Source organism: Eleutherodactylus coqui, chromosome 5 (genome assembly GCF_035609145.1).
Source record: "Eleutherodactylus coqui strain aEleCoq1 chromosome 5, aEleCoq1.hap1, whole genome shotgun sequence".
Classification (NCBI taxonomy): domain Eukaryota; kingdom Metazoa; phylum Chordata; class Amphibia; order Anura; family Eleutherodactylidae; genus Eleutherodactylus; species Eleutherodactylus coqui.
The window spans coordinates 231,873,596-232,017,774 of record NC_089841.1 but is presented as its reverse complement, the minus strand read 5'-3'; the positions used below and the strand labels follow the sequence as shown (position 1 = coordinate 232,017,774).

General features: G+C 41.4%; 1 protein-coding gene and 1 pseudogene across 2 annotated transcripts; both read left to right on the top strand.

The window, feature by feature from the left end:
* Nucleotides 1–28,608: 28,608 nt before the first annotated feature.
* LOC136627068 (heterogeneous nuclear ribonucleoprotein C-like) lies at nucleotides 28,609–29,428 on the top strand (annotated as a pseudogene).
* Nucleotides 29,429–36,008: 6,580 nt separating this feature from the next.
* On the top strand, nucleotides 36,009–121,443 carry ZNF462 (zinc finger protein 462). Of its 2 annotated transcripts, XM_066604312.1 has the most exons (13): nucleotides 36,010–36,305; nucleotides 77,871–78,126; nucleotides 78,303–83,644; nucleotides 87,387–87,551; nucleotides 88,084–88,364; nucleotides 92,916–93,034; nucleotides 96,180–96,350; nucleotides 100,728–100,995; nucleotides 104,202–104,338; nucleotides 113,761–113,984; nucleotides 116,061–116,175; nucleotides 116,966–117,077; nucleotides 119,551–121,443. In XM_066604312.1, the coding sequence occupies exons 2-13, from the start codon at nucleotides 77,907–77,909 to the stop codon at nucleotides 119,663–119,665; spliced, it is 7,269 nt and encodes a 2,422-aa protein (XP_066460409.1). In that variant the 5' UTR covers nucleotides 36,010–36,305; nucleotides 77,871–77,906; the 3' UTR covers nucleotides 119,666–121,443. The 2 variants fall into 2 exon arrangements, with proteins under 2 accessions (XP_066460410.1, XP_066460409.1); XM_066604313.1 differs by lacking the exon at nucleotides 116,966–117,077 and having other exon boundaries at nucleotides 36,009–36,305.
* The last annotated feature ends 22,736 nt before the right edge of the window (nucleotides 121,444–144,179 follow it).

The following is a 144,179-nucleotide window of genomic DNA, read 5'->3' as shown; positions in this document are numbered from 1 at the left end:
GGAGTGGGGGGGCGTACCTCAACTTGCTTTATCTCAACTTAGATTCCAATTAGACCAGAGAGTCTTGGATTTAAAACAAGACAATGATCTAAACTCTACATGCAATCTGGACTGAGATATAGGCTGCAGAATAACATTTGGATTTAGAACTGCAGTGAGAGCAGCAGGTTAAAGAAGCTTCCAATTTAACCTCTCATATCAGACTAAAAGCATGACCCTGGTCTTGTTTTAAGAATAAGATTCTTGGCTTTAAACATGACAAAAATCAAAGCTTTATATGCAATAGAACCTGAGATACAGCCATTTATAGCAAGGATGTATGTCATATGTCCTTGGCCACTGAAGTGCCACTCTGTAAGGATGTCCTTAGCGGGGAAAGGATTAAAGAGGACCCATCACCACTCCTGAAATGTCGGTTTTAGTAAATACTTGTATTCCCCAAAAATTCTGGAGCATCTCTTCTTCTAAGTCTTTGCTGTGTCGGTCCTCTATTATTACTATTAGAGATTTACAAATTTATTGAAAACTGGATGTTACTGTTTCCTTGCCAAATAGGTACGTGCTTACACACTGACTGCTATAACTGATTGGACAATGTGAGACTGTGAAGTGAAACACTCCCCAACTGGTAACGCCCAGTTGTCAATTTATTCATAAACTTTTAAGTGGAATAATAGAGGAATGGCACAAGCCAGAATAATAAGAAAATATGCTCTAAAATAGCTACTTTATGGGGAATACAAGTATTTACTAAAACAGACACTTCAGTAGAGCCCGCATGTCTTCTTTAAGAGCATAAAAACATAGTTCTCTTGTAGGCAGGAAAACAAGATCAGAGAATATTGTGGAGAATGCTTTTATGAATGTTCTTAGCAAAATGCATCATTATCATTTATTCATTTAGTATCATCATCCTCAGTGGCAGTGCACTCAGTAAAAGCATTTAGAGGAACTACATTTTAAAAGTGCAAACATAGAAACAAAGCAGCACACAATGCTGTCACAAAACAAATACAAACACTGTTTAAACTTGGTATACTAGTTTAGTTTTTGTTTCGATGTTCAGAGAGTTGGAGTGGCATATATTTTGAGCAACAGAATGTCAAACAAGAGGGGAGACTTGGAAGGCAACTGTCTCTGCCTCCTGCAACTTCCAGTGGTGAGCCTCCCTTAAATTAAACTGATTGGGGTAGCACAATAAAATTGAACTTTCTACCTAAAGGCCCATTTACACGCAAAGATAATCTTCCAAACAATTGAAAGATTGAAAGTTTTAGCGATCTTTTCGCATAAAGTGTTAATGGACACTAATGGCCATTAACACTTTATCATGTTCATTTGCATGTAAATGGGCCTCCAGGAGCTGTTTGCAGAGCCCAGCATGTGAATAATCACATGCCCTCCTGTGCAAACTGCTGCATTGTTTTCGTTGGGGCTGCTGGCAGAATACAATGTAATCTCCCTACTCCAGCAAAGAACACAGAATGCGGTCTATTGAGAGATACTTTATTTGTGGTTCTCTTTAAATCACTAAAAAACAGCATTTTGACAGAACCATAGGCTTTCAATAGTAAAACGGAGACCAAAGGTGCATGCTTTGCTCGTCTTTTGACCAGGTCTCCACTCTTTTTTGGAACTTGTTCAGGCAAATTAATGTAGTCAACTATGCTATTCTGTCTGGTATAAATACTAAAAAGGAATGCAAACCTGGTCAAATGGACATCAAAGTAGTCTTTATTTAACTTATGAAGCCTAAGGTTCTGTCCAAGGTTCCATCAGAATACAGTTTTGGCAATTCACGGTGAGCCCTAGGACAGAAAGGATGGGCTTACACAGAAACACTGTGTTAATACAGTCTAATTAGGGTATTGCTAACTGTGACACTTATTTAGGATGGAGAAGATTGTGAAAAGTACTTGACAAAGTTAATATTTAGCCTGAGGTGACAAAAGGACATATAGGCAAAATAAACAAAAGATACAATAGAGATTAAAGATTGGAGACTATCAAGACTGAGAACTGAAATATAGATTTAGTTGCTGTTAGTATATACATAATATGAGAGGAGTTTACCATGTTGGATAATCTCTAACTTGTTAGAAGGGTCACTTGACAATAAGATGATCACAAAGTTTCCTCCTACTGGTACCCACAGCAATTAGCTGTAATCTGTCAGTAAAGGCCCATTTACACGCAAAAATAATCATTCAAAAGATACGTTTTGAGCGATTGTTTTGCATAAACTGCTAATAGACACTAATGTCCCTTAGCGGCTTACCACCTACATTTCCATGGCAATGTGCCTCCGGGACCTGTATGCAGAGAACAGCAGGTTGTCTGTTCTCTGCATGCAGCTCCTTTGTTCTGCTGCGGGGCTGCAAGCTGAATACAATGTAATCAACGATTCAGTGGAGAGTACAGCATCATAGACAGCAAACACAGCATGCGGTCTGTATTATCTTCTCGACGGCTGAACGATAGATTTTCTGCTCACCTAAAAAATCATCATTCAGCCGAAGAGTGAAAGATGGGAGCATTTACACACAACGATTATCGCTCAAATGATTTCTTATAATCATTGCGTGTAAATGGCCCATAAGTGTTCAATTTCCCTACAGTGCCATCACTGGTGAAATAAAGCATTACAAAGTATCCATTCAGATCAATAGTCTATCTGTGTGAGGCCTCCTTCACACAAGCGTGGTTTTAGTGCATTTAAGGCACATGGAAAGATCACATCTAATAGAACCAATGGTTTCCTATAGAAACGTTCACATGAAGGAATTTTAGACGAGCAAAATACTCGGACCTAATAAAGATAGAACATGCGACTGCAATGCTCGCATCTAAGGTTCATGGTGTGTGAAAAGATAGGACCTGACCTATCTTTGGTGCGTAATGCGTGGAAGTTTCCATAGACTCCTACGGGAGCTGGATAACAAGCACCTTGCACCTCCAGTCGTGTGAACGAGCAATTTCACAGCTAATTAAGCTCGAGACTTAATAGCTGGAAATCACCCGTTCACGTGATTTCCTCCCGAGCCTTATGTGATTTTTTTGGTGATGATATTAGAGCTTGGAAAGCACACCAGTATGAACTAGCCCTAATGCAGGACAAGACAGATCCTCCAGAATGAGAGCCACTCATAACCGTTCTGTACTGTAGCCTACAGACGAGGATACATCCCCCTCTACTAATTCTGAATTCCCTAATAGGTTATATTAAAATTGATGTTTTTTTTAAACTGGACAACAACCTTTAAAAACACCTGAACTGATACATTGTGCAAGATGCAAACAGAGAATAATGGGTAAAGGCTCATTCATACAAGAAGATACTCATATTAGTAACCTCCAACAGCATCGCTGCAACCTAATATCAATTAAAGAAAAATAGTTACACATATTAGGGTGAATGTTTCCAGACAAGCTTTTCCTGATGCGGCTGGGTTAATGAATAACCTCCAATGTCTAAATAATTGATCTAAATTCATTGTTTGGTTGCCTATTTAATAACATTACTTATCAGCTACCAATCAAGCAATTCATGTTTACATACCACACAGTGAAGATTTTCCTGTTCACATAGACAATTATTCACAAAAACAATGAATGTTGTAGAACTAATTTTTCAGTTGCTTCACCTGTTTACATTAAGCAATTATTCTGCATGGTTGCTCATTTGCATTAGGATCCGACTGATTATATGCTCATGTTAATTGGCCTTAAAGGAGCTTTCCTGACACTTTGGGCTCATTCACACGGACGCAGAGATTTTCGGCCGCCCATGTCACGGCTACAGCACAGCTGAAAATCGTGTGAACTGGCGTTAAAACTCCCGTTGTAACGCCCCTTTAGACGGACGAGTTATTATACACCGCACCCTGAATACCGTTGGGTGGAGGGAGACAGTTTAGCTCTGCTAAACTGCCTAACTCTCTCCGCCCCCTCGCCGGCTGTCGGCAAGGGGAGGGGCGGACAGGGCAGGAGCTAGTGTGCTAAACTCCCACTCCCTCTCCACCCCTTTCTGGCTGCCAGCAATAAGACTGGGTGGGATGGGGCGGGAGCTTAGCACACTAGCTTCCGCCCCCTCCTATTGCAGACATCAGGCAAAGGGCAAAGAGAAGGAGGGAAGGGGGTGGGAGTTTAGCAGACACACTACTAAACTCACTCTCACCTCCCTTTTCCCCAGCAGCCCCCATAGGCTCCCATAAGAGTCTGTGGTAATGGATGGCATATTCCGTCCGGGAAAGATAGTTCCAGAACTATCTTTCCTGGCCGGCGTAAAAACGGATGGTGGGAATATGCACCGTATGCGCTATCTTTGCCGGCCGGACGTTTTTACCCATCAACTTGGTTTCCAATGCATCAGATGGGGAGTGTACATAGGTAGGCCGTGAAAACGCGGCCAATATACGCTCGTGTGAAAGAGCCCTTCGGTGTCATTCACATGAGCGTGTGTGTTTTCATGCTGGCCACACGCATCAGTGACAAATAGCTGCGATCAAGTCTCAAGATTAGTTAATGTTTTCTTGTCCCTTAACACGAGCGTATTGTATGAAAAATATGCTGCAGCGCAGAACTCCATCAGTCGGTAGAATGACTTCTATTAGCTTAAATAGAGCCAGCTGTCTTCTTTTCTGAGTGCCGGACGCAGGTAAACTTCCTCCCCTCCCTTTTTTTTTCAGCTCCCATAGGAGTCTATGGGAGCTTCCTGAGTTTTTCGTCAAAAGATAGGTCAAGACGTATCTTTTGATACAGCATGAAAAATAGCTGTGTAAAAATGCTCGTGTGAATGAGGCCTTAGAACTACTGCACAACCATTCTGTCCTTCCTGGTTGCTGCTGACCAGGACACGTGACTGCTGCAGCCAATCACTAGCTATAGAGGATTCCTGCTGCGACCAGTGATTGGCTGTAGCAGTCACATGTCCAGGTCAACAGCAATCAGGAAGGACAGAGGGGTCGTGAATAGAGATGAGCGAACCTATTCGTTTCGAGTAATTACTCGATCGAGCACCGCGATTTTCGAGTACTTCCGTACTTGTGTGAAAAGATTCGGGGGGCGCCGGGAGGCGGGGGGAGGCGTGGCGAAGCGGGGGGTAGCAGCGGGGAACAGGGGGGAGCCCTCGCTCACTCCCCCCCCCCCCACTCCCCACTGCAACCCCCCCACTCACCCACGGCGCTCCCCGAATCTTTTCGCCCAAGTACGGAAGTACTCGAAAATCGCGGCGCTCGGGCGAAAAAGGGGCGTGGCCGAGTAGGCTCGCTCATCTCTAGTCGTGAAGCAATTTAAAACTTTGGCAAAACCCTTTAAATCAGTAAGGAATTTGACTACAGAACCTAGAATGTAAAGTGATCATCTGGGAATAAGGCTACATTCACACGTGGCGTCTTTTGCTGCGTTTTTGAACCATTGCAAAAAACGCATACATTTTGTAAAAAACACGTATGTTTTCTTAAAAAAAACACGTGCGTTACTAAAAACACATGCAGTTTTCCTACTTCTACATCATTGCCTGCAATGTTAATGTATGGCTAGGTGTGGGAAGGGGTTAATAATTGTACAAATGGAGACAATGTAGAAAAATCCACCCTTTATTTTTCTAGAGTCAATCAAACTACGCAAATAAGTTGTTTGTTCAAAATATACATAGGCGCATTTGTTTGCTGTTGCTAACAGTTAAAAGGTATGATCATTTGGTTACATGAAAATATGAATTCTAAGCTAACATAAGGTCAATAAAATATCTCTATGAATAGAAACATTTGCTTACCGCTATAGGGTTAAAGTAAACAAAATCAAAATACATTATATTAACCATTAACCCCTTAATGAAGCGCCCCCTTTTTTTTCCATTTTCATTTTTTCCTCCCACCCTTTAAAAAAAATCATAACTCCTTTATTTATCCATCGCCGGCGCTGTATGAGGGCTTGTTGTTTTTTGCGGGACGAGTTATATTTTTTAATGGTGCTATTTAATGTACCATATAATGTACTGAAAAAATTTAACAAGATTCTAAGTGGAGTAAAATGAAAAAAAAAAAACAACATTCTGCCATCTTTTAGTGCGTCTTGTTTCTACGGCGCACAAACTGCAACAAAGATGACATGATAACTTTATTCTACGGGTCAGTACGGTTACTACGATACCAAACTTGTTGTTTTGTTTTTTTTACTGTACTACTCTCTTTTTTTTATTATTTTCTACCGCCATTTTCTGTACGCAATAACTTTTTTATTTTTCCGTCAACGTCGTTGTGCGAGGGCTCACTTTTTGCAGGATGTTCTGTAGTTTACGTTAGTACCAATTCGGAATACATATGACTTTTTGATCGCTTTTTATTGCATTTTTTCTGGGAGAATGGGTGACTGAAAAAGTGCATTTTTGACATTCTGTATTTTATTTTCAGACAACGTTCACCGTGTGAGGTAAATAGTGTGCTATTTTGATAGATCGGACTTTTACGGAAGCGGTGATACCAAATATGTATTTTTCTTTTATGATTTAGGGGACTACAACATGCAATGCTTTGATTGCTCCTGCAGTATGACGTAATGCTATAGCATCACGTCATACTGCGATCTGACAGGCAGTCTATTAAGCCACCCCATGGGGATGGCTTGATAGGCAGTCTCCTAAGGCCCCAGGTTGCCATGACACCTACACGGCTCCCCCGATCTTACCGCGCGCGTGGGGGGGGGCATACGGGACAGAATTGACAGCGGCATTTAAAGGGTTAATAGACGCGATCGGCTAAATACAGATAAATATAGTTTAATAATTTATTAGGTAAAAAAAGATATTTCAGACACTCCGATGTGGAAAAACTAAGAATACCTGGTTAATAACCCCCTACGGCAAAAACAACCTACGGAAGGTATTCAGAAAGGGGTTTTGTCATTAGAAAACAAAAATGCTATACTTACCTATTCCTCCCCCATCAGTCTTCTTACCGCATCTTCTCCCCACCGATCTACTCCTGGCTCCTGCAGTCCCCCGGGTCTCCTCACCTCCTGCCAGCCGATTCTTCATCTTCCGGTGACAAAGTGTCCATTCTCTGCAGTCTCCTTCCAGCAGGACAATGTACCAAGTCAGTAGTGATGTAGCATTCACAGCCTAGCACGGAGTGCCAAGCTATTGCTGAGACTGCGCATGCGCGCTGTTCTGCAATAGAATATGAATTCTCGCGGCGAGACAGCGAGCATGCGCAGTCATGGCAATAGATCGGCATTCCTTCCTAGGCAGTGAATGTTACTAGTGCCATAACCTACAAGGGGATTGGAGAAGATCAGCTTGAAGAAGACTGCCTGGGGAGGAATAGGTAAGTATTGATTTTTTTTAAATGACAGACCCCTTTAAGTAACTGTTTGATAATGACCAGAACATTTTTTTAAACTATGTAGTGTTTGAGGAGTTTGTTTCACGCACAGCCCGTCTCAACACCTCCACAGCATCTCCATTTATCCTCCATACACCATCACAATGGATTTGTAAAAAAAAAAGCCATCAATTTAGGATTGAAAACGCAGATTTTCCGCTTTCAAACAAGAACTTAAAAGGGAATGTGTGATCACGACATCACCTAGTATTTAAATCAATATTTTTTTTCCCAATTATGGTTGCTTTATTTACATTTTTCATGTCACTATGTGGATTTTATAAAATCCTAATATTTTGCAGTATTCCTTCTGACCAATAAGGGCCCTTTTAATGTGGCCGATAAATTGTTCATATTCCGACATCCAGCAGAAATGTGAATGATCATCGTTTAGTGTAAATGAATGCTCTGACCGAGCAATGAAAGAGAATTTGTTTGCTTCTTGTTCGTTGTTCAGTCTCTGCCTGTTTACTGTTAATGGAGATGGACAGGCTGGAACGATCCACGGCCTGTTTTGCCTCGCCTCCATTCACTGAGTGATACTCGTTCCTGTGCAAAGATCTATTTACATGCAAAGTCAATCATTCAAACGATTGAAAGATTGACAGTTTAAGTGATCGTTTTGCATAAAGTGTTATTGGATACTGATGCCCATTAGCACTTTATCAGCTTTATTTGCATGTAAAAGTGCCTCCAGGAGCTGTTTGCAGAGCCAAGCAGGTGGTCTAAGCTCTGCACACAGCTCCTTTGTTCTCGCATGGGCTGTCAGCTGAATACAATGTAATCTCCGACTCCTGTGCAGAACACAGCGTGCGGTCCCTGTTATTTCTCTCTTGCTGAAGGACGGATTTTAATCTCACCTTAAAATCATCGTTCAGCCAAAGAGTGAACGATGGTAGCATTTACATGCAACAATTATCACTCATATGCCGTCGTTTGGATGAATTTTGAACGATAATCATTGCGAGTAAATGGGCCTTAAGATGGGTCATCCCATGTAAAACAACCCTAAACCTAACAGTAGTCTAAAGGTCCATTTACACAGGACGAATGTTGGGAACTAGCAGAGCTGGCTGGGTCACGGAGCGGCCAGCAGTGGGGCGGGGCAGTGCAGGAGATTTCTCTCCTCTCGCTCCCCCGCCCCCTCTATTCACATAACACAGTGGACGTTCACTACTGAATGTCCGCTGTTTAAACTGAACGATGAGCTCATCACTGATCATCGTTTATGCAGCATAAAAGATCAGCAATGAGCTCATCGCTCAGTTTAAACAGCTGCCGTTCAGTAGCGAATGGCCGCTGTGTTATGTGAATGCAGGGGGGCGGGGAGCGAGAGGAGAGAAATCTCCTGCACTGCCCCGCCCCCTGCTGGCTGCTCAGTGACCCAGCCAGGAGCACAGGAGTGAGGAAACATGGGGATGAGTGTCAGGCATTGTTTGGCAGACATTTGTCCCATGTAAATGGACCCTAACACTTGCTGATTACTTTTCCCTCATCTCATTATCATCACAGACAGCATTACAATGAAAGGCAACACCCATACACAGATAACATAGGTTCCAGAATTCACAATGGGTGATGTTCACAGTTCAGCACCTCAGCCTCCTTTCACAATCATCTCTACATAGGTCACAGACTACGCCTACAAAACTCTTCCATAGAAGTCACGGAGTCGCCCCCTGTTATCGTGTCTATGGTCCTTGAGGCAGCAGAACAGCGAGTTTCAGACTATTGGCTTAGTGGCCAGAGTGAAAACTGCAATAAATCAGGATTTTTTTAAAACATACTTCGTGACATGGAACATAACTAAAAGTTTTTCTCTTTTAATAGATTTAATATGCAAACATGATTTAAACAATAGGTCATTGTCTGATAACACATTTTCTTTAGCAAGAATATTGCATAAACCATTTAGGAATAACAGTCATTTATGGACAATTTATATGCTGCTTCATTGTCTGCTGTGGCCTCAGGTATGGCACTGGCAAGATCAACAATACCAAGAGTTCTGGAAGAGCATGGAAGACAACTAAAGGGGATGACTGCAGAACTCTTTTCTTACTAAAGAAAAATCACTTCATAACAAGGTCTAGCCAAGTCAAGAACACGCTCAGAGACATAAGTGTAAATACAGAAGGCTTATCTCATGATGTAATCCCCTGGTAAGACTCAAAGACAGAAAGACCAGATGGAACTTTGCTAGAAAACTTCTAAAAGAAGTTCTGGAACGTGATTCTATGCACAGATGAAACCAGGATGAACTCATAGCAGAATGATGGGGAGAGAACAGTATGGAGAAGAAGGGATCAGGAGTGTACATCGGCTGTCAATCATGGTGGATGCAGTGTTATGGCCATAGCACGTATGGCTGCCAACAGAACTGGGTCCCTGGTGTTTATGAATGATGTGACTGCAGATAGATGAAGCATGATGAATCCTGAAGTGTACGACTTTCTACTTATATTCATGCAAATGCCGCAAAAATTATACGAAAGTGCTTCATGGTATAGATAGAAATGTCTGAAAACATACGACAAAAGATACCCAAGAGCTTATTAAGGCAACGAAATGGAATATTCTTCAATGGCTGATTCATTCATCTGACCTTAACCTGATTTAGCATGCCTTTCAATTGCTGAAGAGAACATTGAAGGCAGAAAGACTAACAAACAAGTAGCAACTGAAGGCAGCAAAGTATATCAAGGGAAGAAACTCATCATTTGGTGATGTCCATGCATTGCAGACTACAGGCGAACTGCAAAGTATTCACATCTCAGTATTAAAAATAGTTCTTACATTTTAAGTTATGCTAGCTCGTCCAATTATTTTTGAGCCTATGTAAAAAATGTTTTCAATTCCTAAACATTTAATGCAATACTTCGGTTGAAAACCTGGAAGTAAAGCTGCATTTCAATCACATATTTAGGATTGTGGTGATTCATACAGGCTACATTATGAAAGCTTTGTCACTGTCCAAATACGTCTGGCCCCCAAATGTGTGATAGATAGATAGCTAGATAGATAGATGAGATAGATAGAAATGAGATGGATAAATACGAGATAGATAGATATGAAACAGATAGATATGAGATAGATAGATAGATAAATAGAAGATAGATAGATAGATAGATAGATAGATAGATAGATAGATAGATATGAGATAGTTAGATTGATAGAGAGATGGATAGATATGAGATAGATAGATAGATAGATAGATATGAGATAGGTAGGTAGATAGATAGATATGAGATAGTTAGATTGATAGATAGATACATAGATAGATATGAAATAGATAGATAAATAGATAGATATGGGATAGATAGATAGATAAATAGATAGACAGATAGATATGAGATAGATAGATAGATATGAGATAGTTAGATTGATAGAGAGATAGATATGAGATAGATAGAGAGATAGATAGATAGATAGATAGATAGATAGATAGATAGATAGATAGATAGATATGAGATAGGTAGGTAGATAGATAGATAGATAGATAGATAGATAGATAGATATGAGATAGTTAGATTGATAGATAGATAGGAGATAGATATGCAATAGATAGATATGAGATAGATAAATAAATATGAGATAAATAGATATGAAACAGATAGATAGATAGATAAATAAATAGATATGAGATAGATAAATAAATAGATATGAGATAGATACATAGATAGACATGAGACAGATAGATATGGGATAGATACAGGAAGATATGAGATAGATAGATAGATAGATAGATAATAGATAGATACATAGATAGATATGAGATAGATATATAGATAGATATGAGATGGATAAATATGAGATAGACAGATAGATATGAAACAGATAGATATGAGATAGATAGATAGATAAATAGATATGTGATAAGTAGATAGATAGATAGATATGAGATAGATAGGTAGATAGATATGAAATAGTTAGATTGATAGATAGATACATAGATAGATATGAGATAGATAGATATGAAACGGATAAATATGAGATAGATAGATAGATAGATAAATAGATATTTGATAAGTAGATTGATAGATAGATAGATAGATAGATAGATAGATAGATAGATAGATAGATAGATATGAGATAGGTAGGTAGATAGATATGAAATAGTTAGATTAATAGATAGATGCATAGCTAGATATGAGATAGATAGATAAATAGATCGATATGAGATAGATAGAGATAGATATGAGATAGATAGATAGATAGATAGATAGATAGATAGATATGAGATAGTTAGATAGATATGAGATAGATAGACAGATAGATAGATATGAGATGGATAGATAGATAGATATATAGATATGAGATAGAGAGATAGATATGAGATAGATAGATAGACAGATAGATAGATATGAGATGAATAAATACGAGATAGATAGCTATGAAACAGATAGATATGAGATATATAAATAGATAGATATGAGATAGATAGATATGTGATATATGGATAGATAGATATGAGATAGATTTATATATATATATATATGAGATATGTAGATAGATAAATATGAGATAGATAGATATGAGATATGTAGATAGATAAATATGAGATAGATAGATAGATAGATAGATATGAGATAGATAGATAGATAAATATGAGATATATGGATAGATAGATATGAGATAGATAGATATATGAGATATGTAGATAGATAAATATGAGATAGATAGATATGAGATATGTAGATAGATAAATATGAGATAGATAGATAGATATGAGATATGTAGATAGCTAAATATGAGATAGATAGATAGATAGATAGATATGAGATAGATAGATGGATAGATATGAGATATGTAGATAGATAAATATGAGATAGATAGTTTACACTGCAGAATTTTTACTGACTTAAAGTGGTTGTTGAGAAATGCCAGCATTCTTGTTGCTTGTGAAAACACATCCCAGGACAGGAGAATGCCTCTGTAGACAGAAGGAGGAAGAACTGGCGTGCACTCCTGGACAACCCCTTTAAGCTGAACATAGACTAGAAAGTTTGTACAGCCAAAAGACCACTCTCTTCTCACTCCAATGAGCTTGACATATGCCTACTGAAAAGTTGACACTGCAGGTCGCATTTGTTTCAGTCCTTGTCAAGAACCACAGTTAAAAAGTCAGTCATTGGCTATAAATTGGTCTTTTCCGCTGTACAAAATCTTTAAAGGGAATCTGTCACCTACTTTTAGGCCAATAAACTGAGTTTATGGGTTGAAAGCAGGTAACCTATGGAGTCCAGGGATGAAAGATTTTCAAATTGTTATTTAACCACTAAAGAACCAGACTGTTTTGTACCTAAAGGACCAGACATTTTTTAGGGATTTCATTTTACTCATGTGGTGGTTTTTCTGTCCCATTTTTTTTCCTTCAGCTACTATTTGTTAAATATTTTTGTCACTGACTTTTTTTTCCCAATTTATTAGTTTTTTGGGGGGTAAAAAACTAAATAAAATGATTTTTTTTTAACATGCATGTTTTATGTTTTTTTTAATTAGCAAATTTATGCTAAAATAAAGTATGGGAACGGGTTCATCATTTTGTTTCGGATGTTTTGATATATAATATTTATGGTTTTGCATAACAGGGCGCATATGGCAACGTTTTTGATTGGCGTTGGCTTTGAGTCATTTTCTTTTTTATGCATATATTTTTATTTTATTCTGTAATTTTTTTACTTATTTATGTGACTATTTTTTTACCATCTGTGACCCTCATGATGTCATATAAGACTCTGGGGGTCATTCACATGGTCTTTTTTTTTATTTCACACTGTTCTACTGTAGTTGGGGCATCCATAGGAGCACACATTACAGGGGAAAACATCCCCCTGTAGTGACAGTATTCACTGGCAGAGATGATCAGGGTCTTCTAAGACCCTGCAGCTCTGTTGTAACAGGGGATCCCGGCAGTCACGTGATCGCAGGGTCACGTAGTGGAAGAAATACTTCCACTTTCACTTCTTAGTACACAGCGCTCATTGAGCGCTATGTACCCAGAAACGAAGAAAGCAAAGGCGGTTGAAAACTGCTTCTCCCTTTTCCTCCGGGTTCTCAGCTGTGACTAGCATCTGAGGACCCGACCTGCTCCTGCTTGATTGCAGGAGGCGAGACTTTAATCCTGCCCCGTTTTTTTGCTATCGAACAGGATTAAAGCCCAGGACCAAGCGCCATATATTTACTGTGCTTGTTCCTTAAGGGTTTAAAATGACCGCCATGGAGTGCAAAAACTAAATCTCCCACAATGCTCCATTGCCAGTTAGTGATGAGTGCAAATTCACGACTGTACAAACTGGGTCGGTATTACAACATTTGAAGGTATTGAGCATGTCTTACCTGTAAAACAGCGGAGCATACATATAGAACTAATCAGGGGGAAGACGACAGGTAAAGCAATATCTCTGCTGCATTGCAGAACATGTTATAACATTATATTGCAAAATTAAATGTTATTGCCTTATGAAGCAAGTAACTTTCCCTCTGAATCACCGGAATATCGCTTTAACTTCAAATGCTTAAAATAGTCCTTACATTCGCGTTCCTCCAGTGAGACTGTGATTGTCTTTAACCTTTGTTCTGTAAGCACTATCTACTTGAAGTTAACGTTTAAACAAGCCAAAAATGATATACTAAGGCCCCAAAGGTTGCTATGATTAGTAGACTGTGTCATAATGCCAAAAATGTGTCGTCATTGCCTATTACATAGTAATAACATTCGTAAAAAAAAGCTAATCTTTCAAGAAATCTTCACTGACTTGTTCCAACTCATTCGCATAAAGCAAGAACCAAAGACAGAAGAAAGGAAAATCAACACTATTGCTGCATTTCAATGCCAAAACAGTAGTTACTAATACCTACCTTGAGAAATATCCCAATCAAGTTGGACATTGACTTCCTGTCCGTAGAAATAGAAAAAAGATCAAGTGGAGCAACCCAGGTGTAGGAAGGACTGGGAGCTTGGTCACATGGATAGGACGGAGATGTCTTTTTTGTACTTTAAGAGGATGCAGCCCACCCTATGAAAAGTTATGCCCACATGGCAGATGTATAGAATCGCAAGCAAAGAAGGAAAACACTTTCTATTGGAGGGGCGAATGTGGAGCAACCTTCAGACAAGCATAACTGTGATGTATATTTGCCCCAAAAGATCTTTGTTTATCAATACAGGCCCATTTACACGTAACCATTACCGCTCAAAATTCGTTCAAACAACCAAAAATGGCGATAAACGTTACATGTAAATACAGGCATCGTGCAGTTTTCGCTTGAACGACTATTTTAAGGTGAACTTAAAATCCATTGTTCAGCTAGTGAGAGATAAAGTATCTCTCAGTAGAGCGCACGCTGCTAATTCCACGGGAGTCAGCAGATGACATTGTAACATTGCAGGCAGCCATTAAGAGAACAATGTAGCTGTGTGCACAGCTGGGCGTGTGATTAATCACATGCTGGGCTCTGTAAATAGCTCCTGGAGGCCCTTTTACATGCAAATGAAGATGATAAACTGTTAATGGCCATTAACACTTTATGCAAATAGATCAGAAAATCTTTCACTTGTTTGAAAGATTATCTTTGCATATAAATGGGACTTAAGAACCAAGTTGTAAACGCGTTTCGAGGTATGCGAACCTCTTCCTCAGTACTCACTGGGGATACGTGTCCCTGACAGTGCCAAAAGAACTTTTTCAGTCAGAACTGTTATGGACATGTTTCCCCAGCAAGTACTGAGGAAGAGGTTCACATACCTTGAAACGCATTTACCAGCTGGTTCTTATTAATAAACTAAAATCACAGAGGTGAAAGAAAAGACATTCACTGAAAGAGCTAAAAAATGCAATGCCTGACAGGCACAATCGCCATAAAGCAGGCACAATTGCCACAAAGTAGGCACATTCGCCATAGGGCAGCAGCCATCGCCGTACACCCTCATAGAATGCAGTCTGCCAGACTGTTCAGTGCAGACTATTATGCAGTCACCCACTCAACCCAGCCCAGATTGGGGAGGAGCGACTGGAAACAGACACAGCATGTACATGTGAACGATACCTAAGAAGCCAACCAAAGATGGCTGTGCCCCACCATACAGGATAGCAACACTCACTGACATAGCAGTGGGATGCCCTCTATCTCCAAAGTAGGCCATACTGGCTGACATCTTGGGCTCCCCCAAAATCTCTAGCAAACTGCATACAAAGAATATTGATATATACTAATAAATGGGGGGTTAGTTTTGCATTTTGGCAAAAAAAAAATTGCCAATTGTGCTTCTTTGTGGTGATTGTGCCTGCCTTAGGGCGACTGTGCCTGTCAGGTATGGCATTTTTTGGCTCTTTCAGTGAATGTTAATAATTAACTTAGATCTTTTTGGCAAATATACATTACAGTTATCTTTGTCTGAAGGTTGCGCCACATTCACCCCTCCAATAGAATTTTTTTCCTTCCTTGTCATTGACTTCTTGTCTGATTTAGTGTAGTTAGTAACCGGTAAAAGTCATTTTGTTCTATGTGTTCTACAGTATGTTGCTTACTTTTATTAAACTCAGAAAATTACCAAATATCATTACAACACTAACAGGTTGTGTCCAGAGGACACCTCAGAGGGATTTGTTACTAAGACCCTCTTAAACAAATGGTTTGCTGTCTCCATGGTGCCAGGGTCCGGCTTGGGGTGGAATGGGTGGATAAATTACTGGGATGGATTGTGGATTTCCCAGATATAGTGGTCTTCATGGAAAGTAATGCCAGAATATGTGGTAGACAGAGGGCGCTTAAAGAGGTTATCGAGGTAGTGGCCGCTGGGGTACACTGAGGTTGTAGTGGAAGCACTGCTCCGACCACTGTGTAGTGGCAGACGCTCGTAATTACAAGAGCAGCTGTAATTGAAATCAATGGAAGCCATGTCTGCAATTACAAGAAAAGCTCCCACTGATTTCAATAAGAACTGTGCCTGCAATTACGAGCGTCAGCCACTACACCCCAATGTATCCCGACAAACACTTTCTGGATAACCCCTTTAAGAATAATTTGAAATAAATAGACTGAAAGCTGACAGGAAAGCTCTCTGGAATGCTTCCTCTGTCATGTGCCAAGTCTTGGTGAGGACAGTCTAGGTTATTAGAAGCCTGGGTTGACCTTTGAATGGGTGTAATTGTACATGCTGTAGATAATCTCTGCCTGAATAGAAGGGGGTCTATTGTGCTAGGAAATAGAGATGAGCGAACGTGCTCGGCCACGCCCCTTTTTCACCCGAATACCGCGATTTTCGAGTACTTCCGTACTCGGGCGAAAAAATTCGGGGGGCGCCGTGGGTGAGTGGGGGGTTGCAGCGGGGAGTGGGGGGGAGAGAGAGAGGGCTCCCCCCTGTTCCCCGCTGCTACTCCCCACTCACCCACGGCGCCCCCCGCCCCCCGTTGACCCCGAGTACTTTTCACCCGAGTACTGAAGTACTCGGAAATGGCGGTACTCGATCGAGTAATTACTCGAAACGAGTACGTTCGCTCATCTCTACTAGGAAACAAAATTCAGGGCAGTAAGGGATAGCAGAGTATTTATGAAGGATGAGGGCGGAGACAACAAAAAAGTTAGGCTTCACTCATATGGGTGAACGTTTCCTGCATTTGCCGTTTTTCTGCCCAAGCCCCCAGCTTATCTCGGTCCGTTTGTAGCCGTACCTTGTCTTCTGTTGCATTAATTATATTGTATAATTTTGTGTCATCTGCAAATATTGATATTTTGCTGTGCAGCCCCTCTACCAGGTCATTGATAAATATATTGAACAGAATGGGGCCCAATACTGAACCCTGTGGCACCCCGCTAGCGGCGGTGGCCCAATCAGAGTACCAACCATTTATTACCACCCTCTGCTTTCTATCTCTGAGCCAGTTCTTTACCCAATTACACACGTTTTCACCCAATCCGAGCTGTCTCATTGTATATATCAGCCTATTATGTAGCACGGTGCCAAATGCTTTACAGAAGTCCAGACACTGGCGTAACTATAGGGGATGCAGTTGCACCCAGGCAGAGGAGCCTTAGGGGGCCCATAAGGTCTCTCTTCTCCATATAGGGAGCCCCGTATTATGAATATAGCATTATAGTTGGGGGCCCTGTTACAGATTTTGCATTGGGGCCCGGGAGCTTCAAGTTACACCTCTGAGTCCAGATATACGAGATCAATAGACTCTCCCAGGTCCAGCCTAGAACTTACTTCATCGTAGAAGCTGATTTGTATTTATTTATTTTTAAAAATCTAAAGTTTATTTAAAAAATTAACAATTTTTAAACTTTGAATTATCTGCTTGTTAGGGCTAATGCCCACAACTGGATTTCTGACACATTGTACGTGGCAGAAATCCGCAGTGTTGCCCCACAGCTGTTAGGTTCTATTGAACCTAATAGCTCAATGTTCACGCTGTGGAATTCCACCACGGAATTCTGCAGCGCGAAAAAAAAACCGCAACATGTTCTAAATGCAAAGGAATACGTGCGGCCGGCTTCCATTGTAGTCAATGGAAGCTGGCCGTCACGCTATACTTCCGCTGTAGCACAGCAGGAGTATCGCGTGAATACACAGCCCCGCACACGTCATCTGACACTGCCGTCGCGTCATGCGGTGTACTGCGCATGCACGCCGGCCCTCCATGCAGGGCGCGTACAGAGGATCAGGAGTGGTAAGTATTGGGGTTTTGGGGTGGCGCCGTGGCGGACTCCGCTGCTATATTACACTGGCGGAGCCCGTTACAGCGGTGGGCATGAGCCCCTAGACAGATTCCCTTGCCACCCAAAATACAGCAATTAGTAGGGAATAAAAGATTTAATAAACATTTACAATACATCCACTTTTTGTTGGCATCATTGTGGAAGCGTCCTTTTATTTTTCGGATGTCAGAAAGCTTATAATAAGTACTGGGGCAATTTTTCACATTTTGAAAAGAATACTCAAAACTTAATTTTTCTAAGAAGTTCTAAGATGACTTAGGGCGTTTTGTGGGGGTGGGGGGGAGGGGAGGGTTTATCTATAGATCACTCAATTTTAAAAAAAACTTCCACCTCAAAGTTTTCAAAACAACATTTACAAAGTATGTTAATTTTTGAGGTTTTTCACAGGAAATAAAGTAAAGTGGAGGATAAGCATTTTTTAGCAGATTTTCTTATTTTAGGGTGACCACCCACTACAGTTATTTTCACTGCGAAATTCGCAGTGTTTTTTTTGTCTGAAGGGGTCTATGGGACTTGTAATGTTAAAATCGCGATCGCGCAAAATCACGATTTCGTGGTAAATTGCAATTTTGCGCGATCACAATTTTAACATTACAAGTCCCAAAGACCCCTGCAGAGAAAAAAACGCTGTGCATTTTGCAGTGAAAAAAAACTGTAGTGGGTAGTCACCCTGAGGCCTCGGTCAGATGACCATTTTTTGCTGCGATTTGCGGATCGCATAACGGATGCGCATCTGCAAATCGCGTGACCAGAGCCGAAAAATCTACAGCTAGCAGCATTTTGGGCGAATTCATGAATGGGTGAGTGAGAGCTGCCTCTGATTGGTGAGGGCTGTGACCAATCAGAGGCAGCCCATTCAGCAGGCGGGGATTTTAAATCCCCGGCTGCTGAATACTACACAGAGCAGTTCAGGAGAACTGCCGGCCGGCCGCGGCTGAACTCCGGCTGCAGGGACAAGGTGAGTATATATATATTTTTTATTTTTACACATTTTAGGATGATTTTCAGGGAAGGGCTTATATTTTTAAGCCCTTCCCGAAAATTCATCCCGCGCTCGCCGGCAGCCCATTGCTTTCAATGGAGCCGGCTGTATTGCCGGCTCCATTGACTTCAATGGGCGAACATCTTTCTTCTCTGCCACAGCTGTTACAGCTGTGGCAGAGGAGAATGATCTTTGTAGTATATGTACTCAATGGGGTCGGCGCTGCTGCCGCCAGCCCCATTGAGCGCATATAATAGAACACAAGGAATCGCAGATCGCAGATAGGCGCGATCTGCGATTCCTCGTGTCCTATAATTTATCGGACATCCGCATAAAAAGCGGACATGTGACCAATGCCATTGCGAAGCAATGGTTCTATTTATGCGAAGATCGCATGCGCAATCGCAAATCGCACGAAAAAACGCCTGTCTGACCGAGGCCTGAATCAGTTTTTTCTGTAAAAGCTAAGGTTGGCAGATAAACAAAACTCAGTATTTATTACCCTGAATCTGCAGTTGTTACAAATATTCCACGTGTGGCCCCCAGGACTCAAACACATTCCTGAGAAATGAAGGAGCAGCTTCTGAATCTGGGAGCCCCCCTTATGTTGTGATATTTTCCAGGCACTATTTCAGGTTTGCAGAGACCTAGAAGTGCCAAGACATAAGAAACGCCCCTCAATAGAGACCATTTTGGAAATTACACCCCTCCGGGAATTCATTAGGTGGTAAAGTGAATGTTTGACCTCATGGGTGCTTTAAAAATGGGCTTTGAAAACGAATAAATACAATTAAGAAAAAAAAACAATGTAGGTTTGGCCCCAAATTTTACATTTTCATGAGGAGCAACAGAAGAACCCCCCACCCCCCACTCTGTAATTTGTCACCTAATTTCTTCCAAGTACGTAAATGCCCCATATGTGGGTGCAAACTGCTGTTTGGGCACAAGTGAGGGCTCAGAGGAGAAGGAGGGCCATTTGTTTTGTGGAGCACATATTTTACTGGGATAATTTTCAGACTCCATGTCACATTTGTAAAGCCCCTGAAACTCCCTACTGCTAGGGAAAAGGGAGATGGAAAAAGACCTGGGGGTACTAGTGGACTGTAGATTAAACTGGAGCAACCAATGCCAGGCAGCTGCTGCAAAAGCTAATAAAGTCTTGGGGTGCATTAAAAGAGGTATAGGGGCGAAGGATGAGAACATTATCCTCCCACTATATAAGGCACTCGTCAGGCCTCACATGGAATACTGCGCACAGTTCTGGTCACCGGTGCTCAGGACGGATGTTGCAGTGCTGGAGGGGTTCAAAGAAGAGCGACTAAACTAATACATGGAATGACGGGACTGGAATACCCAGAGAGGCTATCCAAATTGGGATTATTTACTCTAGAAAAAAGAAGGTTAAGGGGCGACCAAATAACTATGTATAAATACATGAGGGGACAATACAAGGATCTCTCCCATGATCTGTTTATACCCAGGACTGCGAAGGTAACAAGAGGGCATCCTCTACGATTAGAAGAAAGCAGGTTTCATCACCAACATAGAAAGGGGTTCTTTACTGTAAGAGCAGCTAGACTGCGGAACTCTACGCCTGAGGATGTGGGGATGGCAATGTAGTGGCCCGGAGCGTGGCGCTGCAGGAACCACGTGCCATCAGCCATGTTATATTCTGTTGCTACGACTGTGCTTTGTGTAAAGCATCGCTATGTCTTTAATGTATAATCTGCCCGGCAGCACTGCGGTTAGATTTGCTGATTGGTTGCCAGGAGACCGGTGCATAGAGGTTTCTGTGTGTTTGAGCAGGCTAGGGGGAGGAGCTAGCACATGCTGTGGTGACACAGGCAGGAGTTTTGTGAGGAGACGCCGTCCTGACTGGATGCCGGTGGTTGTGCTCCCGTGCGGGTACGATTGGAAGCGTCCGGGTGCCTCAGAGAGTGAAGCGGGCCAGAAGTATGATACCTGGCACCTGGATACGTGAGTGACCGGCCTAAACTAAATAAATCACCTCAGTGAAATTCAAGGTTACATTCAGTCTAATTGGTAGAAGGAAGATAAAAGCAAGCAGAGTTACTTCTCTAAATATTTTACCTCAGAAAAGCATCAAACATTTCTCGCGTCATTCTTAATCCTCTCAGAGAGGGGCCGCGCCTCATAAAAGCCATATAAGATGGCCGCCATGTTGGGAACAGTTATCACACTCTTGCAGGGATCCTTCTCTATTTCTGATCAGTCATTTTAGCAGTATTTTAGCATTTCTACGTAGTCAGTTTTGGTCCATTGTAGCCGCACACAGCATAGCTACGGTAATCTTTTCTCCCCTGTATGGCTAAATACTACATATATACCAGTACAAGTCTTACTGCAATGTCTTAGGCCGCGGTCACACAGGGCGGATTCCCGACGGAAATGTCGCGGTTTGGCCGCAGCAAAAACCGCAACATTTCCGCCGGGAGAACCGGCTTTGAAGCGGCCCGGTCACTTGCTCTTCCGCTGCGTCCGGCGTTCCCATATAGGAGAGCGCGGCCGCAGCAAAAAAAAAAAAATAGACATGCTGCGTTCGGCAAATCCACGCCGTAGCAGCGGCTTCTGCCGGCTTAGCCGCAGCGGATTTGCCGTCCCGTGTGGATGAGATTTCTGAGAAATCTCGTCCACATGGCTGGCTAATCCCGGGATTAGCGGCCGCATGCGGATTTGCTGCGGCGAAATTCCGCACGGAATTTCCGCAGCAAATCCACCCCGTGTGAACCCAGCCTTATACTGAGCCTCGTGTGGTGCAGAGTGTAAGCTCTCACCTAAAGGCTGCAAGTTCGATCCCCGCATGATTCAGGTAGCCGGCTCAAGGTTGACTCAGCCTTCCGAGGTCGGTAAAATGAGAACCCAGCTTGGTGGGGGGTAATAAGTAATAATTACCTGAAAGCGCTACAGAATAAGTTGGCGCTATACAAATACCAAGATTTATTTATTTATTTTACTCCTCTGTAATTGCTGTGAAGAAAATCCACCTCACAAGTAGAGCTGAGCGAGCACGCTCGGATAAGGCAGGTACTTGAGCGAGCATCTCTCTTCTCGAGTAACTGCATTCTCGTCCGAGCAGGCTCGGGCAGGGGGCCGGCGGGGGAGAGAGAGGGATCAGAAAGGCAAAAGTTTTGTCGTTTTCAGTCTCTGGAGCTGTGCGGTGCGAGGGCTTAGCTTTTGCGGAATGAGTTGACATTTTCTTTGGCATCATTCAAGGATGCAGATGACTTTTTGATCTCTTTTCATTCAGCTTTTTTGGGAGACAGGATGATCAAATTAGCAACTCTCGCATCGTTTTTCTTGGCTTTTTTTGTTATGGTGTGCACTGTTTGGGTTGGATAACACAATGACTTTACAGTATGCGTTGTTACGAATGCACAGATACCGACTTTGTAAGGTTTTTTATTTTGCATTTTTACATAGTGAATCGTGTTTTAATTGGAAAAATTGTAATTTTTTTAAGGTAATTTTTATTTTAACAGGAAAATTTTTTCTTACCACATTTATTTACCCAACAAGGGCACTTGAAGATGCGATTGTTTGATTGCTTATATAATACACTGAACTATTTATGTGCTGCAGTGTATTATGTTAAATCGCCATTTACTTTACTGACAGTAAGGCCTAATCAAGCCACTGCAGATGGAAGACCAAGAGACCATTATTTGACCTGCAGCTGCCATGATGACCATAGGCACCCTGTGATCGCATTGTTGGGGGCCAATAGGGTATGTAAGCGGGCTTCAAATCATTTAAATGCTGTAGCCGCTATTACCGTGTTTCCCCGAAAATAAGACAGTGTCTTATATTAATTTTTGTTCAAAAAGGTTTAACTTTTTTACATGTATAGCTGCCTGGACACTATTTAAATTGACTTTTTTAATTAACTGTTAGCAGGGCTTAATTTTGGAGTAGGGCTTATATTTCAATCATCCTCAAAAAGCCTGAAAAATCTTTTTGCATCCTCAAAAATTCAGGAAAATCATGCTATGTCTTATTTTCAGGGTATGTCTTATTTCCAGGGAAACAGGATAACTATGGCATTTAGGAGGTTATGTTGCCGGGATTGGAGTTAATTCGATACTGCCAGCTGCAGCGGGGCTGAGGCTGACAGTTACAGCCGCGATCCTACTCTGGATAGGTCTGAACCTCCATATAACTAGCCCTGTACATATACTGCAGGTTGGGGGAACTACTGTCCCACTGTACTATACATGCATAATGCGTGTCTGGTAGGGGGTAAAAGTCTTGGTAATTACAATATAAACACAAAAATAAAGAGCAAAACATTTTTTAAATATTAAAAAATGCCCCTATTGGACGGTACAATTATTGTGCAAACTGCTCGTAAGATCGAGTGGTTTGCTCGATCATTGAGCCGTATGAGCGCATGCAGTGACAGACCATAAAGTTGTCGTTGGTCTGTCACTGCATCATTCACTTTAACTGGCAGTCGTTTGTCTATGCTTATTGTGATTGGAGTCAGATGGGCCAGAATGATCCGCAGCCGTTCTGCCTCTGTTCACTGAGCGATGATCCTCCTGCATAAAGGACTGATCGTCACTGAGATGGCTGTCAGGATGAAGTATGTGTATTAGTATGCAAATCATAGGGCCCTTTGTTATGCAAAATGCTACATTGTTTCAGTTTATAGGTTGTAAACCGTGTTATCTAAGAAGATACACAGATTGTCAGTGACCAAATATGCCAGTGACCAAATATGAGGTAAACCCCATTTAGATACAAAGACTATCTTTCAAATGATTTTTGCATAAAGTGTTAATGCACACTAATGTCCATTAACACTTTATTAGTGTCATTTGCATGGAGGTGGTCTGAGCTCTGCAATCTGTTTCATTGTTTTCGCAAGGGCTGCTGAAAGAATACAATGTAATCTCCAGCTCCCGTGGAGAATACAGCCTGGGGTCTGAAGGATGGATTTTAAATTCACCTAAAAATCATCGTTCAGATGAAAAGTGTACGATTGTAGCGTTTACACGCAACGATTATCGCTCGTTCGTGGTCGTTTGAATGAATTTTGAGCGATAATTCTTGCGTGTAAATGGGTCTTTAGAAATCCAAACAACTGAATGTCTGAGGTTGGATAATTGGCATGTTTGAAATGGAGGTATCATATCGTTAAATCTCCCAATGGACTGCCTGTAGTGCAATGTTAATGCAGAGAGTGGTTACTCAATGGACACAAGAAGGCTCCAGCACTCACAGACCCGACACAGGTCCACACAGAAGGATAGATGGGAGACTGCAGCATAAATCTGAGCAGTGACTGCAGCATAAATCTGAGCAGTCTCTCAACGAACAATTGTAAACCGACTGCTTGAAGCTAGGTTGCATTCTCAGACCCCCATGCTGGGTGTTTCATTAACCCAATTCCACTACCAGTGCCACACATAGTCATGGTTTGGGGGGCAATCAATTATGAAAACAGGACTGAGTTGAAGGTTTTTGAAGGAACAATTACTATCTGCCAATTAGTGGACAAAATGGTACACCATGTCATCATATGCTTCATGAGCACCATCCAAAGTGGTATCTTCGAACAGTATAATGCCCGTCCACTTACCGAAGTCATCACAAGACATGCCTTGCAAGGATGACCATTGATTGGCCTGTACAGTACCCATATTTGGCCTTTTAGAGCATGTCTGGGGCACCACAGGTAGACGTGAACATCTGCTTGAGCAACAAGGCTCCATTGGTCAGGGGCTTGAGCCAATCAGCTGCTGTTACCAGATGGTTCCCAAAACCACCCAGAGCAGGGCAAGAGGTGAAGTAAACACAAATTTCGTGGGAAAACTATCAGCCAAGCAGGGGTTAAAAGGGCAGCTTAGTGTTAATGGTTAAAATCCCATGCATTTCGTATGGTGTTACCATATTTTTGTCTACCCCTATATGTCTATATATATATAGACATATATATATCTATATATATATAGACATATAGGGGTAGACAAAAATATGGTAACACCATACGAAATGCATGGGATTTTAACCATTAACACTAAGCTGCCCTTTTAACCCCTGCTTGGCTGATAGTTTTCCCACGAAATTTGTGTTTACTTCACCTCTTGCCCTGCTCTGGGTGGGTTTGGGAACCATATATATATATAATCATAAAGTCACAGTTGGGGCATGTAGGACCCCAGAACGACCACCATAATGCAGTGTCAGTCACTGTGGGACATCACAAGAAGCACTATGCACGTAGAAGGCTGATGGCAACAGAGCAATACTCCTAGTAACACAAGCATTCATACACTAAAAAAGGTGAAGCACAGTTTTACAAAATAATTATGAAGTAGGATTTGAGAGAAAATGGCTTACACCCAAGAGTCCTCAAAAAGCTCTGTTCACATATTTCTGTAGCCCTGTTGAAAATATTTTGAAACTCTCCAAATGGCGCAAAGGAAATGTGGTGCTCATGTATTGTTGAAAGCTCCTTGAGGAGTAACCTACAGCAAGCATCATTTTATAAAACACAGAAGTTGTCAAATGGTTCTAATTCATTGTTTATAATCTGGTCCCGTCTTATAAGTGGTATATGCCAGTATTCAATATTGAAACCTCACGTATTCAATTTATTTCTTAATTTAGTGGATAGGATTAAAAGACATCTATTAGGCAACTTAGATCCCATAAAGATAAATGTAAAGTTATGGATATGGGTACTAATATCCTCAAAAGTCACTACTGGAGAAGGACCTGGTGTACTTGATAATCATCGATTCAAGGGGTTATCCAGGCGGCGCCCGCCGGGTTATAACGGGGTCAGAGGGGAAGCCACTGCTCCGACCCCTGTGCAGCATCCGGAGTTAGTAATTTCAGATGCAGCTCTCAGTGAAATTAATGGGAACCTCGCTTGTGATTGCAGGCTGGGGTCCCATTGATTTCAATGAGAGCTGAGCCTACAATTCTGAGTGCTAGCCACTATACAGAGGTTAGAGCAGCGCTTCCTCTCCGATGCTGATGTATCCTGGCAGGCGCTGCCTGAATAACCCCTTTAAATAACAGTATGCAATGCTATTCAGCAGATTGTAAGGCCAGCATAACATATTAAAGGAGGCATGGACTTGATAGAGGGGGATAGAACTTGTAAAGTGTGCAAAAAACCTCATTTACTAGTTTAGATTAAAAGATGGAAAATTTATAAACCTTAAGAAGTAATTTGTACAAATAATATAGTAAACAGCTTTCCAGTTTGTGGTCAAAAGACAAGAGGCTCTCCCGATGAAAGAAAAGGTTGACCATCACCTAAACATCAGCTGCGTATTAGTCTACCTTAGGAACTGCTTTTAGCAGAAGTTTCAAATTAGCTTAGATGTGTGTGACGCAGAGTGTTAAGGCAGCAGAAATGCAGTCTTACGCTCTTGCTCACAACCTGAAGGTTGCAAGTTCAATCTCCACTTGGTTCAGGTGGCTGGCGCAAGGTTGACTCAGCCTTCCATCCTTCCGAAGTCGGTAAAATGAGAACCCAGCTTGGTGGGGGGTAATAAATAAATTACCTGAAAGCGCTGCAGAATAAGTTGGCGCTATACAAGATTTTTTATTTATTTCTTGAAACAAAATAACAAAAATGCCTAGACAGATCTATTTTGTATTTGGTCCAACTATGTTAAAAATCAGATGAACAGCCTAATCTTAATACCAAATATGTGCTCCCAGCACCTCCCTCACTATTACTACCAATACAGTTCCTACCATACTTAGTACGGCCCACCATACTCAAGCTGAATACTTTCTGTCATTCTTTCTCACGGGTGGTGGTAGCTTCGACAGCAATAGATGAACACACCTACCATTGGAAAGAGGTCACTAACTTAACTTCATACAAAGGAACATTTTGTTTAAATATACACATTATTACAAAAGAAGAAACCTCACACCCTTATATCTGGTCTCTAAGGAGAAAGACTTGGGTTGCACATATTCTCCAGCTAAGATTAGTCAAATGTTTTCTTATTTCCATGGATTCTCAAATTGTGTTCAAATTGAAAAGAATTCATTCACTTTTGACTAGATAGTACAAAATACCTCAAATCTTGTTGAAAGTAGACCTGCATTCTTCAGGCTTATGCTGGAGATGTGGAAAATAGGAAGGAACGTTCTTCCATATGCTATGGAGCTGTCTCTTGATTTAATCTTTTTGGAAATGAGTTGCAAAAGCAATTAATGATATCTATAAAACTGCCATAACACTAACACCCCGAACAGTCTTGCTGTGGACACCTTGCTCTAAATTCTAAAGGCTCATTCCCAGATTTGGTGGATTGGTGGCTATTCATGCATGGTTCCTCACCAATGGAATAATTTTGAAATTCCGAGGTGCTGACTTGCTATGTTTTGCAACTCACTTATATCTCAGCAACGAGTGGCCAAACACCACCTCTTCATTGAAACTGAGGACTTTATTGGGGACCAAGACTGCTTGGTGATTAGTGGTGGTCCTAGGTTCATTAAAGGTTTGAAAATTCATGTATGAGTTCAGTTAATCTCCCATTCACATTCACATGAGTCTTCATAAGAGGGGATCTTCACATTGGAGACATTTTTTTGCTATGCTTGTAGAACTAATAAGTGGGGAATATAGGTAGTCATCAACAGCATATTAGATTTCATTGATTATGACTTGGGGGTCAAGTAAGACTTGCAGAATTTTCCTGTTTTTGGATGGGGTTTGGTTAAAGTGGCATTAGCCACCATGAGATGATGATTATCTTCTCCAGCATTAAGTTACACGGTGGGAAGCGCAATGGAAGTAATGATGCCCATTTACAGGTTCTTATAGTAGGGATGTTCACACTGAAGATTTTCTTTTGCCATCCCCTTGACTATAGAACTGACATAGAGGAAAATAAGAGGTTACCATGAAATCCTGTTCTAGAGTAACTTATTGGTGGTCTTATTGAAAAACGAAGATACGTTTGTGTTTGCAATTAACACCTTCAATTAAAGTATTAAACAAAATTTCACTGGTTATCGGCAAAAATATCCATAGAAAAGTGATCCAGGTCTCAGCATAGTAGGAAACCCTGGGTTAACTACAGCCAATCCAGAATTTTAGGGATTATGGGTGAAGTCATCATCACCGTCATTATTTTGAGGATCATTTTAGATGGTGGAATACTTACTGAAAATGTTTATGCACAGTCAGAGGAGTCCTCATAAGAGGGGTCCTCAACCTGTAGAGCTTCATTGTTCTCCCTGTAGAACTGACATGGAGAGAACACAAGTGGTTGCATGAATTTGTGTTCTGGAATAACATAAATGTGGTCCTGTTGAGAACGGAAAATACGATTGTAGAAATTTCCCGATACCTCTCAGCTAGTGTACCTATGTCCATAGTATTACCCGCTTTGCCATTGATTCGCTGAAGCCAGAACTTTCAGCGATCGCATGTGAAAGAGCAAAAGAAGAAGCAAAGAATTTTTATTTTTTTGAAACGCCAACTATAAGTACCAAATTGCTATGGTAGGGAGTAGAGCAATGGCGAGCAACGTCACTAACAAAACAGACCTTTGCTCTTTGAACTCCAGAGTATTTACTGGAAACCTAAACACATTAGTGGGTGAAGAGAGGAGATGTAGAAGCAATCTTTTCTCAATATGGCAAGATTGTTTGCGGCTCTGTACACAAGGGCTTTGCATTTGTGCAATACAACTTCGATCTCACTGCCTGCACTGCTGAAGCAAGGGAGGATGGGTGAATGATAGCTGGGCAGGTCCTGGATATCAACTTGGCTGCTGAGCCCAAAGCATACAGAGGAGAAGGAGGAATCAAACGATCAGCAGCTGATATGTATGGGTCATGTTTTGACTTGGACTATGATTTTCAGCGGGGCTATTAAAACAGCTATACTGCAGCTCATGTGCCACCTCCAGCACCACCAATAGCTTAGGCTGTTGTACCTTCAAAACGTCAAAGAGTATCCGGGAATACATCCCATTGTGGAAAAAGTGGTTTCAACTCCAAGGGTGGTCTGCATGGTGGGTCTTCAAAGTCTAGTAGATTGAAGGGAGATGATTTACAGACCATCAAAAAGGAGTTTAGTCAGATAAAGCAGAGAGTAGATTCTCTTCTGGAGAGATTGGAATGCATTGAACGTGGGCAGTCAAAACAGGAGACCAAACTGGATGATCAGAGCATTAGCTCTTTGAAAAAGGAGGAAGCAAGTGTAATAATGGTGGCAGAGGAAGCGGGTGATTCAGGGGAAGAGCGAGACATGCTTGAAGAAATTAAAGATGGCGACAAAGAAATGGAAGCAGGAGAAGATGAAGGGGACAGTGCAAATAAGAAAGATTCTTAAAATAAAAAGTCCAGTCCTTGATAAACTCTTCCTTTCAGCCTATTGTGTATAGTTGGTTCACAGTTCCACACTCTGTACCATCACATGCACCATCAGCTCTTCAGGCCTGTTTATTATGCACTCTGCATTTCCACTGCCTCCTTTTCATTTTGATACCTCTTTAAAATCACTGAGGTGAAAGAAGAAACACAAAGACATTACTCACTGAAAAAGGAACCAATAATGCACCATCTGATAGACTGCAGGGCAGGCCCAATCGCCATAAACCTTAGTGGAATGCAGAGAGCCAGACTTCAATATGGAGGAGCTACTTGTTCTGTGTAGACACTCAACTCAACCCAGCCTAGATTGGGGGAGGGGGGGCTGCAAACAAACATAGTCTGCACATGTAAACTGATACCAAGGATGTCAGACACAGATAGGTGCGCCACTTCATAGAGGATTACAACCCCTACTGGGAAAGCAGTAGATCACCCTGTATCAACACAGTGGGTCACACTTGCTGACATCCTGGGCTCCCCCGAAATCTGTAGCAAACTGCATGCAAAAAATACTGATAAATGCGGGTGTTAGTTCTGCATTTTGGCCAAAACACATAAGCTGGCTGACCACTGCAAGGCCACCGCTCATCCTTCAGTTCCTATGCTATCTCACTATTAACTAAATTAAAATCACTGAGGTGAGAGAAAAAACACTAAAACATAACTAATTGAAAAAGGAGCCAATAATGCACCAGCTGATAGACCATGGCCATAAGCCCTAGTAGAATGCAGAGAGACAGATTTCAATATGGAGGAGCTACTTGTTAAAAAAAATTGATGCCTATTTGCGACTTCTAGAATAAAGTGTATTGTTTTAAAAAAAGTGAAAATACATTTGTGTTTGCCATGAACCCCTTTTGGTTAAAGTAGAAAACCAATTTTCACTGGTTAGCACCTTGTAGAACATACGTTTTACTGGGACAGATCAGTAGAAGACTGCCCCAGATTTCAACATAGTGGGAAACTTGGGATTAACTGCAGCCAAACAAGAATTTTTGGGGTTATGGGAGCGGTCATCATCATTGACAACATTATGTTAGATGGTGGGGTACTCACTGGAAATACTTGTGCACATTCACAGGATTCCTCATAAGAGGGGTCCTTACCCTGTAGAGCATTTTTGCTGTCCACTTAGCACTGACATGGAAATAACACTTGAAATTATGTTGTAGAATAACAGAAACATGGTCGTGTTGAGAACTAAAAATACATTTGTGTTTGCCGTGAACCCCTTTCAATTACAGAAGAAAAACCCAAATTCCACCGGTTTGCACCATGTAGAACATAAGTCTGCAAGGACAGCAAAATCCCAGCAGTAGCCTGCCCCAGATTTCAGCATAATAGGAAACTTGGGGTAAACTAGAGCCAAACCAGAATTTTAGGGGTTATGAGCGGGCATCATCATGTTAGATGGTGGGGTGCTCACTAGAGATGATGATGCACATTCACAGGAGTCCTCATAAGAGGGGTCCTCACTCTGGAGAGCTTTGTTGCTATCCGTGTAGAAATGATATGGACAGAACACAAGTAGTTGCAAGACGTTGTGTTCTAGAATAACATTTACAACTTCAATTATAGTAGAAAACCAAATTTCACTGGTAGCACTTGGAGAACAGGTTTAACAGGGACAGAAAAAATCCCAGCAGAAGTCTATTCAGGTTATCATCATGTTGGATGGTGGGGTGCTGATTGGAAATGACTGTTCACTGGAGTCCTCACAAGAGGGGTCCTCACCCTGGGGAGCTTGTTGCCATTCTTGTAGAACTGACATGGAGAGAACCCAAGTGGTTGCATGACTTTGTGTTCTAGAATAACAGAAACGTTGTCTTGTTGAAAGCTGAAAACATATTTTTGTTTGCAATGATCACCTTCAATTAGAGTAGAAACCCAAATTTCCCTTGTTAGCACCTTGTAGAACATAAGTTTTACTCAGACTGAAAAATCCCAGCAGTAGCCTGCCCCAGATTACAGCATAATAGGAAACTTGGAGTAAACTGCAGCCAAACTAGAATTTTAGAGGTTATGGGCAGGGTCATCAACATGTTAGATGGTGGGGTGCTCACTGAAGATGATGATGCACATTCACAGGAGTCCTCATAAGAGGGGTCCTCACTCTGGAGAGCTTCGTTGCTATCTCTGTAGTATTGATATGGCCAGAACATAAGTAATTACATGACTTTGTGTTCTAGAATAACACATTTACACTTTCAATTATAGTAGAAAACCAAATTTCACTGGTAGCACCTTGTAGAACATGCGTTTTACAGGGACAGAAAAATTCCCAGCCGAAGCCTGCCGCAGATTTCAGCATAGTAGGAACCTTAGGGTTAAGTACAGCCAAACCAGAATTTTAGGGGTTATGGGAGGGGTCATCATCATGTTAGATGGTAAGGTGCTCACTGGAAATGACTGTTCACAGGAGTCCTCACAAGAGGAGTCCTCACCAAGGAGAGCTTCTTGCCATCCTTATAGAACCAACATGGAGAGAACCCAAGTGGTTGCATGACTTTGTGTACTAGAATAACATAAACGTAGTCCTGTTGGAAACTGAAAATACATTTCTGTTTTCCATGAACATCTTCAATTATAGTAGAAAACCAAATTTCATTAGTTATCACCTTGTGGAACATAAGTTTTAAAGGGACAGCAAAAATCCTAGCAGAAGAATGCCCCATATTTCAGCATTGTAGCAATCTTAAGGTTAACTACAGCCAAACCAGAATTTTAGGGCTATGGCGATCCTCATTACCGTAGATGGTGGGGTGCTCACTGGAGATGATTATGCACATTCAAAGTAGTCCTCATAAGTGGGATCCCCACACTGGAAAGCTTTGTTGCTATCCCCGTAGAACTGACATGGAAAAGAACTCAAGTAGTGCCATGACTTTGTGTTCTAGAGTAACATGTTGAAACCTGAAAACACATTTGTTTGCCATGAACACCTTTAATTTCACTGGTTAGCACCTTGTAGAACAGGTTTAACAGGGACAAAAAAAAATCCCAGCAGAAGACTGTCAGAGGCTTCAGCATACTAGGAAACTTGGGGTTAACTACAGCCAAACCAGAATTTTAGGGATTATGGGCAAGGTCATCATTATGTTAGATAGGGTGGTCCTCACCCTGGGGAGCTTGTTGCCATCCTTGTAGTACTGACATGGAGAGAACACAAGTGGTTACATGAAATTATGTTGTAGAATAACAGAAACGTGGTCTTGTTGAAAGCTGAAAACACATTTGTGTTTGCCATGATCACCTTCAATTACAGTAGAAACTCAAATTTCCCTGCTTAGCACCTTGTAGAACATAAGTTTTCCTGGGTCAGAAAAATCCCAGTAGTAGCCTGCCCCAGATTACAGCATAATAGGAAACTTGGGGTAGACTGCAGCCAAACTAGAATTTTAGGGGCCATGGGCGGGGTCATCAAAATGTTAGATGGTGGGGTGATCACTGAAGATGATGATGCACATTCACAGGAGTCCTCATAAGAGGTGTCCTCACTCTGGAGAGCTTCGTTGCTATCCCTGTAGAATTGATATGGACAGAACACAAGTAGTTGCATGACTTTGTGTTCTAGAATAACACATTTACACATTCAATTACAGTAGAAACCCAAATTTCCCTGTTTAGCACCTTGTAGAACATACGTTTTCCTGAGTCAGAAAAATCCCAGCAGTAGCTTGCCCCAGATTACAGCATAATAGGAAACTTGGGGTAAACTACAGCCAAACCAGAATTATAGGGGTTATGGGCGGGGTCATCAACATTATCCTGTTAGAAGGTGGGGTGCTGACTGGAAATGATGATGCACATTCACAGGAGTCCTTGTAAGAGGGGTCCTCACCCTGGAGAGCTTTGTTTCTATCTGTATAGAACAGACATGGACAGAACACAAGTAGTTGCACGACTTTGTGTTATAGAATAGCACATTTACACCTTCAATTATAGTAGAAAACCAAATTTCACTGGTTAGCACCTTGTAGAACACATGATTTACAGGGACAGAAAAATCCCAGTCAAAGCCTGCCCCAGATTTCCACATAATAGGAACCTTGGGGCTAACTACAGTCAAAACAGAATTTTTGGGATTATGGGAAGGGTTATCATCATGTTAGATGGTGGGGTGCTCACTGGAAATGATTATTCACAGGAGTCCTCACAAGAGGGATCCTCACCAGGGAGACCTTTGTTGCTATTCATGTGGAACTGACATGGAGAGATGTTGCATGCCTTTGTGTTCTAGAATAACATAAACGTGGTCCTGTTGGAAACTGAAACCACATTTGTGTTTTCCATGAACACCTTCAATTACAGAAGAAACCCAAATTTCCCTTGTTAGCACCTTGTAAAACATAAGTTTACAAGGACAGAAAAATCCCAGCAGTAGCCTGCCCCAGATTTCAGCATAATACGAAACTTGGGGTAAACTACAGCCAAATCAAAATTTTAGGGGTTATGGGCAGGGTCATCAACATTATCCTGTTAGATGGTGGGGTCCTGACTGGAAATGATGAAGCGCATTCACAGGAGTCCTCATAAGAAGGGTCGTCACCCTGCACGAGAGCTTCTTTGTTGCCCCTGTAGAACTGGCTTGGACAGAACTCAACTAGTTGCATGAGTTTGTCTTTTAGAATAACATAAAATGGTCCTGCTGAAAACCGAACAGCCAAACCAGAATTTTGGAGATGATGATGCACATTCACAGGAGTCTTCACAAGAGGGGTACTTACCTTGGAGCACTTTGTTGCTATCCCTGTTGAATTGATATGGACAGAACACAAGTAGTTGCATGACTTTGTGTTCTAGAATAACATTTACACCTTCAATTATAGCAGAAAACCCAATTTCACTGTTAGCACCTTGTAGAACATGATTTTAAAAATTACTAGTAGAAGATTGCCCAAATTTCAGCATAGTAGTAATGTTGGGGCTACCCACACCCAAACCAGAATTTAAGGGGTTAAAGGTTGGTTCTTCATCGTTGCCATCATCATGTTAGATGGTGGTGTGCTCACTGGAAATGCATATGCCCATTCACAGGAGTCCTTATAAGAGGGGTCCTCACTCTGCTGGAGAGCTTCTTTGCTGTCCCTGTAGAACTGGCAAAGGCAGAACACAAGTGTTGGTATGACTTTGTGTTCTAGAATAACATAAATGTGGTCCTGTTTAAACCTGAAAACACATTTATTTGCACCTTCAATTATAGCAGAAAGTTAGTTTTCACCTGGTTAGCACCTTGTAGCACATACGTTTTACAGCAACAGATAAAATCCTAGCAGAAGACTGTCCCAGATTTCAGTATAGTGGGAACCTTGGGGTTAACTACAGCCAAACCAGAATTTTTGGGGTTTAGGGGCGGGGTCATCATCATGTTAGATGGTGGGGTGCTCACTGGGAATGCATATGCACATTCACAGGAGTCCTCATAAGAGGAGTCGTCACCCTGCTGGAGAGCTTCTTTGTTGCCCCTGTAGAACTGGCTTGGACAGAACACAATTAGTTGCATGAGTTTGTCTTCTAGAATAACATAAAGTGGTCCTGCTGAAAACTGACCATACGTGTTTGCCATGAGCACCTTCAATTATAGTAGAAAACTGGTTAGCACCTTGTAGAACATAAATTGCACAAGGGCAGTCAAAATCCCAGCAGAAACCTGCTCCAGATTTCAGCATAGTAGGAAACGTGGGGTTAACTTCAGCCAAACCAGAATTTTAGGGGTTATGGAAGTGGTTATCACCATGTTAGATGGTGGGGTGCTCACTGCAAATGATTAGGCGCATACATGTTTGCCATGAGCACCTTCAATCATAGTAGCAAACCACATTCCCCTGGTTAGCTCCTTGTAGAACATAAATTGCGCAGGGTGGCAGAAATAATCCCAGCAGAATCCTGCCCAGAATGCAGCATAGCAAAATACTTGAGCTAACCAGACTTTTGAGTAGCATCATCATCATCATCATCATCATCATCCAGAATCTCACATAAGCTCTACAAATCCCCTTTAAAAAGATCAGTGTAAAACTCAACCTATCCATTAAACATCCCCAAATGTGCTCATTGCATTGCATCCATCATACAATACACTTGTATCCTTCCAGAAAGCCATTCCCTCCCACCCTTTCCCTTTGGAAGCAAGCTTGCATTGCTCTGGTATAAACTGGACTGACTATGTGTTGGAAGAGATGGCAATCTGCTGTAGGTGACATTACAAAAAGCCCCACCCTATCCTTACATCTCAAAAAAAAAAACGTGTTCCACTTCCAGATGACTCCTGCAACATTCACAAGAGAAGCAGAAAGAAAAAGTTTCTTCTCCTTTCCCAAACCCATCCCCCCCCCCCACCCCCCCAAAAAAAAGGCTTTTTTAAAAGACCTTTTCATTGCAAGCCCTTTGCTTTCTCTTCTGCCTGCCTATTTCTAGCAGAGATAGGAGACATGTCTCCACGTTCCTTGCTATTAGAAAGACTTTGTGCACCCCCTGGTGCTCTAGCTTTTTGTGTGGTAGAGATTGTCTTCTCTCACTCTCCCTCTCCCTTCTGGTTGCTCATTATTCAGAGAGAGGCAGAGACACATACGCACATACACACTCAGTGAGAGGAGAGACGGATCTTTCAGGTCATCTGCAGCTGCAGAGCAGCAGCAGCAAGCAGCCAGTGAAGGAAGAGAAGGAGGAGAAATAAAGCAAGGAAGATGGCAATCCTCCATTGCTGAGAAGAGCTTGCAAGAAAGAACTCCAAAGAGAGGAGAACCACCATCTCTCCAGCTTCCTACAAGGCACAAGGCTGATTATTCTTGAGGACAAACAAGAAGGCTGGAAGCAAAAAAAAAGCCACGTCCAGAGTAAGTGCCATTCCAGTCTTGTTCTCCTTAATTGCTATTGTTTTTTTTGTGTCCTGCTAGATATCTGTAATGTCTATCTCAGGAGCTTGTTATGACCTGCGGTTTGGGGTGGCTTTCACAGTACGGTTGGTTGGAAGGGGTGGTGTGCTGTCTGGAGAAGAAAGGAGGTGGTGGAAGGAGGAGGAGGAGATGAAGAAGAAGGGCGGCTAATTAATGAATTCATTAATTGACCCCCTCCTCTACCCAACAACCCCCCATGTGAGAAGGTGATGTCCGCCTTCTCTCGTCTGTGGAGACACATAGTGACAGACACAGCGGGGGGTTTTCTGTGGGACATTACAAATGGCCAACATGACCTGTTTAGATTGTTTCCCCCCACCCCAACCTTCCTCATGTCTATTAAGAGGTCTTCTTGCATCGCTTTCCCTGATAAACCGACTTTGACGTGGAAGGTTGGGTTGAAATGCCTTGTCTAGGAGGGAAGGAAGGGGTTGTTGTTCAGTGGAGGACCTGCTTGAAGGAGGAAGGAAGCCATAAACATGCTGTTCTCTCATTACTGTATGGAAAGTCCTCTCCTGACCAGAGAGGAGCTGGAGATCCTCCTTGTCCTTCATTATAAGCAGGCTTTATTTTTTTGGTTTTTATCCAGAGTTCGTAGCACAAAGCTCTTCCACCATGTATAGTAGGAAGCTTCTTTCTCCATTGTGGTCACCATCTCCTCATAATTGTCTGAGCTTTCAACAAAGGTGCTCTAGGAAGGCAGTGTATATGGTTAATGACTGTGTGTTCAGAAGGACCTTCAAGTAGGCAATTTCCATCAGCATTTTTTGTAGGTTTTTTTCTTAAGAAGGTCACTTGATGTTTTGGAGAGGAAGTGGCTTTTGGTATACGAAGCCATGGTCTGAATGAGGTAACTGAAGTTCAACCAGAAAATGGAGGCTTCAAAGTAGGTGACCCTGATATGGAGCCTTGCAAAGACAAAAAAAACATGGTTGTGAGACCTCAAATGGTTCACCGTGAAATATATGTTAGATGTAGTTGGTTTGCATCTGTTTTTCATGTTTTTTTAGATATTTAGTTCTGAAATGAAGTGCATAGTGAGGAAATTAAATAGATGAACCAAAGAAGACAAACGTGAGGTGCCACACATACTACAAACCTCGCGATAAGTCGGCAATATTTTTTGTCATTTTTGTCTCAGTATGTAAGGTTTTATTTTAATTAACACAATTTCATTAAACCACAGTTTTTTTACTATTCTGAATATGGATCCAATTGTTCCAAACATTGGAGGCAGAGTTGGAGTGGTTGTCCTCTCTTTTTGACAGCGCAATTGAGCAGTACAAAGCTATGGAAATAATTGGTTATCCATAAAATACTCTTTGCAATTGCTCTTAAAGGGGTCGTTCGCTTTATATAATCCCTACTTGTTAGAAGGGTCTCTTGATAAAAATGTGATCAAATAGGTGGACCACCAGCTATGAGCTGTAATCTGTAGGAAATCCTGGCAGTGTTTAATTTTTCTGCAGTGCCACCAGAGGAGAAATGAGGCATTACACAATTCCCATTCAAAGTAATGGGCTGCAATACAGAATAGGTCCTCCAGAGAGAGGGAGGGACACTTTTTGTAAATGTTCTCCATTCTGGCCAAAAGACGGGAAACCTCTAGAAGGGGTCCTCCTCTCTTAAAGTGGTTATCCAGCCTTTAAAAATATTTTTGATTCAATCAATAGTGCCGATATTTAACCCACTTATTAATATGCTTCGTCTTTGGTAGATGCTCCGTTTCAGCTGCCGGCAAGCATGTCGAATAGCTGCGCTCTTGGTATATTACCCCTGAATTAAATTATATTTTGTATTCTAAATCACGTGTCCCCTTCCTACGGTAGTTGAGAATAGAAAATGTCACTGATCACATGGGAAATCCTCTTCTGTGTGCAAGGCCACAGAATGAAACGTCACAAGCATGTGACCATAGAGTTCCTGCAAAAAATGGGCACCAGGGTTTTTATGGGAATTGTAGTTTTTAGCTTCCACACTGCTGTAGCGGGACAACTCACTTTTTTATTACCTCTATATGCGCCATCTGTCCATAAGTTTATGGACAACCCCTTTAGTGACATCACAAAAATTTGTGGTACAGTACTCAAGGGTTCACTTCTAAGTGTTGACTCAGCTCGTAATATATCTGTTCTTCATGCTATTTCAAACTGCAATGCAGTCATTATATACAGATATATGCCATATGTTATACAATTTGCATTCCAAAACTCTAATGGAGTTATGGAAGGAATTCACCTTTTTTGAAGTCTCTTCCATGATACTGGAGCTTGATCGTACCGGCCATATCCTTAGTACAAAAGAGTCGCTCAAACATTGAGCAGCTCCTGTTTACACAGGCCAATAGTTGCTTGGTTTTTAATACCGCTAACAACCAAGTGACTCTGACAGATGACTGAATTCTCGCTGTTGGGGACCGTGTCTACATAGTACGACTATCGCCTGAATTTGCTGTTTTCAGTAAGTATTTGGCAATAATTGCCCTGTGTAAGGGTACCTTACGTTAAGGCTCCTTGCATGTAAGCATATTTCTTGTTTTTTGGAATATGTTTTTTAAGAAATTGACTTTTATGTAGATAAATTAAGTCTGACAACTATTTACTTGATTGCAAATTCTGGGAAACAGTAGCTTTCTATTCACAGAAGCGATTTTGCAATGTTATATATATTTAATTAAATTATTACATATTGAAAAAGTTATTCAACTTTTTAATATACTGGGTGATTCAAAAGTCAGGGCTACTCCGGATATCTTCTAAACGAAAAGAGATACAAGTAGGAAACTTTTTAGAACACTTAGATGGGTGAAGGAAAACATTTTGGCGTTATGTTGGTGTCTGTCGGCCATCTTGTATTCAGCTCAAGAAACTTCAATGGAAAGGGAGACATGGAATAAATCATTTAAGGTTAGAATTTCATCAGGAATTGATAAGGGAATTACATTTTTCAATACATGCAACCATTTTCAAGTTATGGCTAATGTCATGTTGAGTATCAATAAAGTTATGTTGAATTATGTGGTATTGAAAACACTAATCGTTGTTAACAATTCAGGATAGACTTGAGATCATCCCGATAGTCCTAACCAGAAGTTCATGTGAGGTGGTTAAGGCTTTCAATCTAGAACACCCAGGAAGACGCCAGTGAGTGCATGAACTGACAGGAAAGTGATTCAGATGTTCAGGGAAACTGGTAGTGTCCAGAACAAATCAAAAACTGGTCATCTGAGCAGTGTTTCAGATCCCTAGGTGTTGACAGTTGTGCTAACTGTTTTCACAATGAGTCCACATAAAAGCACCAGGAGACTGGCATTGGAGCATAGGGTGAGCCAACCAATTGTCGTGAGGATACTCAAGACACACAAGTGGCACTCATACGAATTGCAAAAGAAGTTGTGTGAAGATGAAGGATCCTTATGATGGTTGATTCACATCAGTTCTCGACTAGTTCTCAGTTTTCTCAACTAGTTCTCGAACAGCCAGTTCTTGGTTTGTCCTGGACACTACCAATTTTCTCTGAACTTCTGAATCCATTTACTGACACCTCATGCACTCACTGGCTGTCTTCCTGGGTGTTTTTGATTGAAAGCCACAACCACCTCGCATGCACTTCTGTTACTGACCATCAGGATGATCTTCATTTCGTCCTGGATTGTTGATGGCATCTTCTGGTACCTGAAAAGACATGTGATAAGTGTTTTTCCATACCACATAATTTAATACAATAACGTTATTAATACTTAACATGTCATCATACAGAACTCGAAAATGGCTGTAGGCATTGAAAAAAAATTTGTATTCATATCTGATGAACTTCTATCCTTAAGTCATGCATCCCATGACCACCCTTTCCATTGAAATGTCTTGGGCTGAATTCAAGATGGCTGCCACCAAGATGACCGACAGGCCCCACCAGAGTGCCAAAACGTTTCCCCAGCCAGCTAAGTGTTCTATGGAGTTTCTTACTTGTATCTCATTTCATTCAGAAGATATTCCAGGTGGCCCTGACGTTTGAATCACCTTGTACTATGTACAAAGTCCTCCTAATTTTCTGAGATATCTTCTCGCTGTTGGTGAATGAAAACATGAATTGTTTATAATTAAGTCTGAAAACCCATCTTGAGCTACTTTGGCTCAAACAACTGAACAACTGATGGGTTAGTTATAGAGTATTAGTATACCCAATTATTTGTGATGCAAACATGTCATTATCAGCATCTTTCTCCTATCCTGAGTTCTAGACTGATAGTTCTTCCCTACGGTTGTAACAGACTCAGGTCAGGTTGGGTTTTTTGCCTTTGAATCTAAACAGGATTATAAAGTTTTATATCTGCATTAAAGTTTCTGTTTTTACTTGAGGAACGAGAACAGTATTCAGTATTTCCGTCAATGATCATTAGAATGGTTGGATTAATGGTCAGCTTCGTCAACAATAAAGAATATTTTTGTGCATTGTTGATTATTTTATTTATTTACATTGGTGACAAATACTTGTAATTATTTGAACCTCTAATTGGTTCAGTACTTTCATAAAACAGTGCCCCATACGCAACAGTCAGGGCAGGGTAGAAAGTTACACCCTGTCCTCCTTACTACCTGTGTGGATTACAACGGAACAGTGGTGAAGATATAGGAGAGCCCATAGTCAGCTGTCTTAGAAGTCCTCTTGCTCATTACATGGACAACTTGGATTTCTTGCCCGACTTGTGGCATGTTGTAAGTCCCATGTTTTCATGTTTTTGCCGAAGATGTACTCAACTGGATGATGCTTCTATCAATGTCAGTCTTTTATTCCTCATTTTTCTGTTACAATGTACCAGTAAGAGGTTTACCATAACTCCTGTAGCTTCAGGAAACCAGTACTAACCAGCCATTTGCAACACAAAACCCACATCCTTTATTACAGACATGTTCATCTCAGTGGACCTATATGTTAAAGTGACCCTCCAGTTTCAGGACAAATTTCTGTCCTGGGACCAGAGGGAGCAGGAGGCGTATTACCTGTACTTGATCTTCTCAGTCGCCTTTCTGTTCTGCCTGTTCTGGATCTTGCTTTCGAGTGGCCAAGATGGCCACCACCTTTTTCTAAGTACCTTATACACTGTTCTGTGATCGACCAGTGTTGATCACATGAGCAGCACTGGCCAATCACAAAGCAAGTATAGTGCATTAGTAGCCCTAATAATGTGAATGCGTTGTAGGTGAATAGGTAGTTTAAAGATGGTGGCGGCCATCTTAGCTGCTCAAAAGTGGAAACCAGAACCAGTGGAAAAGAGGTTTGGGTGAAGAAATCAGGTACAGGTAATAAACCCCCTCCATACTCCAGTCCAATGACAGAATTTTGTCCTGAAACTGGAAGGTCACTTTAAAGTCTAAAGGCTGATGTACACGCAACGATTATCGCTCAAAATTGATCCAAACGACGGCTTTTGAGCGATAGCCGTTGCGTGAAAATGTGTGCCCATTGTGCACCTACCGTGGACTCTTCGTCTGTCGCTGAGTTCAGCTCAGCATACAAGCTGCTGTCCCTGATAAGAGGGAAGGTATGCTGTGTTCTCCACATTGTATGCAGCCTGCTGCCCGCGGCAGAACAAAAACAATGTATTTAGAGAACAGACCATCCGCTGTTCTTTAAATACATACAAATGAAGCTAGTCAGCTACTATTGGGCTGATTAGCCCATTTTGTACCTAATGCAAAATGATCGCTCAAAACTATGAGTTTCTTACGAGTTTTGAGCGATCATCTTTGCGTGTAAATGGACCTTTACAAGACTTAGGGTGGTTTCACATGTGCGTCACATGTTCCGTCACAGATGCGGGCTGAAAATACCAGAAAAAAGCGTTGCATGCAGCGCTTTTTCCTCTGTCCAAAAGCTGGGCAGAAAGTGGGCGGACCCCATTATAGTCAATGGGGTTCGTACAGCGTTGTTCGGTTCCATTCAGAGATGAAACCATTCAGCCGGGGGATTCCCCTTTACTGCTCCCGAACTGAGTAGGAAGGCGGAATCTCCGGTGAAGATTTGAAACCACCCTAAGTTTATTTTAGAGGTGATTTACAGTAAATATGTTCTAGTACTTTTGAATGATAACAGCAATAATATGTACGACCTACTGTTATAACACCACCCTTATATAAAAAGCCCACGTGCATCCAGTTATTAATTTGTCTACCTTTGATGCTAGCTTAATTGATGCAAAGTTCAAGTATACGTAAACATAAGTCAAATGGGGAAAAATTTAAAAGGCTGGGTTTACACTCTGCAGTACCGGCATGCTTCAACATTCAGCACTTTAAAGGATTTTTCGGCACATCATTTTAGGTTAATAAAGTGATTTGCACTTTTGATATTTATCATATTTAACACAAGTTGTCTCAAAGTGCAGTGACCACTGAAAACGGCTTGAGCTTTGGATGTCTGAAAAAGACATGTTTAGACTATTTTGTGCCTTTTTCGTGATGAGCTTGAGCATGGCAGATGCCTGCTGAAGGCAGATATCTTTGGAAAAGTTGATCTGCCATTTTGAATTTTCCCAGCTGGTGTAGGGTACAGGGGTTAGAAGTTTGTTCATGCCAAACTACAGATATACAGCCCATTGATACAAGCCCAGCCAAATGCACAGATCAAAGCAGAGATCAATTTACGGTTTCTCATTTTTACTCAGGACGTTGTCATCTAAGAGCATCAACCTTCATAGACCTACAACGAACCACAAGTTTTGCAGAAAACCTCCACCTGAAATGACTACCATATGGCTACCATTATACTGATGTGCTGAATTGTTAAAATTACTTGATTTCACCACTTCTGCTTGTGTGATCATCCCTCCTTTCACCTGTAAGGGGCGGACAGAGATAGCGGAGCACTGCGCTCTACTATATCCATAGACATTGAATGGTGTCATGTGGAGCACCGCTCTATCACTGGGGAACGTGGAGACTGCTTGTGAGTAGATGGTAAATGTAATTAGTGGAAAACCTCTTTATTGACCACTATCAAAAATCGTGTTTTGCATTGGGTTTTATTTACAAAAATGTTTGATAAGGCCTCCTGAATTATTACATTCCATTATTTCACCATTGAAATCCTTTGAATATAGTGCTTTACAAAATTTTAGAATACTTCTCCCAAGAACACTGTGAACCTCTTCTATAAAAATATATTTGTTGTCCAAAGCAACCACTCACAGCGCAGCTTTCATTTCTTATACTGATCTAGTAAAATGAGAGCTGCATTGTGATTGGTTGCTGTGGGCAACAAAGAAAGTTCTTCTTTTAGATAGTTCTGAAAAATCCAACCCAACATGGTGGATACAAAACATTAGCAACTTGTTGTTAAAATAATAAGAAAAGTTATCTGTTCAGTCTCTAAATAGTTTAACTTGTTTTTAAGTAGGATAAAGACTCATGTGGATGATAAAGAGAAAGTTAGATTTACACAATTTCAACTCTGACCAGTTTGAATCGTCTTAAGCCTCATATATTGGTGAGTTTTGAAGTCTGCATTCTTCCTTACTGTATTTGGAACATTTCAACACACAACTAAATTCTTCCAGAAGGAAAGTAAAAAAGAAAATGACTCACTGTAGAATTATGGGTGAAAGGGGTTGCCACTTTTGCCGAAGGTAATTTTGAGTTAAATGGATTGTCTTAACCGGATAACCCCTCCACAAAAGAATGTTGTCCACTGATCAGCCGTAAACCGTAGAAGAATGTAATATTACATGGCACCCAAGATTTCGCAAACTTTAACTTGACATTTTCAATGGCTTGTGAATTGTTAAATGTCATTGTAACAAAGTTAGCCGATGAGGCATACAGTGGATCTGGAAAGTCTTTCAGACCTTTTCATTTTTTACGTTTTGTTATGCTGTTTCCTTGTGTAAATTTTGTTTTTAAATTCAAATTTTTGCTCATCATTCTGCACTCAATACCCCATAATGACACAGTGAAAACACAATGTTCGAAAGGTTTGGAAATGTTTAAAAAATGACAAATGAATATTATTGACATATTTGGACCCTGTATTCAGTACTTAGTTGAAGCACCTTTGGCAGAGATAAAAACCTCCAGTCTTCCTGGGTATGATGCCACAAAGTTTGCATACCTGGATTTGGGGATTTTCTGCCATTCTTCTCTGCAGATGTTCTCAAGGTCTCTCGGGTAGGATGGTGGCTGTCTGTGGACAGCCATTTTCAGGTCTCTCCGGAGCTGTTAGATTGGGTTCAGGTCAGGGCTCTGGCTGAACTACTGAAAGACATTCACAGAGTTATCTCTAAGCCACTTCTGTGTTGTTTTGGCTGTGCATAGGGTCATTGTTTTGTTGGAAGATAAACCTTCTCTCTAGTCTAAGGCCGCTTGCACTCTGGATCATTGATTTTCATTGTGAATATCTGTACTTTGCAGCATTCAGCTTTCAATCAACCCTGACCATTATCCCTGCCCAACTGCTGAAAAACACCCCCACAGCATTATGCTGACACCACCATGCTTTCTTGTAAGGATGGTATTGTGCAGGTGATGAGCAGCGCCTAGTTTCCTCCATACATAATGCTTAGAACTGAGGTCAAAAACTTCAAACTTGGTTTAATCAGACAAGAGGATCTCTTTTTCTTAGTCTGTGAGTCCTTCAGGTGAATTTTGGCAAACTCTAGATGGGCTTCCATGCATCTTTTACTGAGGAGAGGCTTTTTTCTGGCCACTCTGCCATAAAGCTAGATTGGTGGAGTGTTGCAATGATGGTTGACCTTTTGGAAGCTTCTCCCATCTGCACACAGGATCTTTGGAATTCAGGCAGTGACCATTGGATTCTTGGTCACTTCTCTTACAAAGGTCATTCTCCTCTGATTACTTAGTTTAGTGGGTTGGCCAACCCTAAGAAGAGTCCTGGCTGTTCCAAACTTCTTCCACTTAAGAATTATGGAGGCCGCTGGGCTCTTGGGAACTTTTAGTGCAGCAGAAAGTTTTTGTAGCTTCTCCAAGTATGTGCCTACACACAATCCTGTCTCTGAGCTCTACAGGCAGTTCTTTCCTCCTGACGGCTTGGTTTTGGTTGTGATATGCATTGGGAGCTGTGAGACCTAATATGGAGAGGGTGCGTCTTTTAAAACTGAGTTCAGTCAACTGAATTTACTACAGGTGACTGCAATCAAAGTGTAGAAGCATCTTAAAGATCATCAAGAGAAATGGGAGGCCCACAGAGCTAAATTTCAAGTATTCATACCAAAGAGTCTGAATACTTATGTCAATGCAAAATGTTAGTTTTTCATAAAAAAAAATTTTACAAAGATTTCTAACATACTGTATTCTCTTTGTCATTATAAGTAGAGATGAGCGAGCATACTCGGTAAGGTATTTACTCGAGAGAGCATCGCCTTTTTCGAGTAACTGCTGGCTCGTCCCTGAAGATTCGGGGGGGCCGCAGTGGTGAGCTGTGGGTTGCGGAGGGGATCGGGGGAGAGAGATAGAGATCTCTCTCACTATCCCCCCCGCTCCTCCCCTGCCCGCCAATATCCTCATTCACACCCATGTTTACAGTAGTTTTCATACAGGAATGGATGCTCTTTTATCCACACGGAGATCACGGTGGAGCTGAAGCCTTCTACTCACAGAGACAGTGTCCACTCTACGTTTTGAGGGACACGCTCCCTTTCTCATTTGCAGTCTTTCTTGGAATGTAATTTCCCCCTGATAGTGAGCCCCAGGAAGAGGTGGCAAGTTTGTTTGATCTTGGTCAGGCTTACTATACTACTTTGATTTAATGTAGTAGTCACACTGCCTTGTAGGGAGTAGTTTTTCTATGACATATGATCTAAAGCTCTTTGCTTTAGCTTATACAGACCAGTCTCGAGAAGGCTACCCTATTCTATGACATCCATGTATCTTAATAGGGAGTTTGGATTGGAGTTGCCCATTTGGGACAAAAACTTCAGTGAGCTGGTAACCAATTTCAAAACTGGTGCCAAAATAGCATAGATATGCAAAGTGTGTGGCATCATGATAGGCATCAATTGTGTCCTACCTTGCTCCTCTGTTACTGGATGTCAAACAATAAGTTTTTGAAAAGGATAGATGCAGAAGATGATTCTTTTTGACTTGGATCCAGTTTACTGTAGCTTAAAGGAATTGTTTGGATGCTATATCAAACATATATCCAAATGTGTGAAGACAATAAAAGTAGCAATACTTACCTATCCTAGGCCCCAGTGATCCAGCACTGCAGCCCCACGGCCCTCCTTGTCTTTGTTTGGGAACGGAAACCATCTGACCGCTGCAGTCAATCAGAGGCCATGCCAGTCAGGTACTGTTCTGCTATCATGGTTCCCAGCATCTGAGCGATGATGCCGGGAGAATATCACCTGACTACTGCTGCCTCTGATTGGTTGCAGCAATCAGGTGTTTTCTATTCCAAAACAGACTGTGAGGACTGCAGGGCCATAACGCTGGATTGCAGGGAACAGAGTCAAACAATAAAAATGCCGGAGGTGCCAGATTTGGCACATGCCATAGCTAAATGGCACCAAACAGATGCCATTGACTGTAAAGGGGTTGGTCCATTCCATTCATTCTCTATGGAGACAGTAGACCAATATTTTCATGGACAAAATAGTGCAGCATGATCCTACGTTCGACACAGATGTGAATGGGCCCTTAGACTCCAGAGAAACTGCATCATAGAAAGGGGGAAGAGAGAGGAAACTATGATTAGGCCTTTTTGTCCTAGCCGCCAGTTTGATCTCTGGGGCCACCTCTCTTCTGTGTTGGACACGGATAGCAAATAAGAGTCTGTGTTGTTAAAGGGTAGGCTACTGTGGTTGTTCTGAAATATAAAAACTATTTACCATGATAATTTCATGACATGGCCACCTGATGCTATTCTAAAACCATTAAAAGTGGATTACTTGTAGTAGAGAAAAGTAATAATACTTTGAAAATTTGGAAGTCATGGGTTTAATTGTGCATTCTATCGGGTAGATTTACTAATAATGTCTAATAGTTGTACATTGCAGTCTTAGACTGAACAGTCTTCAAATGCACCAGATTTATCCCAATGACTCTGATGGATGATAAATCTGTCAAATTTTTAGACTGGTCTAACTTTATACAGCCTATTAGTTGGCTTAGTTTACCCTCAAACTCCACATTTTTGGTTCAAATAGACCATGCCCTCTGTTCTTCAAGCCAGTGTCTATAAACGCAAATGGGGTGCTAACCATGTAAGACAGTTTTCTGGTGCAATTTGTGCCATAAAAGTGGCAAATTTTCAATGATAAATCTGTCCCATTATTGTAATTAGAGATGAGCGAACGTACTCGGTAAAGCACTACTCGTCCGAGTAATGTGCTTTATCCGAGTACCTCCCTGCTCGTCCTGAAAGATTCGGGGAGCGCCGCGGAGCGGGGAGCTGCAGGGGAGAGCGGGGAGGAACGGAGGGGAGATCTCTCTCTCCTTCTCTCCCGCCCGCTCTCCCCTGCTCCCCGCCGCAACTCACCTGTCAGCAGCGGCGCTCCCCGAATCTTTCAGGACGAGCGGGGAGGTACTCGGATTAAGCACATTACTCGGACGAGTAGTGCTTTACCGAGTACGTTCGCTCATCTCTAATTGTAATGCTAATTCGGCCTGTAGCAATAGTGAAGAGTTCTATAACGTGACATTACAGTTAGGTGAATAGCAAATGTTTACATTTTCAGGGCTCAAAATTTTGGCATATAGAATCAAGCTTTATTGTTACAAGTTATGCCAAGTAGACATCTTGTAGGTGTTCTGTTTATTTTCGCATACCTTCTTCCTCTTCATGTTGCCAGAGACAGGCAGTTAAATTTGTTGCAGGCAAAACGAGATCAGCAGTAGCTCGTTAAACCAGTATATGTGTGGCCATTCTTTATAGTCTTTTTCTCATTAATGGTTCACTTGCATGTAGTTTAGGAATATTCTGCTCTTGCTGTAGGCTTGTAGTACCTTGAATTCTTGGTGAGCTTGTGCTTTTGCATGGAAGCTAATCCTACCGGTACCAATCAGAGCTTCTTTGGGAGGATTGAATGAAAAGGTCAATTTTCAGACTCATTTTAGGCCAATCAGCTAAACTGCAGTCTCTGGTCATTATTAAAGGGGTATTCTTATCTCCAGAATCCTATTTCAATGTGTTTGATATTGCAAAAGAATGTACTCACCCATGAAAAGAAATAGCAGGTGCGGCCGGTGCTTGCGCACCTTTTTCATCCAGATGTGATGGCTGGGATCTCAGAAGCACGTGTGCACAAGCTTTTGGCCCAGCCACCAGCTAATGCTGTGCTCTGCTATTTTTTTTCTATAGAAGAGGTGGTTGGTTTCTCTGTCAACGAGCAGTAAACGTTCATATGGCAGAGGAATCAATAGTTGCAATATCTGGAGAATGGAGCATTTTGGAACTAAACATGTTATGGGTGAGTACTTTGTTTTGTGATTTTGAACACACTGAAATAAGATTCCCAAGATAGAAATACCCCTTTAAAACCATATTTGGACATCTGCATAGAACAGTGTCACTGTTTAGAATTCTCCACCATGAACTAAGACCCTGAGCCACCTCCCTTCACTATTTGCAGACCTCAAATGGATGGAGGCGGCTCAGGGTCTTAGTTAATGGTGGAGAATCCTAAACAGTGACTACTCTTTTGTTGGCCCTGACCATATCTAAAGGATTGAGATTATTTCTTTCTACATAGTTGAAAGAAGCTCAAGATGTGTATACTTAATGTTGAAATTTGTGATGTTGCAACTGATAGAGAACAGAAGCCGTTGATTGCACCATTTGAATAAAAAAAATTGTAACAGTCTTACAGTTATGTCACAAAATGTTTATATTCATGATCTGGTGAAATGATTCGATACTAAAATAGACCATAATAGTCTACCGTTACTTTAGATATAACACCATACACTACACATGGATGTTACATAGCAACTCTTTATTAGGGACATTGATCAATTACGGCACCTCCTTGGAAAATATTCTTCTGGTTGAAAAAAGCATCCATGAACAAGTATATTAATGGGGAAGTGTGTGTGTGTGTGTGGGGGGGGGGGGGGGGGGGCAATAGAGTTGACATGATCACTGTTTATGGACAACATTCACCAGTTCTATAGAACTGTCCATTGATCCAGCATTTACTATGTTTTTCTAAACTATATTTGAAGAATATGTTTAAGACTTGAAGAGACAAACATGGGAAAGAGGAAAGTGTTCCCCATAGGGTACACACTATGTCACTAGGGGGTAAATACATTGTTCGAATGCTGCTCTTTTTAATAGATGCCATTTTGTGATTACAGCCTGGAGGGTACTTTGATATAATTCATTTCAGTAGGTGGTTATTGTCTTAAAACACCAGGGTTGAATGCTTCTTTACTGATGCCAAACGCTAAAGAACAGATGGCCACCATATGCCAACAGTCTATGGAATTGTACGTTATATGTATTGATCTGATGCCAGTTTAGACTTATTCTCTATAACATCAACCTATTTGGATCTCTTTTTGAAGACGCTTTAGCGTGATACGTTGACCAGAAACATACTTTTGTAGACCACACGTTCTGTCTTTATAGAACACGTAAGCCATCAGGTGATGAAGAACCAAAGTTCAATCCATATCTTCCATACCTTGACTATAATGATTCAGCTTTTTAAGTTCTCTGTGCAATTTGTCAACGTTATCACCATATATTCCACATTTTGAGATGGAGCAGTTCTTCAGACATGTATCCTAGTCATGTATGAAGGAAGGTTCATTTCATTTTCCATATGGGTTTTGTTAAAAGTTCTTCTTTGGGAGGCAATTTGTTGTTTTTTTTTCTCCTAAGGTTGCACAATACGTTTTTTTTTCAGAGAACCTTCTTTTATAAAAGGCCTCTTGAAGGCTTTCAGTTGAAGGGTGTGTCTGTTGGCAGTGTTTGCTAATGCAGACAGGCTGCTTAGTGATTAACAAAGGTCATTTAGACTTTGGAATCCAGCAGCCAGAGGACTCTGCAAAAAGATAATTCCTACATGAGCCGAAGAATGTGGACATGACCTGTTTTCTTTTTCAGGTTAGCTCTTATTTCTCTCATTTGTTTTCTTCGTTTAGATCTTTTGTTTCCCTAAATTTTCTGAAGGAGAAAGCAGAGGAACCTAGTAGCTATCTTTTGAGTTTAAAAACATTTGCTTTCCTAGAGATGGTTAAACAGTTTCTCTTCCTGGGAACATTCCGTAGAATGTCTTCCACAATGAGTTCACTTGTACTAAGGCATTTCTGCATGAGCCGTGTGCTGATAAGGACTGGGATGGTCTGAAGCCATGTTGTGTTGAAGATCTGCATTTAAAATGGCTGCTTCTCATAAAGTTGTGTGAAGCAGGATCTTCTGCCTCTGGAACATGTGCCAGAAGCATTCAGTAGAACAAGTGTTTCCTTTAGCTGGAGAAGAAAGGTCTAAGCTTGGGGGGATGGGGGAAGAGAACTAGATGATCTGCTTTCTACGAGGTGGTTAGAATGCAGGAGTCATCTACACCATGGAAAGAAAAAAAACGTTCTGAGATGTATTCGACTGCTCTGAAGAGACATAGGGTGGGGCTTCATGTGCGGCTGTAATTTGATCTACAGCAGATAGAAAGCTCTTCCACACGGCTCAGCCTTGTGCTCTGCAGTAAGAGTTTGAAGCATCTTAATTTTGTTGCCTCAAATTAGGACTTTTGCAAAGCCATTCACCGTTGGGGAAAGAGAAAGCCGAAGCTTAAGAAAGAGAGAAGAGTCTTAGGCTTCTTTGTCAGCAAAGTAAAAACAAATCCAATCAATTCCAATACAATATTCTTTCTTCTTGCAATCTCTCTGGGCAACTTCACTGCAAACATCCATCTTCAAATTTATGACATATCTGATTCAGTGGAGCTTTATTACTTATTCAAGCAAACTCGCCCCATTGTACTAAGCCAAGGAACAAAGCATATTTCGACTGAGAACAATTGTTATGCTATTGCAATATAAAACGTTTTTTAAGTAATTAAGCAAGTATTTTCATTTCATTAGTATTAGGTGTTGATAATTAGAGTCTGTATGTTAGTTGTTATACCTTTGGAATCGGTATGGCTTAGCTAAATTGGATTCACGTAAGACTTCATAGTTGTCCAACACACATTGCGTGATGGGTGCAAATTAGCTATTCCTAGTCATTGATTGGTGTTGCCTTAGTGACAAATCATCCATGTTTCAATCAAATCCCTCTAACAAAAAGTATACCCATTGTAATCTACTGCAAAAACCAAATGAATAGGTGATTGGCTGAGCTGTCAAAATGTGTTCATAGAGCTGTAAAGCTTGTGATTTGCCATTAGGGCTGAATTTATGGATATTAATTAATGGATAGTTGGAATCTAGCTTGCTTACTGTTCAACTAAACTGTCTATCCTAAATGAAGAGCTCTTGTATAGCAACATTTAATGGCCAAACAACCACTGAATTACTAGGTGTCAAAATGATGTCACGCATTTTCAATCCAATTATGGGTTGAAAATGTTTTTGAATATTGACTTCATCTGACATCCCTCCCTCCAGTGTTTCGGATGGTTTTAATTCAGATTTCATGTAATAGACCTGCCAACACAGTTCACAAAACCTTGTTTGAAAAATATATATAACAACTGAAAAGTTGTGCGTCCATATGTATGGGCCTGTTTGCTGTGATACTTTTAAATAATGTCCGGTCCAAGAAATTAATGTTAGAAGTTAATTTAGTTGAAAAATGTTCCCCCGTATGCAGTCAAAGTGTTACATCATCTATCACATGTTGTCCATATAAAGACCTTTGTTTTGAACGACCCTAGGGTCTGCAACGCCATTAAGCAAGCAATATGAAGACTACGGAGCTCTTCAAACAAGATCAAAGGCAAATTTGTGGAGAAGTATAGATCAGGGTGAAAGAGGTTGTCCCACTTCTAGCTGTTTTGCTACAGGAAGCAAACAGCTCTATACATCATGCAGTGGCCCATGTTGGTACTGCAGTCTGAGCCTCATTCAGTTCATTTATGGAAGAACGGCCTGAGAAAAGCCATTGCTTAAAGAAAACATGTTTAGAGTTTATCAATTCGGCAAACAGCGTGTGGCAGACTCCTAGACAGAAGGTTCTCTGGTCAGAAACTAAAACTGAACTTTTTGTCTATTATGGGTATGCAATGTGTGACACAAACCTAACATTTCCCATCACCCCAAGAACACCATTCTCACAGTGAAGCACAGTGGTGGCCACATCTGTAATTTCAACAAATGATGGCTCTACAAGGTATTGACCAGGGGGTGAATACTTATACACATTAAAGTTGGCAGTCTTTTTGTTGTAATTATTGTTTGAGTTACAGTAAAAATTATTTTAAACCTACAAAGTGGTATCTACAGTGGATATAAAAAGTCTAGACACCCCTGTTACAATGCCATGTTTTTGTCATGTTAAACCTTCCAACAAAGATGAATCATTTCAGATTTATTTCCCCCTTCAGTTTGACCCGTTATCTGTACAATTCCATTGAAAAACCAACTGAAATCTTTTAGGGTGGAAAAAAAACCTGAAAATAATATGGGTGCTTAAATATGCACACCCTAAACTATTAGTTTGTTGATGCACCCTTTGACTTTATGACAGCATTAAGTCTTTTGGGGAAGGTGTCTATCAGCATAGCACATCTTGACTTGGCAAACTTTGTCCACTCTTCCTTGCAAAAGCCTCCAAATCTGTCAGATTGTGAGGGCATCTCGTCGGTAGTGCCCTCTTCAGGTCAACATACATATTTTCAATTGGATTCAGGTCTGGGCTCTGGTTGGGCCATTACAAAACTTTAATCTTCTTCTGACAAAGCCATTCTTTTGTTGATTTGAATGTATGCTTTGGGTCATTGCCATGTGACAAGGTGAAATTCCTCTTCATCTTCAGTTTTTTAGTAGAGGTCTGAAGGTTTTGTACCAAAATGGACTGCTATTTGGAACTGTTTATAATTTCATTCACCTTGACTAAAGCCCCAGTTCCAGCAGCAGAAAAACAGCCCCAAAGCATAATGCTACCTCCACCGACCTCACTGCAGTTTATGGTGTTCTTTTAGTGATGTGCAATAATAACTTTGCAACCAAACCTACCTTTTGGACTTACGGCCGAAAAGCTCAACCTTGGTCTCATCAGAGCATAACACGTTCTCCCACATACTGTTGGCAGACTTATTGTAGGTTTTGGCAAAATATAGCTGGCTAGGATGTTTTTCTTTCTTAGAAAAGGCTTCCGTCTTGCACCCTACCCCACATCCCAGACATACGAAGAACACGGGAGATGGTTGTCACAGCACTACACAACCAGTACTTGCCAGAAACTCCTGCAGGTCCTTTAATGTTGCTGTAGGCTTCTTGGCTGCTCCCTGGAGCAATTTTCTTTTGGTCTTTTCATCAATTTCTGAGGGATGTGCAGTTCTTGGTAATATCACTGTTCTCCCGAATTTACAGAAAGCTGGAGCCACTTGCAGATGTGATTCGCTCTTCAGGAGGTCCAAGGCTGATTACCATACTGCGTGGGAAGCCTTTCTGCGGCTTCATCTAGAGATGGGAGTCACACTGCACAGATGTAATGGTACCATTTCAATCATCATTCAGTCGCTCATGCGTCAGTATATTGAGTTTAATAGGCAAAACGTATCTGACAGACATCTTTTAATTCTCTCTTTGTTCAGTAAGACTATTATATTTCCTATTAAAGGTTAAGTTTTATTTGGTGGATGTAGTCTATAGGGTTTGATTGCTAATCAGTAATTTGTAAATACACTATAAATTAGTTTACCTGCACATTCATCTGGGTCATTGTTCGTCTATTGAGCCTTAGATAATCAAAATTCTGTTGCAACTTCACCGTTTATTTGTTTTCTTTGGACCACTTTTGGTCGGTACTAATTATCGCATACTGGAGACATCTCACAAGATCTATCGTTTTGGAGATGCTCATGCTCAGTCATCTAGCCATCACACTTTTGCCCTTGTTGAAGTTCCTCAAAACCTTATGCTCTGACTTCATAACTGACTGCTCACTTGATGCCTAATATATCCCAGTCCTTGGCAGGTGTTATTGTAATGAGATAATCAGTGTTATTCACTTCACCTTTCATTGACTCTAGTAATATGCCTGCCTGGTGTATATAATGCTTTTACAGCTTCCCAAAATATACTATATATCTAAAACTGCAACTTCCAGAGAAGGATGGGATAACCTGAATGGATTGGGCAAGTATTTCCTAAAAAATAGTTTGACAATCTTTATGGAAGTAAAAGAGGGCCCGAAAAGGTATAAGCAGATTTAGGCTTGGTCTTTGGTATAAGCTTTGGGTTAAAAACTTTACAACTTTTGTTTGTACTGATTATCTGGTGTAATTTAATGTTGAACAGATCCAATTTCATCTGTCTCTTAGTGGTCATTGAATTTAGATTAAATTAGTCTGTTTTCCGAACTGTCATTACCTCTGCTACAAATTGAATTATTTTAGACAACCCCTTTTGATAGTAGAAGTGAAAGATGCCCCTACTGTTATCAAGTATAATCCCATATTTAGAATATTAAAGGGGTATTCTGGGCATTTTGAACTAATGACCTATTCTTTGGATAGGCCATCAGTAGTTGATGAACGGGGATCTGCCGCTATTACCACCGTCCGTCAGCTGCTCGGCTGTTGTCAAGTGCAGAGGACCAGATGTCGTTATCAGTGGGCATGGTGAGAAGCGAGAGTATTGCCTTTACTTTAGTTGAAATCAGTGGGAGCTCCGCACTTTTCTTATACTTCTTTCTTCTCTTATGGTCTGGATAGAACGTGATGTTCCGGCTATAAGAGAAGCAGGAAGTGTAAGAGAAGTGTAAAATTCCCATTGATTTCAGTGGGAGTGAAGCTGGATCTCCCATTTCCTACTGTGACCACTGATGACAACATGCGTCCACTGCACTTGACAGCTGGCCAGATAATCAGCTGATGAACGGACGTGCCGAGTGGCTGACCCACCATCCAACAACTACTGATGGCCTATCTAGAAGATAGGCAATCAGTTCAAAAAGCTTGGAATACCCATTTAAAACAAATGCAGAAGAATATTATTATCAAAGTATCCAGTTCTTGGTTGGCCTTTCCATATTCCACGCAAGATTCCATGGGAGGCAATCTTGATGAGTAAAGCATCTTGCTCGCTCATAGATTGGTGCAGCTTGGCTAGCTTGTTGACCATTCGGATGCATATTTTAAGGCAACATAATTCTAAATGTTCTCAAGAACTCTTTCTTCCTTTACCTCTGCTGTTGATTGCTACACTCATCATAGAGAGACTTATGAAGGGAAGCATGTGATACTTAGTGACTAGTTGCAGGAAATTTGCAGGCGGGTAAGCCATGTGGTAATATACAAATTTGTTCTCTCTCAGCACTAGTTTTTAGATGGAGTTATATTTTTCATGGTGTCTTGTGTTAGACTTTTTCAGATGTTTACAATTGTATTACAATAATAATCTTTATTTGTATAGCGCCAAAATATTCTGCAGCGCTTTCATAGACAGGGGGAAGACAAAAAATACAAAAATTACAGAGCCACGGTTACATAGTAATCAGTTGATGGAAACAATAGGGGTGAGGGTCCTGCTCCAATGAGCTTACATACTACAAGTAATGGGGTGATACAGAAGGTAAAGGGCTGGAGATGTGCACTGTATAGTGGACAGTGAGGGATTCTATACACATAGACAATGGTCAGACATTTGGCCGTGTGACGGCAGAATCGGTATGACTGCAGGAGGGGTTTATGGTGGCTAGCAGGGATTGCAGTCAATAGGTCATGGAGCATGTTATCAGGCGGAGTATAGAGGGGTTTGTTTAGGGTATGCGGTATGCCTCCCTGAAGAGGTGTGTTTTTAGAGCACGCCAATAGATGATCACTGTCTATGAAGAGCATTTAGTGGCTGTTTGATTCCTAGAATATCTAGTAGGAACTGATCTAGGCCATAGATACCTAGCCTGTGTGGTAGTGTCTCAATATGTTTAGCAGCATATGGCTCCTCTTCAATTGGGAGCACAGCGCATGGGGAGTAGAGGATCCATTTGGAGAGGAAGAGTTGAGGATTTCTCCATCTCCTTTTTACTTGGACCTGTTCTTGTTTTTGGTGACAAATTTTAAACTGGACTACAGATCTTCTGAATGTAGTTAATGTCTACGGAATTTCTGATTCACTGTTTTATTGAAGACATATGCTGGAATGTAGTGTTTTTCTTTCTCCAAACATAATTCTTCTCATGTAAGCCAAAAAGATCTATTTTGGTCTCATCTGCCCACAAATCATTGTTCCGATTGGCTTGTCCAGGAGAATTTTAACAAACTGTAGTCAGGCAGCAATGCTCTTTGGAGAGCAGTGGCTTTCTCCTTGCAATCCTAGCATGCACACCATTGTTGATTAGCGTCTTCTTCATGGTGGACTCATGAACATTTGCTAAATTGAGAAAGGCTTTTAGTTGCTTAGAGGTTACCTTGGCTTCCTTTGTGACCTCACAAACTATTATATGCCTTGCTGTTGATGTGACCTTTGTAGGTCGACCACAATTGGAGAGGGTAATAACGGTCTTGAACGTCCTTAATTTGTACACAATATGTCTGGCTATGGATTGATGGAGTCCAAATTCTTTAGAGATGGTTTTATAACCTTTTCCAACCTTTTGGGCATCAAACAAATCTTCTTCTGAAGTCCTCTGAAATCTCCTTTGTTCGTATTATGATGCACCTCCACAGAGGTGTTGTGATGATCAGACTTTGATAGTTCCTGGTTCTTGAAACAAAACAGATTGCCTGCTCACGTCTGATTGTCATCCTATAGATTGAAAACACCCGAATATAATTTTACCTTCAATTTATCTGCTAATCCTAAAGGTTCACATACTTTTGCCACTCACAGATGTGATATCAGACCATTTTCCTCAATAAATAAAGCAATCAATTCTAATATTTTTGACCCTTTTGTTTGATCTGGTACTCTTGATCTACTTTTTAGGACTTGTGTAGAAATCGGATGTAGTTTTAAGTCAAATATAAGCATAAATATAGAAAATTCTGAAGGGGTCACTAACTTGCAAGCACTACTGTATATATATATTTTTTCTAATCGATAACTACTAGCTCCGATGACGCCATGAACTCATGTTCACTAGGGTGCCAATATGCCGTGTTATCCCATTTACTAAGAGGTTCTTATCAAAGTGTTTTGTTGAAGATACCATAATCATGGTCATAACCATGGAAATGTAGAAAAATATGCACAATGCTTGACTTGTTTTTATGTTGCAAAACAACCCAATACGAAGGCTTAGGTTTCCATAACTTATATTGTATTTTGCATCATTGTTATACATGGTGGTGTCTGAAATGCTGGTTTACTGAGGACATTGTGTCCTCCTGGACAATGAAGCTTTTGAGATAACCTTTTAGTTGAAGCCTTTGTGTCGAAGGGTGTGCCTGTTGGCAAGGTTTGCAGTTGCAGACAGACCGGCTGGTGATTATCAAAGGTCATTTAGACTCTAGCTAAAATATGATGTCCTTTCTCTCTCTATCCATAGCAAGATAAACCCCAGGAGAGATTATGACCTATTTTCTTTTTCTCGAGGAACCTGACTTGTGTTTGTGCTTGCTCCACAAACATGAAGCCAAGTGGTTTCACACCTATTGTTGCCTTTTTGTTTTTATCTGCAACATTCTAAATTGTTCCACAAATGCAGAACAAACAAACAAAAAAATAGGATGTGATAGAGATATCTTGCAGGAACATTAATGCTGGATCCAAATTAGATTGGGATGGTCTGAAGCCATGTTGTGTTCAGGACTAAGAGCATTTTGTGTCTCTGCAAGCATTACATTAAAATGGCTGCATCTGAAGCTGTAAGTATAGCTTCTGTGAAGCTGTCTCCTCTCCCTGGAACATGTGCCAGGAATATTCAGCAGAGCAGTGCATCCTTTAGCTGAGAAGAAAGGTCTAACCTTGGGGGATGGGTAGAGGGGAAAATAACTGGATGATCTGCTTTCCTGTGAAGTGCTTACAAAGCAGGAATCATCTGCTCCTTGGAAAATAAAATGAGCTGTGGATTGTGCAGAAGAGAAATGGGGTTTGGGATTCATTTGCAACTGTAATCTGAACTACAACAGGTACAGACCTAATCTTACCAGATGCAGGCTTGTGCTCTGCTAGGAAATCTACTGTACGAATGCCTTTCATTTGGATTTTTTTTTAAGTAGTAGAATAGATCAGATACAATGGGAGTCAAAGTAACCTATAGCTTATGTAAATGTATCGATTTGTTTCTTAGCAGACATCTCCATGTGAAATGTGGCTGTAGTAGTATCAGGTTAGTCTTCAGTTGTCTGCAAACTGGATTATATTTAACACTTATCAGACCGGGCAAAGTTTAAGTATGCCATCTTTGCTTTCAAATTGCCACAATTGTTTTTACCTACGTTGGGTGCTCGGATCTGCAATATTAGAAGTATGTTATCACTGTTGCTTCAGAGTATCCCTAAGCAGTCTGTAAAATACAGCAATTTTTTGGGTCAAACACGAGGAAACACATCATAGTCATTTGTTAACAGTTGGGTCTTATTGATGCACTCGTTTAATCCAGAGATTGATAAATACTTTATATGACTATAGTTGGTTAGACACCTCTTGAAGCCAAGTTATATACTTACATTTAAGTTAGCAAAATCGGGACATTTAAGCTCCACCCTAGAAATGCCTCAAATGGTCACTTTTGGATGAGAATGATATAACTCCACCTATTTTGTAGTCCATCTTGCAGGATTGTCTTGCCTAAATCAAGATTGTCGACAGGTGTAAGGCCTCTTTCACGTGGGCTACAAAATCATCTATCCAAAACGCATGTATGTGAAGCTCATGGTTTCCAATGGGTTCTTTCAGGCTTTACAAAATAGAGCTCATGTGAAAGAACCCATTGGAAACCATGGGCTTTACACACATGTGTTTTGTAGCAAGATTTTATAGCCCAGAGAACGAGGCCTTAAGTTAACGTTTTAGTGGTCCAACAGTACATTTAGTAGACATTAGTGAAGGCATGAAGGGTTAGATGGCTGTAATAAATTTCTAGATGCTTGGCTAATTGAACTCTGAGGTTTATCCAGCCTTGAATTATGCAAAATGATGTCACCTAATGTTTGGTAACATATAGTCCGTCATAAAAGTCTGAAAGTTATGAAATTACGTTGGGTTGATGCAATGTTAAGCAAGCAACTTTCAAATTAATTGGGACATAGGGACGTGCATTAACAGATCTGCAATGTAGTCACAAAATAACGTCCTTTCCGCTGTACGCTTCAATGGTCGGGTATCGGAGATGAAGCTAATCTGCCAAATAATCCCAACTCCATCATGGTTCCCAAAGATACAGATAGAAGCTTGAGACGTTGGTTAACGGTGAATATGTAGAGCGATGTTATGCTCCATTGATCTTTCTTTCATCCTTTGGCCTTTATTTCACTTCTTCTTTTCATACTGTCCAGATCTCATAATACTTTGGTTTTCTACCATAATCTGTAGGAATCTTTCTTCTGGAAGTCCTATAAAAGCTGTTTGCATATTTCTTTAACATATTTTATTATACAATCCGATGAATGATAGGCTTTGAGAAGAACATTAAAGATGAGAGATTACAGTAGCTTTCAGTGCAGTTTAATTTTATTTTAGAGGAAGTGGCTACATTACTTGCCGCAGTATGCTGAGTCACATAACCCTTTATCTCCAGCAGAAACTGGAAGGCAGAAGGTCTAGACTAGAAGCATCTCTCGAATGCAGATTTGCTTCACTATTAGGCCGTATTCACCATCCTTGCAGTTTTTTCTTCTGCTTGTGGCCCCTTATTGTAGCCCAAAACAAACATGGATGATACCAGAAGGCAAGAAAGCACCATCTTCCCTTTTTTGACTGAGCTTGACATACAGAATAAAATCCATCACTCTAGTTCCCTAATAATAGTAGTATTGTGATTATAATTAGTCCTGCATTGGCAACCCATGTTGTATTAATAGCAGGGCAGGAGCAATGATTCTAGTGAACCTACAGTAGACATCAATAACACAACCTAGAGCCCAAGTGGACTTCTTATTGAAGTCATCCGTGCTGAAGTTCATACTGGTTGCATATTTGGCAATCAGGCTTTTCGGTTCATTGGGCACATGGAAGAACCCCTTCACTGGAACACTCTAAAGAAGCTCTGTGAATTGTTTTAACTTTTTTCGAAGTAGTTATGCTTTAAGTAGGTGTGTATCTAGGTCGATGTATGGTGCATGGGGATTATGTTATAGATAAACCATTCAGTATCATACATGTTCTAATTTCTTTCTCCCTTGATATGTGAATCGGGGTTGGTCATTGAGTGAGGCGTGGGCACTGACTGTGCTAAACTGGCCATACACATTAGATTATTTTCAGATGAACTCCCTGATTTTGGTGGGATCAGCTAACCATCTAAGTGTATTGGGGCCTCCTGACTGTCCCCTGATGAGAGATGTTTGGGAATGAAAGGATCGGGCAGTTAGAGTTCAATATGCCTGATACTGTTGTTCTGGGTGAGATAATCTGTTCAAGAGAAACTACAAAGTGCTGTATTTTTTGTGCAGAATAATGTTTTTTTTAGCTTTATCACCCTTTTAAACCAAGTGTCAAGTGGGTGCTAATAATTATGTAATGAGAGACAACAGTCCTGTACAACATTGCTGACCACATGATGCATGAGCCGCATGACCAAAATACTGGTATCTCCTTTTGTTAATTGGTCTGGATTTGTCGGTTGCTTCTTGTCTTCCTGTTTAGATATTTCTTGGAACCTTTAAATTTAGAACTGAGATATAGAACTGGTACCATTGCATTTCCTGGCATTTCCATAATCTTAGAATGCAACACTAAATGTAATTTCACACCATAATATAATTGAAAATCATGTAGTAAATGTTCTGTATCAAGAATTTATATGCTTGAAATCTAAAAAGTTCAACAAAAGTTATTTGGCTGAGTCAGCAGAATATAGTTGGATGCAAATCTTAACAGTTTAGATTTATTTTTAAAGGTTAAATAGAAAACACATCAAACCTCATTAATGCTTAATGAAACCAATTAATTGAAGGGGTTGTTCGCTGCTCCAGGTCTCCCCTGTGAGATCATGTTTACAGGCTGCTGCAGATTGTTTACAGGCTGCTGCAGCCCTTGATTACTAAGCTCTGTCATTGGCTGTTGCAGTCTGTAACATGGCATATATAAGCTAACTGCAGCTTGTAAACAAACACCAGGCCATAGTAGGGATTCCAGAGAGGGGAGCCTATATCCGAGTGTCCACCGCCGATTTGTTATAGAGTGATCCGCGTCGATAAATCATACGCTGAGCACGCATGACATGCTTTCCATAGGATAACCGCAGCCCAATGTACACAATCAGAAACACGTCTAAAAATCATGGCGACTTGCTGCGATTCTCCGCGATGAAACTATCATTAAGATAGGTTCATCGTGGAAAATCGCACGGAAAATTGCGGTGACATTAGTGGTCCCGCACTGCGGAATATTGCTCGTGATATTCCGTCCAGCCTGTGGACACTCAGCCTAAGGTCTCATGTCCATGGGCGGATTAGATTCCGCATGCAGATTTTTGCAGCTGGAGACCTGCAGAAACCATTTGTGGGAGATCGCAGACGTAATGTTTTTTTCGCTTGGATGTATGTGGATGTATGTGGAAAAAAAATCCGCAACCCCACCTACCAGCCTTTTCCCCACATCCCTGATTGATTTTAACCCTCCAATCCGCAATTGTATTTGCGGATGCATTGCGGATCGTCCGCACCCATTGACTTCTATTGAGCCCATCCGCACGGAATCCGCACTGAAATGGAGCATGCTGCAATTTGTTTTCTGCACCAAACGGTCCGCGAATCAAATCCGCATGCTTAAATTCAGTTGCGGATGCCAATGCTTCCCTATGAGCTATTTGAATTGCGGATCCTCCGCGCGAGTGACCCATGCGGATTCTGCAAATCAAATCCGCCCGTGGACATCAGGCCGTAACATTATGTGCCCATATTATTTACAATCCAAAAAGATGCATATTGGAAATTCGAGAGAGAAAAAAACTACTGTCAATTCTTTTGATGATGTAGCATGATTATACAATTGTTAAGATATGAGTAGAGAAAGTCAATACCTGAAGTGACTGTGAATAATCTTACTAAAATCAATGAAATGATATTAATTAGTTATTTTGATCTATAATATCCCAAAGAGTGTGGATTCTATATATTTTTGTGTTGCATAAAGCACTTTGGGTTGTACTCATATTTTTGGTAATTCAGCCTTTCGACTCTATAGCGGTTAAATGTTAAGGTACCCATGGGAAAAAGTTTTAATCAGAGCTTCATATATTTAGATATCTGGTACTGTAAATGTATCTCTAAACTTCCACTAATAGGCATTTTAAATATAGATACATGGAGGAAAAAGGAAATGTTGAAGTCCACATTGCTTAGTGAATTCAGGACTGTTGATAATCTCCCCAGGAATGAATGTCCTGTTAAGGTCTCTCCCGACTTCACAATGGCCAATCCGGAAAGAGTTGAGAAAGAACCCAAGGCTAATAGTAAAAGACCCACAGAAGACTCTTCAAAAACAAGAATAGTGTTCATGGAAGGGAGCTGCTGCTGTTCAGAAAAAAACATTAAAGTCTGTCTCAGGTTTGTCTGAGACTACCTGGATATTGCACAATGCATCTGGGTAAGTATTCTTTGGACAGAGGAAAAGTGGGACATTTTAGTACAAACACTATGTCTGGAGAAAAAGAACACTTCGTACCAAAACGATGAAGCCCAGTGAAGGGAGCATCATAGTTGAAGGGGACAATAACTTTTAAGGTGTATCATAAAATTTTATAAAAAGAAATTAGGAGCAGCAGTTCTTGATCTCAAGCTGAAGAGACCTTGGGTGATGCAACAAGACAATAACCAAAAGCTCACAAGTAAATCAACAAAAGAATGGTTTAAAAGAAGAGCATTTGTGTCTTGGAATGGTCATGTCAGAGTCCTGACTTTATCCTTATCAGGATGCTGCATATTGACCTCAAAAGGCTTGTGCACTCAAGGCATCCCAGAAATATTGATAAACTGAAACACATTTGTAAGGAGGAATGGTCCAAAATTCCTCCTCAGTGTATACAAAACTCATTTGAAACTATAGGAAGCATTTGGTGAAGGTGATTACTCCTAAAGAAGGTTCTACTAGTTATTAAATGTAGGCGTTCACTTATTTTGTTTTACTGCACTGTGGATGTTTGCTCAGTGTGCTCAGTAAAATAATATGAATGGTACTACCTTTGTGTGTTATTAGTTTAGTTAGATTCTTTTTGTCTATGATTGTAACTTAGATAACCATGTTATTAGTAAATAGTGCAGAAATTCAGGTAATTCCAAATGGTTCACTTGCTTTTTCTTGAAATCGTACAATATGCTTTACCACTTTCATAGTTTATTTATTTTTTTAAAGATTTTAATCTAGAGTTCATGATAGTTAAACGAGTTTTTTAGGATATTAAAAAGTTATAAGGCCTCAAAATCAAGAAAAAGTGAATACGCATCTATAGGAGTGGCTTCCTGTCCGGCACTGCAGCCCAAGTGCTTACCCCACAGAACCCAGAAGAAGTAGCAGGCACTTATGTCACCACTCTGCTGCTCACAGGCTTCAGCAGCCATAGAAGAATAACCACTGAAGCCTGTGAGTAACTGAGCGGTCATGTGCACAGTGAAGGCATGTGACTGCCCTCTACTTGTTGCGGGTTCCTTGTGGCAGGCAACGGGGCTGCAGCGTTGGACGGGAAGCTGCTGGGATAAGTGAGTATTCAATTTTTCTTTCTATTTTTTTGTTTTAAATGTTTTATTTATCTATATAGAACAATAAGGATATGCCAATATGCTGAAAGTTCCCCTCGCAGGGGGCATATTAATATAATTGTAAGAGCATATTCAGAAACAAGGCATTAACAAAAAAACATCCACGCAGAGTATCGGGCTGATTAAAACAAAAGTACAGAAGTAGAAAGTCATATCGGTTCAAATCGGTGTTTATTTTGACGTTCCCCTGACACCGGGGCACTTTTTCTTTATTTTAAGGCTCTCTAACCATTTTTACATCCTGGAAAACCCCTTTAACATATCTACAGTATTATATTGTAGTGTGGGAAAGTTATAATTTTGAAACAAAGCTGGCAACAGACATTAAAGGGCTTGTCTAGGACTTTTACTAATGATGACCTCTTCCCAGGATAGGTCATCAATGTTTGATTGGCTGGGATTCACTGTCCCTGACCCCACTGATCAGTTGTTAGCCCGGCCCGCTGTCACTGCAAACAGCTGATTGATGGAAATCCCAAGTGGTGGACCTTCTCCAATCGATTATTGATGACCTGTCTTGAGGAAAGGTTCTCAATGGTAAAACTCCCGGACAACACATTTAAGTATTTCCTTGGCACAAATTTTGTAAGACCCACATAGCCCCTTAATGACCGCTGTCAGGAGGAACAGGGATCAGACAGGTTGGATTTTTACCTGTCCTGACTCAGTGAAATAACATACATATTCCGGCAGGCCAAAAGTATATGTTAATGGTGGAGTTTGGCATTGTAGGGCTGAAGCAACAGCTGTCAGATGTGTAAGGCTGGCATCAATTTTATGATGATTAAAGTTGACTGTACTTAGTCCAATATTTCCGTCCATATTTGGGCTGTAAGTGGATAATGTTGTAAATCTCCTTCTTTCGTTCATAGCGAAGGATAAATACCCTGCAAGGGTGGCCGATGTCTTGTTGCTTAGACATCTGGCTGTGTGGGGGGCTGTTTATCAGCAGGTATATTTTTAGCTCTTTTAAGCATGTAGTATTATTGTACTGTTTAACTATAAGAACATCATCCCATTCCCTAATGATTGAGAAACACTGATTACAAAGAAAAAGGGTGCTCTGTTATCTTTAGCCGAGAAGTTCTGTAATTTAATATATTTTTAAAATGGTCCTTACCAGAAATACAAGTGAAACCTTAGAAGGAAAAACTGGATTTCTTTTTCACTTTTGTGAGACCAGTTCTGTCACTGATACTTCTGCACTTAGAAGCCAGCTCTCTAGCAGATATGGTTTGAAGCTACAGATCATGTTCAAGAGTGGAAAATTCCATTGGCTTCCTTGCAGCTCTTGGACAGATTTTATACCCTGACTTTTAAGAGGGATAAATGTATTTCGAAATCCATTTACATGCTTTCTCATGTTCTTTTTTTTCTTCTTTTCTTCTGATAGAGATCTACACTGCTACTGTTCATTTGATAAACATTAAGTTTTGACAACTTTATTGTACACTACATTTATTTATCTATTTATTCACAATGCAATCCTTTGCATCTGCTCCTTTACCTGAGGGAAAAATGGATCTCATAAAATATCACTTGTGTTTATAACTATATATGTGTGTGTGTGTGTATACTATTCACATGATTTAAGGTTAATGGAGAAGATTGGGTGTTGGGTATAGTAAATGGCTGCAAAACACACTCTTATTATTTTCAGCTCGGACTATTTTATTGTGGATATAGTCTATTAGGTTTACATCTGTGTTGGAACTTCCGGTCGGAGGTTCCATCGTAGTTTCGGCACAAGATACGTGAAGAAAAAGCACAGCATACAGCATGCAGCATTTGTTTTCCAGCTAAAAGCCGGACAGCTGAGTGGAAAGCAAAGGACCCCATTTGTCAGGAATCGAACCTGAGACCTCCTGTTCTCCAGCCAGCAGCTTTCCCTTTTGAGGCATCCAAGCCTTTGGATAAATTCCCCTGTTGAACCTAGCCTTGTTCCATGATCCAGTGTATTCTAGTTCCTGCCTTCCTGTCCTGGCCCCGCCCTGCTTCCAATCAGGCTCACTATAAAAGCCTGACCCTGACACTCCTCCATTGCAAGATTATTATGCTCTATTGCCTTGATCAAGCATCTTCTAACCTGCTCCTCTCCTGCAAACTGTGATTATCTGTTACCTCTCTTGGCTTCCCTCCTAACTATGTTACCCGCCTCATCCATTGTACTGCATACCGAGACTTCCCGTTATCGACGTTTGGCTTCCCTTCTGGCTAAGTCACCCATCTCATCCATTGTACTGCATACTGAGACTTACGTTGCCGACTTCTGGCTTCCCTCCTGACTATGTTACCCACCTCATCCATTGTACTGCATACCGAGACTTAAGTTGCCGACTTCTGGCTTCCCTCCTATGTTACCCACCTCATCCATTGTGCTACATACCAAGACTTCCTGGTACCGATTTCTGGCTTTCCTCCTGATTGCGTTACCTGCCTCAGCCATTGCACTGCTTACCAAGACTTTCCATTGCTGACTCCTGGCTTTCCTTTTGACTACGCTCCAGACCACCGACTGCTACACCTGAGGTTCCACCCTTGTGCCTGAACCACTACACCATTATAGTCAATGGGTCAATTTGGCGCTGTTCAGTTCCATCCTAAGACAGAGCCATTTGGCCATGGGGACTCCCCTTTCCTGCTCCCTAAAATAAACTTCCAACCAGGTGTGAAATCACCCTAAACGTGTGTGGAAGGAAACTCGAACATGCAAAACAGGCAAAAACACATACTGGGGAAACCTACTTTTTTCAGAACCTTTTGAGATATTGCATTATGAGCTTTTTTAACAATTGTGTTATTTTTTTATATTTTTGAGTAGATGGATGGGAGTTGAAAATTTGGCAAGTGTACTGGTTTTATTGTTACAGAACATTGTTTAGATTGACATCTTTTTAGGTTCTGTTACTAGTACTTTTTGGCTAAATCGCTGCTTTAATATCTGCAGAAGACAGTTTTATTTGGATCTATAACTCTCCCTCTTAGTCTATGGAGAGTAATGGAAATAGCAGACCTACTTTTCTGCAATAGCATCCATAGACTTGTATTCCATAAATGTTTATTGTCGGATTATTACTCGCATTAGAACTGAGATCAAAAAGAAGAGCAGATGGTATAGTTTTGATGGCAAATGCACTGTGAGGTGATCTTAGAGTTGCGTTATTTTAAGCTGATTTGATTTATATGTAAACTAACATAAAACGTGGTGATTAACCAGGAGTTGCTGATTCTTTGTCATTTGCTCTTTTCCATTGAAATGAGTGCACCCCTCTGTTGTTTTTGATGTCATCAGAATAGTTTGCCTTCAGGTTTATGCTGATTTCGTTTTATCCGTCTTCTTTTCTAGTTTTTTTTTTTCACTCCTAGAAAATCGGCGGGTATATAATGCACATTAGCTCTTGACAGACGAAGAGGAAATAGAAGACGATCTGCCTTGTTCAGTCGTAAAGTTTTTGTGTCTACTGTAACCGTACATTTACATAGAAATGGAGTATTTTGGTATATGTTTTCCCTTTATTGACTTGGCAAGAAGCAAAAGAGATTAAGACAGATGACCTTCTGCATGTAACCTTGCTGGAAATCTTTGCTTCTTCTGTACTGTAGGTGGTTTAATGATATGAGGAGCTCATACAGCTCCATGATAGGATTACAGCACAGTTGCTCCAACTATTTTCCACACAGAACCCTACTATACCCTACAAAACCTACGTGACACAAACACCTTCCTACAACGACGTTGGCAGTAGACGCTGTGTTGGGGGTTCTTAAAAGTGGTTCTACTTTTATTTTAGGTGTCAACTTTCAGTTGACAATGTCATCTATCTGAATCTATTCTAGATAATACACGACTATGCCTCTGCTGTACCTAGGAGACTCAAGTTAAAGGGCTTCTCTAGGCTAGGACAGACCATCAATATCAGACCAGTGGGGGGCCAAATTCTGGCACACTTACTGATCAGCTGATTGGAGCCACTATAGCACATCCATGTCCTTGTTTATGAGATATAGTTCCATTTATTTTTAGTGGCTGTGTCTGGTTTTGCGGTTCAGTCTCATTCATATGAATGGGACTGAGCTACAGTACCAGGAACAGTCAATTTAAGCTGTACCGACCCTTGCCTGATAACCAATAAAGGGGACACTGTGCTGGAGTCTTAATTGAAAAGGGTTTTCGAGGGCTATTATATTGATTGCCCTTCCTAAGCATATAGTGTTGTAAATTGGGGGGGGAAGGAGACCCCATTGTCCCAACAGGTGGGAGTTCTGGCAGTGGAACTTGCTTTGATTTATTATACCTAGGATATACCATAAATGTCTCTGATGGGAATACCTCTGCGGCCCTTGGAAGTGGTTCAGTATGGCAATGTGGCCTGCATACCAGAAAAAGTTGTGCATCCCTGGTGTACATAGGGAATATGGCAAATATCAATCTGAAAAATCTCAACAGCCAAAGAAATATATTTTACACATTTTGGAGACATGATATCAAAGATTGTGTTACATCTAGCTAGTTTGTGGCAATATGGCATATCCCTTTTATATGCACTATTAGGGCATGTAAACGTCGTAGGATTACCTTCCATTCCCAAGAAGTTGAGTCACTCAGTGATTCCTATCCCAGCAGATTTTCGACCTTCCTATAATGCTGCATCTCTACTGCAGGGGAAATATTAGGTTGGATGGAGCTTCTACCGACAGAACCAGCTATTTGCCGAGAATGCTGAAAGCTGGACTCGGAGTGTTCAGCTGATCTCCCACAACTTCACAGTTTTTCAACTACTTAAAATAATTTTAAATTCTGTGAACAAATAATAAATAGATATTGTTCACAAAAATATAAATGCTGTTTTCCTATCTCTAATCTCTGCCCATTGCCTCATGTAGTCTTGCGTATAAACAATTGCTGTGGAGTCAAAGTCATGGAGTCAAAGGCAGTTTTTAAGTCGGTAAAAATGTACTGACTTTAACTCTGGCTGCAATCCAAAAAGCTTTAAATATTAGTATATAACATGTAAAGCCTTTTACCATTTTAATACAGTAAATGTAAATACTTCTAATTATTATACATGAGACTCTAATGAAAGAGATAGAGCTTGAGTTGGAATGTGAAAAATAGAGGAGTTAGGCTACATTCACATGGGCAAGCGCAATGTTGGGCCTAGAAACTCTGCCCGATATTGTGCTCGCCAACGTGCGTTTTACTTGCAGATGCAAGGTGTTTTTCATTCAAAAACCCCTTGCATCACTTCTGTAGAATTACGATCCTTAGGCGGGTGTTTCACACGTGTCAGAGGATCGCAAGTGTTTCCCATAGATTTCAATGGGAAACATCACATTGCACTCCCATACACATCACACCACACGGCATGTGAGTGCCATGTGATGTCTTTAAAGGTCCATTGAAAACAATGGGCGAGGCGTTTCGCTCATGTCAATAATTCCATTAAAAAGAATGGGGTTCATATTCTCGCCCGTGTGCATGTAGCCTTAGAGTCAAAGTTGGGTGTTTGGCTTGAAGACTTTACAGCCTTGCTATAAACTGCAGTAACTTGTTCTGAGAAGGTTGTGGGATCCCAGGGAAGGTTGGCACAATGAAAGAAGCCAATTAAAGGCAAGACCTCTAGCTGATCTGATTTCACCAAATAATGTCTTGGGCACAAGCACGGGCAAAGCAGTAGATACCTTTCCTCATAATACTTGGATGTTGACCTTGAGAGTAGAATCATACTAAATGCAATGCTCTTTAATATGGTGGGATCGGACCCTAACATTCTTCTTGTAACCCCTACAGACCGTTAACCTTAGTCCAGAACGAAGCCTGTCAAATCTCTTCTCCCATGTGTCTCGATTACAGGCTTACCATGGAGACTGATGATACATTATCAAATTATTAAGTTACATTATAGAATTGCTGCATGCAGAAATGAATCTTTTAGTGTAGTGCAACAGACAAGATGCTTCGGGAACCAAATCCTCCTTTGTCAGTAACCATTTTCATTTTCCGGGAACAGTTGAGACACTTTGGCATGTTTAAACGTAATCCTATAAGTACTGTACTTGGTAAATGTCAATTAATTCAGCTTAATTCACACTTTGGAAATATCACTCATTATTTGGTTTTATACTTTTCATTACTCGTGACTGGACTGTACAGTTTATACAGAGGCCTAAATTACGGCCATTACCAAATGCCATGTTGGTGTACATCAGGGGTGCACAACATGTGGCCCACAATGCCATTCTGAGCGGTCCCAATCATCTGGACACAGAAATATGTATGCCTGGCTGCTTACATGTAGTTTCCATGTCAGGGTGAAGAGGAGCGGCACATAGCAGGGCAACAGGAACAGACAAGTACTAAGGGTGTATTGTGTAGCCATGTCTGGTTCCTCTAGACTCTTGGCCCGTTTGGCACTCCAGAGATGAATGTATGAGTTAGAGGCATCATATATGCATACAGCTCTCTCCATTGTAGTTTATAGGACTTATGAAATGCCAGGCCTTTACCGCAGCATCCATCATCTACGATGGAGAGAGCCACTTGCATTGTCTCCTCCTCTCTGGATTGCTGATTGGGGAGGAAGGTGACCCCATTCTCCCAATAGGTGGGAGTCTTGTAAGTGGAACATACTTTGATTTATTATACTTAAGATGTACCATAAATGTCTCTGATGGGAATACCTTTGTGGCCCTTGGAAGTGGTTTATTAGGACATGGCCCACATACCAGAAAAAGTTGTACATCCCTGGTGTACCTGGGGTATATCATAAATATCAACCTAAAAAATCCTAACAGCCAAAGAAATACATTTTTACACATTTTGGAGATATGATATCAAAGATTGTGTTACTTCTAGCTAGTTTGACTCATTTGAATTTTTTTTTTGTCTAGAATATCTATCTTGCCCTGCAGTCACTAACGGAGAGTACCTGACCTACAAGAGCAATGCACACAAATTCTTTGACCTTTCCGCAGACTAGAAATTATGCTAGAGCCAATGGCCACATTTCTATTTCAAGTACTAAATATTAAACCTTGATGAATATACATTTTCAATATATGAAATATTTATTTTTCTTCTAGCTCAGTTTACCAAATATCCACCTTAATCTTTTTTAGGTTAAACTGATGTAAAGCTTTGTGTGTGTATTCGTCTGTGGCCAATAATAGCTGGTAAATACTTTGGGGTGGTGATTTTCATGCTTTGTATTACTCGTTGTATCAGACATGAACCCTTATTGTAGCCATGTCTGACTTCCTGACGGCGTATGTCTACCATGTTTGTCAGCCAATGAAATCATTAGAGTATATGTCGTAATGATGATAACAAGAGGAACATGTCATCTTACAGGAGCACAATTTGTCCATTTTTATGGATCCCCATGTGCTAGGATACAACAATCTATCTTGATATACTTATTTGCTACTTCAGTAATTTTGGGCTTTATACGATGGAGGTTCCACAATTACATTTTAAATGGAAACCAATGCATACTAAACCTGTCACCGAATGTGCAGAGTTACCCATACATGGTTTTGTTTTTAAGAACAGAACTATATTTGTCAAACTGTAAAGTTCTTATTTTATGAGGTTAGGGAGGAAACAGGCAAGAGCAAAACATAGTATAAGGCTGGAGTCAATTTTTTGAGCCAAAGCGTGGAAAGGAAGCAAGAGAGAGAAGAATTGGTCTTTTTCTTTGGATTTTTTCTTATTGTTGGATCCACTCTTGTATTTGGCTCAAAAAATTGCCACAAAATCGACTTGTTAATTCCAGCCTTAGGGCGGATTCAAACAAACGTGGTCTTGTCCTCTTATTTGGCCATGATAATCATGACCGGATTATGGGACAAAACAAAACCAGTGATTTCAATAGGATTTTAGTGGCTTTGTTTTCACTATTGGAATTCTCGCCTGTTAATTATACGGCCGAGAAAAGATTGGACCTGCCCTATCTTTCCCGCACACAGTGAATACTACATGCGGGAAAGATTAGGCAGCACCTATCATTCCCAGTTATTTTCAAAGTCCTGCACTTTGGCGTGGCGCTTAAAAAGCCGGGGAAGGGATTCCCCTCGTTCAGGCGCAACTACCCTCCATGTCGCCCAGTGTAATTGCGACCACGCTTGTCTAAATAAGTCCTTAGATGGATACTATGCGACCCTGTTGTGTTTTAATTCTAAACACCTAATAATATACTTGAATACAAAGTCCTTCATTTACTTAGGGCCCTTTTATGATTGTAGGGTGCAGAAGTTGTCCTAGTAATAATCACTCCTGTGAATGATGGTGGAGCGAGTCGCAGAGTGTTCCGGCCACCCGCCTCCATTCACAGTAAACAGGCAGTTGTTTATAGATGAACTTCTGCCTGTTTACAGGGGCCGATTGTCATTTGATTTTTATGGATGCACAATCTGAATGACGAATAATAAGTTAACTAATTATCATTCGTCGATATCGCGCATACACCAATTATCATTCAGATTTCCGCTGTTCAGTAAGAATCTGTATGATAATCATTCAATGTAAAAGGGCTCTTAGCCATTTCATGCTCTTATGATGACTTGTTTAGTATACCGTCACCGAGTATTTTAATGGATTACCAGTATCCCATACTGTTGGTAACGCTCTTGTTCTTGGTTTCAGACACCTACTCCACAAAGTCAGTGCAAGTTTTCCAATGTTTCAATATACAAAGAAACATTTATGTTGGTGTCACGTAGTCTTTTTTTGCCAAAATGACACTTTTCGGGCTTTTTGATACAATGGCTATGTTCAATTGTTTTCTGAAGGTCAACAGTAAAAACACCCACAATCATATATAAGGTTTTTAATGTGATGCGGCCCAGAGGATACTTTAGAAGATGCTATATTATAAGTTGTAGCGTTGAAACTAAAGCATATTGGAACTAGCAAGTACTTTGTATTTACTTTAATCCCTTAAGGCCTTTTAACACAGCACGATTATTGTGCAAACCGCTCATTAGCTTGAACAGTTTGTACAGTAATTGTGCAAAGTAGATGCATTAGATGAAAGAACAAAGAGAAAGAAATCGCTGATCGGATCTTTCACGCAGACCTAAAAATTATTGTTGGTCTAAATTGTTCGGCTACTACATTGGACCGTGTAAACAGGCAGTCATTCAACAATGAGTGACTGCCTTTTTACTCTTAATTGAGGCAGATGGGCCAGCCTCTGTTCATTGCGCAATTATCGCTCTTGGGCGAAAGCCCAGAAGTGATCATCGCTGGGACAGCTCTCGGGGTGGTTCAGCGTCCAACAGTTGTCCTGTGTAAAAGCGGCTTTACAATCGGTCACCTTCTTTTAGCTGCCATTTCCTAATTATTATTAGACTTGAAAGGCCCAGTATGGGATACCAATGTTTAGATTAAATCAGATGCCATTACAATTAGTAGTTTCATGGGAACCGGATTTAGTCATTCTTTATTCATTTAAATAAGGAGAGTAATGTTCCTTTTATACCTAATGAGAACCTCACGATTCTTGTGAATCACCAGCTCATTATCACCAGTTCGTTTGCACTCGGACAGTCTGTTTAGACAGGCAAATCATCATTGGGAATCTTGAGCTTCTCGATTACTTATTGTTCAGTGTTTCACATTCCTATTTGAGAAACACTGAATGATCGGTGTTAAAATGCAACGAGAAGCCAATGAGTTGACAATGACTTTTATACCGACTGAAGCTTAACGGCGAACGGGAAGTGCACCATTCTTGTTTGTTGTTCAGCAGTTTCCTCACGTTTAAACTGAATGTTTCCCTTTCACTTTTGTTTTTCTTGAACGATTTTTGGAGCAATAATTAATCGTTCAGTCTAAACGCACCTTAAGATGTCCTTCATGAACACCAGTGTTGCATCCTTGTGTCAGTTTGCTATTTGAGTAGGAAAAATAATCTTTACTAGTAGTTCAACATTTATATTTAGTGAAAATCATAATGCATTTAGTTATCCCTATATTTAATGCTAACCTAGTTCTGTAACACATTAATCATTATTTTAGAAAGTTTTGTTTCGCTCATCGATCATAAATCCAATCTTAATCCCTTCTTGACCAAGGCCTTTTATGCCTAAATGTCTGCATCAACATCTCATATTTTAAAAACAACATATTTTAAGGGTTAATATTTTTAATTTGATGTTTGGTATTTGTGCAGTGAATTGTTTTTTTATTGGCACCAGAACAGGGCTAGTACTTTGTAATTTAGGTTTCATATAGAGAACAATTGGCAGAAATAGTCTAAAATTAACATTTTCTCAACGTTTTCTATTTCTAAAGGCCCTTTTACGGGCAACGATTATTGCTTAAAATTCATTCAAACAGCTGAAAGTGAGTGATAATCGTTACATGTAAACGCGGGCAGTCGTGCACTATTCGTTCACTTGTTGTTTACCACTGGTTTTTAGGCGGCATAAAAATAGTCGTCAAGCAGCTCAAAAGACATCTATTTGAATGGAATTTGTGCAGACTTTTGAGCAGCTTGCTGACTTGAGGGGAGTAAACAATGTACTCATTGTGTTTGCCTGGCATACATAATGAGCACATGGTTTACTCATGCCATGAGAATACAATAAAATCCTGCCAGCCAGATAATCCCTCGCATAAACACACACCCGCCTGAGTAAACAACTTGTACTGAGTTTACTTTAGCTGATGAGGGAAATGAAGATGATTAAAAGCCATTATCTGTAGGTGTAATTTTATGCAAAAATGTCAGTTCATTCAGTCATGTGGCCGTAATCGTTATGTGTAAAAGGGCCTTAATTCAGTGTAACAAATTTGCAAATCAAAAAAAAATCTCCCTTGTACAACAATACCAAATATGTGTACTCCGAATAATTTATCACTGGAATACCTGGGAACAATGGTCCCTATATTTATTTTTTGGTACCTTTTGTCATTAGCTGGTAATTCATCTCGCTTTGACTGCTATGTTTATCACTTTTCATTGACAGGAGCTGATCATTACAGCTTCCTATCACTTCATTAGGGCTGAACAGAATCAAAGTTTCGCCCCAATCTGTTTAATCTGTTTACTGGCAGAGCGCTATCCAGTGAGATATTCCACTAAAGTGGAGGACTTATATATGTATGCTAGTCACAACAATTTGGATTTGCATATATAATATGCTGGACAAGAATGGGTTAATGAAGGCATTTGGTTGTTCTCTAGTATTGTACAAAGTTTCTCAGAACTTTTGTTGAGAGTAGTGACTGGACGGGTGACTTTGTTGTGGCAGGAATAGCAATGCCATCAGCTGAGGTGTTGTAGACTGTAATCCAGAAGTCATATGATGTTCTTCCGCTGAGAGAAGACAACTCTGACGTGAACACAATGGTATGAACTATATTATTATTTATTGTAAAGCATCGTTAATTCCAGAGTGCTGTACACACTTCAATTCAAGTGAATCCGGGAAGTTATGCCTGATAGGTAGCATTGCACATTCCATTTCATTCAATGGTTACTCTGTAACCCATCCTGTTATTGAATGGATAGACGTCCTTTTCCTTTCACGAATTTACAACTTCCATCGATGTAAAATTTTGTAAGATCCTTCTTCCTCCTGAAATATTTGATTGCGTTGTTGTAACCTAAAATCTGCTTTTTGTATCCATTCCATATTCTTTCAAAATGATGGATGTTACCGGTTGGCTGGTTGTTCAAAGCTACGTTATTCTCAAGCTTCTCTTGATTACATTTGCAGAGTTAAAATGGCTGCTTCTAAAGCTCTGAGGACTTCACTGCCGAGTGAGCCTTACGGCTTCTGCAAAACAGTGTCTCCTGTCTTTGGAACATGTGCCAGTAATATTAAGCAGATCTATTCCTCCTTTAGCTGAGAAGAAAGGTCTAACCTTGGGGAGGGGGTGGGAGGAGAAGAAAACTGGATGATCTGCTTCTCCGAAGTGCATAGAATGTAGGAACTCATCATCTTGGAAAAATAGTTTTAGGTGTAATGGATTATACTGAAGAAACCTGGGGTGGAGCATCATTTTGCTGCTGTAATTTGATCTACGGTGGATAGCCACCTCTTCGGCACAATCTAAGTTTATGAGCTGAAATAAGAGCTAGACAGAGCTAGATTACCTGTTGTTTTAAAACCATCCGGCACAAAGGCTTTTATTGATGAGGGAAGACAGGCTGTATTTTAGATGAAAGTGTACAGTACATTCACTGTGTCTTAGCAGAGGCTTTTTGTAGCAAGATGGGATTTTTTCTCTCTCGGTTTAGTATTTTTTCTTTGATTTACAGTTGTTAAAGTCATATCAGCATCTATTTTTTAGAATGTTCTTCTCCTAATCAGTTGAGTTATATATAATTCCAAGGTGCAGATTCTTCAGTTTTGCAAAATGTAATTTATATTTTATGTTTATAGTTTACTAAATTTGCTGTAATTTTTAAAAAAGTTATTACATTCTACTTTCATCATCATTAATGATCAACGCATATGTATACATTACCAATACACGGCACCAAAGCTTTTTCTTTTTACCAATACTGGCACATACTTCTTGCATTCTTTTGATGCTCTAGTTTTAGGTTATACATTATTGTAAATTAAAGTTGCCTTCTTTGGTCTTGGATTTAATGTGGACAAAAAAAAAAGTTTTTATAGGCTAGTTTTGCATTTACAGTTTATTACGCTAAAGAAATTAATGTTATTGTGAAAATCTTTACAGTTTTAAAAAATTGCTGTCACTTTCTAATTCCTTAATAGTTTTTGAATATCGAAATGGCCTTCAAATCTTGACAATATTTTTTGGCCTAAGTTTATATTTACTTTTATTTCATGTTCTTTTGTGATCTACTTACCTAATTTCTTGCCTCATTTTTGCATCTTTAAAACTTTTTGACACCTGTTCAGATGGCTTCACTGCTTGACACCACGGCCAATATGTACCGTGCTTTGCATTGTTGCCTTTAGTATGTAATTTATTCATAAACAATAAGCTTAAGTATTTATTGACCAGAGCTCTACGGTTAATTGGGTTTATTTTTTGGAACAAGATTAAACAATGACCAAAGTAAAAGTAGCAAGATTTCCTTGGATTTTGGATATTGAATGAATAAATCTATAACTTAAAGTCATACATTTTCTATTACATGACTAGGCTCCAGTGTTAGATAACATGAATATATACCAAGTTATTTTCTAGTTAAGTTATTTAAAAAAAATAATAATTTTGCGGGATCTGTTATACATTTTAATCCCACCAAGAGAAACCAAGTAATCTTGTAGATATGATACTTTTTAATGGATAACAAAAATAGCATAATGCTTTGATGAAGGACTCGGAGTAAGTCCGAGAGCTCGCATTAACATCATGTATTTTTGTTAGCCATTAAAAGGTATCATATCTACAAGATTACTTGGTTTCTCTTGGTGGGAACAATCACATTTTGCTCTACTGGCTAACACAGTACCAAACTTTTTTCATTATACATTTTAATCTGTCATACATTATAATTCAATTACTGTATGTTTTTCTTTCTGTTTTTCAGAATTTTCCAATGTAAAGACATAATTATAGATAGACCATGGAAGTTCTTCAGTGTGATGGTTGTGACTTCAGAGCTCAATCCTATGAAGAGCTAAAGACTCACATACAAGATGTTCATACTGCATTTTTGCAGCCCACAGATGTAGCAGAGGAAAGTTCTAGTCAAACTAGAACTGTGGGTATGAACTCTTCTAACCAGACAGAAGCGGTGTTTCCATCATTGAAAGATGAATTTGTGCCTACTGAAGAAAGTCATGGTGGGTTCTACATATATTCCTTTTTTATATGCATGCAAGTAGCTCTCCAGTGATACAAATTATTTAATGTACTTTAATTCAACCACTTGTTTCTTTAGTACAAGATAACTGTTTAAAGATATCTAAAAATACTTGAAAATATTTAATAACATTTTTTTATTCCTTTATCTTTTCAGGCCAGAATACTCCTCAGACACCTACTGGACCATACTACAGCCCTAGTCCTGGTTTTTATAGCCTATCCTCTGCAAGCAGTTCCAAACCAACCAATAAGTTTTTCCAATGTAAATTCTGTGTTCGCTATTTTCGATCAAAATATCTTTTGGTGGAACATACCAGAAAGGTCCATGGACATGCTAGTGGAAATACAGGAACTTCTGGAAATTATAACATTATGCTGCATGACGGGTTTGGAAAAGTATTCTCTTGTCAGTTTTGCACTTACAAGTCACCTAGAAGAGCAAGAATAGTTAAGCATCAAAAAATGTACCACAAGAATAGCCTGAAAGAAAGTTTATCACCTTCAGTGTCTCAGAGTACTCCTACTTCCATGTCAATTCAAGAAACATGTAAAGAACTGCCAGCTGAAGTAGTAGAGCGAAGTATACTTGAATCTATGGTGAAACCTCTGACAAAGTCTAGAGGAAACTTTTGCTGTGAATGGTGTAGCTACCAAACGCCCAGACGGGAGCGTTGGTGTGACCATATGATGAAAAAACATCGAGGTATGGTGAAGATATTGTCAAGTTTACGACAAGATGGATTAAACATGTCAGAATTGCAAACTAAAAGTTCACAAATATCTAGTCCTGGAACTAGCTACATGCCACTAAACATGACAACTCATGAGCTACCTAGTGCAAATATGTCTGGTTACAGGAGCCCTATTAGTAATCTTCCAGGAGGCAATACGCCAAAGTATCCATCAATGTCCTATGTTCCAATAAAACCGAAATACCCTTCAAATGCTAGCATTTTAAACCTTACAGACAGATCACCTTATGTAATTTCAGACAAACCTAGTTCCATGGTTGATATGGATGAGAATAGCTTATTAAATGATTCCAGTTCTGACGAGGAGTATATTGAAATGGATGGTGAAAATGGGTTCAGCTCAATGGACCATCATGACTTGTCCGGGGAAGCGTTATTGGGATCTGAAAACAACAAATTGCTGGAGACAAAGGGAATTCCATTTCGAAGATTTATGAACCGATTTCAATGCCCTTTTTGCCCATTTCTTACCATGCATCGGCGGAGTATCTCCCGTCACATTGAAAATATTCACTTATCTGGAAAGACTGCGGTTTACAAATGTGATGAATGTCCCTTTTCGTGCAAAAGTCCATTAAAGCTTGGGGCACATAAGCAGTGTCACAGTGGTGCATCTCCTGATTGGGATCCTATAAGTGCACTAAGTGAAAGTATGTCTTCACAACTAAATGAAACATATGAAACTTGTAATATGAATGGTAGGAAATCTGGAAGCATGTCAGAAGTCTCTCAGCAGAACCCGTACAAGTGTACTATGTGTAATTACTCCACAACAACCTTAAAAGGTCTTCGTGTTCACCAGCAGCATAAACATTCCTTCTGTGACAATATGCCAAATAATAACAATGTGGTACAGCAAATACCAGATAGCGAACTAGATTCTAGTAATTCTGGAACTGTACGAAAAAGTCAGACTTCTATTTTGGGGTTATCTTCAAAAAATAATTTTGTTTCGAAAGCATCCCGGAAAATCTCAAATGATTTTCCTTTAGATTTATCACCTGCAAAGAAAAGGACAAGAATTGACGAAATTGCAAGCAATCTACAGAGCAAGATCAGTCAAACTAAGCAACAAGAAGATGCTGTCATCAATGTTGAGGACGATGAATACGAGGAGGAGAATGAAGTAGAAATAGAGGTAGAACTGGACAAAGAGGAAGACCCATCTGAACAATTGGAGGCTGCCGATCAATATTCTATCCAACAAATGTGGAATCGGGATATTGGTGTATCTCAAAAAAACATAAATTTTAGAAACATGCAACATAATTATTCAGCTTCCAACGGGGCAGAAATTGAATTAACGCTGTCAGATGATGATGAAGAATACTACTTCCAATCCATTGGCTTTAAAGATCAAGATCAAAATTCATCATCTGTAGGTTGCAACCAGTCTAATCAGTATAGTGATATTGACCAGAACAATGAAAATTCGGAGTATACTGAGGAGTCGGGAAGATTATACTATTGTAAACACTGTGACTTTAGCAATAAATCTGCACGTAGTGTTAGCACTCATTATCAACGCATGCATCCCTATATTAAATTCAGTTTTAGGTATATCTTGGATCCCAATGATCATAGTGCAGTATACCGCTGTCTCGAATGCTACATAGACTATAATAATTTTGGAGATTTGCAACAACATTACTCAGAGCACCATCCTGAAGCAATGAATGTTCTTAACTTTGACCAGTCAGATCTCATCTATAGATGTCGTTTTTGCTCTTATACAAGTCCTAATGTCCGAAGCTTAATGCCACACTACCAAAGAATGCACCCCACCGTTAAAATTAATAATGCCATGATATTTTCGAGTTATGTAATTGAAAGACAAGAGGAGCTCAATGCTGAATCGCAAACGTTGAGAGAAATTCTGAATTCTGCACCTAAAAACATGGTGACTTCTACACCTTCAGGGCATGGAATCAGCAGTTCGGCAAGCTATAATAAAACTACGCCACAAGCGAGTACCACAAAGGCATTTCCTACAGAGAATGATGCTCAGAAGAATGCTGCTGTTAATAATGTTGTGGTTTACGACTGTGATGTATGTGGATTCGCCAGTCCAAACATGCACTCCGTTTTGGTTCACTATCAAAAAAAGCATCCCGATGAAAAAGCTTCCTACTTCAGAATTCAAAAAACAATGCGCGTTGTCACTGTTGACAGTGGAACAGCTATTTCTCAACTAGCGTTCGATGGAGGATCTTCCGTAACTCCAAATTCTACCAATGTGGCTTCTGCACCCGAAGAAACTGTTGAACTATACTACTGCAAGCACTGCTCATACAGTAATCGTTCTGTCGTAGGTGTATTGGTTCACTATCAAAAAAGGCATCCGGAAATTAAAGTTACTGCAAAGTACATTAGACAGGCACCTCCAAATTCTGAGACCATGAGAAATGCAGATCCTCAAAAATACATAGTTGGTAAGCAACCTACGACTATGTACAGCACCAAAAAAAGTGGTGTTCAACCGAAAGAAAACGAGATGTTCTTTTGTCAACATTGTGACTACGGCAATCAAACTGTGAAAGGAGTTCTTATTCATTATCAGAAGAAACACAGAGATTATAAAGTTAATGCTGATGTTATTAGACAACACACAGCTGCTATAAGGAGTCTCTGTGAACAAGGGCAAAAGAAATCCACCTCAAAAACTCAAAATACCCCTTCCAATAACGAGCCTGAGAAGACTAAACTTCGAACCCTAAAATGTAGACAGTGTTCCTTTTCAACCCCTTATGTCTATGCGCTAAGAAAGCATATGAAGAAAGACCATCCTAGTTTTAAGGCTACGGTGACTTTGATATTGAAGTGGGCTTTTTTGGATGGCTTAATTGAAGCTGGTTATCACTGTGAATGGTGTATTTATTCGCATCCTGAGCCAAGTGGTCTTCTTGAGCATTATCAAAGAAGACATCCAGAGCACTATGTAGATTATACCTATATGGCAACAAAACTGTGTGCTGGCCCAGACCCTGCCCCTGTGCAGTCAACCCCTGAATTAAAGTCCTATAAATGCAGAGATTGTACATTTGAAGCTGCTTCTATTTGGGATATCACTAATCATTATCAAGCTGTGCATCCTTGGGTTCTAAAAGGTGATGAATCTGTACTACTTGACATTATTAAGGAGAAGGACGCTGCCCAGAATTTCAATTTGGAAGGATTTAAAGAGTCTTCTGAGTCACATGCTCCTAAAAAAGGCAACATATATGTTGACACTCACACGGAGAGTTTAGATGATTCCAGTGTTTTACATGAGAAGCCATCGCAATTGTCCTCTGCTCTCACTTCATCACCTTATCAATGCACTGTGTGTTTATCCGAGTACAACAATTTACATGGCCTGCTAACTCATTATGGAAAGAAGCATCCTGGCATGAAAGTCAAAGCTGCAGACTTTGCCCAGGATGTAGACATTAACCCTGGAGCAGTTTATAAATGTAGACATTGTCCATATATCAACACTCGAATTCATGGTGTTCTTACCCACTACCAAAAACGGCACCCGTTAATAAAGGTCACTGCTGAAGATTTTGTGCATGATGTGGAACCCCCTAGTGAATCTGCTCAAAATGAAAATGAAGAGAACAACAGAATATTTAAACAAGGGTATGGTGCCTATAGATGTAAAATATGCCCCTACACTCATGGCACTCTAGAAAAATTAAAAATTCACTATGAAAAATACCATAATCAACCAGAACCAGACATGATTTCACAAACGTCTCCCAACGAAATGTCTATTACTGAACCAGACATTCCAGCTGATGATGAGCCACATCAAACGATTGTTACTCTAGAACCTGGTGAAGTTACTGAAGTTTTAGATTTTAGGCCACGTAAAAATATGGCGTCACACACAGTATTTAAATGTCAATTATGCAAATATTTTTGCTCAACAAGAAAAGGGATCGCTAGGCACTATCGTATCAAACACAACAATGTTCGAGCACAACCGGAGGGCAAAAACAATTTGTTTAAGTGTGCATTGTGTTCGTATACCAATCCAATTCGAAAAGGTCTAGCAGCTCACTATCAGAAGCGGCATGACATAGACGCATACTATACTCACTGCTTAGCGGCATCTAGAACAGTTAATGATAAACCAACCAAGGTAGTTATTCCTTCTCCACAGAAGGACGCCTCATCTGAGCTCAACGATGACCTGAAGAAGGCCATCGAAAGGAAAAAGTGCTCTCTCTGTTCATTTCAATCTTATAGCAAAAAGGGAATTGTGTCACATTACATAAAAAGACACCCCGGAGTCTTCCCTAAAAAGACGCATACTAATAAGCTTGAAAATTTTTATACCCCGGTGTACTCAGAGAAACATGAAGTCCAAATTGCTCATGAGGAGAAGCCTGAACCAGAGGCTCCTTTTGAAGATTTGGAAAGTCATGAAACAGAATTGCTTCCATATAGATGTATTAAATGTTTCAAGTTGTCATTTAGCACGGCTGATCTCCTGTGCATGCACTACACCGATCATCACAGCAAGGACGTAAAGCGAGATTTCTTAATACTGGGCACAACCGGCACTCGTTCCTTGACCACCACATATCAATGCAAGCATTGTAATAGCAAATTAAACAGTATTGCCGAATTGACCACCCATTTGACATCTCACATTGAAGAATTCCAAAAACGGGCAAAACGTCAAGAAAGACGAAAGCAACTTTTAAGCAAGCAAAAACATTCCAACATTGTTTCCGCAGATGGCAAACAAGAAAATGTAAGATTTATACAATTTAACATTTGTTTTATTATTGTGAGAGGGAATTATACGATTTATTAGGCGAGGGTCCTACAAGTTATCTATATCTTATGGTTTCACAGCAGTAGCTTTGAACAGCAACATAGAAAATACCAGATACTTAAAATGTATATAATCTTAATTTACACTTTCAGAGGCATCTTGACTTCCTTATCTCCTTTAAAGGTACCAGTCCACATTATTTGCATAGGGGACCTCCTGACTATCCTTCGGTGGCAAATGACAGGGCTAATGAAGATTAGGAATTATTATCTTGGGGGTAATCTGTTTTTAGAACTGACAGGTTCCTGTTGAAATAAGCATGCATGCTCAGATGAGTGTGCATGATTATGGGGAGATGTAGGGAAATAGCTATTGACAGAATACGTTTCAGGTCATCATTACCAGATTGGTGGGGGCCAACTTTCAGTACCCCTGCCAATAAGCTGTTTGAAGAGGCCACAAGGTTCAGGTGAATGCTGTTGGCTCTTCACTGTATACCATGGACAGAGCTATACATTTTGTAGTGGTGGTGTCTAGTATTGCATCTCAGTTTCATTCACTTAAAGCGGTTTTGTCATTAGAAAAAAAATCAATACTTAACTATTCCTCTCCAGGCCATCTTCTTACCACATCTTTTCCTCACCAATCTTCTCCAGTCCCCGGGTCACCTCACTCCAAACTGGTCGGATCCTCTCTTCTTGTTTTGAAGCGACCATTCTCTGTATTCGTCTTCCTGCAGATCATTGTAGGTTACACCAATAGTGAAGTAACGTTCCCTGCGTAGCAATGAATGCCGAGCTATTGCCGAGACTGTGCATGCGCACTGTCTTGCCGCAAGTGTTCATATACTATTGCATAGAGACAGTGCACATGCGCAGTCTCGATAATATCTTGGCACTCCCTGCTAGGCTGTGACCACTACGTCACTACTGACATAGCACACATTGCCCTACAGGAAGGAGACTGCCTGTAAATGGACGCTTTCGTCACCGGAAGGAGAAGAATCGGCCGGCTGGAGGTGAGGTGACCCGGGGGACTGCAGGAGCCAGGAGAAGATCAGTGAGGAGAAGATACGGTAAGAAGACTAACGGGGTGGGGTGGGGGTGGGAGAGGGAATGGGTAAGTATTGATTTTTTTTCTAATGACAGAACCCCTTTAAATGGGACTGAACTGTATATAGGTATTATGACCGATGAACGTAACATCACATGCCACAAAAAAAGTCACAATTCTCAATCTAGTTTTATGGCGTCTTCAAGTAGTTGATAAGTGGGGGTACCGGGAGTCGGTCCACAACTGGTCTGATATTGATGACCTATCCTGATGATAAGCTTTCCATAGTTTAGTAATGGAAACCCCCCCTTAACCTAAATACAGAATAGTATGACTTATTTTATGCCAGAACCTTAATACATAGAGCTTTTGTCATACTGGTTCTTTGTAATTATTTTGTTTTTAGGAATTGGATGTTTATACAGTTGCCTCTAGTAGTTGGTGGGTAAATGCCAAGATCGTGTCAGGCTAGCAATGATACAAGCTACACCTGTGGCTCATAGTGTTCAGACATTGTCAGTGGTATTGTATTCAAAAACTAGCATTTACATATCCAGCACAGTGCAGGTAAATGCAAGGATGTGCAATACTTGTAGAAATTACACTAGACTCCATGCCAAAGTTAACCGATTTATATAGCAGTGTAGTACATTGGTTCTTCTGCTAACCCATTTAACATATATTTTCACAGATAAGCACTTTTACAAATTATATATCTGCATTAAGAAGCATCACATTTTCTGGGGTCATCTCTATACTATTTGCCAATATACTTCCATAGACCTTGATACATTCCATTGTGTGATTGAATTGCTCTGTATTGTTTGTAGCCCATAGAGTGGTTTTCATTAATATATAAAATGTTAAGGAAAGGTTTCCTATGTATATGGCCAAGGTTTTATGTGCTTAGATTGCTGATAGTATTGAATAATTGGTTTAACATCTGGAATTAAGAAAAGCAACATTCTACGGACTCATGACGTGTTACAGGAATGATTGAACAGTCAAGTATCTAAAGTGAAAATGTTGATGTTAAGAAACATTCAAGCTAAAATGTGAATGTGCTGCGTTAACTAAGTAATAGGTCAACCAAAGTTGTATTAAATCTAGATGATTAAAGGTAATTATGCTCATATACATTTAAACAGAAATTAAACAAGATGCCTTTTCGAAAAATATGACTGGCACATCGTGATAACCCTATTTACAGCATTGCAGTAAATTGTAGTTATCATAACACATCAAATTAACATTTGCTTCGTTTGTAGGGGCCATTTGCGCCTTTCATTTGGCATCTTCTCTCATAAAAAATGTATGAAAAGTAAACTGCAGTCCTAAAGAAAAGTGTAGTGAGAAAGTATGGCATTCTTTCTGTTGAGTAGGTGAACATCATCTGCATAAAGGTCTTTTTAACCTGCCGATATTGGACAGTGGACTTGGCCTTTTACACTAATTTTATGGCGGTCACTAAGAGGCCTTAGGCTAGGCTGCGGTAAAAAGATAGCAGAAATTGATATAGACTGTGGGGGACATGAGTTATTGTCTTATACCATTGTTCATCCTCCATTCACTTTCTTCGCTGTTGGCATTATATCAAGAAGATCTACTGCCAAGAACAATGAATTTTCCGATGAGATGACCAAGAGCTTTTGCTCGTTCAACGACTGATCACTGCCCTGTTTAGATGGGGCAATGATCAGGTGAAAGAGCATTCTACCAAATGCTTAATCACGATCAATGGTCCATGAACATGGGTAGAGCACCGGAAATGTTATGGTAAATAATTAGTTCATCATCATTAGTACTAATGTTCTTATGAGTTTCAGTTACATAAGTAGAATTCTATTGCCACGTCCTTATTTATTTGGTCACCTCTAGGTCGAAAAGCTCCTTCTTTAACATTGTAATTCCACATTTCCTGGGTTGCAATCCGGAGTAAATAGTGATATATATAAATAAATCCAGTGGTTGGTGGTGACGATTTCCTTGCATTAGTTTTTGAAAAATAATAGACATGAGAAGCAACTGTCTTCTGGATAACCTCATTCACAGGACCTCTGCATTTTCTGATGGTCTTATGCTTTTTGGACCCTTCAGTCAGTGTTTTTCTTGAAAAGAAATATATCTATATGTATATATATATATATATACATACACTTATTTTCTTTGGCCCACCGCCTGCGTGAGGCACGCTAACCAAATTCTGAGTGAAGGCCGAAGTGAACAATAATTTTAGGAAGTAAAGTTACTTGTTCATCTTCATTTTGGGGCTAGCAATTAGCGAAGCCCTAGAATGCCTACGTAGTTGTTTTTCTTTCTTGCGCAATCCTTAAACCATAGAATGACAAAATACTATAGACCTAGGAGCAGTAAAAGTGTTTCAGGAGAACTTTTTTTAAAACTTTTTTAGTGGTCTATGTAACAAAAGGCTTAGATTTTACATCATGGTGTAGAGAAGTGTCTCATGCATATGCTTTGTGATCCAACGCTATTGTGTGTAATTAGCTCAGGTCTTTCATGTCATAGCATGATCTGTTGGTTATAAGGCCATTGTACTATAAATCAGTAGATGTGTGAAGAGACACTGTATTATACTTCTGAATAATGACCCTTTTAGTGTCCATATATAGCTGATAATTTTGTATTTCTCTGGATATGGTTACAGACAGGAAGTGGTCAAGAGGCAGTGCATAAAAGATTAAAGGAAAAGGTAGTGGGCTACAAATGTAAGTTCTGCGTGGAAGTCCATCCTACACTCCGAGCCATCTGTAATCATCTTCGCAAACATGTCCAGTATGGAAATGCTCCCCCACTTCCTCCTGAACTAAAGGTACAAACAGTAAATTCTGACTTAAAGGCACAAACATTTTGAAGCTACATTTCTCGTAGTGGAAACTTGTTTAAAATGGTGCATTTTGACGGATTCTGAACACCCAGTTACCTTATAGTCCTAGAAGTATAGATTAAATTTAGAAAAAATACAGTTGACTTTCATGTAAGCCAAGTTATGTTCACATGTTACTCCATGTTCTCCGCTACATTGCCCCCTTAGTAGATGATAACCAACGTATTTCAGGATTGTTGTTAACCTTATTCCTGCAGTATTGGGGATTCATTTATGTTCAGCTGTAGTTTATATACTTACTAACCCAACATTTCACCCGTTTGTTGTCATTTATAATGACTATTTTAAATGGCTTACAAACCTATGAAATGCTATTGTACCTTACCAGGGAAATGGCTTGGCATTTCAAAGTATATGTTTAGTGCTGATATCTCAATTCAAAGATATATTTTCTCTGATAAATACGTAAATGTTTGACTAAGTGCAAAGTTTGATTTATGCTGTTTTCTTACAAAAGGATGGTACGACCCAAGATGATCAGAAAGATCCTAAAGACGAGCCTGTCAACTCCAGCACAGTGGTAGAAGCTGTCGCGGAAGAAGAACCAAAACCCATTCCTCCACCTCTGCCGAAACGCTGCAGGCCAGGTGGCTACCCTTGTAAACAGTGTGATCGGGTTTTAATGTCCATGCAAGGCCTACGATCCCATGAGAGAAGTCACTTGGCACTGGCTTTATTTGCTAGAGAAGGCAAATACAACTGCCAGTTTTGTTCTTTTGTCTCTGCCTTCAGGCACAAGTAAGATCTATGAGTACAAAATTGTTATACTATTCATTTTTATGTGAATATTTATTTTACTAACCGCTTAGTACATGTCAGGATAGTGAGCCAGGAAAACATACGACGGGGCTTCTTATAGGTTGCCACAAATGGTTTTCAAAATAAATGGCCAGTGTTTAAAAGTTTAGAATTAGTTTGGCATTGTTTTAAACTTAAAAGGTATAGCAACATGAAGACTTGTGCATGATGCCTCAAATGCTGAACTTTAGAACCAACAAGTTCTTGTAAGATCTCTTTGGTAACGCTTACCAGGACAGTGCTTCTTCTTCATGTAAAGCCTGTGGTGTTCTACCCAACACAATATAGAGGCCTTAAATAGGACATTTGACTTCATCCATGGAAAAGATCCTATAGTGCCCTTACAGCTAAGAATGGTTTTGCAGAGTACTAGATATAAAGGAGATACTGTACCTAATCTAGCTGCCTTTCTCTAGACTCTATACTCTACTTTATACTCTTACGTCTGTAGTCTGGGCTGCACATCAGGATATGATGTTGTTTGCACACAGCTAAACAAAAACGCTAGCTGTCTTGCATTAACCAGTTAAGGCCCATTTACACTGAAAGATAATCGCTCAAACGACAGTTTGACAGTTTTGAGCGATAATCTTTGCATAATTCTAAGTAGCTAATTAGCTACTTAAGAGTTATTGGAGGCGGAGGGGGATACTGCCGCGATAGCTCAGAGAACAATGCAGCTGTTTTGTATATGCAAACAGCTGCATTGTTCTCGGAGCTTTCAGCTGGTGTCCCGCTGAGAACTACCAGCGGGATACAAGCTGAAAGAATACTATCAGCGCCGACCAATGAGAAAATCAGTGTGCGGCGCTGATAAGAGTCATCTGTGATTTCTAGCAAACTAAAAAAATCACCAATGAACGAATAGGTCACAAACAGTGCATGATGGCAGCGCATTTAGACACGATTATCGCTCAAAAGATGGCTTTTGAGCGATAATCGTTGTGTCCAAATGGGCCTTTAGTAACATCTTAAACCTAACATACAGATTTTGCACCTAACATACAGAAGTGAAATGGGACAATAGGAATCATGGCTGGGAGATATTACATTCTTTTATTCAGCAACACCAAATGGGCTTTGTCCAAGGAAGATCAGGATCACTGGAAATTTATTGGCGGTTCTGGATGTGGAGGCCATGATGAAAATCACAAGTCATAAGTAGCGATTATTACATTTGATGCCAAAAAGGCCTTCAACAATATGTTTTTTTTTTCCATGCTATAGATGGCATTTATTTTGATAGTCCCTAATTGAGATTAGTACACCATACGTATACTTCCTCTAAGACCTAGTAAACATTTTGGGGTTTTATCTGAATTAATCCTGCTAAGGAAAGGCACAAGAAGGGGAAGAGTTCCTTATAAATCCTGCTATTTAATATTGTCATCAAACCTCAAGTAGTTATTGGACATCTCCTATGTCAGGTACTAAGACAGGAAAGGAGAAGGTTCACCTTGGGTTGTTTGCGGATGACTTGGTAGTGTTCTTGGGGCCTGCCGAAATACACTTACCAAGTGCTCAAATCATAAGCCTTTTCCTTTACATCCCTTTAGAAACAGAAAGTAGGTTAGTGACATGGGTTTGGGATTTACGGATTCATATAACTAGAACATATTCTGAAATGTATAAACTTAATTATAGCCCTGTAATACATAAAATATCCTTTGTCCAACTGGGTGGATCTTCCCTTGTTAAGCTTTGCTCACCTATCATATCCCTTGCAAAATCTCCCCTTTCTGTTAGAATATGTAGATACTAAGGTAAAACGAAAAGCATTCCCAAGTTATATGCTAGGGTATACGAACACACATCACTGTATGGTATCTAATGACAGAAGGGAAGGGGGCAATATCCGAGATAGAGCATGAGTGGAAGGGGTTCGGAAAAGTAAATATCCTTATTTCTCTATTGTAATATATATTTGTATGGTATGGTATATAAAAAACCCACAAATTATGTATTAGGAAAAGAAAAAAGTTAGTAAAAGAGTTCACAGATATATATTTATATGCTCCCCCAAACTAGTTAATTTGCTATTAATCGCCGTACACTTTCAAAGGATTTAAGCTGCCCCACAGTCATCATTCATATATTTGTTTTTTGAAATTTCTGAAACTTGAAATACATATTTGTGATTGCCGTTATGTATGTTTTGTTAAGTGCAACATGTAATGTGCCAGCTTCATTTTAATTGAAAATAGTTGATTTGGATGAGTTTGTTCTTAACACTTTGGGTCTTAACATTTACAATCTTTTGTGTATAGTATTGCAGCATCTAAATCAGAAATGTAAATTCTGAGATATTCTCCTTACTCTTTTCTCACCGGCTCCTTTTTGTGATGCTGTTAAATTTTTGTGACACAACAATGTTCGTTTAAGGCCGGGTTCACATCTGTGTCTGAGGTCCCATTCGAAGCCTCCGGCACAAATCTGGCATATTTGTCCCAGACAAAGTATCTCAGCATGCTGTACTATTTCATCCAAGAAAATGCCGGTTGGAATGCCAGAAGCAGGATTGACTCCATTATAGTCAATGGGGTCTGCTTAGCATCGTTCGGGTCCGGCATGTTCCAGATCCAACTGTTCAAGTATTTCCATTGTTCAGTTCCAAAAACAGAAATAGACCGGAACCACGAGTGCAGATGTGAATGCGCCCTAACACGACCTAACATTTATAGGTTTCCCTTGTATGAAAGATCTCAGTTATCAGTATTATATAAAGATAAAGAACTAGGGCTAATGTTATAGTATCTTTAGGTTTATGAGCACTCATCTTGGACTCATAGTTATAAGTCCAGTGATTGATAGACTTGTATGTATGAGCATATAAACAAGAGCCTATCAATCACTGCCGTTAAGGGCAGGCGGAGCTCTCTCCTGCTCTATCGTCATGAATATACTGGACATAACCATCAGTCCACTATATTGGTTCAACACTCCTACTAGCCGAATGGCACAAAACATTTTTTGTGCTATTTTGGCTACTAAGAGTATGGACCTGCAGCTGTAATATGTAGCCCTTACCTACGGCATCCTATTCAGCTAACATCTGCTTTAAAACACTTAGTTAGGTCATTTGTCTAGAAAAACAAGTAGTACAGAGTTTGAAAGGCTGATTTTCTGATGTCAGACACCATCCTGACCATCGAGTGTGTATGGGGGCATCCCGACTCTCCCACAGAGACAGATGATGTTGAGGGAAGAGAAGGATCTGGCTTGTTGAATTGGATCTGGCTTGTTGAATTGTAACGCTACATCATCTTGTTTTGGCAGAAGATAAGCCACTGCCGGAGGTTTCTGGCAGCACTGCTCTCTTCATTCAGCTTCTGATGAACCCAGAATGCATATGTATGGAGGAGATGGATAAAACCAGGGAGACAGGCTTTTTAGGCCAACTATTATTGAATGTGTATGTGCACTTTAAAGGGGCACAAATTTCTCAAACAGCTTCTGCTCATCTACTAGCTTGTTTTAGTGTAATCATTTCTGTAATATACTTGCATTAAAAATGTTGTAGCTTTACCACTTTAATTATATTTTAAGTGGCTGCCACTAGTGGTCTCCCCTCCAACTTCTCTGTAATTTATTCAGTCGTTAGGAACAGAGCGTTCTTAGTAACTAGGACACATGGAAGTTTCCATAGCAACAAGGGGAGGGGCTATCTTCACAGGCAGCTCTCATGCGCTTACAGGCTGACAGATTTGCAGACACTGTCCACAGTCTGTGCCTCTCCTGCTGTTACACTGTCTGTGCACACATTATAGTGGGTTTACTAACCATTTGGCCAGAATGTCTCTATATGTCTGACCATCCTGGGAAAGCAGAGGGGTGGACTTTCACATACTGCTGATTGGACCACATACAGTGTAATGCAACATGGAAAGTAAGGGCAAGGAAATGCAGGACTGGGAACTACTGGCAGAATGCTAGGTTTGCTACATGCCCCCTACCTAAAAAATCGATTGCGAACAGCAGAAAAATTGTGAAGACCACCTGAAAATCAGAACTTACAGACATGAAACAGCAGCAAATAAAAGAGAACTTTTGTATTTTAGAGAACCTGTTGAAAACTCAGGCGCACTTTTAAGTTTGTTTTATTCTTTGGGGCCATTTATGTTTCTCAGTTACTATTATGATTTGTACATTTCCAAGTAATGATACCAATAATTGTTCAGTAGTATCAGTGGTGATAATAGTTTTATAATGCATATTTGTTTTTTTTTATTTTTCCTCGTTAATTACATTGTTACTATGAACAAACTTGCGTTTGAAAATTGCAACAAATGAAATGCTAACCAATGCTTGCAACAAATTTAAAGCCACCCCACATGCCTCATTGGCTAGAAAAATTGTTACATGTCAGTTGGCCTTAAGTCGCTTGTTACTGGTGCCATTTCTGCCTACAGTATCTTATACAGCAGTGACAAAATGTAGATATAATATATATTGCTAGTGCCCCTCATTTTTGTGTGTTTTTTTGTCTTTTAGCCTCGATCGACATATCCAAGATCACCATGGGCATAGCAAACCATTTAGATGCAAACATTGTCCTTTTAAATCTTCTTACAAGGGTCGTTTGAAAACGCACATTTTGAAAGCACATGGAGGTAATTGAACTGTTTTGTTTTTCTTCTACATTTATTGGGCTGTCTAGGATTTTTATGGACATTTACTGTTGATGACCTAACCTCAGAACAGGTCATCAATAGTCGATTGTCGTGGATCCCCCAAATTGGATCCCAAATGATCAGCTGATTGTCAGGCCTACTGTTATTGCGAACAGTGCAGGAAGGGAATGCATTGTCAACATAGCAATGGTTTGAGTTGGTTCTGCAGATACAGCTCCCATAGAATTCATTGGGAGCTGTGTCTGCAGTATCAAACAGGACAAGTTCAAATATTGATAGCACTATCTGCTTCCAGCGTTGTCAGCACTGGCAGCAGGCCCAGGGATCATCTGATCACCTGGGATATTAAGTGTTGGACTTCCGTCGATCAACTACCAATGACCTATCCTGAGAATAGGTCATCAAAACTAAAAGTCCTGGACAATCCCTTTATAGGGGTTTTCTTGGCATTTACTATCCCTACGATAGGTAATCAGTTAGTTGATTGGCAGGGTCTACTGCTCAGGATTCCCACCGATCACATAATCAGTGCAGCTGGGCTGGAGATCTGCATCAGAGCCAGAAGTGTAATCAAAGCCACTCTAGCTCCAACCGCAGTGAGAAGCCGGAACTGTAATGGAAGGCATTGGTCCTATTGATTTACAATTACACTTCTGCACTGACCAGTGAAGCAGACATCTGGCCCCGCTGCACTGACAGCGGGCCGGAGGATCAACTGATCGGCTAGGAGCCGGAGCAGTGGATCTCCACGATCAACTCTTGATGACCAGTAAATGCCTTGAAAACCCCCTTAATGTGTGGTTAAAGGATGTCTCTCTTTATGTAAGAGAACATGATTTATAAAACACTAGTAAAGCCTGCCATACCCATACTGTTTCTCCAGACCTCACAAATAAACAAGCACAATCGACCTGGGTATGCATGTTTTTTCCAGTGGGGAGTAAGCCACTTCTAGGCACCCCTAAAAAAAAGAAAACTTTGGGTCTAATAATGCTGACCTATCTCAGAAATGCAGATAGAGCATTTACTTAAAGAGAAGTCCACATGGCTATTTGGAGCATCTATTTAAACTAATGTCCACAAGCACTTTGGTGCTAATAATGGTAAAAAGTGCTAAGAGGGGACTAAAAGGTGATATCCAACTTACCTGCTTACTTTGGGGGTTATGAAATGATTTCCGCAGAAAAGTAACACATTTTGGTGTACAATATGTGCACTAAAATTTGTGTCTTTTTACTTCTCTTGTCACATATGAAGTGTCTTAAGAAAATGGGTGGAGTAGATGGAGGGGCAGAGTCACTGTAGGTCCAAGAGATTTACTCTAACTTAGCCTTATGAAGAATTTGTGCGTCTAGTCTGAGCAGTGTCATCAACAGCACAAATCTCTATCCTGTCCTGATACTTTCTTACAATGCTCAAGTGTAAAATAATGTAAAATGTATCAATATCTGGACATAAACAAGAATGTTCACAAATTATCAAAGGGGTGTTCCCATATCAGCAAGTTAGCCCCTATCCACAGGATAACATGCTGATCGTGGGGGTCCAACAGCTGCGAACCCCACCGATCCAGAGATATTGTCCTCGGCACAACCTGAAATTTTGACAGCATAGGCAACGCATGCAGACCAATGTTCCATTCACTTCAGTGGGACCGCCAGAGATTGCCGAGCATTTAAACTCTGCTCTCTCCAGCAGGTCCCGTTGAAGTGAATGGAGCAATGACACATATGAGCAACCATTGCTGTTACACTTTCAGGACGTACCAGCGATGAAATCTCTATTGGTAGCGGTTCGATAGAGGAGAACTTGCTGAAATGGGAATACTACTTAAAGGGAATTTATTTACTTAAAACACAGACTTTTTAATAGATAAAATAGTGTTTTCTGCTCTTGAGAAATGTACAGTAGTTTGGGCATTGATAAGCCCCTTTTGTCTAAACTTGGGTTGGATCCCAATCTAAAGCGTGGTTTGTTTCCGTCTCATTTGAAGAACACAATGGTGTAATCGACTACTGTATTGTATCCTCCAAAAAGACTGAAACAAATAGAAGCTACATCAGACTGCTTTTGCATTGGACTCCGTTTGCCTCATTAAAGGGAATGTATCATCCATATTTTTTTTTTACTAATTAAAACCCCCTAGTAAAACACATTTGATTTTTCTAATCTGTTTTTATTTTCTGATTATAGTTTTTTTTTCTCTTGTCTATACATGACTACAGGGGCAGCCATCTTGCCTTTGCTGCAGAGATTTGCTTTCCAGCAGCTTTTAGAGATGTGCTGCACTACAAAAATCATAGTCCATTCACATAATGAACAGGGGGGGGGGGGACTCATTGATTTGTATGGGAGAGAGATCTAGGCATGCATTGTAACCTATGCAGAGGTTAATGTACATGGAGGAGGAGGAGGTGAGCTGTGATCATCACCTATTGTGAAAGATGGATCCTGTGTTATCTATATATAGATGTTACCTTTCGTTGTAATTCGGCTTATGATGATAATGAGATGTCTGCTGAAAAGTTGTGAAAAATTTAAAAACTGCAAGATTTTAAGATTATTTTAAAATATAGATCGTGACATCAAAAAAAAAAAAAAAAAAACAAAATTCTAAAAAATATGTTTAGCATAAAAGCTTGATTTATACAACCGGTCATTTTCTGATGGCACATTCCCTTTAAAGCAGATGGTTTTGCTGCGAGTCCCTTTTTAGTACTGTTTTTGGATATTTGAAAGTAGTCCCCTTCCAGAAAGCTCAACGAAGAGCTATAATGTAGTCTGAACCTAGACTGAGAGGAGATCTATATATCTTTAGATTTCCTTTTTAGACCATACATACCATTCTTCTGATTAGGATTCATACCGGGTACAAAAAAAAACCAATGCAAAAAAAAGCTGCGCTGTGTGACCTGGGACTTAATGATGAAGAGTAACTTCAGAAACTTGACTACAACAATAAGGAATATAGATAATCAGAATATTAACAATTCGCTAATATAGATGCAGTTTATTAGATACATGTATGGTAAATCCTTGAGAATGATGCCACATTTTGGGTCTTGCCACCCTGTGAAGTTGGTATGTTCTAATCACACTTAGTATTCTTGCTTATTAATTGTAGGTGAACATGGCTACAAATGCTCATTTTGCCCAGAAACAACAGTGACAATCAGCCAGTTAAAGGATCATTCATTGAAAGTTCACGGTAAAGCACTTACATTGCCCAAACTCCGCAGTCTGCCTCCTAATGGCCCACGTGCGAAGCAAAGCTCCCGGAACGGGAAGGAATTTGGTAAGGACTCTCAAAAAAACTGAAGTGCCTACATAAGGCTCACACTGTTCTGGGTGTGATTCCGATGATTTCATTCAATGTATTGTGTCTATTTTCATATTGCTGTCCTTATAGTAGCAGAATTTGGGGTTTTAAGACGTATTAGATGCATATTGGTAGAAGGGAGTGGAAGCAGAACTCACAGTATGATGGTAAAAAGGTTATTTCCAAGGTTTATCATCGCAGCTTCTTGGATCCTGTTATTCTAGTTTACTGTGCAGCACGAGACGCTCTTCATGGTATTTTCAGAGTATAGTATTTTATCATTTATTTTTGGAAACTCACCTAATTGCTGCGGCAAACATCTGTGTGAAACACATTTCACCGGAAAATGTCAACTTATAGATAAACTGCTTTTCCACGATGCACTTTTTTTTTTTCTGCTTTAAAGTGTAACATTAAACATTTTTTTATTATCTGTCTTAAAAAGTTGAATAAGTTTGTAAATACATTTAATTACTTATCAGGTTATTTTGTACTGACCCCGAATTATACTCTATATTATAGAAGGTAGCGCATTTATCTTGCTGCTAGTTATTATTGGATACAGTCAACAAGACTGGTGGTTAAGTATCCTTATAGTAGACTCCACACAGCATATTTCAAGCGGCTCTTGTAACCTGTGATGTACTGGGAACGCACATATGAGGCCGTATAAATCGTACTCTAAGGCTGGGTTCCCACGGGACGGAAATCTCGCATCATGGCCGCACCGAAAAGCCACGAGAGAGCCGCAGCTTCAAAACCAATGGCATTTTGCCGCAGGTTTTGGAGCGGTTCAGCCACCAGCATTCCATTGCAGCTTTCTTTCCCCATAGAGAGGAGTAAGGCCGCAGCGGAAAGAAAGAAAGAATTTACATGCTGCGGCTGTCATTACGCACCACATCGCCAGTTCCGCTTGGCTTTGCCGCGACGGATTGGCCGCCCCATATGGACAAGATTTTTGCAAAATCTCGTCCACACGGCCGGCTAATCCCTGGATTAAGAGCCACGGGCAGATTTGCCATCCAGAAATTCCACACGGAATTTCCGTGGCAAATCTGTCCCGTGTGAACCCAGCCATAAGCTGGCTTCACAGAGGCATGTCTGCATGCCGCAATGCGAAGAGAACAGAACCCATTGCGTATTGCGCACTTGTGTTTGGCTTCTATGGGGACCTATGCTGTGCAAATATGCAGAAAATTAGACCACGTCCAATTTTTTCTGTGCATGCGTCTGTAATGCGCACGCAAAATATGGAGATGGGAATGAACCCAGTGAAATCAATGGGTTCTAGTCTCTGCATGTTTGGCGCACATATATACCCGACATTTATACATTCGCATGTAGTGTGCGCCATTTTCTGGGCTCCTGTGTTGGACGGATCATATAGATGTAATTACATAATATTAAGGGCACATAGGATAATGGACGTATCTGACAGGTGTAGTTATGTTAGACCCTTTCCTCGTCCCAATACCAGATAGACGGCTCTGCTCTGCGCCAGTGTGGGTTATTGCATTATCTCCATAAGCAGTTTAAGCAAACTGTATTTTATGCAAGTCTGAATGATTACAACAGAGGGAGGGTTGCATATAACTGCTATAAAGGAAGTCCTGGCAGGGAAATAATGTGCTAATACTTGCTGGCATGTAAGAACTTGATTGTCAAGAACTGGAAAGTATTGGTTTAGCCATTTTTAAGTGAACAATCAATAAAGTTGTACCTTTCCTTGTAGATTAGACAAAGATGCCTTTGTTATATCAGCAGTTATTCTCTGAAAACTAAGTCAAAGTCGTCATATTATGTAATACGGTTGACATTAACCCCTTAATGACGCAGAACTTTTTTTTTTTATTTTAGTTTTTTTCCTCCTCCCTTTTAAAAAATTGTAACTCCTTTATTTATCCATTAACGTCCCTGTATGAGGGCTTGATGAGCATTCTGCCAGGACAGCCCTGGGCAGCATTCTGCCAGGACAGCCCTTTCAGAAGGCCCCCGGCTACCATGACACTCACACAGCTCCCTGCAATACAGGAGTGGACAAAAATATGGAAACATTGTACGAAATGCATGCCTTAAGTTACATGGGATTATAAATCATATTTCACAATACTACTAGTAAATTTTAACTATATCAATAAGACATGTAAAGACTGATTTGGAGGTAATATAACACAGATGCTGCCGGGCAGAAGTCAACATCTGCCTGGGCAACAAGGTTCCATCGGTCAGGGGTTTGAGCCATTCGGCAGCTGTTACCAGCTGGCTCAGAAAACCAACCAGAGCAGGGCAAGAGATGAAGTAAACACAAATTTGGCGGGAAAGCTCTCAGCTAAGCAGGGGTAAAAAAGGGCAGCTCAGTGCTCATAATTAAAACCCCATGCATTTCATATGGTGTTTCTATATTTTTGTCCACCACCTATATATATGGAATGGAAATCAATGTGCCAGCCCCAAAACAACAACGATAATCTGATTTACCCTGACTTTGAGAAATGGGCATTTTTTTTTCAAAGGGGTGCCCATGGCATGGTTCTCCTGTGTGTAATAAAGAATCTGCCCCTGATAAAAAACAAATACTACAGATTCCAATATATCAAATAGAAAATGCTGAACGCTCGTCTAGGAAACTAAGAAGTAAAGTAGATTTTCCTTCCTCCAAAGTTAAATATTATTAAGGTTGATTCATATATTGTATAGCACTGATTCTCATGTCCAGTCGACAAGTAACCACAACGGTGGGAGTTTTCATAGAGATTACCTGCGTGGCAGTAATGGTGTGTTTAGACGGAACGTATATTATTTACACAAAGTGAACACTAATCATTCAGTTTAAATGCGGGCCAAGGATGAGCGACATTCATGAGATTCTCATTCGTCGTTCAGTTTCAGCCGGTATAAAAATCAGCACCGGCTCGTTCACTCGTTGGGCAGTTTAATCACTGATCGTTCAAAGGAATGTGAAAACCGAACGATAAGTGAGCGAGAACTTGCAGTCTAAACACGCTACCCGAGCGTCAACGAGCTGGTGATGACAATGAGAACAACCATGAGCCTTCATAGCCTAAAGGCCCATTTAGACGCAACGATTATCGCTCAAGATTCGCTCAAAAGCCGTCTTTTGAGTGAGAATCATTGGGTCTAACTGCACTGACATTGTGCAGTTTCCATTAACGAACCGCGTTGTCTTTCAGCATGCTGAAAAAGAACGATCAGCCTTATCAGGAGTTAACAGCAGGATACAGCTGATACTATTGTTTTTTAGCTGGTATCCCGCTCCGTGAACACAGTCCTGGTATGAAGAACACAACGCTCCAGCTGTGTTCTTCATACTCTGCACGGAGCGCACAGCTGTATACCAGATGAGCGCTTCATGAACACAGCCAGGGTATGAAGAACACGGCGCTCCATTTGTGTTCTGCATACTCCGCTAACAGCTAAACGCTCCGCGAAGAGAACAGCTGGATGCAGAAGACCAGCAGCCCCGCTTGTCTTCTGCATACCCCGCTCAGAGCACAAAGTGATTGCTCAAAACTGTCAATCAAACTGATCACCTAGCCCTCTAAATGCACACAATGATTATCGCTTAAAATACATCTTTTGAGCGATAATCGTTGTGTCTAAACCAGGCTTTAAGTTTACATGCAAACACAATCTTTCAAGTGATTGAAAGTTTAAGCGAGCAATTTGCATAAAGTGTTAATGGACACTAATGTCCATTAACATTTTATCAGCTTCATTTGTATGTAAAAGGGCCTCTGGAAACTGTTTGCAGAGCACAGCTTAGGGGCTGAGCTCTGCACACAGCTGCATTGTTCTCGTTCAGGCTGTCGGCAGAATACCATGTAATCTCCCGGCAACCGCTGAGAACACAGCGTGCAGTCTGTGTTATCTCTCTGCGGCTGAATGATGGATTTTAAACTCACCTTAAAATCACCCTTCAGCCGAAAAGTGCACAATGGCCACATTTACATGCAGCGATTGTCACTCATTTGTGATCGTTCGACCGAATTTTCAGCGATAATCGTTACGGGTAAATGGGCTTTACATTGCCTCATGAAAATCAATGAAAATCAAAATATCATTCATCATTGAGGAAGTTGTTCATTGTTCAGTTTGAACAGCCTCCCCGTGCACGCCCAGAAGTCTTATCAAGACTGGTACTCAGCAATTGCCCATTGGCCGTCATTTTATACAAATAAGAAACATGTATTACAGAACGAGTCTGGCTTATATTTGCCTTGTAAATCAGGATTTTAACTTATGTTGCCCCGACTTTTGTTGTTTGATAACTGTTAATGTGTTTGTGCTCTCAGTAAGTTAATCTTTTGACCGTCTTCTTTTTGTCGTTCCCAGAATCATTATATGATGAGCCACCAGATGTTCAGCAGCAGCTCAATCATTACCAGTCAGCTGCTCAAGCCAGAAATAACAGTAACAGTAGCCCCGCTCCTCTTCCCGTGGCCGCCACAGCCTCTGAGCTAAAAGAAGAAGCCGTCCTTAACTGTGAATTTTGTGACTTCTCATCTGGTTACATTCAGAGCATTCGTCGTCACTATCGAGACAAACATGGGGGAAAGAAACTGTTTAAGTGCAAAGATTGCTCTTTTTATACATGTTTCAAGTAAGGAAAAAAACTTGAGCTTTTGAACTTTTTGTACTGTTAGTCTCGGCATGACTTAGCGGACCCTTGTAGACCAAGGATTTTGAAGAACATGTAGGATCATGCTCGTTTTTTCTAATATGTTTATCAGTGTCTGAAATTAGATTGATCTGCTCGGTAGGTTTCCATAAAAAGGTTGACATTGGTAAGGAGAGCACAGTTTCTGTAGATAAAGGCGAAATAGTACATTTAGGTAAAGAAACAATACTCCTAGATTACAAAATTCTAGTAGAAGAAAGACGCAAAAAAAAACACTGTTTGAGACGACCACCCAAAATGCCATTAAAAACATCGTCTCCTAGAGGCCTGGTCTTTACAGAGAAGATGGCCAGTAGGGGTTGTATACCTAAAAGTGAATATTGGTCATAAGAAATATGGTCTGGATGAAGTAGAACCGCATTCCCAATAGTATAAAGTAGCCAGTTATTAGTAAGGATCCTTTTTTAGACAAGCTGATTATTGTTTGAACGAGTGAGTGATGTCATCGCTAGCTTGGCCGCTCTTGTTCAGCCTCTTTAGGCAGGCAGATACATTGTTGCCTCATTCAAATGAGAATCGTTCAGATTTTCACATTCACTGCATAAATGAATGAGAGGGACAGAATGATTGCTGTTTAATCCGAACAGTAAGTGAACGAGCCAATGATGGTTTTTATGCCTGCATAAAATGAATGACGAAAAGTGAATGATAGCGTCTGGTTGTTGGCTCACGTTTAGACCAAACAATTATCATTCACTTTAACAACTTTTTGAACGATAATCATTCCATCTAAAAGCACCTTAAATCGGCCACATTTTGGACTGTTGTTACACATTCCTTCATTCTTCAAGGAGTTGTAGGGGAAAAAAACATTGATGCCGCTGAAGCCAATCATTGGCCGCAATGGTCACGAGCTTAAAGGGGTTGTCCCGCGGCAGCAAGTGAGGTTATGCACTTCTGTATGGCCATATTAATGCACTTTGTAATATACATCGTGCATTAAATATGAGCCATACAGAAGTTATTCACTTACCTGCTCCGTTGCTAGCGTCCCCGTCTCCATGGTGCCGTCCAACTTCAGCGTCTAATCGCCCGATTAGACGCGCTTGCGCAGATGGGTCTTTTCCCTTCGGCTCGGTCCGGCGGCAGCTGCGTTTTGGCTGCGCCCCCTTGTACGCGTCATCGCGTAGCTCCGCCCCATGACGTGTGCCGATTCCAGCCTCCTGATTGGCTGGAATCGGCACATGTGACAGGGGCGGAGCTACGCGATGACGCGTACAAGGGAGTTTAAAACCTTAGACTGTGCTGTCAGACAACAATGCACATCTCCGTGGACATATACAGTGGGGGAAAAAAGTATTTAGTCAGATACCAATTGTACAAGTTCTCCCACTTAAAGAGATGAGAGAGGCCTGTAATTGACATCATAGGTAGACCTCAACTATGAGAGACAACATGAGGAAACACATCCAGAAAATCACATTGTCTAATTTTTAACAAATTTATTTGCAAATTATGGTGGAAAATAAGTATTTGGTCAATAACAAAAGTTCATCTCAATACTTATTATATATCCTTTATTGGCAATGACAGAGGTCAAACGTTTTCTGTAAGTCCTCACAAGGTTGGCACACACTATTGCTGGTATGTTGGCCCATTACTCCATGCAGATCTCCTCAAAAGCAGTGATGTTTTGGGGCTGTCGCTGGGCAACACGGACTTTCAACTCCCTCCAAAGGCTTTCTATGGGGTTGGGATCCGGAGACTGGCTAGGTCACTCCAGGACCTTGAAATGCTTCTTAGGAAGCCACTGCTTCATTGCCCTGGCGGTGTGCTTGGGATCATTGTCATGCTGAAAGACCCAGCCACATTTCATCTTCAGTGCCCTTGCTGATGGAAGGAGGTTTGCACTCAAAATCTCACGATACATGGCTCCATTCATTCTTTCATGTGTACGGATCAGTCGTCCTGGTCCCTTTGCAGAGAAACAGCCCCAAAGCATGATGTTGCCACCCCCAGGCTTCACAGTAGGTATGGTGTTCTTTGGATGCAACTCAGCATTCTTTCTCCTCCAAACACGACGAGTTGTGTTTCTGCCAAGCAGTTCTACTTTGGTTTCATCTGACCATATGACATTCTCCCAATACTCTTCTGGATCATCCAAACTTCAGTTGGCCCCGGACATGTAATGGCTTCAGCAGGGGGACACGTCTGGCACTGCAGGATCTGAGTCCCTGGCGGCGTAGTGTGTTACTGATGGTAGCCTTTGTTATGTTAGTCCCAACTCTCTGCAGGTCATTCACTAGGTTCCTCCGTGTGGTTCTGGGATTTTTGCTCACAGTTCTTGTGATCATTTTGACCCCACGGGGTGAGATCTTGCATGGAGCCCCAGATTGAGGGAGATTATCAGTGGTCTTGTATCTCTTCCATTTTCTAATTATTGCTCCCACAGTTGATTTCTTCACACCAAGCTGCTTGCCTATTGCAGATATAGTCCTCCCCGTCTGGTGCAGGGCTACAATTTTGTTTCTGGTGTCCTTCGACAGCTCTTTGGTCTTCACCATAGTGGAGTTTGGAGTGTGACTGCTTGAGGTTGTGGACAGGTGTCTTTTATACTGATAACAAGTTCAAACAGGTGTCATTACTACAGGTAACGAGTGGAGGACAGATGAACCTCTTAAAGAAGAAGTTACAGGTCTGTGAGACCCAGAAATCTTGCTTGTTTGTAGGTGACCAAATACTTATTTTCCACCATAATTTGCAAATAAATTAGTTAAAAATCAGACAATGTGATTTTCTGGATGTGTTTTCTCATGTTGTCTCTCATAGTTGAGGTCTACCTATGATGTCAATTACAGGCCTCTCTCATCTTTTTAAGTGGGAGAACTTGTACAATTGGTATCTGACTAAATACTTTTTTTCCCCACTGTATATACATATAATGGAATACATGTGCAGCTCAAGGATCACATTTCAAATGAATGCAAATAAGAACTTTTCAGCACTTCAGGTATTAGGTCAAATGTTCTGCATGCCTTAATCTCTGGAAACCTGTTTGATATTATATTTACCTTTAACTTAGTTTAAAGATATTGCAACACTCTTAGAATGGATACCTCTTCTAACTTGAGTTGTGTACGGAAGACTTTGTGACTACTTAATCTAAATGTTTGATCTTCCTTCCGCAGATCTGCTTTTACTATGCATGTTGAAGCTGGCCATTCAGCTATTCCCGAAGAAGGACCCAAAGACCTTCGATGTCCTCTCTGTCTGTATCATACCAAATATAAACACAATATGATCGATCATATCGTCCTTCACAGAGGTAAATTATTTATTCCAGCATGTGCTGTTTTTTTATGCTGGATCATGTACATTCACTAATTATTCTTCCGAGTATATTTGGAAAATTAATCCTTACAATTATTTGTTTTCTCATATATTCATTTCTTATGAATCAAAATACTAACAACCACCTGTCTGGGACTGATGAATGACTGTGTGAGTTACATGTGATGATGTCACCATCATGTGATCAGTCGCCGGGGCTCTGAGCTCCGCCCCTGATCACATGACGGTGACGTCATCACAGGTCCTTCATTCCTGTGCACTGAATGGGGGATTATGGGAGGACTACATCCCCTACAAACCCCCATGGTCTCAGTTGCTATGGATACAGCAGTACTCAGTCTGGCAGCTTGTAGCTGCTTGTGAGACAGCTGCACACCTGTGTGGAGACTCCAATAAATGATACCTCACAAATGTCCACATACATATCTGGCAGTGTATACTGACCAACAACCTTGAAGCATAATCCTTCCCCACTATCTTCACATCTCCTAAACAAGATATCATGTCATCTCAAAGGCTAATGCCGCCAACACCAGTCCAGCCTTCATGTAATTGTGAACCGTTGTCCAGTGTTGAAACAAATCATCACTGTTTTGCAAACATGTCACCACAGAGGGTTCAACGCCGCCGTGAAGCTAATGCAGCTTACACGACACAGCGACAAGCCATGATTTCACCTCAGCTACCAGCTGAAGTTTGTAAATCTTGCAACGAAATATTTTGACCAACTCGAATCCCTTTCACTATAATTTATTAGTAAGTGGCACCCCCAGAAACGCTGGTACAAGTATTTTCATACTGGCCACTAGAGATGAGCGAACGTACTCGGTAAGGGCGATTTCGCAATCAAGCACCGCGATTTTCGAGTACTTCACTACTCGGGTGAAAAGTACTCGGGTGCGCCGGGGGGCGGGGAGAGGCGTGGGGGGTAGCAGCGGGGAACAGGGGGGAGCCCTCTCCCCCCCACTCCCCGCTGCAACCCCCTGCGCCGCCACGGCGACTCCCGAATTTTTTCGCCCGAGTACGGAAGTACTCGAAAATCGCGGTATTCGGGCGAAAAAGGGGCGTGGCCGAGCACATTTGCTCATCTCTACTGGCCATATAAACACAAACAAAATATTCTGAGTCATTTTGAATTTCCAACCTTTGACAGAAAATGTAACCTACAAGGCTTATTTAAAGGGGTTTTCCAAGATAATTTTTTTTAAGCAGCCCATCTTAAAAAAATAGATACAAAAACCTATACTCGCCCATCCTGGGTGCCTGCACTTCCAACACCACAACTCCATTCTGACGGGACTCTGTTTACGGGCTGCAGTCAGCTTGTTGACCGGATGTCATAGGCTGCTGCAGCCAATCACAGACCTCGGCAGTCAACCACTGAGGTCTGTAATTGGGTGTAGTCCCAGGAGGGAGAATGGAGTTGCAGCGCTGGAGCTGTGGGGATCGGTGAGTATAGGCTTTTTTATTTTTATTTTTTTTTAGCATGGGCAGCTTAATTTATCTTGGAAAACCCCTTTAAAATATTATTGGAAATATTTTCTTTAAACAACAGGAGAACAAATCACAGAATGGACAATATTTAAAACGTAACTATTACATCTGGCTTTATAAGTGATATAAATCCAGTTCTTTCAATACAAAAATCTTATCAGATTCATAGTAAATATTCAATATTAACAGGACATTAATGAGAACAGAAATAGACTTGGTACCATCTTACCACTAGTGTGACTGCTTAGGGTCATCTGAGTATCCTTCGTGGGCCATGACCGCTATTCCAGAAACAAGCCTTAAAATAGCATTTATAGCATTCCCTGGACCTAACACACGGTTTCCAGCCTGAATAGGGTGACATCATCTGGAGTTTCCTCCTACTAATAATTCACCCTAAAGCACCATGGTTCCAAATACAATGCTCAAAAAAAGTTCAAGGATTCTGGATTAACGAAAGATTCAAGTTGAAAATCCAAACTGATATAAATTGTGTAAATTTGTCGAGAATAAAATAACATATCAACAGTCAATGGAAATCAAAATCATCAACCTACCGAGGGAGGCATTCCAAATTACCCAGAAAATGAAGTTGTGTGAATTTCATTCCCCTGTATGTCCTTCATGTTGGGATTTTAATATGTCCCAATAAAGCCATAATGTTATGGATGCTGGATCCTTCTCTTGCTGTATTCTGCATTGTTACAGAATGTCCCGGAGGTTCTCAATTGGATTCATCTTTGACGAACGTTAGGGCCAGTCAGTGCCATCAATGCCTTTATCACCTAGGAACTGCCTACAAACTGATCATATGAGGTCAGGCATTGTCCTGCATGAAGAAGAACCCAGGGCCCATTGCACTGGAGCTAGGTCTGACAATGGCTCTGAGAACTTATTACATCAAGGCTTGTGCAACCCTCCAAAGATATGCCTCTCCAGACCATCACTAACCCACTGCCAAATTGGTCATTCTGGATGATATTGAAGGCAACATAATGTTCACTAGGGCATCTCCAGACTCTTTCACGTCTGTTTGCATCTATGAACAGAATGGGACAGGCCTGATTTACTGGCATATGCCAATCAAGCTGCATGCTACTGGGCTGTAAGTACAGGTCTCACTACAGGACGTTGGGCCTTCATGCCACCATCATGGAATCTGTTTCTGACAGTTGCAAACCAGTAGACCACTGGAGATCATTTTGTACAGTTCTGGAGGTTCTCCTCTTGTTCCTCCTCACACAAAGGAGTAGATGTCAGTCTTAATGCTGGATTGATGCCATTCTATTGCTTTTTTGAACTGTGTATTTCTTCCTTACACCTATTTTTACAAGAATGGTTCTAGCAGTGACAGATTGAGGAACATGTCCTCCTAAGTCTCCTTGCACCTTCTTTGTCCTCCTTCAGTGGCATTATATCCCTAGCAACCCGACTTCCAGACAAGACTCCACTGATCTGGTGGGTTGACTTGGTGTTAAGGAAAATATTAATCAATTTTTTGTAATAATAAATGGAATCCCCTTTCAGTGATTCAGTATAATGACTATAAGTATTCTTGTACTGGCACGGCAAAGTAAGACTACTTTCACACCTGTGCTAGGGATTCTGCTTTCCGGCTCTGTTTGGGGAGCAGGAAAGGGGAATCTACCATGGCTGAATGGTTCCGTCTCTGGACAGAACCGAACAGCGCCAGGTGGACCCCATTGACTATAACGGAGTCTGCCCGCTTCCCGCCCAGCTGCCCGGCTTTTGGGCAGAAGAAAAGTGCTGCATGCAGCGCTTTTTCTTCTGGTATTTGCAGCCACATATGTGATGGAACCTTCGGCCGGAGGTTTCAATGCAGATGTGAAACCACCCTAACTTAGCACAGAAGTTGCATTCCCCGCTGGACTGGACTGCACTCTTCTCAACTTACATGTCACTCTGATAATCACACATATGGCATACATTTACATAATATACTATATCCATCTTAAAATCCTAGTTGGTTAAATAGGTAGAGCTCCCATGTATAATGTGAACATTCAGGATAAAGTTGCTTCCATAAATATAGTCAGTAAAGAACACTGCTTCTTATATACATACTTTCATTAGATGTGTGCCAAAGATGTAAAGAAAAAAGGCCAAAAAATGAAAAGTAGATGATCGTTGAGTGTTTTGAAGCTTACAAGTATGCTTTTAGTCAAATGTGCTCTTATGTGCAATACTTGTGGCACTACCGCTGCCTTTGCAATGTTAATTCTCGGCAATCCTATTAGAGCTGTTACATCTTATTTGCATACGTTGGAAAGGAGTACACAACGGATAAAACAAGGTAATCCAACCCAAACTGTAAATCCATACTACCTTTCAGCAGTCGCCTAATTTGAATATACTAAAAGCATTAAACTTCTTAAAGGGGCCATCCAGCAATGCCACAAAATGGTTGTCCACACTCACAAAAAAGTGTGTACATCAGCAGTATTAATCTATGTCATTCATAAAAGCGTCAAGCATTCACTTAGGGCTCAGTCAGACGGGCGTTTTTAGCCGCGATTTGCGCATGCTCATGCGTCCGGCGATTTTTTAAAACCATTGCTTTGCAATGGTATCGGACACATGAGCGCTTTTTATGCGCTCGTCCGATAAATTATAGAACAAAAAATCGCAGATCGCACCTATCTGCGATCTGCGATTCCTGTTCTCTTCTCTATATGCGCTCAATGGGGCCGGCGGCAGCAGCGCCGACCCCATTGAGAACATATAGAAGACAAATCATTCTTCTCTGCCACAGCTGTAACAGCTGTGGCAGAGAAGAACGATGTTTGCCCATTGAATTCAATGGAGCGGCAATACAGCCGCTCCATTGAAAGCAATGGGCTGCCGGCGTGCGCGGGGTGAATTGTCGGGAAGGGGTTAAATATATAAACCCTTCCCTGCAATTCATCCTAAAATGTGTTAAAATAAAAAAAAATTGTATACTCACCTTTCCGCTGCAGCCGGAGTCCAGCCGCGGCCGCTGTCAGTTCTCCTGAACTGCTTCTCGGCACTATTCAGCCGGCGGGGCTTTAAAATCCCCGCCAGCTGAATGATCTGCCTCTGATTGGTCACAGCCTGACCAATCACAGGCCGGTTTCACTCACACACCCATTCATGAATTCATGAATGGGTGAGTGACTGCTGCCTCTCAGCGCTGAGCCAATCAGGGGCAGGTCTGACTCACATCCATTCATGAATGGGTGTGAGTGAGGCATGCCTCTGATTGGCTCAGCGCTGAGCCAATCAGGGGGCAGGTCTGACTCACACCCCCTTCACACCCACTGCAGGACGGCCGCTCGGAGCTCCGGCTGCCGGCAGGTGAGTATACAATTTTTTTTTATTTTTACACATTTTAGGATGAATTGCAGGTAAGGGCTTATATATTTAAGCCCTTACCGACAATTCATCCCGGGCTCGCCCGCAGCGCATTGCTTTCAATGGAGACGGCTGTATTGCCGTCTCCATTGAATGCAATGCGCTGGACAGCTCCGGCCCGTTTCTAATGAAACGCGGCTAGGAGCAGATTTTCGGGCGATTTGCGGGCGACTTGCGCGCACCGGTCACGCGATTTGCGGATGCGCATCCGTCATGCGATCCGCAAATCGCGCGAAAAAACGCCCGTCTGACTAAGGCCTTAATGTGCTGTTCTGTTTTCCTACTTTTTGTTGAGTATTTTTGTATGGGCAGTGGTTGGCCCTAGAGAAACGTGCACCCGCATATCCTACCCACAAGTTAAAAAAAACTCCTATCCATACAATATGTTGAAACGTATCGCAGGACAGGAGAATGCATGTGCTGTCCCTTTAAATGGAACCCTTCAAATGCATAATATGAAGGAGGAGGAGTTGAACAGATTGAAATACATATAATTGATACATTTAAACCTCTCATTACGTTGGGCATAGGAGTTCAGTCGGCGTTCCTAATTAGTCATTGAGAATCGGGACTGGACAGGCGTGCATACAGAGATAGCTGCCAATCACTGAGTAGGACCGCCCAACTGGACTCCTAAACCCAGAATGAGCGAAGACTTAAATGAATTACTAGTTCTGTATGAAAATAGGTGACAGTACAGAAATATAGCACTCACTGCCCGTGTCCAACGGGAGCGAATAAGAAAAAAGGCGCAGTCCAACATTCTTAAATAATGTATACATATAATGTATTTTCACTGTGGCAGAAGAATCATTTGCCTCCACACTATTTCACCGAAAAAAAGTTCAATCACTTCAGTTCTTTGGTAATTCTGTGTCCCTAATAATTTCTGCCAGGAATTACCTAACCTCGTTCCCCCCTATACCATTGAACAAATAATTAAAAAATGCAGCAATGTCTCCAGCCTACCTTCAAGGATTGAACTCAACCTCTAAACTAGAATATTACTTAAAAATGTAGTGGTGATTTCCAGTTTCTCCAGCTAAGTGATTTAGGGTATCTGGTAATTTGGTTCTTGATAAGGCTGCGTTATTGCAGCGGAAGCGCACACCATATCGACTAAAAAGTTCAAAAACGAGACCTACACGGGTTCAATATCCAAGGTCCACTCCAGGAAAACCCAAGGTGCACATATGGCTATTCATGCTATGTGAGCATATATCAAAAAAGGAATACAAATAATAAATGTATCAAAAGGGGCTTTTGTGCACAAACCATCTTCTTTAAATAACATAATACAATATCACCAGTAGAAACAAAAATGAGCTAACCAACAAATACTTTGGTTGCCAGCAAGGCAAACCTTGACAGCTTGGGACTGGTTCAATTTGAAAACAGCTTTCATATTGCAAAGTAGCTTAATTTCGATGATTTGGGCTGTGATTGATAACTTGGCACAACCCCTTTACACCATCATAAACCATTACTGTTATTATATGCATCTATTAGTTATAATACCATTAAATAACCCCAATGTGCATTTTAGCGGCAACTCCACTGTACTCTGATGTTGCAGAATATTTCCGCCATTCAATGGAGCATGCCATGCTGTTTTTCTCATGGATACATAAAGAAATGACACAAAAAACTCCATATGAAGGTATATGGAGGTACAGTAGAAGGCTCATGTACCTCTATGGAGGCATTATTTAAAAAGCACTTCCGAGGTCAGTTAAAATGAGTACCCAGCTAGCTGTGGGGTAATAAACAAAAAAATTACGCGGAAGGGCTGCAGAATAAGTTGGTGCTATACAAATAACAAGTCACTTCCCCCCCACCTTATGTCACTAGAAAGCGTTTGGATTGAGGAAATATGGAACTTTGATTCAATTTTATTTTTCGCTTACAGAATTTGCCATCTTCAGTTTCTAGTAAAGTCCCATCTGGTCACTTAAAGCGGAAAGTTATAGAGCAGGAAGAGGAGAGTAGATAGTTTGTTAGAAGAGTTCCAGTATAAATTGTAACTTACTCCTTTCATGACTAAGGGTCATTGAGTCCAGGTCACATTCTGTAGTTCTGGTATGCACTGCAATAAATGATATCTTTGTAACTGCTCTACGTATCATAACTATTTTTAGCTTTTTCCAAGGCATATAGGATTTTCATTGGCTTGATAGGTTCATTCAATTGAACATTCAATTTTTTTTAATTATGAGCAGGCAAATAATAAAACATGAAAATGGTAATTTTTCTCACTATAGTTTATTGATTACTAGTACGATTTGCATATAGGTGTGTTCAAAAAGTATCTAACCTTAATTTTTTGTGTGTAAACAAATGAAGCCAGGGAGGCGTGACTTGGTGCACCTATTTAGGTGACCCTAATGTGCATGCTTGGATTTCTTTCCTGTCTGCAGAAACTGTCAATCGCTATCTTAACATAGTAACATAGTATGTTAGACTGAAAAAAGACACGTCCATCCACTTCAGCCTTATCCCCACCCCCTCAAAGTGACCCAGAGGAAGTAAAAAAAAACATGAGTTAGAAGCCAATTTTCCTCATTTAAGGGGAAAAATCCCCTTAAATTATTCCAATTGCCAAGTCTGGCAATTGGAATAATTCCTGGATTACCGACCATTCTGAAGTAATTAGTTGTTATAACATATAATATTGTAACACTCAAGAAAGTCGTCCAGGCCCATCTTAAACTCTTTTAGTGAGTCCGCCTACCCCACATCCTCAGGCAGAGAGTTCTATAGTCTCACTGCCCTTACAGTAAAGAACCCCCTTCTCTGTCAGTGTAGAAATCTTCTTTCCTCTAGACCAGGGGTCCCCAACTCCAGTCCTCGGGGACCACCAACAGGTCATGTTTTCAGGATATCCTATAGTAAGAACACCTGTGGCAATGTCTGAGGCGAAGACAATAATTACATCACCTGTGCAATACTGAGGAAATCCTGAAAACATGACCTGTTGGCGGTCCCTGAGGACTGGAGTTGGGGAACACTGCTCTAGACGTAGAGGGCGCCCCCTTGTTACAGTCCCAGTCCTGGGTACAATAGATGATGGGAGAGATCTCTGTATTGACCCCATATATATTTATACATAGTTATTAATTGTCTTTTTTCTAAACTAAATAATCCCAATCTTGATCACCTCTCTGGGTACTGTAGTCCACCCGTTACGTTTATTACTTTTAGTTGTCCGACTTTATACCCGCTCAAGCTCTGATATGTCCTTCTTGAGTACCGGTGCCCAAAACTGTACACAATATTCCATGTGTGGTCTGACCAGTGACTTGTAAAGAGGAAGAGCAATGTTCTCGTCATGTGCCCCTAGATCTTTTTTGATGCACCCCATGATCCTATTTGCCTTGACAGCAGCCGCCTGACATTGGTTGCTTCAGTTAAGTTTACAGTTAATTATAACCCCCAAGTCCTTCTCCATGTCAGTGTTCCCCAGTGGTTTCCTATTTAGTGTGTAATGGTGACATGTATTTCCTCTGCCCATGTGTACAACCTTACATTTATCACTGTTAAACCTCATTTGCCACTTTTCTGCCCAAACTCCAACTAATCTTGGGAAAGTCCAGATACACAAGATGCAGTGACTCTCCCCAGTCCGGTCTAAAACTTACCTCTTCGTAGAAACTGAACAGATGGGTTTGACAGGAGCAATCCCTCACAAACCCATGCTGATATGGAGTTATATCTTGTTTATAACCTACTGCTAGTGCAGGTTATGTTGGCAAAAACCAAAGTGGCACACTTTGGAGTGGCTATTTCTTCATGGTGGATATTATATCTTTGTAGTTGATACACCAGCATCCATCAGCTGAGCACCCTCTCCCACCGGCAGCAGGCTTCTAATGTAGCGCAGAATAAAGCCACTTAACAGTTACTGTCAAAATATGTATGTGCGGTCATTAAAGTTGTTGAAGGTTCCAGCCTGTTGACCTGTAGTGTAGCGATTAGCACTTGTGCACCATTTCTGTTCCATTTCAAAGAATGACTGAATTAAAGGGCTTGCTTGCTTCGTCATGGCATTAGTTGGTATGACATACAGTATATTTAAAGTTATTGGGTTATGTAATCTCTCTGGTTGGATGTTTTAATATGGTTACTGATTTACTAGCTACTTTGGAATTTCAGAATTTCCTTGTCCTAGAACAGTGATAAGAGTACGATATTGACAGAATAGCTTTTGACTATAAAGAGTGACACAACACTAAACAACAGAAAGGCTTTTGTTGAGTTAGGAACTTCCCAGCAGTTCTGCTTTATCTCCGGTTTCTTGTTGTTTCAGCCACTTTGTTCCTTTGTGACTACTCAGACAATTACATAATTGATACACACTGTAGCACACAATATTTAGCCATTGTAATGGTCATTGTTGAAACAGGCTGCATTGTCTAAAATAAAGGCCCTCATACAGTTAAACGGGCAGGAATATTGTTGTGTAATTGTTTTGTATGTAACTTCAATGTCTCCTTTATGTCTTTGTTGCAGAAGAGAGAGTTGTTCCTATAGAAGTTTGCCGTTCCAAGTTGTCAAAGCAATTACAGGGAGTTGTGTTTCGATGTGATAAATGCACTTTTACCTGCTCAAGTGATGAAAGTCTACAACAACACATCGAGAAGCATAATGAACTGAGGCCCTACAAGTGTCAGCTGTGCTACTACGAAGCCAAACTGAACGAAGAACTGGATAGCCATCTAAGAGAGGAGCATAAGGTAGGAGTTACTTTCTCTGCAGGGCTATAAAGAAGGTCTCCAGAGATAAGCAGATTAGTCCCAACTTACTTCTCAATGTTTTATTGCAACTTGTTGAATACACTTTGAGTTAATGCTATTTTTTTCTAGAAACTAATGCAGGAATTAATTGTGTTATTTGAAAATATACAATGGGTCCGTACAGAGGCGTAATGTGAAGCTTCTGGGCCCCAATGCAAAATCTGTAACAGAGCCCCCAACTATAATGGTTTATTCAGAGATTCATAGAACTGGGATCCCTATTTGGAGATGAGAGGCCTAATTGGCCGCCTATGGTTTCTGGGCCTGGGTCTGGCCTCTGCATCCCCAATAGTTACACCCCTGGGTCCATACAGTTTTTAGACTCTTCCTTTTATTTTAGCATTTTGTTATGTTGAGGCCTGTTTTTACCCCATCATTCTGCACTAAATGCCCATAGTGACAAAGTGAGAACAGAATGTTTGAGATCTTTGTAAATTTTTTAAAAGTGAAAAACTAACATTTTGCATTGACATAAGTATTCAGACCCTTTGGTATGATATATGAAAGTTAGCACTGGGGCCTCCCATTTCACTTGATCGTCTTCGGGATGCTAATACATCTTGATTAGATTCAACCTGTGGTAAATTCAATTGATTGGACATCATTTTAAAAGACACACCCCTGTTTATAGAAGGTTTCACAGCTCACAATGTATACAAGAGCGAAAACCAGGCCATGAAGAGGAAAAGAACTGCATGTAGTTCTCAAAGCAGAATTGAGGCATAGATATGGAGATGGCTACAGAAATTTCTGCTGCACTGAAAGTTCCCAAGAGCACAGCGGCCTCCATAATTCTTAAATGGAAGAAGTTTGGAACAATCAAGACTCTTCCTAGAGCTTGGCGACCCACCAAACTAAGTAATCGGGGAAGAAGGGCCTTGGTAAGGGACGTGACTAGAGATCAGCGAGCACTCTCGGATAAGTCAGTCACTTGAGCGAGCCTCACTCTTCTCGAGTAATTGCATTCTTGTACGAGCGTGCTCGGGGGGGGGGGGGGGCGTGAGTGAGCGGGGGGAGGAGAGAGAGATCTCTCGCACTCTCTCACCCATTATCCCCCGCCGCCCCCCCGAGCACGCTCGGTCAAGAATGCAGGTACTCGAGAAGAGCGAGGCTCGCTCGAGTAACTGACTTATATAAGCGTGCTCACTCATCTTTAGAGGTGACCAAGAACCCTCAGTCACCAACTAAGCTTCAAAGATCTTGTGTGCAAATGGGAGAAACTTCCCGAAGGTCAACCATCACTGCAGCACTCCACCAATCTGAGCTTTTTGACAGAGTGGCCAAAAAAAGACTCTCCTCAGTAAAAAAAAACACATGAAAGCCCACCTGGAGTTTGCCAAAAAGCAAACCTTCAAACAGCTCTAAAAATGGTCTGGTCCTGGAATGTGGTGAGACAAAAAAAAAAAGGTTTTGGCAGAAAAAAAGTGTTTATATTCTGCAAAAGTAGTAAACCTCAATACATTTGATATTGTCATCATTGCAAGGACCCTTACAATAAACGTAACATAATATTTATACCACATGGTGAATATCGTCAAAATAAATCTCTAAAAAGCAATGGTGAAATTGTTTTTTTTTCCATTGCCCCCAGTAAAAAATTAATAGGAGATAGTCAATACATTGTATGTATGTAAATTGGTTCTTGTACAAACTAGACATCGTCTTGCAAAATACAAGGTCTCATACAGTTACATGGTAAAAAACAATAAGACCGCTGTAACAGGGGAAACAAGCTACTGGCTCTTAAGACTAAAATTAGTCAATGAGGGGTTAATTGGATTTATGTGCCAAATATATTTACATGAGATATACATTCAAAATCTACAATAAAAAGTGACAATTAAAAACAAGTGACAATTTTAATGTGACTGTTGGAGTTAATTCACTGATGGATCTTGAACATGGGAAGGATTTGAAACACAAGACACTGGAAAGTTGCAAAACTTTTCATTACTAAGGGATTATCCAGACTGTCTTCCATTAATTGCTGTTCCCATATTTGTTGCTGTATTACAGGTGTGCCGTAACTTCGAACTAGTTGGGTTAGTTAATTTGGATCAACTGGAGCAGATGAAAGATAAAACTGAAACGTCAAGCAGTGATGAAGAAGAAAGTGCGACTAAGATAGGAGGTTGGTGACTGTTTAAGTATATAAAGACATGTTAGCTGCGGTCACATCATGGGCCGCTTGCCCATCCAGTCAACTTGCCTTCAGCAGGGAATGCTCCGCCAGAACAACTAAGACTGACTGCACTAAATATGGGAGGAAGAGTGCCGTCCACTTTAGATATCCGTCGGCCGAACAAATGTTTGAATGACTGCTATTCCTCCTGCCCTTTCCTCTATACACGTCTACATGTGATGTCAATGGGAGGAGCCACTGACAGACACCCCTGGAATACAAAAGATGATTGCAGCAACACCTAAAACATGGAGTGCAGCAATAAGGGAAGAAATTACTTAATTGCACTCCTCTAATTTTAGGGGACTTAGGATCCTGCTAAGATATTCCATACTTTTTGATTAGAAAGGGTCTGGTCATCGGAAACCCTACTGATCCCGAGACCTATGGGCTTAGGATCCCTTTAGTATTTTCCCTGCATATTGCATTAACACTGTTAAGTGAACTGCAATGTGAATGGAGCTGCAGTACCCACAGATCACATACTCATCTATGGCACTGTGCTGGGGGGAAGTCAGAGGGAGCCACGGGTGACATGGACCCTAGCTGTTGGTGAGGGTCCCATCAGACCGACCCCATCCATCAGCATGTGACAGCATATCTTAGTTATAAGCCACCACTTTCTACTGCTGGAAAACCCCATTTTATTAGTCCGGAAAGTGATCCATCCCAATAATGGCGATTGGTTATAAAGTCCTGTACATTATAATGAATGCTTTTTATTCTGTCACTCCTGCAGAATTGTCTGACATCCAAGCTACTGTTAATGAAAAACGTTTTCCATGTGAATTCTGTGGGAGGACGTTTATGCTCAACACTGAATGGGAACGGCATGTTTTAAGACATGGCATGTAAGTCAGATATTGGCACTTGTCACACAACTACACATTAAAGGGAATCCGTCACCATCTTTTTCCAACCTTCTATGAGGGCAGCATCAGGTAATGACAGAGACACTGATTACAGCTATATGTCTGCTGTGGGTATTGGGGCTGTAGTCTGGGAGAAACTTGTATTTTACTTGTAGCTAACAGACACAGGAAGTAGTCTAGGATATTCAATCAGCTAGCCCCGCCCACGCCAGCACTCTGATTGCTGTGTATCTATTACTGTGCACAGGAAGACAGCTGTCAATCAGTGGCTGGAGGACAGGGTGAGTGCAGTTAGCAACAGCTCATGAATATTGAGGACTACCAGGTTTTACCCGAAAAGAAGATGCTGTCTTATATTATTTTTTGCCCCAAAAGAGGCTCCAGGTCTTATTTTCGGGTTATGTCTGATTTTACCTACCTAGCAGCAGCAGTCCGGGTCCCTTCCACTGGTCTCCGAAGTTCCGTAGCGCTGCTGCGCTTCCTCCACTTCGTGGCCACCAATAGAACATCACTTCCTGGTTGCAGCGTTCCTAAATCCTGCCTCCAGGGAGCGATGGCTCTGATTGGTTCAGCAAGAGCTACTCTCAGCCAATTACAGCCTTCGCATTGGTTCAGCGAACGCTGCATTGATTGGTTCAGCGAGCGCTGCTCCATCACTTCCTGGAGACAGGATTTATGAACCCCGCCACCAGGAAGTGATGTTCTATCAGTGGCCAAGGAGTGCAGGCTGCGCCACAGAGCTATGGAACTTCAGAGAGCAGTGGGAGGGACCCAGACTGTACCTGCTAAGTTATGTATCCTTTACGTTATTATATAGTCTGGTTAGGGCTTATTTTCAGGGTAGGGCTTGTATTTTGAGCCTCCCCAAAAATAGCCAAAAATCAGGGCATGACTTATTTTCGGGGTAGGTCTTATTTTCAGGGTGGAAACAGGGTACTTCCTGTAATCCTCTGTGTCTGATAATAATAAAATACAAGTTTCTCTTAAATTACAGTACAGATACACAAAGTTGATATATGACTATAATTATCTTGCTGATCTCAGAGAGAGCTTCAAAAAAGATGATGACAGATTCCCTTTAAACCCATACTTGGTGGACAATAATCACTATGTGTCACATTTCTGATGTATATTGTGTGATCACGCTGTGTTGTATTCATGCATGTCAACATGAATTTAGACTTTTCCTGGTACTCAGGCTCCTCTCACCTGTAAGGGATGTTGGTGAATTATTGTTCTCAGCTTCTTGATGAATGCAAAACATGTTTAGCGATTGCCCTAGCCCCATGCAATCAGTTAGTGTTGGGAAAAGTCATAGCAATTAAAGCTAATCCTTATAAAATAATGCGGAGTGTAAACTAAAGCTTAACTATATTCTTGTTAGCATTAAAATATTAATTGGTCCAGTCAGTTTAATTAATGGATTTGCTTTCTTCAAAACTGAACATTTAATTATTTCATTGTCTACATTTAACAAAATGTACAACAGTGATTCGATCAATTTCTTTCAAAGGGATTATTGGGTGGTTTTACATTTGCGTTGGGGATTCTTCTTTCCTGCTCCGTTCGGGGAGCAGGAAGGGGAATCCCCGTGGCTGAACGGTTCTGTCTCTGGACGAAACCGAACAGTGCCAGGCAGGTCCTATTGATTATATTGGGGTCCGCCCGCTTTCCTCCCAGCTGCCCGGCTTTTGGACGGAATCTGCGACGGAACTTCCGTTTGAAGGAGCAAGTGACGTCACCGCTAACTCAATCGCTCTTGTGCAGCTCGTTTAGACAGGCAGATACATCGTTGATTTGTTCAGTCCCTAGTGTGAGAAGTTGCCTGATATCGACTAAACTATCACATATACCTTCTCTGACCATTTCTTTTTTGGTAGATTAATGCATAAATTACTTACTGGCCGGCAGCTAATTCTAAGTAATTCTATTATTGACTTTTTCAGATATTAATAAACATTGGTTTCAATCAATTACATTTTGACTGGGTTCCCGATTCGAGTGCTTGACTTAGAGCCAACATTTTTGTGTGTTTTCTTGTTTTTTCTTTTTTTGTCTGCTTTAGGTTTCTTGAAGTCCTTTTTACGTCTGAAAAAAAACATAAGACAACTAATTAAGGCCAATTTCACATTTGCGTTGGAACCTCCCGTTCGGAGGTTCCACTGTAGATCTGGTCAAAAGCCAGGCAGTTGAGCGGAAACCCAATGTACCCTATTATAGTCAATGGGGTCCCTTCAGCGCTGTTCTGTTCCATCCTAAGACGAAGCCGTTGGGCCTCAGGGATTCCCCTTTCCTGCTCCCTGAACAGAGCAGGAAACCAGAACCACCGATGCAGATGTGAAACCAACCCAATATACCATTAATGAAATGGAACATTATTATATTTAGTAGTGAACAGTGAACATATGTTGCTTGTTTTCCATACTCTTCTGATGAGCCCTTTTATTTACAGGACTGTTGGTGGAAACCAAAACGAGAGCATGGAAATCAGAATGCCAAAAGAAAATCTTGGGGACACCTATAGCAACATGAAACTAGAACCTCATGTTTTAAAAACTTCATGGTGACCAAAAAAGAAGAGTTACTTCTGGAGATGTGACTAGGATTGGGGTGAACCCCAATACAACCGTTTTAAGTACACAAAAAGCTGCTTTTAGGACTTAAAACATCAGTTTTTTTCCAAGCACTGGTACTCCTGCAGGTGTTTTCTGTATTTAACGTTCATTTATTTAAAGAAGGAACTGAGTCGCTCAGAGAAATCACTACGCATCTTGTCTGTTCATTCTTTTCTATGAACTACATTGATGCGGGGACTAACAAAAAGGACTGATGTAAAAGTCTGGTACAGAACTTTCACATAGGAATGACTAATACAGTGTGGCAAAGGCAAAAAAACCCACAATTTTTGGGACAACTTTTTAATACCAACTTTCCATACTTCGGTCCTAGAGACAATAAAGACAAGCATTACAGTTTTCTTAGTTTTCTGCAGTGGTCACCAAAATTTCTAGTACCTCAAGAAAAACTTTTCAAGGGAATTCTACCCACACTGCTTTCCCAGGAGGATGAATGTCGAGCAGGCTTATGGGAAATGGAGAACAAAAATAACTGAATGCGTGCAAATGGTCAAGATGTCCTTCTTGATGATCTTTTCACGAGCTTTGTTTTAAAATACTGTGACTATTTTTTTTTTTATATGTAAAAGATAAATTGAAAAAAAAAAAAGTTAAAAAAATGTTAAACTATTAGGGATTACTTTGTAAATGATCACTTTTTTTAGGAAATGGTAGGGTATTCCAGTCTGTCTTCATGCTGACTTATCCAGTAGGCCTGCTGATTCATTTCCGTTTAGTACTTCAATAAACAAAAACAGCACAATTCTTAATTGATCCATTATTACTCTCGGAATTTGTGTGCTGTAATGTCTAACAAGCGTTTTCGATGAAACCTCAGCCATTCACGCAAGTATACCTGATGCTTGCTATTATTTTCAGACGGTTGGGGTACGACCACACGGGACTCAGTTTCCGCAGCTGAAAATCCACAAAAATCGGCATATGTTGCATGAAAATTTACCATGGATTTTGGGGTGAATTTGCTGTAAATTTCGCCCTACGTATTGCATTAAACATTGGCATGCATAGATTGCAAATTGGCTTTGAAGGGCAATTCACAATGCAGTTTTTTTACAACTAATACCCCATTTACACGGGACAAGCTGTTGGGCAAACGATTTCCGGTAGCTCATCCCAATGATGCTCGCACCCCTAACAACTGAAAATGCTTCCGGAATGGAGGTGGAGCGGCCGGTGAGTGTTCTCCGTCCCATCCACCTCTATTCACAGTCATTCAGAAGTGATGACTGCTGTTTACACTGAACGGCGCGTAGTTCAGTTTTCTGCGTGCCGACACCGAACGACTGAACAACTCTAGTTCAATCGCTGCATGCATTTACACGGGACAACTAATACTCCAATTCCCACCGGTGCGTGAGAATTTGAATGACTCTCAACGATGATCGTCCCATGTTAATACTGTTACTGTCAACCCAATCCCACTGCGGAAAATCTGTAGCACTTACACCCGGTGTGGATGTACCCTTCTTCGTCTGGAGATAAATGCAAAAATATTGGGTGAAAAAACTCTCTGTTCTTGCTGATAAAATACCAAAAATTAAATGGCTACCATACAACAAACCTACATGCATACAGAACATACATCTTAATTTCCTGACTTTATCCAACACCACCCATCGTTATGTACAACTGCTATTTTGTGTAAAATGTAGATTCATTTCCCTTGTAATATATGTTGCACTTTTTCTTAGAAAATGTTTTTTTTTTTTTAATAATAACATTATTATTATTCTTGTTATACTTCCAATTTAAGTCGTGTTCATCCAACTGTTGGCAAGAAACTCGTTCTTGAGTTGCTGTAATATATCCCCTACCTCATTCCTTCTCTTGTGAATGGTAATCATTTCAGGTTTTACCCTGCTGGAAACTTTGTAAATCCAATTTTTTGTGTTTTGGAAGGTTGGCATAAAATCGTTATATACAGAATATATAATGCATCATTTTTGGCTGACTTTCCAAATGAATAATTTATACTTAACAGCCACAGCTCCGTTGTACTTCGTAAGAAAATGAAGACCTTTGTAGATTTGTCGGAAGAAGACATGGACAAGAAAAAGTGGTCTTATAGCAATCAATCCGATTCTGACTTTTTTTTTCACACGGTCTTCAAAATCGGCACCGAGTTTTCTTTGCACTTCCTTTCGGAAATATCCAACTAACTGTAGCTTGATGGAAATCATTGCTTGCAAGACAACATTTAGAATTGAAGAAGCCGGGGTCTTTTCAAAGCAGGATGTGGGATCCGACGACAAAGGTCATTTGGCAACTTGACATTTTCAGGAGTATCTTGAGGTTGTCTTAGTTGCATGGGAAAATAGTTTCACCGTCTATACGTTCTACTTCTCATCCAATCTCCGGCTGCACTTTCAGAAATGTTACAATGCAAGAAAGGGTTTCCAATGTCAATCAGCAATTTCTAAACAAGTTCTAATTCTAGAAGGAATTTTTTTTTTCACACTGAAACTTGCAACATGCTAATTGTCTTTCTTTCAAGCTCCTTGTACCTGTTGTACGGACGGAGTAGTTACCAAAAATGAGTTGTGATGTGTGTTAATCACTACTTTATTTTTTAAGTAATATGTAAATATTGTAATCCATTGCAGTTTGCTTTGCTAACCTCTTATTAAACTATGGGACCATTATCCTTTTCAATAAACTGTCATTTCCTTTCTCTTTACTATTCAAGGATCACATAGAGAATGCAGTTTTTACGTACAGAAGCAATCAACATTTAGTATATAGGGCTGCTCAATGGAGAGAGCAGAGCACTTCAGGAAGATGCCACACCTTCAAAGCTCTTGCGGTGGTGCATGCAAAGGAATTAAAAGTTGATTTTTATCAGTGACTGATTTTAACTAGCTTCACACGGTTCAGCAATGTTCCCCTGCATAGCGCTGTCAGTACTTTTGCATTGGAGACTCCTGTGTCATGTCACTGCCAGCACACTTTCACTACTGTTGGTTCTATCCAGGATAGCTAGGGTTAATTTCTTCTCTCTTGGCTAGTTGAGGTTAATTAGTCCTGTACCTGAGGTAGTGGCTGGTGATTAACAGTTCTGTCATGCAATCCGTTTCTTCCCACTCCTTATATAATCTAGCTCTTCCTGGCTGGGAGTTGCTGGTTATTTTCTGTGTTCCCTGAGCAATCAGCTTGCTCAGTGCTCCTGTGTTCAGGTTTGTTCTCTGTGTCTGTTTGTCTGGTATTCTGTTGTCCTTGTCTTTTACGGTAGTTATTGTCAGTCTCTGTTTGTTCCTTGGTTGTAAGTTCCCCTTGGACGCCAAACCTGTCCTCGTGGAAGAAGTGGGTCATCCCTTTTGGGACGGGTGCTCCGCTGTGAGGTGGGTTCAGTCTTAGGGGTTCAGAGTGCCCCGCTCTGTTCATTCCCTCTCATTTCTGTTCGTCTTGCATCTAGCCACCAGTGTAGCAAGCCTACATATCCATTCTGGCTGCCCTCGTACTAAGGGACATCAGGTTTCCATTGGAAGTCCAGGACAAAGGTAACATCGTGTTAAGCAAAAGTATCAGTGAGGGCATAATGGAGGAGCACAATGTTTGGAGGTGGTTATGGATGTTTCCGAGACCTCTGCAAAGGGATATGGGCAAAAAAGGGAAACCAAATCTAAGTAGGAAGTGTGGAAAAACTGCATGGGCATTCGTTTTGTGGATTTCTGTAAGTTAATGAGCAATATGCAGTAAGGTCAATATCTCTAGACCTAAAAAGTAAGTTCTGAAGTTATTGTATGGATATGCTTATATCGCAGGTTCTGGATTCTCCACTTGTGGCTGAATACACGGCTGAGAAGGTAAATTCAGAAGAGATCTGGACTGCAACAGCCAAGAAAATAAAGTTAAAAAGTATCCCGCGCTCTGGGTGTGTGTTTACAAAGACAGGGTGAAAGTAACAAAGAGAGAACTTACTTCATTGAGGGCTTTGTTTGCAAAGTGGCCTTTCATAAACAATGGTCCTGGTGTCTGTCTTATTCAGTCTTTATTCCATTCTTGGTAGTACAATAAGACAAGATACAAACGGTGCAGTCAGTGCACCGCGTTTCAAAGGTCTTTACAAAATACCTGCTTCCTTTTTCAAATACAATATGTAAGGGGCCTTACATGCAAAAATTAGTTTAAATGCAAAAATGTGTGCAGAACGTTTGACACAAAATATTGACACAAACTAAACTAACCAGTAATTGGTATAAACATATACCAAATAGAGATGAGCGAACGTACTCGTCCGAGCTTGATATTCGTGCGAATATTAGGGTGTTCGGGATGCTCGTTATTCGTAACGAGTACCACGCGGTGTTCCGGTTACTTTCAGTTTCCTCTCTGAGACGTTAGCGCGCTTTTCTGGCCAATTGAAAGACAGGGAAGGCATTACAACTTCCCCCTGTGACGTTCAAGCCCTATACCACCCCCCTGCTGTGAGTGGCTGGGGCGATCAGATGTCACCCGAGTATAAAAGTCGGCCCCTCCCGCGGCTCGGCTCAGATGCCGTGTGAGTTAGTGAGGGAAAGTGCTGTTCTATTGGAGTTGCTGTAGGGAGAGTGTTTGTAGTGAGTGTAGGCTTCAAGAACCCCAACGGTCCTTCTTAGGGCCACATCTACGTGTGTGCAGGCTGCTGTTAGCAGTGGAAATTTTTTTTTTTCTTCTCAAAATCGGCAGTGCAGAGCATTGCACCCGGTATTAGGGACAGAAGTGGTGCTTAGGCAGGGAGAGTGTTAGGAGTGAGTGTAGCCTTCAAGAACCTCAACGGTCCTTTCTAGGGCCAAATTTAACCGTGTGCAGTACTGTGCTGGCTGCTGTTAGCAGTGTTGCATTTTTTTTTTTTTTTTTAAATCGTCTGTGCAGAGCATTGCACCCTCCATTGATACTACAGGGACAGAATTGTGTAGACAGGGCCACAACACAGTTATTGTTCATTGAATATCCGCAGTGGGGCCTTCCCTTTGCAAAAAAGCGAAAAAATTATATTTGGCCTGCCTGTGTCAGTCCTAAGGTCTCCGTGTACGTGTGTGCTGCGTGGAGAACGTACAAAAATCAAACGCAACCAGCTACGGTTTACTGCAGGCTTGCGCCATTGTCTTTCCTGACTGGCAAATACCTGCTCTGCCAGAGTTAATAACTCTGCTACACTAAAGTTGTGTGACACTTTTTCAGGGCCACACCACAGTTATTAAACGTATTGTTCATTGAATATCCGCAGTGGGGCCTTCCCTTTGCAAAAAAGCGAAAAAATTATATTTGGCCTGCAGGCTTGCGCCAATTTATTTCCTGCCTGGGAAATCAAATCACTGGTAATACAGCATGCTGAGGGGTAGGGGTAGGCCTAGAGGATGTGGACGCGGCCGAGGACGCGGAGGGCCAAGTGAGGGTGTGGGCACAGGCCGAGCTCCTGATCCAGGTGTGTCGCAGCCGACTGCTGCGCGATTAGGAGAGAGGCACGTTTCTGGCGTCCCCACATTCATCGCCCAATTAATGGGTCCACGCGGGAGACCTTTATTAGAAAATGAGCAGTGTGAGCAGGTCCTGTCCTGGATGGCAGAAAGTGCTTCGAGCAAGCTATCATCCACCCAGAGTTCTGCGCCGTCCAGTGCTGCAAATCCGAATCCTCTGTCTGCTGCTCCTCCTTCCTCCCAGCCTCCTCACTCCACTACAATGACACATGCTCAGGAGCGGGAACACTCCCAGGAACTTTTCTCGGGCCCCTGCTCAGATTGGGCAGCAGTGGTTCCTCTACCACCAGAGGAGTTTATCGTCACTGATGCCCAACCATTGGAAAGTTCCCGGGGTCCGGGGGATGAGGCTGGGGACTTCCGGCAACTGTCTCAAGACCTTTCAGTGGGTGAGGAGGACGATGACGATGAGACACAGTTGTCTTGCAGTGAGGTAGTAGTAAGGGCAGTAAGTCCGAGGGAGCAGCGCACAGAGGATTCGGAGGAAGAGCAGCAGGACGATGAGGTGACTGACCCCACCTGGTGTGCAACGCCTACACAGGACAGGTCTTCAGAGGGGGAGGCACGGGCAGCAGCAGGGCAGGTTGCAAGAGGCAGTGCGGTGGCCAGGGGTAGAGGCAGGGCCAGACCGAATAATCCACCAAGTGTTTCCCAAAGCGCCCCCTCGCGCCATGCCACCCTGCAGAGGCCGAGGTGCTCTAAGGTCTGGCAGTTTTTCACAGAGACGCCTGACGACCGACGAACAGTGGTGTGCAACCTTTGTCGCGCCAAGATCAGCCGGGGAGCCACCACCAACAGCCTGACCACGACCAGCATGCGCAGACATATGATGGCCAAGCACCCCACAAGGTGGGACGAAGGCCGTTCACCGCCTCCGTTTTGCACCGCTGCCTCTCCCCCTGTGCCCCAACCTGCCACTGAGATACAACCCACCTCTCAGGACACAGGCACGACCGTCTCATGGCCTGCACCCACACCCTCACCTCCGCTGTCCTCGGCCCAATCCAGCAATGTCTCGCACCGCACCGTCCAGCCGTCGCTAGCGCAACTGTTGGAGCACAAGCGCAAGTACGCCGCCACGCACCCGCACGCTCAATCGTTAACCGTCCACATAGCCAAATTTATCAGCCTTGAGATGCTGCTGTATAGGGTTGTGGAAACGGAGTCCTTCAAAGCTATGATGGCGGCGGCGGCCCCGCGCTACTCAGTTCCCAGTCGCCACTACTTTTCCCGATGTGCCGTCCCAGCCCTGCACGACCACGTCTCCGGCAACATTGTACGCGCCCTCACCAATGCGGTTAGTGGCAAGGTCCACTTAACTACGGACACGTGGACAAGCACAGGCGGGCAGGGCCACTACATCTCCCTGACGGCACATTGGGTGAATTTAGTGGAGGCTGGGACAGAGTCAGAGCCTGGGACCGCTCACGTCCTACCCACCCCCAGAATTGCGGGCCCCAGCTCGGTGGTGGTATGTTCGGCGGTGTATGCTTCTTCCACTAAAGCACCCTCCTCCTCCTCCTCAACCTCTGTCTCGCAATCTAGATGTGTCAGCAGCAGCAGGACGTCGCCAGCAGTCGGTGTCGCGCGGCGTGGCAGCACAGCGGTGGGCAAGCGTCAGCAGGCCGTGCTGAAACTACTCAGCTTAGGAGATAGGAGGCACACGGCCCACGAACTGCTGCAGGGTCTGACAGAGCAGACCGACCGTTGGCTTGCGCCGCTGAGCCTCCAACCGGGCATGGTCGTGTGTGACAACGGCCGTAACCTGGTGGCGGCTCTGCAGCTCGGCAGCCTCACGCACGTGCCATGCCTGGCCCACGTCTTTAATTTGGTGGTTCAGCGCTTTCTGAAAAGCTACCCACGCTTGTCAGACCTGCTCGTAAAGGTGCGCCGGCTCTGCGCACATTTCCGCAAGTCCCACACGGACGCTGCCACTCTGCGCACCCTGCAACATCGGTTTAATCTGCCAGTGCACCGACTGCTGTGCGACGTGCCCACACGGTGGAACTCTACGCTCCACATGTTGGCTAGGCTCTATGAGCAGCGTAGAGCTATAGTGGAATACCAACTCCAACATGGGCGGCGCAGTGGGAGTCAGCCTCCTCAATTCTTTTCAGAAGAGTGGGCCTGGTTGGCAGACATCTGCCAGGTCCTTCGAAACTTTGAGCAGTCTACCCAGGTGGTGAGCGGCGATGTTGCAATCATTAGCGTCACCATTCCTCTGCTATGCATCTTGAGAACTTCCCTGCAAACCATAAAGGCAGCCGCTTTGCGCTCGGAAACCGAGCCGGGGGAAGACAGTATGTCGCTGGATAGTCAGAGCACCCTCCTGTCTATATCTCAGCGCGTTCAGGAGGAGGAGGAGGAGCATGAGGAGGATGAGGAGGAGGGGGAAGAGACAGCTTGGCCCACTGCTGACCGTACCCATGCTGCTTGCCTGTCATCATTTCAGCGTGTATGGCCTGAGGAGGAGGAGGATCCTGAAAGTGATCTTCCTAGTGCGGACAGCCATGTGTTGCGTACAGGTACCCTGGCACACATGGCTGACTTCATGTTAGGATGCCTTTCTCGTGACCCTCGCATTCAACGCATTCTGGTCACTACGGATTACTGGGTGTACACACTGCTCGACCCACGCTATAAGGAGAACCTTCCCACTCTCATTCCCGAAGAGGAAAGGGGTTCGAGAGTGTTGCTATACCACAGGACCCTAGCGGACAAGCTGATGGTAAAATTCCCATCCGACAGCGGTAGTGGCAGAAGGCGCAGTTCCGAGGGCCAGGTAGCAGGGGAGGTGCGTAGATCGAGCAGCATGTACAGCCCAGGCAGTGCAATAGTCTTTAACGGCCTGGCCAGCTTTATGGCTCCCCAGCAAGACTGTGTCACCGCTCCCCAGTCAAGGCTGAGTCGGCGGGAGCACTGTAAAAGGATGGTGAGGGAGTACGTAGCCGATCGCACGACCATCCTCGGTGACGCCTCTGCCCCCTACAACTACTGGGTGTCGAAGCTGGACACGTGGCCTGAACTAGCGCTGTATGCCCTGGAGGTGCTTGCTTGTCCTGCGGCTAGCGTCTTGTCGGAGAGGGTGTTTAGTGCAGCTGGGGGAATCATCACAGATAAGCGTACCCGCCTGTCAACCGACAGTGCCGACAGGCTAACACTCATCAAGATGAACAAAGCCTGGATTTCCCCAGACTTCTCTTCTCCACCAGCGGACAGCAGCGATACGTAAGCAATACGTAGGCTGCACCCGCGGATGGAAGCTACGTTCTCTCTCACCATCCAAAACGGGGACATTTCTGCTTCATCAATCTGTGTCTAATATTCCTCCTCCTGCTCCTCCTCCTGAAACCTCAGGTAATCACGCTGAACGGGCAATTTTTCTTAGGGCCACAAGGCTCACTCATAATTTTTCTAAACAATTTTTATATGTTTCAATGCTCTTAAAAGCGTTGAAACTTTAACTTGAACCAATTTTTCGTTAAACTGGGCTGCCTACAGGCCTAGTTACCACTTAAGCCACATTAACCAAAGCGATTAATGGGTTTCACCTGCCCTCTTGGTTGGCCATGGCCAATTTTTTTGATGTACATTAGTACTGTTGATTCAGCAATTTTTGTGGGCCCTCGCCTACAGTGTAATCAAATGAATTTTTAGCCCACCTGCATTACAGCTGACGTTACATCCGCTGTGTTGGGCAATGCAATGGGATATTTTTGTGTACCGCCGGTGGGTTCCAGGGAGCCACCCATGCTGTAGGTGCACACGGAGTCTAACCTACATGTGTCCACTTGTAAAGAACCCCAGTCAGACTGGGGCATGCAGTGTGGGCCGAAGCCCACCTGCATTAAGCACAACATTACTACCTCAGCTGTGTTGGGCAATGCAATGGGATATTTCTATGTACCGCCGGTGGCTTCCTGGCACCCACCCATGCTGTGGGTCCACAGGGAATTATAAATGCATCTGTTTCCACTTGTAAAGAACCCCAGTCTGACTGGGGCATGCAGTGTGGGCCGAAGCCCACCTGCATTAAAGGGGTTGTCCCGCGCCGAAACGGTTTTTTTTTTTTTTAACCCCCCCCCCCCCCCCCCCCGTTCGGCGCAAGACAACCCCGATGCAGGGGTTAAAAAAACACACCGGGTAGTACTTACCCGAATCCCGGCGGTCCGGCGTCTTCATACTCACCTGCTGAAGATGGCCGCCGGGATCCTGTCTCTCTGTGGACCGCAGGGCTTCTGTGCGGTCCATTGCCGATTCCAGCCTCCTGATTGGCTGGAATCGGCACGTGACAGGGCGGAGCTACACGGAGGCGGCATTCTGCACGAGCGGCCCCATTGAAGACAGCAGAAGACCCGGACTGCGCAAGCGCGGCTAATTTGGCCATTAGAGGCCGAAAATTAGTCGGCACCATGGAGACGAGGACGCCAGCAACGGAGCAGGTAAGTATAAAACTTTTGATAACTTCTGTATGGCTCATAATTAATGCACAATGTACATTACAAAGTGCATTAATATGGCCATACAGAAGTGTATAGACCCACTTGCTGCCGCGGGACAACCCCTTTAAGCACGACATTACTACCTCAGCTGTGTTGGGCAATGCAATGGGATATTTTTGTGTATCGCCGGTGGGTTCCAGGGAGCCACCCATGTTGTCGGTCGACAGGGACTTCACAATAGGGAGTTGTACCTGCCTGTGTCTATGAATTAAAAAGCCCGGTCTGACTGGGGCATGCAGAGACACCTTGACAGAATGAATAGTGTGTGGCACATAGGTTCCCCATTGCTATGCCCACGTGTGCAGCTCCTGATGGCGGTGGCACAGGATTCTATTTCTCATTGCTTCTGTACAGCATTGTGGGCTATCGCCCCGCCCCTTTTAAAGAGGGTCGCTGCCTAGCCGTGCCAACCCTCTGCAGTGTGTGCCTGCGGTTCCTCGTCATGGCAGACGCACTTCTAAATAGACATGAGGGTGGTGTGGCATGAGGGCAGCTGAAGGCTGCGCAGGGACAGTTTGTTGTGTGCTGTGGACACTGCGTCGTGCGGGGGGGGGGGGGGGGGTTGGGCAGCATGTAACCCAGGAGAAGTGGCAGCGGAGTGTCATCCAGGCAGTGATTGTGCTTTGTTGTAGGTAGTGTGGTGCCTAGCTAAGGTATGCGATGCTAATGAGGGCTTTTCAGAAGTAAAAGTTGTTGGGAGGGGGGGGGGCCCACTCTTGCCGCTATTGTGGCTTAATAGTGGGACCTGTGAACTTGAGATGCAGCCCAACACGTAGCCCCTCGCCTGCCCTATCCGTTGCTGTGTCGTTCCCATCACTTTCTTGAATTGCCCAGATTTTCACACATGAAAACCTTAGCGAGCATCGGCGAAATACAAAAATGCTCGGGTCGCCCATTGACTTCAATGGGGTTCGTTATTCGAAACGAACCCTCGAGCATCGCAAAAAGTTCGTTCCGAGTAACGAGCACCCGAGCATTTTGGTGCTCGCTCATCTCTAATACCAAACCTATATAGCATGAGCCACTGTGATAAATGTGGCACATCTTTAGACTGCCAGACCTACGTTTACACTGTCTAAACTATGAGGCCACACTCAGCTGGATGAGTGCAAGACGGATGCAAGTCGCACCCTACCCATGTGCTGACTGATGTGTGGTACAGTGGACCCTATTTCTCCTACTCTCATCTGTGAAACACTAGAATATGACTTGCTACAACATTTTTATATCGAACCATTGATCCATGGAAAAAAAATCACTAAACTGAAGCAGAACAGTCCACTCCTTCAGACATACACCGAACGGGACCTTGTTCGCTCCTAGTGTGGTCCACACCTTCAAACAAACACCGAACAAGTCATCGTTCACATCTAAAGTCTGCTCACCTCACAGGTAGAAGGGTACCCCACTCAGAACTTCATGCATGCATAGATAAAATAGGAGCTAGTTCAATTGTCCACACATCGAGAAAGGGACAAGAGCATCAGGCACCAAACTGACATAAAAGGAACATGTCAGATATCCCCCACCTGAAAATGTATGGGACATCGATGTCTGGAGGCCGGACTTGATAAAAGGGAAGGGGAGAATGTGCCGTAGAACATGCAGACAGGGAGATCAGGTGTCCAGACCATCTTCAGGGAAGGTGGGGGCAGCAACTCAAATTAGCAGCATGCATAACACGAAGTACTAAGAGGGAATGATGTAAATGATTAATGCACCAGAGGCATAACTTGAAGCTACTTGGTCCCATTGCAAAATCTGGAACTGGGCCCCCAACTATAAATCTTCATTGATAGTATTGGTTTGCAATATGGGGAAGAGAGACCTTGTGGGCTCCCTAGATATCCTAGGTCCAAATGTAACTGCACCCCCTATATGTACGCCCCTGTCCAGCACCCTAATGCAAAAGGGGCTGGAACTTACCTGCACAGACCAGTGGTAATTGGCTGGCTAGAGCAATCCACACACCCAGCCAGCTCAATCATCCCACACCTGTTGAAGTGTGCTCCTGGAAACCCATAGAACTACAGGTCCCAGGAGCACAATGTAACAATATCTTACAGTGCATGTAATCATACTGTTTGCATACTCTCATGTCTACTTTGTGTTCAATGTGACTGAAAGCATAGTTTGGCTTTTCTATACAGAGACACTACAAAGATCATTAAAGATTGTATAGATCAATAAACGATCAGTAAACAAATAACTGACATACAACTATACTTGGCTGCTACAAAAATTAGTTATCCACCCATAAGGCATCCTGCACACGGGCGGAAATTCCACGGCGGAATTTCCGCCCTTGCACGCTGCCATAGGATTGCATTAGATAATGCAATCCTATGCAGACAGCCGCAATTTGACCGCGTAAAAACACACACAGTAAACAAATCGCGGCATAGAAACATCACGGCTGATGCGCCGGCTTTGCACTGATGCTGGACGGGTGAATATAAGCTCAATACCGAGGCACGGGTCACATTCCCATTGCGAGAATTCTTGCAACGGGATCCAACCCGCCCGTGTGCAGGCGGCTTAAATCTTCTTTTATTAACTGGGTCTGTTCTAGAACATTCACTATAGCTGATAAAATGGTAGAACTGGTAAATTATGGGCTAACCAACTTGTCTTCTGTCATTTATGTAACCACAGAGGCAGTAGGGACTGAAACTTAATAATTCACCAAATACCCTAACACGCAACTTTTAATATGTTAGATAAAAATGTACCTAGAAGGCCATAATAGAAGGCTAGGTCAAACACCACAAAAACCATGCGTGGAAGGAGAGCAAGTATAATAAAAAAGCACTTGCCTCCACCTCAGTGCAAATACAAATTACAAAAAATATATCGCCCCTCCGTTTTCCCTCTCTATTGTCTACAGTAGCTAGAATGTATCATAGTACACTGTCTAGACACCACTGCCAACCCGAATGCAAGGAGAAAGTTTTATTGAGATAATATGACTCTCAAAATAAACAGCGATCTAACTAAATTATTCCCTATAGTGTATCGTAGGCTTCAAACTGATAACAATGGATAATGTATAGGTTCACAGTTACTACTCGACGCATTTCTCCACCCCTGAGGATAGATCATGAAGAGCGAGATATCAAACCAAAGAACCATAGTATGAACTGAACCAAAGAACTCTCTTGGTAATAGGGAACTTGTGAGTAGTATTTGGTGATGGTACCATCTAGTATTGCACTATTAGGGACTCTTTAGAGCTCTCCACATTCCATCCAGTCAACTACAGATTGAACTGTGGATAGTGAGGGTATCATTTACCTTCCCTGATAAGTGGAGGCTTAGACATCTTTGCCATTAGGTTAGACTGGTGCATTTGGTTAGAATACCAACTATTATTATTTTTAGAGGGGACCCCAGAAATTATTGGATATAGATGTCTCTTTACACTGACACCTGGAACAGATCAACTTGGACTGTGGCTCATCATATATCATTGATGGCCTGTTATGTCTCTATTAGAGCTTTTACCTTTTTTTTGTACTAATCTGGGGTCTACCTTGTGGTCAGTCTTTTTACCGGTTCCTCTCGTTTTTTGTTTTGTGTCTGACCATTTGTTTACATTCTCTCGGCACTTTCCTCACCCTGAGTTTATGTATGTCAGTTCTTGCCTTATATTTTAATTTTTCTAATAAAATTCAGTTTTAAAGTTGTCTATACTGTGAAGGGGGATCGATTTAATTAGACTTGTCTGCGTCAGTGAAGTGAATCTATGGTACTCAGTTTATAATGAAGTACCATGCAAGAGGAATTGTATTTTATATGACAGAATTTATAAGAATTTACATAAACACTAACGTTTCACACAACTTATGTTGATGTGTAAATCATCAATATTGTCATATACTTGCATTCATTTTGTTGTTTTACCACTGAAAATCAGGTTTGAAGTGCTTACCACTAGATGTCTACCTTACAGCATCCTTGCAATCCAAAAGTGGACAGGGTGCGTGTCCACCAATGGCAGGATTAGGTAGGGAGCACCAGCATCCATAACGCCAATATTCAGAAGGTGCTGGTAAAGACAACCCAGACAAATGTTCCTCACCATCCCTACTGACCATTGATGCAGAAAAAGCATTCAACAATGTCAATTGAGGATATTCAGGGAAGCAATAGACAAAATTAATATAATAATACTGCCCTACAGGCTAGTAGACACAGAACGTGATGCTCCATGCTAACTCACAGTATCAGATTCCGAGCCGCCATTCCCTTGCCGAAAAAGCCTTCCCTGCCTTACATGGAAATATGAGTGATAATGTGTCCCTGGCATTCAAAAATGCTCTGAGTGACAGGGTGCACCTGCTCATGGGCACGCAAGCATGGCCAGGGGCATTACATATCCTTAACATTACACTGGGTCATTGTCCTCCAGGTGCCTTCTCACAATAAGTAGGAAGATTTTGTGGGTTTCAGTCTATGCCCACGGTGTATATGGGGGAATGCCATAGGCGGTGCACCAACATTCTGAGACCATGCACATGCTGGCTCCAGAGATGAGTTGTCTATTTGCATAACAGAAGTGCTCAGTAAGAAAACATATATATTAAGACCCTTTTACATGGAATGTTATCGTTCAAAAAATCTATCAAACGAGCGAAAGTTAATATTGATCTTCCAGTCTAAATGTAGCCAATGACCGAACGATAAATCGTTCACTTTTCGTTCATTGTTCATTTTATGCAGGACTAAAAATCATTGTTGGCTCCTTCAGTTTAAATCCTGATCACTCAGTCGTTCTCATTTACTAATACAGCGAATGAAAACAACTGAACGATTTCTGGTTTGAATGAACCGATAACAGGCTGCCAGTTAAACGAGCAAACTCTAATATCGTTTCGCTCATTCAAACGAGAAATCGGCAGGTCTAAATGGACCCTTAAGGACCATTTACACCAGCCGATGATCGCTAAAAAAATCGCTACTCGGCGATCCTTTTAGCGATACTTGGTACCTGTAAATGTCCGCCCATCGTGCGCTTTTCAGGCACTGCTAACTGATCGTTAAATTCAAGCTAACCTAAAAATTGTAATTCACTTTTATCAGCAGTTCTCCACGGGGAGTAATTATAGCATTGCTTCCCGTGGAGGACAAAGGATCTGAGCAAAGATAAGAGCCCTCAGGCTATTAACTGCATTCAGCTATGGCTTTATTTGCACACCTAATTGGTAATTAAGTAGCTGAGTAGCTACCTAATACTTTATGCAAAATGATCGCTCAAAGCTGTCACTGAAACTGTCCTTAGAGCGATCTTTGAGCGATCATCGGTCCGTGTCAATGGGCCTTTACTTGTATTTAGGGACCTACTTAAACAAGGACTATTCTCTGGTGATAGGTCATCTTTGAGTTTGTATTCTCAATGATTTCAATGAATGGATGATATAGCATGTATTTAATTGGGCAAGAGCGAGTGTTCCTGGCATTACATAACGGTTATCTTAGTGCACAGGGTTATTAATTGAGACAGAAGGAAGTGGGGATTTCTGTGCATAGAGAGCATAGTTAATCACAGCTGCTGTTGGTTTGGATCGACTATCTCCTAGAGATGTTACAATAACATCTTTTTCATGTTTGCATATTCTTGACATGGGCCTGTTTCCATTTTTCTGATTCTCAAGTAGAAATTGGAGTTCTTCCTAATATTTCACTTCTAAATACAGCATGCATATGTTTGTATATCCTGATGCGAATCCTCTGCCGTTTCGTTAGTCAGTATTTGCCTGCATAAGTAGACTTTGATACCGGCATGTCTGCTTTAGTTCAGTAGACACTAGTAGGGCAAGCCCGAGGGTTGTGACCTGCAGGTAGTCAAACTAACCAACTTGAATCTATTTAGAGGCTTTAAATACCATATAAAGTTCAGAGTTCTTTTAAGAGATTTCATCAACTAATCCTAACAAATTCATTGCCTCTACCTCCAGTTTGCACTACAATTTATATCTGGAAGAAATCTGGATTTCAGCTGTGCCAAATCATTTTAGAGATGTTTTTGTAATTGGAGACATCAATGTGAAATTGTCTTTTTGTTCTAAGACCGGGCATCGATTCCTGAAGCTTAGATTAGATAGCAAATGAAAAAGTGCTTACTTTAGGTCTTTGTTTCTTAGTGAAGCGGAATGTCTTTTCCTCTAATCAAAGCCATCTGACCTCTGGTGTTTGAAATGTCATGTAGTCCATACTTATATTTTCATTCTTGAAGAGTTCAAGGCCCACTAAACCTAAAACACAAGTGTTTTGCATAGCTATTGAAGTAATGGAATATACGGCATCCCGAAGGTACGAAAGACTTACCCTCTAACCTGTGAGCCAACTTGAATCATGATACATCTAGAATTGTACCTAAGGCTGCCTATAACCCTTTCCAATCCAATTTGTATCCTGGTTTTCCTAGGGGGCTTACTGTTTTTCTGCTGTTATACAACGGCGCTATATGCTGGCTAAAGCCAGTACTGCATGAGGTGACACGTTGGATAGGCTCAGACAGCAGAGAGGCTGGCAATATACAGTAAGAGAACCCTGATGGATGTCTTCCAACATTGGGGCTGTAAATCCTTAAATCATAATGTCTTCAGAGGTCAGACAGTGGATTGGAAAGGGTTAAACAATTCTCGCCCAAATATGAACCCCATTATTTTAAATGTAGTCATACACTTGAGGGACGTTTTCCTAGATGGATCACAATGTGTTGCAGGAAACAAATCGTGGCATATTCTACCTTCCTGCATTCTCTTGCATCACCCGGCCATTGCTTTCAATGGGGCCAGTGACAATATCGCACCACATGCTAGGTGCATGCAAAGCAATGCAAGGTCTCCCATTGAAAACAATGGGAGAAACTCCACAATCCTCCAGAGGGGTTGCTTCTTTTCTGAAGTGATGCAAGGCTGTTTTGACATGAAAGCACCATGGGGAATTCACATGGTGGGGAGCTCGATATGGGGGCAGGATTTACATCCCCATATCGCGCTCGCCGGTGTGAAGTTAGCCTAGGGGTGCCTTTACACGGGACGGTCTGTTGGGCAACAGATGCCCCATAGATGGTCCCAACAATAATTAGAACGAGCAACGCTTGTGAATGGAGGCAGAGCTGGCCCGCCTCTGTTTACATGGAATGAACTGAATGACGAATGAAAAGTGAACAAGTTCTCATTCGTCGTTCAGTCGATGCATGCATTTACACTGAACCATAATCGTTTGGATTCTTGCTGGATGGGGGAATCCGAAGATAATTATTTCAAGTGAAAGCACCTTAAGACATTAGTGAAAAACATTAAAGTTTCATCTACTACTAGTGAACTGTAATTATAAATCGTTACAGAAGCGATGCTGCTTTGCATACTTTAATCTCCGTAATCTGCAGCTGGGATCTTTAATACAGGAAATACATAGGTGAATGAAATGCAGTTGCAGAACTGATAAAGAAGAGCACCTAGCACATCATCCTGTTTCCCCAGAAGTGACGGCTGCTCTTTAATAGATTAAATTGACACTTTATTTCCGCAATAAACATTTTGCAATACTGCAAGATTTCTAGATATGTGGTGACTATGAGGCAGGTGAGGATTTAGCTTGGACTTTGAATAGAAAATCACATGAATCCGTATGTAAAAAGAGCAGATAAGAAGAAGGGGAATGAAATACAATTATAGTAGCCATAACTTAAGAGAAAGAATACAGATCATGAATAGGATGTGCTTAGAAGAGCTCTCACATCATTGCACAATGTCTGGCAGAAGAGTGAAAAAAAGCAAACAAGATATTGGGATACATGTGCGGAAAAATGGAATGCAAATTGGCACTGAAAGAAAGCTTTAACAAGCCCACACTTTAGAAATAATATGCAATTTGGTCCCATCTGCAGGAAGGATGTTGATGAAAAGGTGCAGTACGGGATAGCGGTCATATCCATTCAGTGAATATAAATATGAATGGATATGACAGCCTCCGGGAATTAATGGCACTTTAAAAATACTAATAAATGCAGATAGCGTGTAATGGAAGTGAAGCTCCTCCAGGAGTGACTTGCAAAGTAACAATAAAAACATAAAAAGAAAAATTGGCTTCAAAATCCAGGAGAAAAGCTAGCATAGATATACAAATCAACTGCCCCATGGCTTGATGCAGGTACTTTTTCTTTCGAGTTTCTCTTGCAATTTATCGAATCACTGATAAGCCATAACATCAAATCCTCTTGCCTAATATTGTGTAGGTCCCCTTAACGCCACAAAAAGAGCTCTGATCCATCAAGGTATGGATTCCACAAGACCTCCGAAGCTGTCCTATGGTATCAGGAACCAAGACATAAGCAACAGACCATTACCGTCCTGCAGGTTGTGAGGGTACTGTTGTACCTTGTCGACACCGGAAGCTAGGGGTGTGACAGCACTTAGTAGGAGGGAATGCCCCTGTTATGCCCCTAGCTTCCGATTGGGTAGTACTGCAGCAGGGAGGACACTGCTCTGTGCAGCCTGTGGACGCTGCTAAAGCCGGGACCGCTGTCACTGAGCTCCCCGCTGCTCTCCTCATCAGGTTCCCACCTCCACTCTCATCCCCCCGGTCAGCCGCTGCCAGCGGGGACTGCTGTAAATGGACTCCAGGCTCCTCTCCACACCGCACTGTCAATGTGGGCTCCCGTTACCCCTGTGCCCTCTGCAGCCGGGAGCGCTGTCACTGGGGTCCCCGCTGCTCTACCCGCCGTACTCTCATCTCCAATACTGGTCCCCTTGCGCCGGGGACCACTGTGAGTATGCTTCACGATCCTCTTTCCACCACACAGGCATGGACAAAAGCTGTAGCCCAACCTTATGGTAGGCTGCTGGGGACGGATCGCCTTGTATGGAGGGAAAGGGTTAGTTTCGGTGTTAGACTTACATTATTAGGTGTAAACAGCTAATAATGTAAGCCTAACACTTAAACTAACCCTAACCCTCCATTCAAGACAAACCTCAGTCCCCACGCTGCTAGGACCTTGCTCCAGACAGCCAATCACTAACCTCTGGGCGTAGAAATGACAGATACAGCCCATCACTAGGTCTCCACCCATAGTTGTGGTGGAGACAAGATACACCAGGACCGGTTGTGTGGTGGGGCCTCCATGGATCAGGCCAGTTTTTTCAACACATCCTACCGATGCTCTTTGGGATTGACATCTGGATAATTTGGAGAACACGCCAACCCCTTGACCTGTTTGTCATGTTCTTCAAATCATTCCTTAACAATTTTAGCAGTGTGGGAATACTGTGGGTGAAATTGGTCTACATTGATGTTTAGTCAGGTGGTACATATCAAAGTTACATCCACATTAATCGAAGGTTTTCCAGCACAGAACATTGCCCAGAGCATCGCATTGCCTCCACCAGCTTGTCTTCTTCTCATAGTGTATCCTAGTGCCATTTCTTTCCCTGGTAAGTGACGCACGTGCACTCATTTATCTATATGATTGATCAGACCAGGCTCCCTTCTTCCTTTGCTCCATAGTCTAGTTGTGATGCTCGCATTCCCATTGTAGATCCTTTTGGCAGAGAACTGGGGTCATCCTGGGCAAAACGCCAAACACAGCAAGCTGCAACATACTATTGACCGTTAATTACTGGGCACTGTACATATGAAAAAGGGTTTAAGGACATAAGATGTGACAAAAAACAGGTACAATAAACATTAACTAAATAGGTAACAGACTAGTACAAAGGCAGAGACCCCTGCCCTGAGGGCTGACAAACAACAGTACAAGGGAAGGAGACTACAGGTGAGGATGGAGGCTACTCATAGGATATCCTAACACCTTTATATGTGTTCTGACACTTTCTATCATAGTCAATAGGACCCCTCCATTACTATATTACAGTCGAGAAGCATCATCAGTTCATTGTGCCCTGACACACACAAATGAACCTATCCCTGCAATTTAATTATATTATGACCATAGACAGGATGCGAAACCCCAACACAAAGTAGGACTGTAAGATTCCTGGGACATTCACATGCTCTATACCCAATGTGGTATACCTGATTCTGGGCACTAAATGTTCTACCGGGCGTCTTTATGTTAAAGAAAACAGGACAGGAACTTAAAGTAAGAATGTGATCTTCACACAGTTGACCCCCCTACAATTTAGGACGAGCTCCGTTTGTTCTGCAGGAAAAGGACATTACAATTTTGAACAAATAGAGCTCCTTCTATTTTAAACTGCTGTAGCTCCAGTTCTCAGGGTAACCAACATCTTTTTGCTATCACTTTAAAACTAAGATGCTTGTCTTTAAAATGAGTTTATTTGTAGCTCTGATAGAACTGGAGCCATAGCTATTCAAATTGGTGCTGGGAATACAGAATTTACGGCTGTCACTTTTCAGCCAGTTGGGCAGAGGAGAGAGAGAGAGGGGGAGGGACCAGCAGGCAGCAGAAAAGATCTGTGATTCTCTTGTCTCTCCCTTTGTCCCAAGGGAGCGGTAACACATAGTTTTTTTACGTTTATTATCCACCATCAATTAGAGAGCATATTTGCTCTCTGATTGTCACATATAGGGGTCTTTTTCCCCAGAAATGGAAGACTTGCTTATCTTATCATTCCTCTATACCATTTATCCAGCTTGGTAAACTTTGTAAAAAAAAAAGGCATAAATAGTCATTTTCTGTTCATCTTGTTTCCCAAAACAGAAACAAAAAATAAACAAAAAATCGTATTTAGTTTAAAATGGTACCAATAAAAACTACAAGTTGACCAATAAATAACAGCCTTTGTACAGGAAAGTCGACTGAAAAATTAAACTGCGCTGGACCAGGAATGTGGTGTAACAACAAAAAGTCTTTTTGTTAAAAAAAGGTTATATTGTGTAAAATTGGTAAAACAGAATAAAGCGTCTATAAATTTAGGGTTGTCAGAATCATACTGACCCGTACAATAAAGATAACATTACATTTAGAACGGTTTCATACAGGAGACAAAATTGCGCTATTTTCTCACGTTGTGACAGCGCTACAAATTGCATGTATGTGAAGCCCGTGCTCTCCAATGGATTCCTTCACATTAGCGATGTTTTGTAGCCTGCTTTATCGCAAGAAAAAAAATCACAGGTTGCTGAATTTTTTTTTCAGCCCATGTTTCCCTTTGGACCCTTCCTTTCCATTGCATTGCATCGCACGAAAACGCGGTTTTTGTGCGGTGTGATGCAACTTTTACAGTAGGAAGCGCTACTGTAAAAGCACTAAAATAAGCCCTGGCTGCAGTAAAAGAAAAACAACAACAGCTGCTGTCAGGTCCGCCGCGCGTCTCCTCTAAATCTCCGGCAGACTTGCTTGCAGTTTTCAGCAAGTGCTTCCTGGCTTCGAGGTTCAAAATCCCCGCCTCCAGGAAGCGCTGGCTGTGATTGGTTGAGCTTGATAAACCAAGCACAGCTATCGCATTGAATGGTTGCAATTGGTTCATCGAACGCTGGCTTTGATTGGCTGAGCCACAGCGCTCAAGAACCAATCACAGCCAGTGCTTTCTGGAGGCCGAAGATGAAGAGGAGATATGCGGCAGACCTGACAGCGGCTGTTAGGTGATGTTTTTTTTTTTTACTGCAAATAGGGCTTATTTTTGGGGCATGGCTTATGTTTCAAGCCCCTCGGAAAATCCCAGCAAAAGAGCGCTACAGAGTCATGCGACTCAAAATCGCAATATTGCTGCGAGAAAACGCACAGAACACAGATGCGATATTGCTGCAATTTTCTCGCGGCCATATCACTAACGCCCGTGTGAAAGAGGCCTTATACAACATGGGGAATGCCATAAAAAAAAATTTCAAAAACAAAAATTGTTTTTTTTCCCTTTGCTCCCCAGCAAAAAAAAAAGTAATAAAGTTATACAATACATTATATATACCTGAAATTGGTTCCTATGAAAACTAGCACTTGTCCTGCAAAATACGAGGCCTCATACAGCTGAGAAAAGAATAAAAAGTTATGGAATACCAATTGGGAAACGATTTACTGGTTCCTAAGGCTAACATTAGTTATGTCACTAAGTGGTTAAAAACCACATAAGGCGACTGAGTTCCGCGACACATATTTACATGAGACATAAATTCAAAACCTACCATTAAAAAATGACCTTTTCAGGAGAGTTTTTTAAATTTTAACATGATTTTTGGGGGATTTAAGACAAAACGATACAATTTAAATGTCATGTAAAGTTGTTGTATTAAAAGGCAATTACAAGCCTTAAAGAGACGAGAGTCTTTGATGCACCTGAGAGAAGGTATCATCAGAAAGTGACATTGTTTAAATCAGTTTTTATGTTAAACATATTTTTTTAATCTTTAAAGACTTTATTAAAAACTTTCCTATATATATATATATATATATATATATATATATATATATATATATATATATATATATATATATATATAAAATCATAATAGCTTGCAGTTTTCTCTATGGCCAAAAGCTAAATAATAGGTAGATACTTCCTGTTTTGTACATATCACTTCTCAGCAGTTATCTCATTATCATCACAGGCAGGATTACAATGAAAGGAAACACCTATATACATCTTGTATAGATAACATGAGATACAACATTCACAATAGGTGATGGTCACAGCTTACCTCCCCCCCCCCCCCCTCCTGAATAATGGCTTCTGTACAGATCACAGGGCATGCCTAGAAAACTTGTGGAGGTCCCCCATGTCCATGACAGTTAAGGTGTAAACACATGGTGCGGATAGCCACATGCATCTTCACGGTGCCCATTTGCTGCAGTCAATGGCTGCACAAATTGCTGCCAAAATTGTGCAGCTATACACACCTAGGCAAAATTTAGCATTGTACAGCCAGCCTCAATGTGTATTTCTACCCTTAACCTGTTTATCTATTTAACATACATACAACACAAGAATTACCATCAGTATATCCATATAGAATCAGAACCAAGCTCATATCATGAATAACATACAGTACCACAACCAAGCACAGTGCATAAATTCAGCCTCAGAACCAAATCCACAAGTGCTCCCAGTGCCCTCTTCTAGCTCTGATATCACTCCATGCAGCCTCCTGTGTTCGGGCGCTGATAGGTCCTAACAGCGTCATGGCATTTGGGAAATTTCTGGTGTGTTGATGTCCGCTGTGGATGCTTTTCTCCAAGAGGAAGTAGCTGCAGCCCAAGTCAGGATGCCACTGAGAGGAAAGCAGCTGTGGCACACATTAGGAGGCCGGCGGCTCCAAACAACTTTCAGGGAGCCCAGCCACTAGCATAACTATAGGGGATGCAGTTGCACCCGGGCCGAGGAGCCTTAGAGGGCCCATAAGACCTCTCTTCTCCATAAAGGGAGCCTAGTACTATGAATAAAGCATTATAGTTGGGGGCCCTTTTATAGGTTTTGCATTGGGGCCCAGAAGCTTCAAGTTACGCCTCTGAGCCCAGGCAAGAGAGCTCGTGCCTCCCTACCCGCCCAGCCCAGCCAACCCTTGCTGGCAATATACTCCGTAGGGCTCAACAATACTGACTCTAGGATTTTGCAGCACTATTTCGGCTTGCGGCCCCTGGCAGAATTAAGTACAGATTCTCTACTGCTCTGCAGTTTCTTTACAAGTACAGTCTTTTAGTAAATTAAGCTGTCTCTTTATGCATTCACAGGCTCTTTGGCTAACCACAGTCTTAAAGCTATTAACCAGGCCTGGCATAACTCAGTGGACACTCAACACATTTTACATTAATTTACACTCAGTCTCTTTGTGGTGGGTCTTCAGACTCTCAGCAACACAGCACAATTACGACCAGAGCTGCCACAGCTTCAGTGGTGTTTTACAATGAAATTGAAGATGTGAGAATAAACAGATTCACACCCGAGGGCTAAGAGTTAATAAAGTTTACTTAAAGTCATACAAAGTGGAAAAACATACAAGAGATCATCTAAAGAGTGAGAAAAACATACAAGATATCATCAAAAGAGAGATATAAGATCAAAGGATACAAACAGGATATACAAATAGCATATAAAATGATACAGATAAGCAATGCGATATCATATTTAGCATTCATGATATGCAGTTAGTAATTGGGAAGAGCCCTGTTGACTTGCCCATCAACACCCAGAGTTGAAGAGCAGACTTCACCTGGATGGTTTCATGGTGGGCTCCGTCCTTCCTTTGTCCAGAACAACCTTATATTCCAAGTATGACACTACATATTTTAGAAAATATCAAATGATGCATTATATAGCCATTCTGTTATTCCTTAGGAGGCCTTTTCTTATCAGTTGGAGGAGGTTCTGCGCATGTCTAAAATCCTCCAATGAAGAATGTAAGGGATGTCCGACTGCCTGGACAACTTATCTTTGGACAAGAGGGAATATGGGCAGTATCCATGCTTTGGCTGCACCCAACTTTGTCCTACAGGCTTTCAGGGGTTTCTCTCATGGCTCACAACTAGGTCACACCCAACCTTGCACTGCCCTCGTGTACCTACCG

What these genes read in the sequence shown, in the direction of transcription:
- ZNF462 (XM_066604312.1), top strand. Translation starts at nt 77,907, where the DNA reads ATGGAAGTTCTTCAGTGTGATGGTTGTGACTTCAGAGCTCAATCCTAT. An exon ending in CATTTTGAAAGCACATGGAG is followed by an intron (nt 93,035 to 96,179) that starts GTAATTGAACTG and finishes TATTAATTGTAG; the next exon opens with GTGAACATGGCTACAAATGC. An exon ending in ATCTAAGAGAGGAGCATAAG is followed by an intron (nt 113,985 to 116,060) that starts GTAGGAGTTACT and finishes GCTGTATTACAG; the next exon opens with GTGTGCCGTAACTTCGAACT.